Here is a 144,179-nt window from a genome sequence, read left to right as displayed (position 1 = left end):
AAGAAAATGTTTCCATGTGTTCTGTGGTATTTTGTTTGTGTTGGTTCGAAGGCAGCAGCTACTCTTCCTGGGGTCCAGCAACATTAAGGCAGTTATATACAATTTAAAATATTACATGACATTACATTTCATAACACTTTACCCAATAAATTTAGTGTGTTCCATAAGTTGTATTTTTATCTGTTTTTTTAATCTGATTCTACTGCTTGCATCAGTTACCTGATGTGGAACAAAGTTCCATGTAGTTATGGCTCTATGTAGTACCGTGAGCCTCCCATAGTCTGTTCTTGATTTGGGGATTGTAAAGAGACCTTTGGTGGGATGTCTTGTGTGGTATGCATGGGTGTCCGAGTTGTGTGCTAGCAGTTTAAACAGACACCTCGGTGCATTCAGCATGTCAACACTTCTTACAAAAACAAGTAGTGATGAAGTCAATCTCTCCTCCACTTTAAGCCACGAGAGAGTTACATGCTTACATGATATCAGTGGTGTAAAGTACTTAAGTAAAAATACTTTAAAGTACTAGTTACAGTGCATTCGGAAAATAATCAGACCCCTTGACTTTTTGCACATTTTGTTACGTTACAGCCTTATTCTAAAATTGATTAAATCATGTTTTCCCCTCATCAATCTACACACAGTACCCCATAATGAAAAAGTGAAAACAAGTTTTTAGAAAAGTTGCTAATTTATTTAAAAAATTAAAAAACAGAAATACCTTATTCAAATAAGTATTCAGGCCCTTTGCTATGAGACTCGAAATTGTGCTCAGGTGCATCCTGTTTCCATTGATAATCCTTGGGATGTTTCTACAACTTGATTGGAGTCCACCTATGGTAAATTTAATTGATTGGACATGATTTGGAAAACCACACACCTGTCTATATAAAGTCCCACAGTTAACAGTGCATGTCAGAGCAAAAATCAAGCCATGAGGCCGAAGGAATTGTCCGTAGAGCTCCGAGACAGGATTGTGTCGAGGCACAGATCTGGGGAAGGGTACCAAGACATTTCTGCAGCATTGAAGGTCCCCAAGAACACAGTGGCCTCCAGCATTCTTAAATGGAAGAAGTTTGGAACCACTCCTCCTAGCGCTGGCCACCCGGCCAAACTGAGCAATCGGGGGAGAAGAGCCTTGGTCAGGGAGGTGACCAAGACGGAAGCCACTCCTCAGTAAAAGGCACATGACAGCCCGCTTGGAGTTTTCCAAAAGGTCCTAAAGACTCTCAGACCATGACAAACAAGATTCTCTGGTCTGATGAAACCAAAATTGAACTCTTTGGCCTGAATGCCAAGCCTCACGTCAGGAGGAAACCTGGCACCATCCCTACGGTGAAGCATGGTGGTGGCAGCATCATTCTGTGGGTATGTTTTTCAGAAGCAGGGACTGGGAGACTAGTCAGGATCGAGGGAAAGATGAATGGTGCAAAGTACAGAGAGATCCTTGGTGAAAACCTGTTTCAGAGTGCTCAGGACCTCAGACTGGGGCGAAGGTTCACCTTCCAACAGGACAATGACCCTAAGCACACAGCCAAGACAATGCAGGAGTGGGTTTGCGACAGGTTTCTGAATGTCCTTGAGTGGCCCAGGCAGAGCCCGAACATCTCTGGAGAGACCTGAAAATAGCTGTGCAGCGACACTCCCCATCCAACCTGAGAGAGCTTGAGAGGATCTGCAGAGAAGAATGGGAGAAACTCCGCAAATACAGGTGTGCCAAGCTTGTAGCGTCATACACACGAAGACTCGAGGCTGTAATCGCTGCCAAAAATGCTTCAACAAAGTACTGAGTAAAGGGTCTGAATACTTATGTAAATGTAACATTTCCAAAATTCTAAAACCTGTTTTTGCTTTGTCATTATGGGGTATTGTGTGTAGATTGATGAGGGGGGAAAAACAATTTAATCCATTTTAGAATAAGGCTGTAACATAACAAAATGTGGAAAAAGGTCAAGGGGTCTTAATACTGTAAGTCGTTTTTTTTTTGGTATCTGTACTTTACTTTACTATCTATATCTTACTTTTACTCCACTACATTCCTAATAAAAATAATGTACTTTTTACTCCATACATTTTCACTGACACCCAAAAGTACCAGTTACATTTTGAATGCTTAACAGGACAGGAAAATGGTCCAATTCACAAACTTACCTAGAGAACATCCCTGGTCATCCCTACTGCCTCTGATCTGGCAAACTCACTAAACACTAATGCTTCATTTGTAAATTATGTCTGAGTGTTGGAGTGTGCCCTTGACTATCCGTCAAAAAAAATTTTTAATAAAGACTATTGTGCCATTTGGATTGCCTAATAGAAGTAATTTGAAATTATTTATACTTTTACTTTTGATACTTAAGTATATTTTTGCAATTACATTTACTTTTGATACTTAAGTATATTAAAAAAATTATACTTTTGAACTTTTACTAAAGGGGTATTCTATTGGGTGACTTTCACTTTTACTTGAGTCATTTTCTATTAATGTATCTTTACTTCTGCTCAAGTATGACAATTGGGTACTTTCTCCATCACTGCATATTATTAATGTTAGCTCTCCATATACATTTAAGGGCCAGGGTTACTCCAAGCAGTTTAGTCACCTCAACTTGCTAAATTTCCACATTATTTATTACACGATTTAGTTGAGGTTTAGGGTTTAGTGAATGATTTATCCCAAATACAATGCTTTCAGTTTTTGAAATATTTAGGACTAAGTTATTCCTTGCCACCCATTCTGAAACTAACTGCAGCTCTTTGTTAAGTGTTGTAGTGATTTCACTCGCAGTAGTAGCTGACGTGTATAGTGTTGAGTCATCCGCATTCATAGACACGCTGGTTTTACTCAAGGCCAGTGGCATGTCATTAGTAAAGATCGAAAAAAGTAAGGGGCCTAGACAGCTGCCCTGGGGAATTCCTGATTCTACCTGGATTATGTTGGGGAGGCTTCCATTAAAGAACACCCTCTGTGTTCTGTTAGATAGGTAACTCTTTAACCACAATATAGCAGTGGGTGTAAAGCCATAACACATGTTTTTCCAGCAGCAGACTATGATCGATAATGTCAAAAGCCGCATAGGAAGTCTAACAAAACAGCTCCCACAATATTTGTATCATACATTTCTCTCAGCCAATCATCAGTCATTTGCGTAAGTGCGGTGCTTGTTGAATGTCCTTCCCTATAAGCATGCTGAAAGTCTGTTGTCAATTTGTTTACAGTAAAATAGCATTGTATCTGGTCAAACACCATTTTTTCCAAAGGTTTACTAAGGGTTGGTAACTGGCTGATTGGTCAGCTATTTGAGCCAGTAAAGGGGACTTTACTATTCTTGGGTAGTGGCATTACTTTTGCTTCCCTCCAGGCCAGAGGGCACACACTTTCTAGAAGGCTTAGATTGAAGATATGGCAAATAAGAGTGGCAATATCGTCCGCTGTTATCCTCAGTAATTTTCCATCCAAGTTGTCAGACCCCGGTGGCTTGTCCTTGTTGATAGACAACAATATTATTTCCACTTCTTCCACACTCACTTTACGGAATTCAAAATTACAATGCTTGTCTTTCATAATTTGATTAGTTATACTTGGATGTGTAGTGTCAGCGTTTGTTGCTGGCATGTCATGCCTAAGTTTACTAATCTTGCCAATTAAAAAAAGCATTAAAGTAATTTTCAATATCAGTGGGTTTTGTGATGAATGAGCCATCTGATTCAATGAATGATGGAGCTGAGTTTGCCTTTTTGCCCAAAATGTCATTTAAGGTGCTCCAAAGCTTTTTACTATCATTCTTTATGTCATTTATCTTTGTTTCAGAGTATAGTTTAGTCTTCTTTTTATTCAGTTTAGTCACATGATTTCTCAATTTGCAGTACGTTTGCCTATTGGTTGTGCAGTCAGACTTATTTGCCATTCCTTTTGCCTCATCCCTCTCAACCGTTCAATTTTTAAATTCCTCATCAATCCATGGGGATTTAACCGTTTTTTACAGTCATTTTCTAAACAGGTGCATGCTTAACAGTAACTGCAATAAGCAATTTCATAAATGTGTCAAGTTCAGTGTCTGTTTGCTCCTCATTACACACCACAGACCAACAAATATGATTTACATCAACAACATAGGAATCACTACATAACTTATTGTATGACCTCTTATACACTATATTAGGCCCAGCCTTTGGAACTTTAGTTTTCCGAGATATGGCTACTATATTGTGATCAGTACATCCGATTGATTTGGATACTGCTTTAAAGCAAATTTCTGCAGCATTAGTAAAGATGTGATCAATACATGTTGATGATTCAATTCCTGTGCTGTTTGTAACTCCCCTGGTAGGCTGACTGATAACCTGAACCAGGTTGCAGGCACTAGTTACAGTTTGAAGCTTTTTTTTGAGTGGGCAGCTTGATGAAAGCCAGTCAATATTTAAATCACCCAAAAAATATACCTCTCTGTTGATATCACATACATTATCAAGCATTTCACACATGTTATCCAGATACTGACTGTTAGCACTTGGTGGTCTATAGCAGCTTCCCACCAGAATGGGCTTTAGGTGAGGCAGATTAATCTGTAGCCATATTACTTCAACAGTATTTAACATGAGATCCTCTCTAAACTTTACAGGAATGTGGTTCTGAATATAAACGGCAACACCTCCACCTTTGGCATTTCTGTATTTTCTGTAGATGTTGTAACCTGTATTGCTACCACTGTATCATCAAAGGTATTTGTCAGAATATGAATGTCATCTGTTACTAGCAACTGATTGATTTCATGAACCATGTTTCTTAAGCTACATATGTTAATGTGGACTATTTTTAGCACTTTTCTGGGATGCTTGATTGTTTTCATTGCTTTACTGGGAAGCTTAGCAGAAGTAGACATGCTCATGTTATTTATGTTAGTGCAGGGTGAGCTGCACACAGTGGACTTCCTACTAGGGCACACTGCCTCAGTGCTAACAGTATAACTCTGGTTCATAGACACATGATTACTGCATACAATAGCTGTAGGATCAGCAGAGGCATTCAGGACAGTTAGAGAGACATATATTAGGTTACTTACAGTGAGGGAAAAAAGTATTTGATCCCCTGCTGATTTTGTACGTTTGCCCACTGACAAAGAAATGATCAGTCTATAATTGGAATGGTAGGTTTATTTGAACAGTGAGAGACAGAATAACAACAAAAAAATCCAGAAAAACGCATGTCAAACATGTTATAAATTGATTTGCATTTTAATGAGGGAAATAAGTATTGTAGACCTACACAAGGCTGGAATGGGTTACAAGACCATCACCAAGCAGCTTGGTGAGAAGGTGACAACAGTTGCGATTATTCGCAAATGGAAGAAACACAAAATAACTGTCAATCTCCCTCGGCCTGGGGCTCCATGCAAGATCTCACCTCGTGGAGTTGCAATGATCATGAGAACGGTGAGGAATCAGCCCAGAACTACACGGGAGGATCTTGTCAATGATCTCAAGGCAGCTGGGACCGTAGTCACCAAGAAAACAATTGATAACACACTATGCCGTGAAGGACTGAAATCCTGCAGCGCCCGCAAGGTCCCCCTGCTCAAGAAAGCACATATACAGGGCCGTCTTAAGTTTGCCAATGAACATCTGCATGATTCAGAGGAGAACTGGGTGAAAGTGTTGTGGTCAGATGAGACCAAAATTGAGGTCTTTGGCATCAACTCAACTCGCCGTGTTTGGAGGAGGAGGAATGCTGCCTATGACCCCAAGAACACCATCCCCACCGTCAAACATGGAGGGGGAAACGTTATGCTTTGGGGGTGTTTTTCTGCTAAGGGGACAGGACAACTTCACCGCATCAAAGGGACGATGGATGGCGCCATGTACCGTGAAATCTTGGGTGAGAACCTCCTTCCATCAGCCAGGGCATTGAAAATGGGTCGTGGATGGGTATTCCAGCATGACAATGACACAAAACACATGGCCAAGGTAACAAAGGAGTGGCTCAAGAAGAAGCACATTAAGGTCCTGGAGTGGCCTAGCCAGTCTCCAGACCTTAATCCCATAGAAAATCTGTGGAGGGAGCTGAAGGTTCGAGTTGCCAAACGTCAGGCTCTAAACATTAATGACTTGGAGAAGATCTGCAAAGAGGAGTGGGACAAAATACCTCCTGAGATGTGTGCAAACCTGGTGGCCAACTACAAGAAACGTCTGACCTCTTTGATTGCCAACAAGGGTTTTGCCACCAAGTACTAAGTCATGTTTTGCAGAGGGGTCAAATAATTATTTCCCTCATTATAATGCAAAATCAATTTATAACATTTTTGACATGCGTTTTTCTGGATTATTTGTTGTTATTCTGTCTCTCACTGTTCAAATAAACCTACCATTTAAATTATAGACTGATCATTTCTTTGTCAGTGGGCAAACGTACAAAATCAGCAGGGGATCACATTCCCTCACTGTATATTGTGTTCCAATGCCCCTGGGATAATGTACATTTGCTGAAGCATTATGACAACTCAGTGACACAATGGTAGGGATTAACAGAGCTGTGCTTGTGTCAATGATAAGTAATTGTCTCAACGCAGCCTTATAATGCTGTGAAAGGATCCATGAACCCAAATGATTTGGGTGGATCCCATCCTCCTAATAAAACAAGCTTTGTTTCCAGAAGGCATCAAAAGTGTCAATAAATGTTACACCCACAGAGCTGCAATAGTCTCGTAGCCAGTTATGGAGGGATAACAGTCTGCTGAAACTGTCAATGCCACAGTTTAGGGAGGGCACAGGGCCAGATATTATGGGGTGTTTGTTGGTGTCAAGCAGAGACCCAATCAATTCTTTAAAATCCATCTTCAGCTGTTCTGAGCAGCAGGCAGTGCCCCGTCAGATTCAGAGAGAGGGAAAGGAGCCGAACTTAACGATGAAGCCGCTGCTGGAGTCAGCACAGCCGTCGCAGGCACAGGCAATCCCAGGGATGAAGGCACAGGTAGATAAGGCACAAGGGCGGTGAAGCTATTCCTTATGTCAATCTGCTCTGAACCTCTTGCAGACACTCCAGTCCTCTTAGCAGCATGCCGCTGCTTTCAGTTTCCACGACATGTGACATGGGACCAACAGTGATTGGAACAATCCTCTTGCTGTTCTCTGTCTACTCCACTACAAGATGGAGGAGGAGAAGCAGATGGAGACGACTTCCTTGGCAGGCAAATTCAAGGTAGCATGGGCCATTCGGATAGGGACAGACGATAAGGCGGGGATACATCCATCAGGCCCGAGCGACGTCCAGCCACAGGAGTTGAGAACAAGAAAGTTCCAATTTGTGTTTTCCCCATAAGTTCCCGCAGAATTGAAATTTGCTTGCTAAGGATAGCCACCTCCTTCCTGTCATCCTCCGCAAGTAAACAATTGCCGCATTGGAACTCCGGATTGTCAATATTGTCCAGGACAAGATCGAAATAAACACAGCTTCTACAGCACTGGAAACATTCGCTAGCTATTCCAGGCGAAGCGGGCTCCATTGCAACCACGCTAGCTAGCTAGCTGGCTAACACTGATTAACAAAAGAAAAAGAAAACAAAAGAAAACTTCGGAAACATCAGGCCGAAACAACAGGTCGAGGCGCAGTTTGTGACAGGAGTCATGCAAAGCAAAATAAGCAAAAAAAGACCTGAAAACAGACTTCAATGACAAAGGTGCTTGAAAATCCATTGTGAGTATCTTTTGAACTCATATCGGAAATCCATTCAGGCATAACGAATATATGTATAGTACCAGTCAAAAGTTTGGACACACCTACTCATTCAAGGGTTTTTCTTGATTTTTTTTTACAATTTTCTACGTTGTAGAATAATAGTGAAGACATCAAAATATTGAAATAACACATATGGAATCATGTAGTAACCAAAAAAGTGTTAAACAAATCAAAATATATTTTATATTTGAGATTCTTCAAATAGCCACCCTTTGCCTTGATGACAGCTTTGCACACCCATGGCATTCTCTCAACCAGCTTCACCTGGAATGCTTTTCCAACAGTTTTAAAGAAGTTCCAACATATGCTTAGCACTTGTTGGCTGCTTTTCCTTCACTCTGCCGTCCGACTCATCCCAAACAGGGGATTGTGGCGGTCAGGTCATCTGATGCAGCACTCCATCACTCTCCTTCTTGGTAAAATAGCCCTTACACAGCCTGGAGGTGTGTTGGTTCATTGTCCTGTTGAAAAACAAATGATAGTACCACTAAACCCAAACCAGATGGGATGGCGTATCGCTGCAGAATGCTGTGGTAGCCATGCTGGTTAAGTGTGCCTTGAATTCTAAATAAACCAGCAAAGCACCCCCACTCCATAACACCTCCTCCTGTATGCTTTACGGTGGGAGCTACACATGCAGAGATCATCCGTTCACCCACACTGCGTCTCACAAAGACACGGCGGTTGGAACCAAAATTCTCCAATTTGGACTCCAGACCCAAGGACACATTTCCACCGGTCTAATGTCCATTGCTCGTGTTTCTTGGCCCAAGCAAGTCTCTTCTTCTTATTGGTGTCCTTTAGTAGTGGTTTATTTGCAGCAATTCGACCATGAAGGCCTGATTCACACAGTCCCCTCTGAACAGTTGATGTTGAGATGTGTCTTTGACTTGAACTGTGAAGCATTTATTTGGGCTGCAATTTCTGAGGCTGGTAACTCTGATGAACTTATCCTGGTGGTCCTCTGTAGCTCAGCTGGTAGAGCGTGGCGCTTGTAACGCCAAGGTAGTGGGTTCGATCCCCGGGACCACCATTACACAAAAATGTATGCACGCATGACTGTAAGTCGCTTTGGATAAAAGCGTCTGCTAAATAGCATATATTTATATATACATATCCTCTGCTGCAGAAGTAACTCTGGGTCTTCCATTCCTGTGGCGGTCGTTATGACAGCCAGTTTCATCATAGTGCTTGATGGTTTTTGCGACTGCACTTGAAGAAACTTTCAAAGTTTTGACTGGTACTGTACGTAAGTCTCACTTACTGGTCTGAAATAAACCTTGGGTTCTGGGCATCTTTTGGACTACTATAGTCCCTTAATATGTGCTGCAGAACTTTGTTTCTAGAGGCCATTTTTTTTGCATCAGTTTTGTTGTATGATTTCCATTTGACGGAAGCTTTCCTGCATGAACGAACAGTGCCCTAGGCACCGGCTGGTTAAACAAACACAGGTAATTTTATTTCCCTGCCATATTACATAGTACATTCTGTGATGAACAACAGATTCATAAGAATGTTTCTTTCACAAAAGTTTACATTTACATTTTTTGTCATTTAGCCGACGCGCTTATTCAGAGCGACTTATAAGAGCAGTTAGGGTGAAGGTCCTTGCTCAATGGGAACATTGACAGATTCTTCATGTAGTTAGATTTCGGTTACGGGTCCAACGCTCTTAACTGCTAGGCTACCTGCCGCCCTGTCAGTACAGATGTTATGTAGCAATCAGTCGTTTTATATTACCACAGTGAAACTGGTGCTTGATATAAGTAGTGATATACAGTGCCTTCATTAACTATTCACACCCCTTGACTTTTTCCATATTTTGTTTGTGTTACAGCCTGGATTTAAAATGGATTCAATTGAGATTTTTTGTCGCTGGCCTACACACAATACACCATAATGTCAAAGTGGAATTATGTTTAAATTAATTACAAATGAAAAGCTGAAATGTATTAAGTGAATAAGTAGTCAACCCCTTTGTTATGGAAAGCCAAAATAAGTTCAGGAGTAAAAATGTACTTAACTCTAAAAGTCTAAGCCGTTGGGGGAGGGGGAGTTCTACTAAGCTAACATGGAATTGTTTTAAGATGGTCATACTACGGCTTATTTAGCTATTTGATTTGGAATTTTAGGACCCATTTAGGTATCCCCAAAAATATAAACAAATCCTTTGATAAAATATTGAATTTGGCCTGTACTACTATAGCCCATAGAAAAGCATTAAATAACAAATTCATAAATGGCAAAAAAGGCAGTAAAACAATAAATGATCAGGAATAAGGTTTTGAAGTGTCTGTCCTATATCTAACAGATATTAGAAAGCTCAGGAAATATTTGTGTTTTTTTGGACACATATTTAACGACTTACTTTTGTTGGCTTAAAACTACCTCCATACTTCCATTCATTTGTATGGGTTACCTTCAGACGAGTCCCGTGACACTTGTGGGGTCATATTGGTTTGTAGCTCAAACGGTTCGGACGCTACAAAAAAATTATATCTCTAGCTTAGACTGACAGATTTCTAAGGGGATTTTTTTATTATGTTACTTAGATTGTTGTGCTTCAATGGACTCTTAAGGATTAATTGCTCTGAACATAGTTACCTGCATTTGATTGGTTGTCTTAGTTATTAAATCTTCACAATTGCCTTCGGATGAGCAGGAGGTATCAACATTCTCTATAACAAACCATAGAAGGGCTCTGAGCCCCCAGCTGTAATAAATGGGGGAAATCGTTGTCACAGCCCATGTTTCTCTCTTCTTTAATGTAGTTACATGACTGTACTAGGACATTTATGGACTGCTTGATCCAGTGGTGGTGGATTAAAACAAAATCAAGCCAAACTGGTTTAAACACCCTTTGTGAAGGAGTCTCACAGCATACTGTGCAACAAAAAAACATATTATGAACACGGAAGCATTGTTTTATTTTATTTTCCTTTTTTGATTCAATCTATTTTTCTCTATTTTTCTGTTGAGTACCTTCTTCCTGCTTGTGAAAATGGGGTTTGTATTGATGAGTTGGGCCCAATATTGATTTCCCATCATTCCTAGTGTGGACATTTTCTGGTCTATTATACTACAGTCACTGCATATTCCCCTAGCAGCTGTAAAGTGGATGTATGGACAACCTGACCTTGGCAATATGGAGATAATGAAATATCCTTAATGACCCTTCCTGAAAGATTTTACAGGCTCGACTATAGACTGCCAACCCATCTACAATAATAGTTAGTGGAGGGGGATTTTAAAGGCCTACCTAAATCTATAGCTTCCAATACATATTGGTGGAACGGTTAACTATTCTATTCCGCAAAAGTACTGTAACCATTAAGGGCACATGGGTACATAATAGGCCCTAAAACATGAAACACAACCAGTGAGTGAAGTTTATTTTGAAGGGTACTGTTAGATGTGGAATATGCGGGGAGAGTATTGTAAGAGTTATCTCTTTAGCTTGCACTGGTTAGCAGTGGTAACTTTTGTTTGGTGGCGCGTTCCTGTCACTTTCATTCAATGGATAACTAAGAATAATTGTTTTACTAAGAGGGGAAATATGAATAATAATGGTAATGACCTAACCCACAAATCTTTAAAAATATTTATATATACCCCATACTAGTTTCGGCTTAGACCTCAGCTGAGCGTATGCAGGTGAATACCATAGATCATTATCCGCTCTACTATCTGACAGGCATTTCAACGATAGGTAGCGAAAGAAGATAATCATCCACAGAGATGAGCAACAATGAACTCGCCCCACCACTCCACTATCTTCAGGAGAGCACTTCAAACATGTTACACATCAAACACAAAAGCAGCCATCTCATTAGTTTTGCTCCATCACATTTAAACTCCACCTCTGCCACTAAGAGAAGAGGTAAATCTGAAATGTAGGTAGGAACAGATTTTGAACATGAAAAGAGCATCTGTGTTGTATGATTGCCATCCAGAGGCAATCATACAAATACTGTACACTACCGGTCAAAAGTTTTAGAACACCTACTCATTCAAGGGTTTTTCTTTATTTTTACTATTTTATACATTGTAGAATAATAGTGAAGACATCAAAAATATGAAATAACACATATGGCATCATGTAGTATCCAAGTGTTAAACAAATCAAATATATTTTATATTTGAGATTCTTCAAAGTAGCCACCTTTTGCCTTGATGACAGCTTTGCACACTCGTGGCATTCTCTCAACCAGCTTCACCTGGAATGCTTTTCCAACAGTCTTGAAGGAGTTCCCATATATGCTGAGCACTTGTTCGCTGCTTTTCCTTCAATGCTGGTTAAGTGTGCCTTGAATTCTAAATAAATCACAGACAGTGTCACCAGCAAAGCACCCCCACACTATAACACTTCCTCCTCCATGCTTTACGGTGGTTACGACACATGCGGAGATCATCCGTTCACCCACACGGCGTCTCACGAAGACACAGTGGTTGGAACCAAATATCTCAGACCAAAGGAGAGATTTCCACCGGTCTAATGTCCATTGCTCGTGTTTCTTGCCCATGCAAGTCTCTTTTTCTTACAGTCCCCTCTGAACAGTAGATGTTGGGATGTGTCTGTTACTTGAACTCTGTGAAGAATTTATTTGGGCTGCAATTTCTGAGGCTGGTAACTCTAATGAACTTATCCTCTGCAGCAGAGGTAACTGGGTCTTCCATTCCTGTGACGGTCCTCATGAGAGCAAGTTTCATGATAGCGCTTGATTGTTTTTGCGACTGCACTTGATGAAACTTTCAAAGTTTTTGAAATGTTGACTGACCTTCATGTTTTAAAGTAACGATGGACTGTATTTTCTCTTTGCTTAGTTGAGCTGTTCTTGCCATAATATGGACTTGGTCTTTTAAATAGGGCTATCTTCTGTATACCCCCCCTACCTTGTCACAACACAACTGATTGGCTCAAACGCATTAAGAAGGAAATAATTTCCACAAATTAACTTTTAAGAAGGCACACCTGTTAATTGAAATGCATTCCAGGTGACTACCTCATGAAGCTGGTTGAGAGAATGCCAAATAGTGTGTAAAGCTGTCATCAAGGCAAAGGGTGGCTATTTGAAGAATCTCAAATATCATATATATTTTGATTGGTTTAACACTTTTTTGGTTACTACATGATTCCATATGTGTTATTTCATAGTTTTGATGTCTTCACTAATATTCTACAATGTAGAAAATAGTAAAAAAATCTAGAAAAACCCTTGAATGAGTAGGTGTTTTAAAACTTTTGACCGGTATTGTACATCACTTCTAACATTGTTGCTATCATTATAGTGGAAAGGCCATCACACTTAATAGGTGTTTGTGAAAGTGCTATTGTAAATATTCATAATGTGGAGCAAGAGTTGTGTTACAGATTTGTAAAATAACAGTTATACTTGTACTTATTGTGTGGGAAGTCCTTTGAGTGTAGGTTTCTGATTTGAATAAGGTCCTGGCCATAAGTCTGTGTGGCTTTTCTGGGCCTAAATTGAGGAGGGCTGGTTGCAGAGGCAGCTTGCTGAGCATGTCTGGTTCAGACACGGCTGGTACATAATGACTATAATCACAGCAGATAAGCAAGTGGTGCATGGGAAAGGGGGAGGGACTGAGGGGGTGAGGGAAAGAGAGAAAGAGTCATTTAATCTTTTGGACCCACATTTGTATGAAAGCTGTGGGGTTTGTTGGAGATGCCTTTCAGTGAATGACATTTAGATTACAGAGGCGCCCCTGCTGACACCACGGTCAATACCACCCTCTCCACAACGGAGGTCCTAAGACTCAGGAACACCATTCTCAGAATAAAGCAAACATATTTTCCAAGCAAGATTTTTTCAAGCCTGTAAGCATTTAAATATGGACATGCTCAGGATTTAGAATGAATCAGAAGAACATTCATTTCAGTGAAATCTATGATTGCTTTGTTATCTATTTATCAAAACATGTTGTATTTGATCATTAAAAACATGAATTGGTCATGTACTGTACAATTCTGTATTGCATCAGCTTTACAGTGGGTTTATGGGCTATTTGAACAACACTTGCATTTGGTAGAGAATGCGATCTTCTTCATCATCATCATCATCATCATCATAATTATCATCATCCTCCTCCTCCTCATCATCATCATCATCATCTTTGTCGTTATCACCGTCATCATCATATTGCATCTTATGAGTAGTCGTAAATCCACGTATTTGGTAACCTCCTGTATCTACAGTATGTGGACACTAAAACAACAAAAGAACTACCCTCATCAGTGTAAGACACAACAACTTAGTCCTGTGCTCCTTCCCTGTTTCCTAATATTAAAGAGATCACATATTGCCCTGCTGACATACTTCAAATGTATCTCAGATTAATGATTTATCACGGTAAGGGATCTACAAAAACCATTAGTAAGCCTGACACTTTGACGTCAGATTTTTTAAAATCCCCAAGTAATCTTTTTGATTTATGAAAGTATGTCCAGGTTCATCGAGAGTGATTTCAGATTTATCACATCCTGGTTAGAGTTATTAATGATTTTCAATTTGTAAATCTGATGCTGCCATGTTCTGAAGTGCTCTGCAGAATCACCAAAGGCTGATATCGGGGTCTCAAGCTTGTTCCTGGAACCATGATTACTTTATCAAAATATCGCTACCTATGAGTTACATTTCACTTATTTTCCTCTCTTGCAGACTCTCTCCACTCCTCTTCATTTCTTTCTCCTCACGTACAAGTGCTAAACACATTTTTCAGAAAGTGCCTCAAAACACCACAGCCACAACTTACTGTATTTCATTGCTCAGCTAATCTTTTCAGGTAAATACAACATTATTTTTATATTACTGTTGACTAAATAAAGTTATTTGACCTTCATTGCCTCAATAGGTTTTCATACCACTGATTTGCAGTGGGGTAGAGAAAGCCACAAAGCTTGCATAAAAGTAAGAATGGCTGTTCAAATATTAGACAATTATGAGTTATGCCTCAAAGGTTCTGTTATTACAATTTACATTTAAGATAAACAAACAAGCCAAGTTAAGTTCCTGATGCATGCACTTTTCCACACATGCCAAACCTTGAAGTGTAACATGCAGACTGCTATGCAATGCAACCTTTGTAACAATTCTGATGAGCAGCAAAACTAGACCATCAGTTTTGAGATGGTGGACAATGTCTTAGTGTTGAGGTTTACTAGATTTTAATGGCTATGACATGTCGACAAGTTCACAGATCCCCTTCACTCTCCCACTCTCATGGCAGCAACTCAGAGCTGTACTCACTCGTTATGAAGGCTCTGTGGGCATTCTGATTACAATATGCCCATGACAGACATGAATAAGGATGGCACTTTGCAAGTTGGCAGTATTACCTCACAAACATGTATTGTTTTGACACCTCTGCTGAAATGTGCTGTTTCAAAAGAGTCATTTGTACCTAACGAAGGCCAAGTTTGCTCTTACCTGTCGAAATGTACATATAAAAGCCCTTTTGGTTTGCTTTATTCCTAAGTAATTATTGCTGCATGTTATTTATATACTGGCATACCTATCAGGCTACGATCAGATACTATAACCTTGAAGTAAATAGTGAATCTTATGTTAGAATAACCCCCTACATAAATGGTGCCCCATGTTAGGTGAATCCACTACTTCACTGTCCAATCTGTTACAGCAACACTTGTACTCTCTGTTTAATTGGTTTACTTTTTCGTGTTCCTCTCTTGCAGTAATTTGCCAGTTGGTAAATCAGTGTGATACAGTGTTTATTGCTTTTTGGTAAAGAGCCCAGGGGAGTTTGTGTGTCCTAGTGGGGGTAATTAAGAGACATGAAGGAGTGGCAGGAAACAACTGTGGGAGTTCACGCTAAATTATGGCCTATCTCCCTCTCTAAGTGATAACCCCATCTAAAACGCAACATTTATTTCTGTATAAGATACTATAGCTGGAACAAATCCCAGAGATGCCCTTGCCTTTAGCATAAAGTGTCAACTGATCAGAGGACCAATTTGTGCTTAAAAGTTCAACAGTTTGCCCTTCTGAAAATCTACTATTAGTCAATGTGTGATATAATTAAACAATGCAGGATATTACCTTCACTCCAATAACCTGTATAAATAGTGTGCATTTTTCAGCTGCAATGCATTAAATGTGACATTATTTTTGAAAGAGCCCTCCATATTTAAATTGTGAAGGTTTTCTCAGGTTGGATGGATAGCTCTAGTGTCGCTTTATCCTTGTACCAACTCCCTCTGTGGTGGGGATGGAGAACGGCTCATATTCCCTAACCTCTCATCCCATTTCTATTCATTGTGTTTGCCTGGGGACATAGGGCCATTAACCCTCCAGAGCAGTTGCTTCTTTTCCGTTAATGAATGTCTGGTGCTACTACAAATGCTGTCATCCATATTGCTCAGCTTCTCTATGTTAGATTTGAAGAGATGTGGGGTCTCTGATGATTACCTTTATTGCGAAAATTATTTTCAGCTAATCCACTGAAAATCCGCAAACATTCCTTTGTGTGTGTTTTTACAGCCCGTACTCCCAGAGTTGCACATTAAATACAGCGATCCTGAACAATGCCATTCTGAAACATCATCCTGACTCACTCTCATGCAGACATGCAGGTTATTTTCTCATAAGGAATCAATAGGAGGATGGAGACTCAACAGGGATGTGTAGATGGGTAAAGCAGATGCTCTGAGAAGACACAGAGACAGGCTGATTTCTCTAGGGGGAGCGAGAGGAAAAAGGGAAAATGTGTTCCATACCCCTAGCTAGACACAATTTGGAAATGGAGTTCGAATGCAAAACTCACCATTGCCCCAACTCCTCTCTGAGCTGGGAATTCTCATTGGATGAAAACCTGTTTGTGCTAATTTGGTTTGATGTGCCTCAGTCTGTATGCCTACCTCTCTCTGTGGTCATGTGTCCCAGAGAGACTGCAAAGGTGAAGGGTGACAGTACTACTAGTAGGATTGTACATTTAATTCATAGCTGTAGGGGCTAGCGAGAGAACTGTCCTGGAGGAATTTTTGGGTTGAAAAAGTCAAGCAAAGGATCAGTATGTGAATAACCATCGACCCACTTCCAACCAGCCCCTACTGCCCTGACATACTGTGACAAAGGGAGCTGTAAACAAACAGGCTGCCACCCTCTACAGACTTGACTACAGTCGTTTTTGACAACCAAACAAATGAAGGATGGCTTATGATTAAGTGTTGTGGTCTGAAAGGGTAGACTGCAAGTGCCAGGACTTCATTTGTGTCAGACTAGCAATGATGGTAAGTAATTCCTGTGGTGGGCTGGACACTGTGCCAGGTTTTGATATCCATGCCATGAAGACACGAGACACAGATTCTGGACAGGCCATGCCGTCATTTCTAGTTGCATCACTTCCTAAATGTATTCTCCTCATATCCATACATGTGGATGAGACCAATTTTAGCACAAAACAAGCAATATCTTTTGAACCACGGCTTAAAACCACAAAGTGCAAATTCATGTGATTCTCCATGTAGTAACAGAGTCTCGGAGGTCTATAAAGCTTTGGGCCAGAGTATTTTATCCACCCTGTAAATAACCCTTTTATTGAGAATGTCGATGAGGAGATCTGGTTACCTATGCTGGATCGGAGGAAGAGGGAGACTTAATTGCTCCCAGTGAGTGCAGTCTGAGGTCTTGATTAGACCTCCAACCACCTCTCATGTTCTTCATTTGTATGGCGACGACCTTCCTCCTGACGGAAATCAGGCTGGGGTCGTTCCATGTCTACCGGTCTCCTGAGAGTCATACCCCAGTGAACTGACTACATTCCCTCCATTTTACTTTACATTGATACCCATTGAAAAAATATATACCGTAAAACTTCAATTAGTAGCCTGGTCATTTATTTGCTTTAATCACTGAACACAACCGGTGTTTATTAGAGATAGGTTTCTATTAAAGCCAGGCGTCTATTTCCTTAATGCATACAGCTTTTGCTCAGTAAAATGTTGCAAACACTACACTGTTTATTGTGACCAGTATGACCAGTATAAACATTACAATGGGTGGCAGGTAGCCTAGCGGTTAAGAGCATTGGGCCAATAACTGAAATGTTGCTTGTTTGAATCCCCGAGCCGACTACGTGAACAATCAAGACACTTAATGAAAGTGTCTGCTAAATATCGCTCTGGATAAAAGTGTCTGCTAAATATCGCTCTGGATAAAAGTGTCTGCTAAATATCGCTCTGGATAAAAGTGCCTGCTAAATGTAATAATAACAAATCCACCGTGATCAGACGTGCAAAGACTAGGCTGCCTGTCATACACCCCCGATTTCGTGCTTCAGCACCATGAATTTGATGTTGTGTTTTCTTTTTGGTGGCGCCATGGCTAGCAACGATGACAGAATTTGTATTAAATATTTTGAATGCACGTGACCATGGGAATATCAGAGCTGTGTCCATGGTAAAGTCGTAAACTATTCATTTAGACCCGGCATTTATTTGAAGCAGGTGTTCATTTGCTGAAATGTGGCTATTAAAATTAACAGGCGGCTATTTGAAGTTTTACAGTATTCATATCAAGACAATTAGTAAAATAAATGTGTTGTTTTTTGAAAATACGAATCATATTAATATAACAATTATTAGATGCCTTTTACTTGAGTAATTGTCTTATTCTGTGACTGAATAGCAGTATCTTCACTCCTGTATTTCACTTTTTTATTTTGTACTTTTGTACATAATTTATCCAAATAAACTGGGTTGAGGGAACTGAGGACAGACAGAGCTGTTATCTCTTAAGTGTACTTTTGCTAATTGTATTAGCTCAAGGAAAAAGAGGAACTGCAGCCAGCATCATAAAAGGAAAAGAGAAAATCACAATAATAGCGCTCAACTGAGCCGCCTGCCATTAGCAAGATGAATTAGTTGGGTCCATGCTAGTGACAACAGCTACAGAGGGAAACTGATCCTGGTGCCTTGAAGACCTGAGCTCCCAGACACCACCAGGAAGCAGACACAAGGCCGGGCAGTCCTCCAAGAACCAATGTACACACACACACACACATACACACACACACACAAAAACATAGTTGGCACAGAAAAGCAATGAATAATCTGAGATTTAAAATTATATTTATATTTTTGCAATTATACTTGCGGGAAATTCCAGTATTACTTTTCATACACCATATCAAAAGCACTGACTTTAGTAATTTGGTACTTTGACAAATGAAACAACGGACACAAAAAATAAAAGCATACTAATTTGCGAAAATTACTTTGCCCCTTTGCTGTATTTTACTTTTAGCTTATGTATTTAAAAACCTCCTTTATTTTGCATGGTCATTGCCTGGAGCCTGGCTCCCTAGAGGACTCTCCTCACCACCCTATCCAGAGGCGTACATAATAAAGTGAGGACCCTTGGTCAGAGGCAGGCTACATGGCAAGCACTGCTGCACATAGGTGACATTGACTACAAATTAGGTTTAATATTGGATTCCAGGTTGGCGGCCCTTGCCCGGACTCCATTACACCAGGGAGCCAGCAGCCGCATGCAGAAATTTGTATCAGATCACATACAGGAGTATTTCAAAAAGACGTAGCTAGGGGGAGTGAAAGTCACCTGAATACTATGTTTATGTGGCTAAGGAGGTTAGCTGATGCAAGACCTGAAAACTTGTGTTAACCAGAACTGATACCTAGTCTTCAAGCTTTAGCTATACCTTAATGGTTTGGCTTTGGTGGATGCCCCAGCTGGTTACATCATTACATTTATACACAACTAACACTTTAACTACATAAACCAATCAATGTTGTGGTGTGTGTGTGCCCAAATATTCTAGATAGAGGAGGCAATGTATTTTGTGTTAAAAACAACTATATACTGTAGGCCCTAACTGACCACTGAATCAATTTAAACCTGCTGTTATCAGTTCCATTGAGTTTCACATTAGCACGTTTATCTGTCATAATCGTATTCCTGAATGGTCAGTATCTATATGCTCGTCATTTTTAGTGGCCAGGGGTGCTGGGATGATTGATGACATGTGAAGTATGACATCATGCCAGTGGGTGACTTGTAAGAGCGCTGTACCAATGAGGTCACTGGTCTCCTAATGACCTCCTCAGGGTTCACAGCAGAAGCCTCCTTCTCTCCGGCCCTAGGTCTCCCCCTCTCTACCCAACCCTGGCCAGCTCAACGCTTGGCTAGCCTCTGAGCTCATTGTCTTTAATCAAGAGTTTGGGGTATTGGGTGGTAATTCATTTGGAATCTCCTTGCCCTTAATTGATAGCACTTTTTCTGTACACAAACAGTGGTGTTGCTATGTATCTATTGATGTTTATACTGTGGATCTGCATTCGTGATAGCATAACATCTTTCCTGCTACCTCATACTAGTGGGTATAATGTACAATATATATTCATGAGCTTTACCTGGTCAGGTCACGAAAAACTCCTGGACTTACAGTATGCTTACACTAAGTATGCTAACAAGTCCTGTAACATGGTTACTATTCCTAGAGAGAGCTACTGTACAGCCTTTATGGTGGTCCCTAAAGGTCTTGTTGCCACACAAACATCGCCTCAGCAGACTAGCCACAGCCTCACATCAGTATTTGTTCTGCTCTGAATCATAGGTGGCCCAAAGCTGTCTTGATAAATAGCTACTCCAGGCAAGCATGGAGTATGCTCTCTGACACTATAGGTCACATAACCTTGTTGTCGGGACTAAGACTAATGCAATGTGAAGTGTCAAGTTATTATACTGAAACTAGACTGTGGAGCAGAACCTGAGCTAGTCTGGTGATAGGAAATAGGTGAAACAAGGCAAGGTGAATGTAAAAAGGTCACAGAACAAAGAGATAGTGAGGAGCAAATGAGATGGTACGCCCGGGGAAGTATTACACATTAACGGTAGCCTGTTGGAGCTGGAAAGGGGCATTGGGGGTACTTGCTAGTTGATGTGAATGATAATAGGCTGCAAAGAACAATTGAACATGTGATATGTAATAGCTACTCAATGGAGACTTGGTAGCACATGATGCTTGTAAGGAACTTGTTTGTTTATTTCTAGACTAAATAATACAATAATAATTCAACTCTCCGTGTCTCCTGAGCAAATGCCTCAGCACCTGTCAGAGATTGTGGTACGGTGCCTATTGAGAGAGATGCTAAAAGAAAACATGCTATTATAACAAAGCCAAGTAAACTCAAAGTAAATGTCTGCAGATGGTGAAAACAACCCACAGCTGTTAATACTGAGTGAAACATGAGCTATAAAATATAAATGTAGCAGCAAGGGATTGAGAACACACAGCACCAGACCAAAAGTGAATGACTTCCCATTACAGAATATAACCTACTGATCTGACTGTGCTCTAGGTACATAGAGCATTTAAAGAGAATAATCTATGACTTGCTCATGAGGGAGAGAGAGAGAGAGAGAGAGAGAGAGAGAGAGAGAGAGAGAGAGAGAGAGAGAGAGAGAGAGAGAGAGAGAGAGAGAGAGAGAGAGAGAGAGAGAGAGAGAGAGAGAGAGAGAGAGAGAGAGAGAGAGAGAGAGAGAGAGAGAGAGAGAGAGAGAGAGAGAGAGAGAGAGAGAGAGAGAGAGAGAGAGAGAGAGAGAGAGAGAAGAGAGAGAGAGAGAAGAGAGAGAGAGGTCTGATTTCACTGATATGCCTTTTTCTCTTTTCAATTTTTTGGGACTTGATGTCAGTGTACTTTACCAGCACAAAAGAATGCCATGCTTGCTGACATGCCTCTGCTGAGAGGTAAAGAGAACATCTGTCTTCTGTCACAAGCCTTCACAGGCCTGCCATTACCCAACAAGATAAGGCACCATCAGTTTGGCGAGGAGGCTACTTGAAGCCTTGTTGCTATCCTCATATAAGAACGTATGTTGTACTAGCTATAGGGAGGGAAAGATGGTGGAATGGTTTCAGTGTGCTTTGCAATGAAATTGAAAATTAACTCCAGAGATGCAAGGATAGGTGGGATCAAATGTTAATTAACTGTACTGTTTATAGCTCAAAGGCCACTTAGGACTCATCTCTTTATAGAAATCAGCACTCCAGATCTACTCAATATAGTGAGTCCAGGCCCCATTATGCTCATACTCAATAAATCAAACTAGTCTACAGCTTGAGTCGTGTGTTATATGCACATGACAAAGCAAGTTCTGACGAAGTAAAAGGAGTGCATTATAAAATAACCATACCCACTGAAGGCAAACTGAAGCTTTTGTGTAATGAGTGTTGACTTCATCCAGACTGCCTATATTTGCTGAATTCCCTACAACTATCACATTATCAAAATGCAAGAGGGCATGCAAAATACATGTACATGCTTTTCAAATAATATTATGATGTTTCTTTCAGAAGTCTTTACCCGCTATTAAGGATGTGCTGGTAGCCTAACGTTAGTGTAGGTTATTTGGTGACAGATGGCAATTTTAAACAGCAGAATAAGCCTACATAATGCTAACATACTCAACCTAGTTCATTTACATACACACAGAACCAAACTGAAAACAGCAATCATCTTTCATCTCCATTGCTATTTTCCTGCAGTGGAGATGTCTGTGCACATTGTTAATCAAATGTGTTGTGGAAAAGCAATGCATTTGTCTATACATCACCCACCAAGCAGGGAGAGCCAGGCAGGTCCTGTGCTGTAATGGGTGTGTGGTGCTTCAATGAAATATTAAAGGATCCTAATGAAAAATAGGAAGATTGCCTTTCTCTGCAGAATTACAAATGTGTTTATTAATTTATATTTTAAATCATACCAATTTCATTTGGTGGGAGTAGAGCCAGGCAATAAGAGCAGTTTAAATTTTAATGTATAAACATTGTTTCCCTATTGAAATGTAACATGGGTCTTTGAACAATGTACTAGCAGCAATAAATCAAAAAGGGTAGAAAATTGCATGTCAAATTTACATTTAACAGAATATGAACTCTACCTTAATAAAATAAATTATATCTTTCTTTAATTTAATTGGCGTCAGCTCAGATCTTGCAGAATGTTAATATAATTCAAGATTTCCATATTTAATGATTCATGATTTCTATGGTAAACTTTACTTGGAAAATGTTGTCTTTAATGAACCTTAGAGAAAGCTCTAGTAGGCATCTTCTTTGATAAATGTAACTTCTTTATTTCTAAAGGTCTTTTGGTCATTTTGCTTATTTGATTATATAAAACCCAATGGATAATATTTTAACAATAAATAAATACTTAAATGGGTTTTGTTTACTTAAATGGGTCTTATTTATTTATTCATGTTACACAACGCATAGGGTGTAAGTGATGGAAAGTTTGGCTCTTTTTACTGATTGTGATCTTTTCGACTCATTCAGGCAAAAGAACGAATCTTTCGACTAATTCTATTCATTTGAATCTTTAATGCCCAGAGCACGCAAGACCCCCTACCGGCAAATGATGAACTGAGGACTCAAAAGTGTTATGATTCTACAAGCCTCTCGTTCAAATGTCATTGGAGCTGTCATTTGTGACTGAGACTTGTAAAAGTGTGCTTTAAACTATGTACATTTGTTGATTGCTAGTTATACAAATATGATTATTTCTTGGTACATGTCTGTTTCTTCTCTATGCTTCCTGCAGCATGATCTATTTTCCTGCGTGCATATATGACAGACAGTTCTTGGTCGGAGCATGTCTCTGGACTAGAGCTCCTGAGCCGGAGGAGCGTATATCAATCATGCTGTAGGACTCATTGCGGCCAGCAGGTCAAGCAAATTACTAAAATGAACAAGTCATTAAGAAAAACGAATAATGACTCTCGAGTCAGTAAAAAGAGTTGTTCAAAAATAATTAATCGTTTGCGAACTGCACATCACTACTGTATGTGCAGTACTCATTCAGAGTTTTGTAACAGTATTATTGAGCTATACAATATCAAAACAACAGTAACAAATGATTTATTCTCACTCTTGGTTCATACTGCCTGATGTAGGTATAGCTACAGTAGCCAGCTTGCCAGGTTAAATAATGCCATATGAATTACAATGCTGGTCTGTTTTCAATTATGGTATTTAATCCATAATTTACAGTTGAAACTGAGCTTTCAAAGCGAATAGATTTCTTGGTGTATACCATGCTCTTAGCTAGTGTTACCTAGAGTAACACTAGCTAAGATAAAAACATTGCCATCAAAATCCCTCTGTTTAAGCTCGAAACTATCTGAGACTCTCACGAACGTGTTCTACGTTTTACTCTATGACACCCACAAGCTTCACGGGCCTCATGTCAAGTCGCTGACGTCGGCATTCCAACAAAAACGTCTGTCATGTCCGAACGGTTTGAGCTATAGACTATGACCCAACCATCGAAAGCTGAGACTCTCACGAACATGAACATGTTCTTCGTTTTGCTACGACGCCTACAAGCTTCACGAGACTTGTCTGAAGACAACCCGGTACAGACCGGTAGAACATGAATGAAAATGAATAGGATTTTTTGGAACCAGTGTTTTATGCTTTCCGATATCTCTCAGATGCATCTCAGACACCTCAAACCATACATCCTTTTGATTTATTTTTGGACTATCTGTTTTGCCATGTATGAATGTGTTATTCAATGCGTTTCTATGGGCTAATAGCAGTAAGGACAAATTCGATGTTTCATCAAATATACAATGCATTTGGAAAGTATTCAGACCCCTTGACTTTTTCCACATTTTGTTACGTAACAGCCTTATTCTAAAATGTATTAAATTGTTTTTTCCTCATCAATCTACACACAAAACCCCATAATGTCAAAGCACAGGTTTTTATAAATTTTTGTAAATGAAAAAAAAGAAAAGAAAATGAACTATCACATTTACATAAGCATTCAGAACCTTTACATTTTAGTCATTTAGCAGACGCTCTTATCCAGAGCGACTTACAGTTAGTGAGTGCGCACATTTTCATACTGGCCCCCCGTGGCAAACGAACCCACAACCCTGGCGTTGCAAGCGCCATGCTCTACCAACTGAGCTACAGGGGACTTTACTCAGTACTTTGTTGAAGCACCTTTGGCAGCGATTGCAAACTCGAGTCTTCTTGGGTATGACGCTACAAGCTTGGCACACCTGTATTTGGGGAGTTTCTCCCATTCTTCTCTGCAGATCCTTTCAAGCTCTGTCAGGTTGGATGGGGAGCGTCGCTGCACAGCTATTTTCAGGTCTCTCCAGAGAAGTTTGATCGGTTTCAAGTCCGGGCTCTGGCTGGGCCACAAGGACATTCAGAGTTGTCTTGACTGTGTGCTTAGGGTCATTGTCCTGTTGGAAGGTGAACCTTCGCCCCAGTCTGAGGTCCTGAGCGCTCTGGAGCAGGTTTTCATCAAGGATCTCTCTGTACTTTGCTCCGTTCATCTTTCCCTCGATCCTGACTAGTCTCCCAGTCCCTGCCGCTGAAAAACATCCCCACAGCATGATGCTGCCACCACCATGTTTCACCGTAGGGATGGTATTGGCCAGGTAATGAGCGGTGCCTGGTTTCCTCCAGGCGTGACGCTTGACATTCAGGCCAAATAGTTCAATCTTTGTTCTTCATCAGACCAGAGAATCTTGTTTCTCATGGTCTGAGAGTGCCTTTTACTGAGGAATGGCTTCTGTCTGGCCACTCTACCATAAAGGCCTGAGTGCTGCAGAGATGGCTGTCCTTCTGGAAAGTTCTCCCATCTCCACAGAGGAACTCTGGACTCTGTCAGAGTGACCATCGGGTTCTAGGTCACCTTCCTGACCAAGGCCTTTCTCCGCCGATTGCTCAGTTTGGCCAGGCGGCCAGCTCTAGGAAGAGTCTTGGTTGTTCCAAACTTCTTCCATTTAAGAATGATGGAGGCCACTGTGTTCTTGGGGACCTTCAATGCTGCAGGAATGTTTTGGTAACCTTCCCCAGATCTGTGTCTCGACACAATCCTGTCTCTGGGCTCTACGGACAAATCCTCTGACCTCATGGCTTGGTTTTTGCTCTGACATGCACTGTCAACTGTAGGACCTTATATAGACAGGTGTGTGTCTTTCCAAATCATGTCCAATCAATTGAATTTACCACAGGTGGTCTCCAATCATGTTGTAGAAACATCTCAAGGATTATCAATGGAAACAGTATTATAAATTCCAAATCAAATAGATCCATGGTATGGCCATCTTAAAACAATTCCATATGTTAGCTTAGTAGAAACCCCCCCTACTGTAAACACAGCCCTTACATAGCTGCATGCTTAGCTTTTCAGTCGCAGTAAATGCACGGTTCATTTCCAAGGAGTCTGCTACGAAAATGGGAATAAATGGATGTCAATTTCCATTTTAAATTGGTAACCAATGATCCATTGAGACAGCCTTTCTACCACAGACAGACAGAATAACTGGAATTAGAACAGCCTGACATTTTAGTTAATTGCACTAAGCATGCCACCTTCGCAATAACCTCCAAACCAGGTTCAATTAAGTCTTCACCTTCCAGACAGTTTCAAATGAGAGCAAAGACCACTTAAACAGCGTTATGAAACAGGAGAGGCATGATAGTCTGTAGCAGTCTTTTGAGACAAGTTCCTGTTGGAAAGTCACATTGGGTAATTACATTTTGTACACTAAGTTCTGTCTCTGTGCTCAATTTCTTTTTTTCAATTAGACATATTTCTTTCCTCATCTTCACTCTAATCTTCATAATTGGCAGGCTCTTCAATACTCTTTGCATCTAAATGCATTTCCATGCAGACGTCCATGAGAAGCTTACTTCATTGTACATTGATTGGACATTCATTCATTCATTGGTTTTTACATGTTGTTTGTTTAGGATAATCCAGGATTTGGATTAATCACAAATTTGCAAACATCCCAATTAATTGAGGCAATTAATTTAGTTGCATTTGTCAGAGGGCTCAGGCAACAATTAGCACTATTAATATGATCTTGTCAGATGTCAGCCTAGCACATGTAATGGCATCTTGCAAGCTGTTCTTCTTATTCATATCAAAGCAAATGCCTGAAATGGGCCCTGAAGTCTTATAGCCTTGTCTATCTCTACGGGATCGGTGTCCCGTATACGGGACGGTTGAGCTAATGTGCGCTAATGTGATTAGCAAACTTTCCAGGACAGACATGTCTTATATGGGCAGAAAGCTTAAATTCTTGTTAATCTAACTGCACCGTCCAATTTACAGTAGCTATTACAGTGAAAAATACCATGCTATTGTTTGAGGTGAGTGCACAACAACAAAAAACGTATCACGGCAACTGGTTTGATACATTCACCTCTGAAGGTAAATAATGTACTAACATTCAGTAATCTTGCTCTGATTTGTCATCCTAAGGGTCCCAGACATTAAATGTAGCATAATTTTGTTTGATAAAATCCATGTTTATATTCAAATGTAGGAACTGGGTTCTACAGTTTGAACCCCTGCTGTCTCTGGCTCCACACCCACCCCCCATCTAGATGTGTGAAAGTTAGTGTATAAGCTAATGATCCATCATGTATGACATTCCTGGGAGTGTGTAGACTTACATTTTGTATTACCATATCATTTTTGTATGTTCTCTATAGTTATGTACTTGAAAATGTATCAATTGACCAATTCGGCACATTTGGGCAGACTTGATACAAAATAGTCCAGTATTGCAATGCTTCACTGGATCAACCTGAAACTTTGCACACACTGCTGCCATCTAGTGGCCAACATCTAAATTGCGCCTAAACTGCAATATTATATTGTGGCCTTTCTCTTGCATTTCAAAGATGATGGAACAAAAACAAAAATAGAAAACGCATGTTATGTTGTTTGTATTATCTTTTACCAGATCTAATGTGTTATATTCTCCTACATTAATTTCACATTTCCACAAACATCAAAGTTTTTCCTTTCAAATGGTATCAAGAATATGCATATCCTTGCTTCAGGTCTTGAGCTACAGGCAGTTAGATTTGGGTATGTCATTTTAGGCGAAAATTGAAAAAAAGGGTATGATCCTTAAGAGGTTAAGGGAAGGACTGAATTCATTCTGATCATTCTCAAAGAGATGGATTCCTTTGAAAATGATTGGTTGGTTGATAGTTCGATATTTAGCGTGCCACAATAGAATGAATTACCTAGATTGGTCATACTTTATGCAATGACTGTAGGGGTCTTATGAGCCATATATAGATACGCTATTACTTTAGACTTTACTAGTTTCTGTAATGCATTCTGATCATGACTGAATGTCAAAGTCAAATAAATGGAAAATATATACATGGGGAAAGATTGTTAGTAGTAATGTACAAATGAATAATAAGAACAGGAATTTCCATTTTTAAAGCAAAACGTTTATTCATGTTTGAAATTACACATAACTACCACAAGGAAGACTTTTCAGTCCAGGGTGTAGTCGGGTTAGAAAGAAACACTAAACATTTTTAATACGTTAGAATCACTGCCACAAATCATTTTCCATGACTTTATCAGTTTCAGAATCACATACAATACAAAAAAGAGAAAGAAAGTTTGAACCCTGTCAAACAGAGCTTGAAATGTACAGTTCTGAATACTGAAACCTCTATGCATTACAGTTTTTATAATGATTTTTTGTGTGAATTAGTAACAAGATGAGCAACATTCAAAATGTTCTTCAGTATTTACAACAGTTTTACTGTTTGTTGTTAATTTATGACCAACATTCTCCTAGCGCCTCCCTCAAAATCCACCAATTAACAATTTTGCACCTCTCCCTCTTATTTTTAAAAATGCCTTTTTTTCTCCCTCATTATTCTTAGTATTAATTTATTGTTAACATCATACATTTTCTTGTTTTTGTCTTTTTAAAGTTGCTACAAAGCAACATTATTTTCTTAAGATTAAAATATACATTAGATTACATGAACAAAAACAAAGAGTTCATTACACGATGTAATCAAAACCACTAAATAAAAATGTTAAATAAAAAGACAAAAACTATGGTGGTGATATTGTTTAGAGGTAGTAAGTGAGCACTCTAAGCTATAGAAATGTTGAAAATCTATTGGTTTCTATGAGTTTGAATGAGGTAATAAAGCTGTGTATTGATTGGTGGGATGTATAAATACTCTTAAGCTATATTATATACAACATATTTTGTGTGACTGGTATCTTGTCACATGCCAAAAGGAAGTGCTATAACTGGTTGGATTTACTGTTAGACCCATGACTATTTCAACCAATAGCCAAAAATAACATATTTGAATATCACATGACTTTCACCTCACACAGAATGTTAAACTATATAAAGTTGTCATTATGCTTGAAGATTTTGTCCCAAAATACAGTGTTATCCCATTAGTCTTGTCAATGAAAGGACTGCATGTCAAACTGGTGGTTGTAAGGCAAAACTAATATTGAAAGCAACTCTCCCAATCTGCCAGTGAGTTTACAACAGTAGCATATCTTATTTGTTGCACTCCTTGCATTCAGTGATGGAACTGCTACTTTGTTAGTCAATATACAGTAGGTAAGATACCAAGAGCCAAGGGAATTAACTGATCTAAAACAAAACACAAAATATATAAAAAAGATATATATTGCATTTCAAAACCAAAACATTTTAGAATGCATATGACAACACCAAATGCCATCCACTCAGGAATAAATTCAGCTTGGGGAACATCACTTCTTAAATCAATTGTCAATTGAAATTAATGTTGCGCATTAAAGATATGGGCCTTGTTTGATTGGTATATGTATGTGCTTACCCCTTCAAATGACAAACATAAACTAGAGCAATGGTGAAATATAATCATGAGACTGATGGAGTTTGAGCGAAGACTTCACTGAACTACCAAGAAAACATCAGGTGTCCATATTGTAGAACATCATTGTGAGGGGGGGTTGAGGACTCTGGTAGATGTAGCAGACAATTAGTTCTGAAAAAAAGTTTATCGCCTCTGGTTGGTCAGTCAGTGAAAGTTCAGGCTCTACAGCTTGGGGATCAGATGCATCGATAACAGATCAATTCGAGGTATCAGAGTGCACACTTCCAGGTCCTTCTGTCGGGGAGATTACAGAAGATGGAGTCATTGCATCGTGCCATCCCCCATTAGCCTAGGAAGGAAGCAGAAGAGAAGGGCTCACAATGAAATACTACAAATGAAAGAAGTCCATGTTAACAACCTAATGGTTTTGTAAGGAACCTCTATTTGTAATCAAGACCAGTTATTCCCCCAAAGACGTTTTCATGTGAGGCAGAATAAGATGACTCTGTACAATAAAATATATTTAGTAATACAGTAATACCAAAATACAGGTAAAAGAGTAATTCTCATTGTGTACAGTATGTTTGTGTACATATGCTCATTTACTAATTATTAAATAAAAAGAGTATAACTGGAAAGCCAATGGCCATTCACTGCATTATACTAGCATCAGCCATGAGACTCTTAGAAACAAATTTGCCTTATGCCTCAGCCAATGGGAGCGATCCCTGAAATCAATGTCTAATCAGATTTCAGCAGTGGCAGACAGCTTGTCGCTACATATTCTTATGTCAGTCAGGAAGAAGGAAGGCTGGGGCTGGGTGAGGTGGGGAATGCTGAGTGGAAGTGACGGGGCAGGGCCTTTCCAAGAGAGCCAGTCTGAGCCAGCCTGACTCTGCTTGGCTCGCGGCAGGGACTAGCCTTTGCTGGATCCCCTTCGTCACCATCAACAAAACAAAAGGTTAGCGTATGCTAATTTATCTATGATGCACTTCATTATCAAAACAATCCGTCTGCATTACTGTACACTGGGGGCTCTAGCACTCGTGGTTCATTGGTGGAATTAGTATTTTGACGATTTAGATCGTCTGGAATAGGTCAATAAATAGCTTTATCTGGTCTGCTTTGTCACAATGTCGGTACTGCATTGAAATAAGAGTATTGCTGTATGAGAAGACCTCTCCATCTCTTTAAATGAATTATCCAAAGCATGTTTTCATTGTTGCCTGGATGTTTTTCCTCTTTTTGCAGGTGCCATTATTGGATGTGTTGACTTGCCAGTAATGTTGTATTTCAGAGCTTATGTTTGTGTGGTGATTAATTGAGCTCTGGCCTAAACAGTGAAGGAAAGTGAGAGAGTGAGAAACACTTCAGTTGAGCCTGCTCGAGGTTGACACTTCTTCTAAAGGTCTGCGGGCTAAAGGGTACTCAACAAAACCAAAATGACACCAAACGCCGTCCAGGAAACTAATGACAGACTGTGTTAACTTTTAGCAAGTGTGTGTGCTTGCTTACATGGTAACCCCCCGAGAGAAAAAACAGTGTGATCATTTAATATACTTCCAAATATGTATCCCACTTTTATACAATTAATTGGGATTTTGAGTGATTGTCAAGTATGGAAAATAAAACATCTAAACGGTTGGCAAAGGTTGGCAATGTCAAAAGTATTAGGTTCACCTCTTTGCAGTACTGAAAATGTATAACTTTTATATGTCTCTATCAGAATTGACATATTAGTTCATGCTATTAAAATGCCCTTCAATAACAATAGCTGTCAAGTTGTTAAACTGAAAATAACCGAGCCTTCACATCACTACTGTCCCAACCATGGCAACATGAAGACAACAAATGGGAATAGTTTCTCTCTGATATTGCAAAGGGAAATATGTCAGTAACCATTTCTCTCTCCCTCCCTCTGCCTCTATCCTTTCTCATCAAACAAATTCATCTTTACTCTGATGGCTTCAGATTATGCACTGTGTTACAAAAAAGCACCATATCAGCCCTCATCAACGAAGATGGAATTCACGTCTGGAAAAGGCTGCAGGCAATCTCCCTTTCATATTTTATCATGATGATAAGGATATGGTAAAGTCTCTGAAGCATTTCTAAACAGCTAAACTAAACATAGAGATACAACTAAAAGCCTACTTATTTCATTTTGGTTTCAGTCACATAAGGTATTACAAGATGTTTATATAAGCAAAAATGGGGGGATTTTAAATTAAATGTATTTTTATTCCACCTGCACTATGATCTAGGTGTGTTTTATTAAACACTGCTTTTATCCTCCTGCAATGAAAATGTGACAACATTTCTACAATCTCTAATCTCCTATGTCACATGTTTGCTCCATCCTTTAAGAAGCTCAATCACTTGCTACGGCAGTGCTGAATGGAGTTTCTCACTTCCCTGGCTCACTGCGCTCAGATTACCCAGCTGCTACTATCTATTCTCACTATGTTCCTGACATCCTAGATTTCCATTAAACCTTTTAAAGTAACATTCAACACTTTTTTCTAAGAAAAGAAAATGTATAACGGGTCAAGAAATAAAATAAATTAGTGCAATTCATTTGCCTAAGATATCACTTTTATCACACAGTGGGCAGCAATGCGGGGTGTTCTGTATCTGAGCTAAGCTTGCTACCATAATGTGTCTAATGTTTACAGTAGAATGGATCCAGTTTGGACAAGGTCTGCTCAAGGTACTGTAATTAACCACGGTCTCCAGAATGGTACCTACAGGAAGAGAAAACCGAGACACTTACATTCAAGCAATTTGGGCTGTACATAGTGTTCCCCCCCAGAGCTTCACTGTATCCTGCCGTCTGACTGATAACATGGCGCAGGGTATCCACCTGTGGGGAGAGAGAGGGTGGGCATGGCTGTCAACACACTGTGGGGGTTTACATGAACACACATGCTCAATGCCACATTTAAAATCATACAGGACTTACTCCATGTGGAAAGGGACTATGAGACACAGACAACACATTAACCAGACTAACCTCTCCATGGTGCTATGATGGGTGTGTGCACTATCCAATGTATTTAGAGTATATCCACTGTTATCTAGATGTTGGCGCAAATGTCTACTCTACCTATAGCTATGTGGAAAGTTATTGTGGAAAATGTCTAAATTCTAACATTGAGACATACCATTGGGAAAAGCATGGCCACACTATACACATACAGTATTCAAACACACAACAATGTGTTTTGTTAACAAAACCATACGCACAAACAAATAGGGGGGAGGAATACATCAGAATGGACATAATGATGCGGACATATGGACAATACAGTTGTATTGTATGGACATGATTCATATGTTCTTTAAATTGTTAAAGCCATAAGTCTCTAGTTCTAACGGGTTCATTTGACATGCGTATGGTTATGTTCCTCTATGTGTCTCTGAACCTGAAGAAATAACATAATGGATGACAACAACAACAACAACAATATACAACACAACCAAAATGAGACAAAGACAGGAAAGGATACAAGAGAGGTATGTAGGGAAGCATAAAACCCAACACCAACCCAAGAGCTCAAGTCAAAGCCAAATGCATTCACAAAATGGAAACTTCAATCGAGTCTGTTACAGATGAAATAAATCCATTTTCTGGAGGCTTTTAGAAATAATTGTTGATAGCAATGGGGTGGGATATTTTTAGGTAGGCCAGAATATTCCATCCAAAGCGAATTACAGTCAGTAAAAAAGAAAATGTAGCTCACAGTGTTGCTCACTTTTGCAGAATAGACCTGACTGTGGGAATTTGAGCTGGCCCAATGTGGGCAGCATGTCTTAGTTACTGTACTTCAGACTGCACTGTGGATGGCTCAGCACACAGGCAAAACTGGGACGGCTCTGTGCATTTGCACACAGGACCTGTCCCTGTTTTTGGCTCCTACCTGTGACTGCACATTGACTCCGACTTGTGCCCCTTGGTAAGAATCCCCATTCAGAGACTGCATGCTCAAGAACATGTCCCCAGAGTTTGGGAGGTTAAAAGACCCTGAAGAACCTGGAAAGGGAAGATGTAAGTAGCTGAATAACTATATAGAGGGCTACGAGGGAAGAGTAAACACTAACTAACTAAACACACACACACAGAAAGACACAAACGTAGAAACAATCTACTGTACATAGGAACACAACGCCCACTACTACACTCAGTTACTAGATTCCCAGAAAGTAAGCAACTACAAAAGTAAAGGACGGAAAACAAGGAAATACAAGATAGAGGAGAGGATTATGGTCATGTCAGAACTCTGAGAAGCTATACTGATTTTCCACAAAAAGGAGGCAAAACAAACAATGAAAGTCACATGACACAAACAGAGATTCAATATGTGGCTGGTCGCTTTAAGCTCCCAATTTGTTCCACATCCCATAATCCCTGTCTACTGTTAGTGGGGAAATATCATATGCCAATGACAAGGACAATAAGAAGCTTATGAAAAGAGCAGTACCAGTAAACATGTTGGTTAAAAGAGTGTTTTTGCTCTCTGCAGAGTCCAGCTGAAATTCTTCATCTTTCATCTGGAATCCTGGGTGCAAGAAAAAGGGGACCACTTCAAATAGCTATCGCTTACCAGATCACATCCCCTTGTCACGTCAGCCAAGTCCAAAATCACAGTCATTCTCCTGGACTATACATTGTGTTGGATGACTTTGTATTATCATTTGTGAGTCCTATTCATTAATAATTGTGTGCATTATTGTTGTTATTCCACATTGGTTACCTATTCAGAGTCTACTGTAACTGCTCCCAGCTATTATTTTTAATCTCTCTTAAAATAAAATGTACTAACATACATTGGAACTACAGTTTGACAAATTAGAGGGGGGTTTGAGGAAAAGTCAAGGGAAAACAAAACCTCAGTGACATCATTTTGAATTGTCTTTTTCCCAGAAATACATCTGCTCTCGGTTCACAAACCAAGAACGCACTCTTTATGCATGAGTTTGCTTGTCTTATTTGGCATCGACTGTCTCAAAGACAGGAGACTGTGATCCCCAGGCTGGGAGCAGTGCCTGTCACTCCTGCCTGAGTGAATGGTGCGTGAGTGGGGGTGAGGCATGGGGGGGCTGGGGGCTGAGGGCTGGGGTTGGATGGCAGAGTTAGGGCCTGCACAGGGGTGCCTACCGGAGTTGGGTGTGGTAGGGGAGTTGGTCTGGCTGTTCTGCACTGCGGCGGCCACTGCATGCGCTGCTGTAACTGCAGTCTTAGCAGCATACAGGTTAGCTTCTTCCTGGAACTTGCCTATGTTCTTCTTGTACCGGATTCTCTTGTTGCCGAACCAGTTGGATACCTGGGGGAGAAAGCAGAGGGAGAGCCGAGGTGTCAGACGTCAAGCAGCCAAGGCACTGTGCACTGAGCAGTGTGATTGTTTCAAGACGTTTAGGTCCATCAAGTACCCAATTCCCAGCCCCTGCAGTAATGTCCACTGGGTATGCAGGCTAATTAAGCAATAATCAGGAATCACTTGTGCGTTTTCATAAAAGGGAGCATGACATGCTCTCTGTTTGTCTCTTGACAAAGCCAACACACCAGGGGTTGCTCGTCTCCCACAACACAAACTGAAAAGTTCTCCTGACTGTATTACATTGCCAGGCCTAGTGTTAAGGAAACAAGTTATGTTACTATACTCAAAGAAATGTATAGACTTGTTTGCTTCTGCATTGGTGGTAGAACTTGCTTGTGTCTTTAACAGATACACAGATTAATATTAATGAAGAATATTGCATACTACATCAGTGCAGAGCATCAAACCCATGGCTGGCCACTGCACATTCTGTCAGCCGGCCTGCAAAACACAGGACACAGGCATTGTGGTGCTATGGTGAGGTCAACGAGTAACAGTGAGACCTACCGTGCCTTCAGAAAGTATTCACACGCCTTGACTTTTCCCACGTTTGTGTTACATCCTGGATTTTAAATTAATTAAATTGAGATTTAGACCAAGGAGGTTCTCCAATGCCTCGCAAAGGGCACCTATTGGTAGCAGACACTGAATATCCCTTTGAGCATGGTGAAGTTATTAATTACACTTTGGATGGTGCATCATTACACTCCTAACTCAGTTGCCGGAGAGGAAGGAAACCACTTAGTGATTTCACCATGAGGCCAATGGTAACTTTAAAACAGTTTCAGAGTTTAATGGCTGTGATAGGAGAAAACTGAGGATGGATCAACAACAATTGTAGTTACTCCACAATACTAACCTAAATGACAGAGCGAAAAAAAGGAAGCCTTTACAGAATAAAAACTATTCTAAAACATGCATCCTGTTTGCAATAAGGCAATAAGTAAAACTGCAAATGTGGCAAAGAAATTAACTTTATGTCCTGAATGCAAAGCATTTTGTTTGGGGCAAATCCAACACAACACATCACTAAGTACCACTCCATATTTTCAAGCACAGTGGTGGCTGCATCATGTTATGGATATGCTTGTCATCGGTAAGGACTACGGAGCATTTTAGGATAAAAAGAAACGGAATAGAGCTAAGCACAGGCAAAAGCCTAGAGGAAAACCTGGTTCAGTCTGCTTTCCAACTGACACTGGGAGACAAATTCACCTTTCAGCAGGACAATCACCTAAAACACAAGGCCAAATATAGACTGCAGTTGCTTACCAAGATGACATTGAATGTTCCTGAGTGGTCTAGTTACAGTTTTGACTTAAATCGGCTTGAAAATCTATGGCAAGACTTGAAAATGGCTGTCTAGCAATGATCAACAACCATCTAGCAAATATTGTACAATCCAGGTGTACAAAGCTCTTAGACTTACCCAGAAAGACTCACAGCTGTAATCACTGCCAAAGGTGACATGTATTGACTCAGGGGTGTGAATACTTATGTAAATTAGATACATTATGTCTGTATTTGATTTTCAATACATTTGCAAACATTTCTAAAAACATGTTTTCACTTTGTCATTATGGGGTATTATGTGTAGATGGGTGAGTAAAAATATATTTAATCAATTTCGAATTCAGGCTGTAACGCAACAAAATGTGGAATAAGTCAAGGGGTATGAATACTTTCTTAAGGCACTGTATAGCATAACGTTTATGAGGAACTTTTGCATCCATATGAAATACAAATCTCAGGACAATGTTTGCTGTGTCTCTTTAAATTGAAACCTGAAACCTCACTTTAACGATACTAGTAAATGCTAACATTAAAAGCTTCTAGATTTCTATAGTGCAGTTTCTATATTTACATTCTACATTTCAATATTTATATTATATCACTATGACTACTACTTCACTATTACTGCACGGTGATAGAGATAAAACCGTCTAACCTCATAGTAGAAAGAAAGAAAGATTGACATTTTCTTTGCATGGGGTAAAACCAGTGTGTGAATGCTGGCTCTGCAATAATAGTGGAATAATAATGAGATTAGGGTTGTGTTTTAATAGGCCTATAAATTAGAGTGGCCTGTCGCCGTGCTATGGCTCCCCTCTCAACTCCTACAGCCTGCTGCCGGACCAGCCAAAGAGCATCTGCCCCTAATGAAGCTTTATTTAATTTCCACCCCTGCGCTTACATTTTAATATCTCCAGCAGCCCGCCAATACTGCAGCAAGCACAAACTGACTGGATTTGCATGACATCAGATCTTTCTATCCTGCATGTCTCTGTGCTTCTAAATCTTTAATATCTAGGCAATTAAAATTAATGACCATTCAGGCGAAGCCACTGTTGGCATGGTTTCCTTGACATCAATTGTTTGATGGGTTTACCTAGAGGTTAAACTAACAAGCAAGGTTTAATTGGATGCAATGAAAGCCCTAGCCATCATCCTTTTTACTTAACCTGCTTACAGTGGATTTTAAGAGCAGACAGGATGCAGGCAGTCTCACCCTTTGAGCCAGATCACCAACAGCACTGCAGACCATAGAAAACCTCTCTCTGAGTGGTATCATTAATGGGATATTACTGTATATATTTAACAGGAAACAAAAACACATTACCCTGCTTTGAGAAATCACTTTAAGGCAAATGCAATGACATTGTTATATTTTAGTAAATGCAGAACTAAATAAAGTATACAATTATCATTATTACAGTTAATTAAAATAAATGCATATAATAACAGTGATGATTCTGCGGTATAGTACTTGGGCTAACATTTAAGAGAGAAAAAACAAAACATAGATAAAAAGAAGCATCCAGCCAGCTCTCTAAAGCCTCTGGCCTGTTTCATCGAATAGTAATGGCTAAACTGAGCTGCTTGTCTGTCTGTGCTTCTGGGTAATGGCTGGAGCTGCCTTTAATCCATCCTTTATGAAAACACATGGAGGACCAAGGCTGATGCCGTATACCCGTCTGCTTCAATGGCATCTATGGGCCTCACAGCGCATCATAAAAAAGTCACTTATCAGCAGCGCTGTGTTAACACAAGGGCCACAATATAATGAAAACTACCCAACACTTTTATGTATCCCATCTACATGGCATTATAGTGCATAATAAACACAATGATTATGACACTGAGCTTGGATTAGCAATATATGAGAGGCCTTTGAACATTTTTATACTCGTAATCATCATCATTGTGACTATCACTGGTTTTGGATGTGCTATAGTTCTACTGGTGCTGAACGTGGTGATGGGAACAGTAGTTCTCAGACATATTATTGATAATAATTCACTATCCAGTATTCAACAGTGTTACATGAATGCTTGAAATAGAAAAGCATTACAATCAATTAATCAAAAACAGAATTGTTTTGACAGATTGTATAATGGTGAAATGGTATTTAATATATCAGTATATCAGTTTGTGATGACCTGGTCAGTATTATTCTATTATTCAGGACAAGCTGTTATGACTGTATTTAACCACTGTTTGGTGTTGTTAGATTGCACAGCCTCAGCAGTGTTAGTATCACCTCGCCTGGGTATTAAGGGGCCACTTCCTCTGATCTACACACATTTTTCTCCTGCCCACTGAACTCTGGCTTTGGTGATTCACAGGTTGCGCTAAACATTGTGTAAATGCAGGCACCATCAGGTAGGGACCACAACCCAATCCACAGAACTAATTCCCTTTTATCTTGTGGCAGACCGTGCATTCAATTGACTTCCCTATGTAGTGGGAGCCAGGTTGAAAGACTGAATTACCTGACCTCAGCAGCTGCATCAAAGGGAGCGATTGTATACTGGCCATGCAGACTCCTTGCAAGAACACGACACCGGGTTAGTTCTCAGCGACCCACTAGAGAGGGCATGTAACAGTAGTTAATAATCCACTAACATTTCTACCCTATTCCGGGTCAATACACTGCTCTTGTCATTGAAAGGGAATAGATGATCTTTCCAAGATCTCAATACAACTGGATTTATAAGGTCTTCTTGGGGAGACTCTTTAATAAAGCCTCACACTTGGGTCTTAATTATACAGACAAAGGTGGTTTCAGTGGCCGTGCTGCTGCTAATATTATCAATAATAGAACAGAGAACATTAATACTTAACACATTAACCCAAGGCATCCCTCGCACCCTCGCCTAAATATATAATGACCTGAAATATTGATAAGTGTCGCTCAATTGAAGAGTAAGGCTCTGAACTGGGCAACCACAGATTGCGGTGCTGAGTCAGCCCTGTGTTCTGAGCTCTCTCTTTTGTCCGTCTGGAGGGCTGCCTGTCCCAGTCCCTGTCCGTGCCCTGGGAGCAGAGTGCCCCCTCACAGCAGCACTGTCTGGAGATTATATCAATTATGGCCCCTGACACATCCATAAACCAAGACACAAACCACAGCCGTCCAATCCCACACTTTCATTTAGGAGCCCAGTGTCACACATGCAAACTGACAGAGTGAAATAATATGACTGCATCCTGCATTTAGAGGGCCATTGCCTCATGAAGTGAGGTAATCTTTTAAACAACACCATTAGCTCCTTTCGCATCACTGATGGTCACTACAAACAAGCACATTTGGCCTCAGATGGTATAATCCAAGGATATGCTGTTTACTTTACCAGCAAACAAGTCATCCATGCCTTTTATTGGATGATAAGTCCAATTCAGGCTTTTAAGTGTTGGTGCACATGTTTTACAGATCTAAGTTTGGTTACTTTTTTTCAAAACGATGTTCATGCAATGAAACTCACACTCCGTTCCTTCTAGTCAAAAAAGAATATAGTCATTGTATAATGCCCACCCAAACCTACTTAATCAATCCATAAATCAAAGCAGTACATTCCACCTAGACATCTATGATAACCTTCAGGCTGATATTTAATGCTTATTGATTCACATAGTTCTACTACAGTCATTGAAGCTCACCATTACATTTGAGGTGATTTGGAAATACCCAAACACTAAATTTCTGCTCATTCTCTGGATTCACTTTTCTGACTTCACCAGGCTCTCCTCCTATGCTTGATTATTTTCAAATGACAAACTCAAAAAAGGACTTGGCGAAGTCTAACTCAAAAGTAGTCAGTAGGAGTGTCTGCAGTGGCCTAGGCTTGTCAAGGAGAACCCTGCTAATGGGGCTTGAGATGAGTTCAAGTGAATTTCTACATAGACTGATTTGTCCTCCTGTGAACTCCTAAGGTGCCCTGTTTAGTGAAACATTCAGAACAAAGAATTGTTCCACTTGTGAGGGTCAATGTCCACTCCTTCAACTAACATGAAGCACACTGGTAGAAAGCAGAACATTAGACATACACTGCATGTTCTAAAACCAAGAAGGACAGAACTAGCAAATTATCTACAACAAACAAAAAATGCATACTGTGTAGAAAACAAATCATTTGTCTTATAGAAATAACAAAAAAGTTAAATGATATGAAATGAGACATCAAAACAAACACAGTGTGGTGGCATGGGTATCTTGAAATGGTAGTTAACAATCATAACAAATGGTCAAAAGTGAGCTGAAAATACAATGGAAATGTTGTATGATCCCTAGTCTTTGCATATGACTTGCTCACACAATAACGTGTGAGATTCAACAGCAAAATAACACGTTCGATGTATCACAGTGGAGCTTGCTTGGTGCCAAACGTACAGTAAAACTGTAAGCATGGTATGCCTACATTAAAATAGCATCGGATTGATTTTTTATGCCAGGATATCAGTCCATTTGTGTGAGGGAGGGGAGCTGTGTGCAGTGGTAGACTGTGAAGGTGCACATACAGAAACAAATAAAATATACAAAGAATGAAAACAACAACAGTGGATCAGGAGAAGTCATGACATACCTGTGATACTGTGATGGTGCTTCCCACCCCCTGAAGGCAAAAAAGAATGGGCTTTTACAGTATCTGACTGCATGACTACACTCAATATACCCCTCCACACCCCCTCCCCACAGAAAAGAGAGAACATTGCAAATCAGTGTTTATTGTATCGGTTATTCTCAAATTGGAACAACCATGGATTAACATCTGAACTAGAATACATAAATCTAAATGGTTCAAGTTGTAACAATAGTAGCAGAACAGAGTGCAGCATGATAAGAATGTTAAATTGGTTTGGGTGTGGGGGTTGGGTGTGAGAGATTATATTGCCTTCAGGTTAACCCAACTATTAAGCTAAAGGTAAAGTGGGAAAGTCACATAAATTGTCTGTAAAAACAAAATGTTTAGTGGGTGAAGCAGTGTCGTCTCCATGTACAAGCCACTGTGACCACACACGTACACCTTAAAAAAATAATATTTATTTACTGGATAACCTATACTGGTAGACATCCAGTCACCTGGACTGATCGGACAGACAGAGAGAACACGCATGGCGGATGGGAATGAGAAAGAAAATGGCAGGGGACCCAGAGTTGACAGCTATTGAAAGGCTAACATACTGTAGGCCCAGAGTGGACATATATGGAGGATTAACAGGCCCAGAGTAGATAGCTATGGAGGGCTAACCCACTGTAGGCCTCTGATTGAGGCCAATATTGAGGACACTGACCTCCCCTCCCCATGGCTACTGCTGTGATAGGCTGAACCCACCCTAACTGAGGTGTCATTAGGCTCAATGTCAAGGTAAGATAAAGACATTGGGCTCTGATAGTCCTTCCAGGCTGGTCTGGAGTTGCAGCCAGGGGCCTCATCTACTGCCTTTTCCCCCCTGATTACCCAACAGCCACTGCGTATGAGACAAGGAATCTGCACCCACCTGGGATACTGTGATGCTGCACTTCTTGGCCAACTCCTCTTTGGCTTCTTCACTGGGATATGGGTTGCTGAGGTGCGAGTAGAAATACTCGTTTAAGATTTCCGTCGCCTGCTTGCTGAAGTTTCTCCTTTTCCGCCTGAAAAGTGAACAAAATGAGAGAAAGGCCAAGCAAGCTCATTAGAGAGACCAGCATTAACTCATCCATTTGGAACGGACAAATTGCACAATCAATCTCACACATAAATGGTGAAAATAAGGAGGAATGGGGGTCTGAGAGAGGCGTCAGGAGCGGAATATTGTGTCCTGCTTTCAGCACCATCCTCATCAACACAGACCAAGCCATCCGCCATCCGCCAACCACAAGACCCACAAACACACACAACACAAACACATACAGTACATTGCTTAATTTGGTCTGTTGGTCTCTGATCTCCAGTCCAAGCGTGTAATGTGTAGTGTTTAGTGCAGTGGATGGGCAGGCTTGGTGATGGAGAGCTAGGCCCAATTGCCCAGTCGGAGTGCATCTCAGTACATTATAGAAATCACGACATGCCCAGCTGAGCATTGTTCCTGAAGTGCCACGGCCCCAGGGAACTTCAGTGGGAACAAACCAACTCTAACTAGATCCGGGACCCCTTCTTCCCCCCAGGGCACTACTTACCATATTATTGAGCATTAACTTATTTTGCCTTGTTTACTGCACTTCACGCGAGCAATGGGAAGCAAATGTGCTTCTGCTTGGTTTGCTTCGGCCCTGAACTTCCTCCCACTCTCCTCAGAGCTCCCCTCCACAAACTGTTTGTGATTACAGTAATCCAAAACACCTGCTGATGTCCTCCACTCCACCAATTACATATGACTTTGTTCCTGCTTCATTTAATCTAAACTGCTTTCAGGTGCTAGCGGATTATTGTTTTGAGAAGATGGCTACAATACATAACGCATGCGCTTTATGGCAAGATCATCTGTGAATATTTGCAGTGTGCTGTTTGACGCTGTATGTTGTGGATTCATTTTTTCCCAGATAGGAAGTGCATTTCTCTAATGTTGTTATTACGATCATATGTCTCTCATACAGTTCTGTCTCTGGGTACCTTCCTATGCTCCAGGCTAGAAACATTGGTTTTGTGGGTCACAGTCTAAGAAAAGTTTGGGAAGACAGAGAAACACACAGGAACACACACACATATATACACACTGACCTGGCATCAAGGAATCTGGAGCGCAGGATCATGACGGCCTCACAGGTGCTCTGTTTGAGCTGCATCTGGATGGAGCTGAACTTGCGGTGGATGATCCCCACCATGCGCTCGATCTCTTTGGGAGAGATGGGTCGCGTGCGGGACTGCTCCCTCAGCAGGTTCATCACATGGGTGGTGAACTCGTTACACGCCTGCAGAGAAATCACAGAGCACAACCCAGCCCTGTTAGTGTCATCCTGGCTGTATCTTTTAGCTAGGTACAACTCTCTCAGTAGTTGACCCGCATCCCTTGGTTAAAAGCATCTTCACTGATCGTGCCATTGAAAAACACAGCCCAGTATTTATACGACTGCTGAGCACTTCAATGACTTAATAGGTGAAGTCATCTATGAATGCAAATGCCGATTTGCAATTTGGCTTTGGCCCAGCACAGAGAGAATTTAAACAGCTTTTTGTTAAACCAGTAGTTCATACATGATTAATTAGAATAACTCATTTACGTAGTGCACACTTTAGTTCATTACTCTGAGTAAAATTCGTTAAGTATTTACATTTCGATAATTAAAACCTGGAAACACCCCTAGGAAAGATGCATTCACTCCAGGCAGTGTTGTGTGCCCTCTCCTCTCGTCCCCTTCCTCACTCCTCTCAGAGTGCCAAGAGTAAATTAGTCTAATTTACCTCGCCGCCTTGCTGAGGCATCAGTGTTACACCTTTCATTTTCTCCTATAATACTACTCTGTTTTTTTGCTGAAGCTCAACATGGCAGCCTAATGAGTTGATCATATTCTCATTTTACTGAGACGACTGCACTACTCCCCAGACTTTGTTAACGAACCACAAAATATATACATGTTTAAAATATTACAAGGGAAATATTTTGTTCCCGGGTTTGTACTCATGGTGGTTAATATTACTTGCAATCATTCTAGAACATCAGGGCAAAGTGAGAATGAAAAACATCATGCAAGCCTATGAAGCTTAAAGATGTAAAGGTGGTTAAAGGTGTGACTCACACCCACCTGTTCGTATTTCTCCAGCTCTGTATGGTAGATCTGTCTGATCTGGGTGAGTTTGGATCTGTAGTCCGAGTGTTCGATGGAGTTGTCTGAGGCTGCGCCCGAGGCTGCGGCTGCAGCGGCAGCAGCGGCTGATCCGCCCCCTTTCTCTGGTCCTGACACGCCCTCCGCCAGCAGCATGTTGTCCAGGCGCATGAGCTGGGGGTCAGGAGGGTCCTCCTCCTGGGAACCACGGATGCTGAGGCCTGAGAGACAACAGACAGACAGAGAGAGAGAGAGGGGGGGGGGTTTAGACATGATGACATCCAGACCTCCAGACATGACACAGACACAAAGGCGTTTGATAAGTGGACTGTTTGATAGGGCAGAACCTCCATGGTAACTGAATAATAATATCACTCCGTTATGTGTTTAGTGTTCCTTTTAAACCAGAGGGTGAGTTTGATGGGCTCACCAAGAACCACACCTAGACACATACTCTCAAACCCCTCCATGGCTGACTGGGTGATTTCCATTAGGGTGAAAAACATACAACAGCTCAAATTATGCAGCTTAAGTGCCAGCCTCACAAGTATCGTCTTGTACCGTATCCTGAGCAGTGAGCCACTAAAGCCAAAATGATTTTTGTATAGCACTGGATGTCTGAATTCCGGTATGTGCAAACATTGCAGGGGTAATTAACGCCATTACGTTAGCAGAGTCGTAAAGCTATAGTGCGGCACAGGTAGTCCCCTGTGGGCATGGATTGGGTACCTCCTGTGTATGTGCTGTATTCATGTTGCCCAAGCCCGGGCCTGCCTTCTTTTATTTACACACTGTGCTGCACACTGTGTGTACAGGGCGCCTTACATGACAGCAACATCCATAAACTGACAAATGCTCAACTGCGAGGTGGCGCTTCTATTCTCCGAAAGGATGCTAAACAGAGGAATATACCTGAAGCATGTCTACCTTTTCGGCATAGCGCAAAGCCTTAAATCCCAATTGTCTCTTTGTTTTCTGAGATTAAACACATATTTGGCATTATTCTACTTCATTTACAACAATCTGCGAGAGCTACTCATAGACAATATATTTATTTTCTGCTAATTGTGCACTTCATTACTGTGCTACTAAGAAATCTCAGGGCACACGCGCGTGCACACACACCCACCCACAAATCGTTGAGTGCTGACTTTTACTATTGTTATCGGGACCTGCTGTTTCTTTTTCTCTTTTCTTTCTTTCCTATCTTTCAACAAATCCTGATTAGCCATCAGTCAGCATAGGAGCACACCTGCAGGCATTGGGAATGTTGCCATGATGGCTGCAAAAGAAAAAAGACTGCAGCAGGTCAGAATTACCAGCCAAATAAACCTGTATTATACAGTCCAATAAATTGATTTAAAAAACTGCACCCAATCTGCAGTATACACTGAGTGCCCACTCAGACGTTATGATTACCAGAGTTGTCTCAATTCAATAATCTGCCTGCGATTCAGGGATTTCCAGCAGCTCATTAAGGCTTCATTAAGATATGGTGAGCCTCTGAATTCCAAATAAGAAGATTAGTGGTTCTATTGTGTGAGGCAGTAGCCTAGCAATCAGAGAGGCCCTCTACCAGACACTGACTGACAGACTGACCCAGCACACCTATTGAGTAGGCACTGGAGTGTGTTAAGTCTTGCTCTCTTTCTCGCTTTCGCTCTCAGACACATAAACACAAAATTGAGCTGAGAACAGTGACACTGTTATGGTCATTTTAAATGAACATGATGTAATTTCTCTCATAACATTCCCCGTTGACATTGGTGTGTTTGATGTGTGTAGCTCAGATGTGGAGATTGTCACGAATTCAGCCGAGGCTGCCCCTCCTCCTTGCTCGGGCAGGTTTCGGCGTTCGTCGTCACCGGCTTACTAGCCACTACTGCTCCATTTATCATCACTCCATTTGTCTTGTCTTGTCAATCACACACACCTGGTACTCATTCCCTCATTAGTCTGTGTATAAGTGTTCCCTCTGCCCCCTTGTCCTTTGTGAGTGATTGTTCGTTGTGAGATTAAGTAGCTCGGTTGAGCTACTCTTTACTTGTATGCAGCCAAGGTTGATTTTCCCTTGTGCTAGTTTGGTTCTGTCGCTATATGCGCTACATTATTGTACACTGAATAAACTCTTGATTTCTGTGTTTTACCTCCTACGCCTGACTCCGTCATTCACACCTCATCACAGAATCACTCACCCGCTATGGAGTCAGCGGGAGAAGAGCGCACACCTGGAATCGTGGCAAGGGTCCAGGAGCATTCCACAAGGGTCCAGGAGCATGGCCAGCTTGGGGGAAGCGATGGATCGGGTTCTTCAGGTCGTCCAACACCTGGAGAGAAGAGGAACCGATCTGTCGAGACCAGCTGGCTAACCGGATCCAGCCACCTACATCACAGCACCCGGAGGGATCCAGATATTTCGACCACGGGCGTTCGATGGGACGCCGGCTCTATGTCAGGGATTCCTTCTCCAACTGGAGCTGTACTGCTCCAGTGTCAGGCCGGCGCCATCAGATCGAGAGCAGGTGTCTGTCCTCATTTCCTGCCTCTCAGGGAACGCCCTGGAGTGGGCCAACGCGGTTTGGAGAGGAGGAGCTACAGGGAGTTCTCCTGCCTATTTCGGGCGGTTTTCGAGAGGCGGGTGAGCAGCTGGTCCACTTGAGGCAGGGGACGAGGACAGTACAGGAGTTCGCGCTGGAGTTCCGGATCCTGGCAGCAGGGTCCGGGTGGAACGAGCGGGCCCTGATCAACCAGTTCCAGTGCCATCTACGGGAGGACGTCCGACGGGAGCTAGCCTGCCGTGACACCAGTTTGTCTTTTACCGAACTGGTGGACATGGCCATTCGTCTAAATAAGCAACCAGAGGACGTCCTGGAGGAGGTCTGCCCGTTCCCGCCCCGACCGACGCGGATCCAGAGCTCATGGAGCTGGGTGGTACCGCGCACCGAGAGAGAGGAGGACGACAGCGCCAGTGCCACTCGAATGGCACAAAGGGACATTCCACCACATGTTTTCGTCAGCGCTCTTTTGGGTCAGGAGGCGGCCGGCAGGGCACTCTCGCATCACCCCAGGTATTGAGCACCCACTCTTGTTCAGAGCCCTCTGCTGAGCACTGTGCTATACCCATATACTTCCCTGATCACATGAGAGTTCCCCAGTGTAAGGCGCTAGTCGATTCAGGCGCAGCTAGGAACTTTATGGACAAAACTTTTGCACGCCGCCAGGGCATTTCATTAGTTCCCCTATCCATTCCACGCCCCATCAGAGCACTTGATAGTCGACCATTAGGGTCCAGGTTGATAAAGGTAGTCATGGTACCAGTCACCATGATCACACAGGAGACGCATTGTGAGCAGGTCACTTTTTCCATCATTGAGTCTCCTGCTTTCCCTGTGGTGTTATGTATTCCATGGCTAACACTCCACAACCCCACTTTCTCATGGCCGCAGAGGGTTCTAGCGGGGTGGTCGCTAGAGTGTTAGGGTAGGTGTATGGGTGTTTCTGTTGGTGCAACCACAGTGGAAAGTCCAGACGGTGCCTCCACCGTGCGCATTCCCCCCGAATACCATGATCTGGCACAAGTCTTCTAAAAAAATAAAGCGACTAAATTACCACCTCATCTGGCGGGGGATTGCACAATAAACCTTTGTGTAGACGCTGTACCTCCCAGGAGTCATGTGTATCCCCTGTCGCAGGTGGAGACGGAGGCTATGGAGACATACGTCACCGAGTCCCTGCGCCAGGGGTACATATGTCCCTCCACTTCACCCGCCTCCTCGAGTTTATTTTTTGTGAAGAAGAAAGACGGCGGTCTGCGCCCGTGCATTGACTATCGACCACTGAACAAGGAGCCGATTAGATTTAGTTATCCTCTCCCCCTCATTCCGTCAGTGGTTGAGTCATTACATGGAGCACGCTTCTTCACTAAATTAGATCTCAGGAGTGCGTACAACCTGGTGCGTATCCGAGAGGGAGATGAGTGGAAGAGAGCATTCAGCACAACCAAGGGGCATTATGAATACCTGGTGATGCCCTATGGTTTGATGAATGCTCCCTCAGTCTTCCAGTCCTTTGTGAATGAGGTTTTTCGGGACATGCTTGGTCGCGATGTAGTGGTCTACATCGACGACATCTTGGTGTATTCCGCTACGCGCGCCGAGCATGTGTCCCTGGTTCGCAGAGTACTGGCCCGACTGTTGGAAAATCACACACACCTGGTACTCATTCCCTCATTAGTCTGTGTATAAGTGTTCCCTCTGCCCCCTTGTCCTTTGTGAGTGATTGTTTGTTGTGAGAGTGAGTAGCTCGGTTGAGCTCTTTACTTCTATGCAGCCAAGGTTGATTTTCCCTTGTGCTAGTTTCGTTCTGTCGCTATATGCGCTACATTATTGTACACTGAATAAACTCTTGATTTCGGTGTTTTACCTCCTGCGCCTGACTCCGTCATTCACATCTCATCACAGAGATGCTAATGTCAGACAAATGTGTGTCTATTTGTGGATTGGCTGGATGTTTGTCTTGTAGGTGTAATGGTGTGAAAGTAGAGGATGAATGGGGCCATTTGCGTTGGAGACACTGATGCTGGAAGAGTTGTAGCATCAGGTCTGCCAAGCCAAATCACTCATGTGGACAATATGCCATTGCTCCACTAACTTTACCCCCATCACCATCATATCTGCAAAGATGCTAAGCTATTAGTATAGTATCTCTGGTGGTGGCAATATCTAGAGGTTGATCTACCAAACCGTTAGCCCACCCAACTACCTCATCCCCATATTGTTATTTATTTTGCTAATTTGCACTCCAGTATCTCTATTTGCACATCATCTTTTGCACATCTATCATTCCAGTGTTAATACGAAATTGTAACTATTTTGCACTATGGCCCATTTATTGCCTTACCTCCATAACTTACTACATTCGCACACCCTGTGTACATATTTTCTGTTGTATTTTTGACTTTATGTTTTGTTTACCCCATATTTAACTCTGTGTTGTTGTTTTATCGCACTGCTTTGCTTTATCTTGGCCAGGTCGCAGTTGTAAATGAGAACTTGTTCTCAACTGGCTTACCTGGTTAAATAAAGGTGAAATTAAAACATTTAAAAATAAAAACAGGTTTGCTCAGTGCAGTACCTTTGTCTACCTTTTGCTGCAGACACTTGTTTAAGTCTGCACTTTCCTTTGTGCTGGAGATGGTAGTAAGTAGGTAGGCACGATTTTCATGTCAGGTCTATTAACTATAACTCTAAGAGCAGCCGTGCACATTTGCACACCAAACCCATGTTGTCACTTTCACTCCCCTCTTTATCCAGGGGAAATACAGCTGGGGGAATTTACAGGGCTTTTCAGTTAAATGGACATAAATCACTGGTTTCATTCCAACCAAATAATCACAGGCCATAAAGAGCTACTTGTCTCTTACCATATATTACCACAAAGTTCCTATGACCAATAATGTGGCCATTCAGAGCTTGGGAAAACAGACCGAGACATTAGGAAGTGACATGTAATCATGTTAGGAAGCTGACGTGTGGAGTGGCCATGACATTTTTATCATAAGTGTCCATTTCTATTTGGGAAATCAGCAGGATAAAAATGATTACTCCACTGGTCTGAGATTGTGCCGCCCCTCCAGCAGCCCACTAGGGTGTGTTTGTGCCAGAGCAGCTATCGAGGCCCATCCATAACAAACACTGCCACCCTCCACCTGGCTCAACATACAGTAGGGAGCAGCTCTCAGCCAAAAGACCAAGTGCTGCGATTTTCCTCACAATGTCTATCTACTACTGTCCCACTGGGTAAAAACTGGTTGAATCAACGTTGTTTCCACGTCATTTCAACAAAATAAATTACAGTATATGTGATGACGTTGAATCAACGTGGAAAACTGATTGGATTTGAAAAAAGTAATCAATGTAAGTGAATTGTCTTTTTTTCACCCAACTTTTAAGCCAAATCCAATATAATGGTGATTCAGTTTGGGGGGATTTCCCGTTGAATTCACGTTAGTTGACAACTCAACCAAATGTCAATCAAAACTAGACGTTGAAATGACGCCTGTGCCCAGCGGGGTGTTTCTCTCCCTCTCCTTGTATTTTTGTTTTTCTCTCATCATTGAAATCTGTGCTCATGTTACTTAATACCTAATTTCTCCTCTAGGGTTGAAAAGAATAGAAGTCGACAATGTGATTAATACATTCATATCAGCGAGGTCTGGTTAGACTTTTTATTTGTACATGTTTCAATGTCATATCTGATCCGAGACAATAACACATTCGACAGATAAAGACAAAGCAGGCCTCTCTCACAGCCTCTCTCCCCTCCTCTGTTTATGATAATTTCCAGTTTCAGGCCGTTGTCTCGTTCATCACCCCTGCTTGAAGTTCTGACAGTGATCTGAGCAGTGCCTCCGGCCGCTCTCCTTTCCTCCCACCTCTTTCCCCCTGTGCCCTCTTTTATTCAGTTGGCTTAGCTGACCTTTGGCCGGTGCTTGTTTACTCTCATCACTGAAGTGTGAGCAGGAGAGCCATAAAGGTAGAGCCCTGCTGGGTTAATGTGAGCTGCTGAGGAGAGGAGCAGGTTCAGGGGCTGGAGCAGGGTTATCTACCAGTTCATACTGCAGTACTACACTGTCACAGAGAACAGAGTGAAGAATACCATAAAATCACATCCCAGAGGAAAAGTGAGTAGAGGATTTTTTCTTTTTTGTTTGAATATTTATTCCACAGATTTAATCAGAGGCCTAATTATTTTTTCTCTCTATAGCATGTGATTAGATAGAGGGCTAAGAACATGGAAGAATATAAACTGTACAATAGTGTTGTGAATTGTTTGCGAACTGTGTTTGAAAGAACATATTGTATCTCAGTTACTTCCACTGCTTTCAAAATATCCTGTTCGATACACATAACCCTGACCCCCTGCAGTTCCTTTCCTGCTCACTGCTTCCAACGAATAGGCCCAGTGCATATCGACACACTGCACATCTAATTGCATTGATCCACAAAGGTCTCCCAAAGCTAACTAATCGAAACAGAATTTATTTTCTGTCAATATTTGCAAAGGTCATCTCTCTTAAACCAGGAAACAATCCCAGGCAGTACAGAGGCAGGCAGGCTGTGGTTCTCCTCTCTCCTCTCAGCCCTCTCTGTTGTGAGTATTAATGAAGATCCCTGACTTCCACCATGTGATTGGAACACACTGCCAAAGCAACACACCAGAGACCACAGAGGACTTAGAGGAACACTATCACAAAGAGCACCGTGTCACTACAGCCTTGTTCCCATGTCTCTTTTCACTTAATATCATCTCATTTTCAAAGCCCCCGGATCAGTGGCTGTCCTCTTTGGAAGCAGGGAAGTGCATCAAATTACCATTGGAAATCTTTTGTTCTGGCAAATGAAAAATAAAGATTCTCTTTCATTGATGTCCTTAAAGTATTTTATAAGCTTGGCCTACATCCACATAGTACAGAGAATCTGAGAAAATGCCTGCGGGCTCTCTCAAGCATGTACATAATTAACATGCCATTAACACATTAATACACATTAGCTATTCCCAATGTTAATGGCAGGGTAATTGCCATACCTGATACCACACTGAGGGAAAGCTAGCACACATTAGCCACATTTTGTTTCACTTTCTTTCTTACCATGAAAGAGCTGAAACGGATCCTGTCTAATTCAGGGGCTAAATCATTATATTTCCCCACAGACAGAAACAGTGGCTTTGACAGTTCTCTGCACATGTCTGTCAATGCGTGCTCACACTCTCTCTTTCAAACAGCATCAATTGGAAAAGATACACACATTACATTACTATTCCATCTCAATAAAAAGAGACTTCAAAGCATGTGAGTTCTCGATGTATTCAATGTAAACCGCAAAGGGTTTGACTGTAGAGGCAGGCAGAGAAACTGTGGGGATGAAGTGAGCATGCCCATTAAATGCAGAGTAATAGAGGGTAGGAAAGGGACCCTAAACTGGGGAATCCCTGTCTAGCATGATGATGTATTTCCTCCCAGTACGGTGAGTGATAAGCTAATCAGGCCCGTTGACAGTGAAGTGTTACAGCCCCCCGGTGCTGGGTCAAGACTTCTCCCATCATACACCACCAGCACACTCTAAATGGACAGCACAGGGGGGTGGAGGTACAAGACGTGACAAAAAGTGGCTCCGGTCAGAGAAGAAGATCCCTGTCAGCTCAGGTAGCCTTTGTCCTTCGATGATGATGCTCTCCTCCCCCAAAGGAGGCTTTGACAAGGTAATGGGTGGGTGGGGGAGGGGGGGCTACTCCGAATCAGAGAGATGGGTGGGGGGGGTGGGTTAGGGGGTGGGAAAAGATAACCCAAACAAACATCTTCTAGACATTTTGCCGAGCACACCAAAATGAATCACTGTCCCATTGTGGCACGGACATTTGTGGAAAGTGACATAAGGCATGACAGACCAGGGGGAGAGGATGGGAGAAAACTGAGGGAGGGAGACTGTGTATGTGTGTGTCCACTCTGAATCCTGCCCTCTCAGACTGTGGTGGGCAGGCGGCCAAATGGCGCAGTGATGACTGACCAGGCCTAGCTGTGGCGGCCGCACGCAGCGGTCGGGGAGACTGGCCAAATGAGTGGACAGGTCCTCCGTTACAGATCAGCAAACTGACTGACCCTACAAAACACATACAGCATGGGGCTCCAGCATAGGGATCAGCAGCAATCACTAACTCAATTCTGCCTGTTTACCTAATGAAGCATTTACCATCAATACTAACATAAACCTAGTATAAAAATATTACTTATTTATATACCTCATAAAAAATTGCATCTTGATCTATTTTAGTAACAAAGACAATTTGATTTACAATAAAGTATTCATATAGAATTTAAAATATGACTAACATAATTTGCTGCTTTTTCCCTCTTATTTCATTTCATATCTTATGTACTTTTGGTTTTTAGCTGCTAGCCTCAATTTACTGCAAAGGTACACATATTTTTAATTCAGACCCCAAGCACATAATGCAAATGTGGCACTGAAAGCCACTTATGAAATACCCAAAGGCAACTAATCTCTCCTCCTCTCTCTGCCTTCTCTGCAGCTCCCTAATTAGAAGATTGTATGAAACCAGGTCACACAGCAGGTCCTGTACACACAGACAACCAGGCATATATACGGATACAATTTCATCTAAACATCATGTGCATGAAACCATGCATACATTATTCTAAAGGCTAAGGGTGAAACAAATAATCCTACTTTTGTTATTAATCCCATGTTTTTACTGTATTCCTCTAAAGAAATGGTTTAGGGTTGAGGAATTGTGTGTGTGTGTGTGTGTGTGTGTACTCATGCACACATAAACCATAAAGCAGCATTGGGAACATACAGCAGACCATGATCCAGTGCCAGACAAATTATTATTTGCAGTGGCATTTCTACACGAGAGTTGACAGTCTATCATTTAGATTTCGTTGCAGTGTATCCACGGTAGAGACTGCAATGCCTGAAGGAGAAGGAGCTGTTTCCCACTGAATAATATATTTTCTAGGGAAGAATATGACTCCAAATTATAGATTAACATTCCCTTCACAGCCGAGCTAACATATATAGTCCCAATTACACTAGGAGGTAGAGGCTGTACCTGTGGAAAATGGGTGTCTTTGACACACAAAATAATCTCATTCTGCTGAGCGGTGAGACATGATGAGAAGCTCACCAAGGAGAACACATATACATTTGTTTTTACAGTGTTTATGACCTAAGGTAAATAGTGAATGTAATTTGGAGGGACAGAATGCTCAAGTCAGCCAAAGTCACATGTACCTGAATAGGAGCATCGTAGCTGCTGGCGTATTGTTGTGCCTGATGCTGCAGGTTGCTGTGGTCTGCAGTGTGGCTGTGAGAAGGAGCTGGACAAATCAATGTCCAGTCCCAACAACAGCATGTGACAGAAGCAGGCCATGTGACAGAAGCAGGCCAGAGAGGATGGACAGAGGAACAGAGACTACCAGAAAGGCTGACAATCTACTCTTAATCAGCTCTCCTTTTGCACAACGCATCACATCATATCCATCGCAAAAACAACTGTGACAGTCCTACAGTGGTATTGGTGTTTAATATAAACTATTATAATAGGGATTCACAACAAAATAACAATTTGAATAATAATTCCAACAACAAATTGCCAAAGGGAAAAACCCTTAGTTTTTTGTGTTTAATTTGATTTTATGAGTAATTGTTCTGTATTTATGGTGCTACTGCTTATTGTCTGGTATCCAACGAACAAGGTAAAAAAAGGTTATTTGTTTCTAATTATTCTCAAAGTGTATTTTACACACCATTTAATGAGTTTGTCTGGAGGAGTGGCCATGGGCTGTGACTTCCTCCCCCAGTTATCCAAGATGAACCGTGCAGTCTCCCCCACGTCACCCCCATCATGTGAATCAAGTCCCTCTCCCTACTCAATTCTCTACAACTGCTTCACCGAAGCAAGACAACAGCTCCCGTGCCATCTCGTCTCGGCGTACCGGGAGAGAGAGGGGGGTGGAGAGTACAGAGCGAGGGGCTCGCTCCATAATTACAGTAATTAACAGTTGCAGATTTAATTGGAAGGGAAGGCATTAACGGGAGGAACATTGTGGCGGCGTGTGCGGAGGGAACCTTTCCGGCACAGGGCTTTTGTCTGGTACACACCTAATGGAGCCCTGGCTTGCTAGCTGGCTGGCTGGGCTGCGGTAGCGCTGCAGCCCACTGCTGACACGACAAGCACTGGGTTCAGACGCCGGGGCTTGTCATGACTCAAACTGGAAGCAGATAATTAGGTGCCAGGTTAATGAGAGCATGGGCTCTTGATGGCATTTGGTTACTGTATGTGGGCAATTAATGATTTCGTTTTTGTGTGGAAAACATAGCCCATTACTCAGCTTGGCCTCTGAGTTTAATGTAGTGATGGAGTGGCAAAGGGCTGTAGCTATAAACCTTTTTAAAATGGCTAACATTTAATACCTCCAGACAACTTGGAGTTTTATAACAGATGTGTGGAAACATACATTTAATCTCAATTTCCTTGTAGCCACTAGCTGACCTTTTCAGACTGTAAAGCCGTATGTCACTGCTTTCTATGTTAAAAAAAATCCCCATAGACATCAAGCAGACTATGAGGTTCCAGGTCAAATACAGTACATTGCATGCCCATACACACACAATAACAAAGAAACTGGGCACTCATGCCATACAGTGCCTTGCAAAAGTATTCATTCACCTTGGCGTTTTTCCTATTTTGTTGCATTACAACCTGTAATTTAATTGTAATGGACATACACAAAATAGTCCATATAGGTTAAGTGAAATGAAAGAAATAACTTGTTTCAAAAAATTATAAAAAATAAATCACGGAAAAGTTGTAAGTGCATATGTATGCTTTACTATGAAGCCCCTAAATAAGATCTGGTGCAACCAATTACCTTCAGAAGTCACATAATTAGTTAAATAAAGTCCACCTGTGTGATCTGTCACATGATCTCAGTATATATACACCTGTTCTGAAAGGCCCCAGAGTCTGCAACACCACTAAGCAAGGGGCACCACCAAGCAAGTGGCACCATGAAGACCAAGGAGCTCTACAAACAGGTCAGGGACAAAGTTGTGGAGAAGTACAGATCAGGGTTGGGTTATAAAAAATATCAAAAACTTTGAACATCCCACGGAGCACCATTAAATCCATTATTAAAAAATGGAAAGAATATGGCACCACAACAAACCTGCCAACAGAGGGCTGCCCACCAAAACTCATGGACCAGGCAAGGAGGGCATTAATCAGAGAGGCAACAAAGATACCAAATATAACCCTGAAGGAGCTGCAAACTCCACAGCGGAGATTGGAGTATCTGTCCATAGGACCACTTTAAGCCGTACACTCCACAGAGCTGGGCTTTACGGAAGAGTGGCCAGAAAAAAATAAGCAAACACGTTCACCAAAAGGCATGTGGGAGACTCCCCAAACATATGGAAGAAGGTACTCTGGTCAGATTAGACTAAAATTGAGCTTTTTGGCCATCAAGGAAAACGCTATGTCTGGCGCAAACCCAACACCTCTCATCACCCCGAGAATACCATCCCCACAGTGAAGCATGGTGGTGGCAGCATCATGCTGTGGGGATTTCTTTCATCGGCAGGGACTGGGAAACCGGTCAGAATTGAAGGAATGATGGATGGCGCTAAATACAGGGAAATTCTTGAAGGAAACCTGTTTCAGTCTTCCAGAGATTTGCGACTGGGATGGAGGTTCACCTTCCAGCAAGACAATGACCCTAAGCATACTGCTAAAGCAACACTCAAGTGGTTTAAGGGGAAACATTTAAATGTCTTGGAATGGCCTAGTCAAAGCCCAGACCTCAATCCAATTGAGAATCTGTGGTATGACTTAAAGATTACTGTCCACCAGCGGAACCCATCCAACTTGAAGGAGCTGGAGCAGTTTTGCCTTGAAGAATGGGCAAAAATCCCAGTGGCTAGATGTGCCAAGCTTATAGAGACATACCCCAAGAGACTTGCAGCTGTAATTGCTGCAAAAGGTGGCTCTACAAAGTATTGACTTTGCGGGGGTGAATAGTTATACACGCTCAAGTTCTGTTTTTTTGTCTTATTTCTGTAATGAATACTCAGGGATTAGGGTTAAGCAGAGCGTGGCAGGTGTTTATTTCGCCTTCGCAGAAGGCAGGAATCGTGGTCACAGGCAGGCAATGGTCATACACAGGTAGGCAAACAGGCAGGAGAATCAAAACTAGGACTGAAGGCTAAAACTGATTCTCACAAACGAGCTAGGAAACGTCTTAGTAGAGTCAAAACGAACAATACCTCACAAGGCACAAACAGAATGAACTGAACTATATAAGGAGCTGATGAGACCAGGTGAGTAACTAACACAGGTGAAATCAATGAACAAAAATGAAAGACAGGGCTACGTTCAAGAACACAAAGAAACAGGGCTACGTTCAAGAACACAAGGTGAACTAAGAAAATAAATACAGAACCTTACAATTTCTTGTTTGTTTCACAATAAAAAATATGTTGCATCTTCAAAGTGGTAGGCATGTTTTGTAAATCAAATGATACAAACCCCACAAAAATCAATTTTAATTCCAGGTTGTAAGGCAACATTTTAGTCATTAAGCAGCAACAAAATAGGAAAAATTCCAAGGAGGAGGGGGGATAAAGCACTTTAGTTAATTTTGGCGGTTTGCCCATTTGTTTAAAAATAATTGAACCAACTGGAATACATCCTTGTCTTCTTCATCATCATCATTCTCCTCATATTGAAAGAATAGCTCATTAGCAACATGTTCAGATGCAATCATTACCACAATATGGCATTAAACCCTGTTATCCACAAGGCTTAGACAGTCCTATGCCAGCTTTATTCGAAGCTAGGAAATAAGAGTCTTTCTATTGAATATATCAACCAGTTAACCAGTGGAGTTTATTGAATTTATTGAATCTGTGGTATGACTTAAAGATTGCTGTACACCAGCGGAACCCATCCAAATTGAAGGAGCTGGAGCAGTTTTGCCTTGAAGAATGGGCAAAATTCCCAGTGGCTAGATGTGCCAAGCTTATAGAGACATACCCCAAGAGACTTGCAGCTGTAATTGCTGCAAAAGGTGGCTCTACAAAGTATTGACTTTGGGGGGGGTGAATAGTTATGCACGCTCAAGTTTTCTGTTTTTTTTTGTCTTATTTCTTGTTTGTTTCACAATAAAAAATCATTTGCATCTTCAAAGTGGTAGGCATGATGTGTAAATCAAATGATACAAACCCCCCCAAAATCCATTTTAATTTCAGGTTGTAAGGCAACAAAATAGGAAAAATGCCAAGGGGGTGAATACTTTCGCAAGCCACTGTAAGTGTTCACTTAATTCACGGTATCGCCTTTCATAATGTGTTTGTGAAATCCCATACCCTTTTGAAAAGCACTGCCTTTTCATTCCATAGGATTTATTGGCAATGAATCCACAGAGAGATCTTAAGACATCCTCTTTCTTAGCCCTCCAGATCAACGGCTCCACATCTCCTATTTTGGAGTGTGTTGTTCTCTTGTCTGTGGTGGCCAATTAGAGAGGTATAAGATAAATGGGGATACACAACTTTGATGTCCATCTTTTTAATAAGCTTTGGTTAAGATGACATCTGTGTGAAAGGGTTCAATATCCTCACAGTGGGAGAGAAAATAGGTTTATTCAGAAAATAAAAATCATGTAAATACTGTTTGAGGGTTTAGGCTGGGTTGGGGATCATCGCTTCTGCTGTGACTCTGGTGTTCATATTCATTATCATTTATTGGCCAACATATTGGACATCTTAGTTCTGCAGATTAGCCAGGGAGAGATGATGTTTATAGCTTTTCCAAATCGTTACTTTTATTAATAGAGGCATGTGCAAAGAATAACAAATATATATTCAACTACAATGTATAATACCCCAAAATAAATACAAAGAGCTTCAAATATTTAATATTTAATTGAAAATAAATATAAAATCATATAAAAATAACTCTATAGTAGTATAGAATGTGTACTGTATCTATGTAGCCTGTATGCATGGGTAATGTGTAGCCGCCTGTGACATACTGTACAGTGCATGGAGGTATGATCAAGTGTTTCTGAGCATTTTTGTCGGGCGTCCATGTGTGTGTGAAGTGCGCATACCCGCTCTGGCCTGGGGACGTGCCCTTTTATATGTGTGTGTAACTCAGCCAGGAATAATGTAAATGTCTGGAGAGTCTTAAGACTGAGCAGGCCTGTATAAAAGTGCCCTGTTTGAGGCTAGTAAACAAGACAATAAATACAGACGAGAAGCCCGAGCTGTCTGCTGCGGCTCTGCTGAATGAAAACAGAGGTGAACTGCTTATTTTCAGCATGGCACCACAAGATGACAACAGCATTATGAGCCCTCATACATTCTGACTATCACTTGACACTAGCTACGTATATCTGTCAACATTAAACTCGCCTACATCCTAGATGTAAAAAAAGCATCCACCTCCACAAAGAGAACTGTCAGTAGGCCTGTGATGGTCATGGAATTTTGAAGGACGGTAATTGGCCAGCCAAATGACCGCGGTCACCTTAATAGCCGTTAGAGTAGCAAAAATATATATATTTGTTTTTACACACATGTATTTTCTCCTCTGCTCCTGACTGCATGTGCTGCCATAGAAAATAGAATGAATAGAATGGGAATCCCCATTCAAGACAATGATGGTGGACATAGCGAGTGTACCCATAGGAGCAAAGCACGAAGTAAAATATGTGCTAAAATATGTGCTGTGATTTGTTGATTCAAATCAACTGATATTACAAAAAATATATTTGCACATATTGTACTTTGTGCTTTGCTCCTATGGGTACACTCGCTATGGCCACCAGTCCACCCATCATGCCATCATTGACTTGAATGGGGATGCCAGTTCTATTCATTCTATTTCTATGGCAGCACATGCAGTCAGGAGCAGAGGAGAGGAAAACATTTGTTTTTTTGTAATGCCAGTTGAGTTGAATCAACAAATCACAGCACAAATGAGCAACATCAGTTAACATAATTTGAATGAACATTCTACATTACCATGGAAAGTATTGCATCACAATACCAGGCAACCATTGCGAGTATACCCGCAAGTTTACCAGTCAAATTGCGATGGTTAGAGGTTCCAAGCCCGTTCTATTCATTCTACTTCTACAGTACCAGTCAAAAGTTTGGACACACCTACTCATTCAAGGGTTTTTCTTTATTTTTACTATTTTCTACATTGTAGAATAATAGTGAAGACATCAAAACTATGAAATAACACATATGGAATCATGTAGTAACCAAAAAAGTGTTAAACAAATCAAAATATATTTTATATTTGAAATTCTTCAAATAGCCACCCTTTGCCTTGATGACAGCTTTGCACACGCTTGGCATTCTCTCAACCAGCTTCATGAGGTAGTCACCTGGAATGCATTTCAATTAACAGGTGTGAATTTGTGGAAATTCTTTCCTTCTTAATGCATTTGAGCCAATCAGTTGTGTTGTGACAAGGTAGGAGGGGTATACAAAATATAGCCCTATTTGGTAAAATAGCAAGTCCATATTATGGCAAGAACAGCTCAAATAAGCAAAGAGAAATTACAGTCTATCATTACTTTAAGATGTGAAGGTCAGTCAATACGGAAAATGTCAAGAACTTTTAAAGTTTCTTCAAGTGCAGTCGCAAAAACCATCAAGCGCTATGATGAAACTGGCACTTATGAGGACCGCCACAGGAATGGAAGACCCAGAGTTAGTTCATTAGAGTTACCAGCCTCAGAAATTGCAGCCCAAATAAATGCTTCACAGAGTTCAGGTAACAGACACATCTCAACATCAACTCTTCAGAGGGGACTGTGTGAATCAGGCCTTCATGGTTGAATTGCTGCAAAGAAACCACTACTAAAGGGCACCAATAAGAAGAAGAGACCTGCTTGGGCCAAGAAACACGAGCAATGGACATTAGACCGGTGGAAATAGATTCCTTTGGTCTGGAGTCCAATTGGAGATTATTGGGTCCAACCGCCGTGTCTTTGTGTGACGCGGTGTGGGTGAACGGATGATCTCCGCATGTGTATTTCCCACCGTAAAGTATGGATGAGGAGGTGTTATGTTGTGGGGGTGCTTTGCTGGTGACACGGTCTGTGATTTATTTAGAATTAAAGGCACACTTAACCAGCATGGCTGCCACATCATTCTGCAGCGATACGCCATCCCATCTGGTTTGGGCTTAGTGGGACTAACATTTGTTTTTCAACAGGACAATGACCAAACACACCTCCAGGCTGTGTAAGGGCTATTTTACTAAGAAGGAGAGTGATGGAGTGCTGCATCAGATGACCTGGCCTCTACAATCCCCTGACCTCAACCAAATTGAGATGGTTTGGGATGAGTTGGACCGCAGAGTGAAGGAAAAGCAGCCAACATGTGCTCAGCATATGTGGGAACTCCTTCAAGACTGTTGGAAAAGCATTCCAGGTGAAGCTGGTTGAGAGAAAGCCAAGAGTGTGTAAAGCTGTCATCAAGGCAAAGGGTGGCTATTTAAAGAATCTCAAATATAATATTTTGATTTGTTTAACACTTTTTTGTTTACTACTGTGTTATTTCATAGTTTTGATATCTTCACTATTATTATACGATGTAAAAAATAGTAAAAAATAAAGAAAAACCCTTGAATGAGTAGGTGTGTCCAAACTTTTGACTGGTTGTGTATGTGTGATGCTGCTGCATTGTGGGGGGTGTTACCTAGGCAACCAAATACTTGTTTTCTTGTTTCAGCAAGGAGCAAGTTTTATCACGTTGTTAAAAGTCCATGTTACGGCCGAAACGAACTCAACCGCATGAATGCTCCGCCGTCCCGTGTTCAGTCAGCTAACTGTTCGTTCCACACACAAAGCCCAGCAGCAGGAGATGGTACCACTCTCTGACCCCCACCACAGACAGCACCCAGAAGGTAGAGTTCCCTTCCTGTTTGCTCTCCAAATGGGAGGGTGATGACACAGACTTACCTAAATGGAAACACCATTACGAAGGCAAACACTACACTATAAAAACTGTTACCTGATTACAGGTGAGAGCAAAGCCATGGCTTTCTACTTTTTACATTATGTCAACACTTCAGAAAAGCTAATAGTTCAGTGACTGACTGGCCTCTCTTTGGTCTAGTCCATTTGGTGTTCTTTCCCTTGTCTCCATAGCTGTTATCCTAACAGGATGTGTTTACCAATGGGAAAAGTTCCTCTGCAAACAGGCTGCATACAGTACCATACTGTATGTATCATATCTGTGGCTTTAAGTTAGAATACACACAGGTCGTATATCACCACAAGTCGTATATCACATTGAGGCCAACTTCAGTCCTTTCAATAACGCACCTTATATTCAATCGCTATATGTGGTTATCAGTTTTCCATTTATTTTGCAGGTTTTTAGGGGGGATTATTCCTCCTCAAAAAGCACAAGAAAGAGGATTTCGACACCCACCATCTCAGATTGTTCTGAAATCGTTTCTGTAGTTAGAAACAGATAACATTATCATTGCTGAAACCTTATTTTGTTGAAATATAATTAGATGTCAGCTAAATTAAGTTAATTGATTGCACCCAAATGGCCATTTTAATTGATAGGATTCACATAATATTCAACAAAAATAGTACCCAACATCCGATTTTGAGGCTGCTGCTTGGAGTATTGCTTCTTCATCCTTTGTAGTTTATTCCTTGTGACTATGGTGATGTTTCTTTTTTTCATGTTCAGAGAAGCTATTGGTTTTCTACCCAAAGTTGCAAAGAAAATGTTGTGATCCATTTAATAAACACCATAGACCAGAAAAATCTATGAAAGGGTGTGGTGGAAGTAGCAGGAACAGCGGCATCTAGTTGGCAAAACCCATTACTTTCACACTAATTTATGGCAAATAATGCAAGCGACTTCAATTGCTAATTGAAAAAACATCACCAGATTCACAGGAAATACATTACAAAGGATGAAGAAGCAATACTCCAAGCCACAGCTCCATACTACTTGTCAGACATAGTACCGATACTGTATACTGGTTGTTGGGGTGGGATTGGCGTGGGGTGTGGGGGGTCCGTGGGTGGTTTTGAGCATTTTATTTGATTCCTCATGTCTTACTCAATGTAGGATGAAGTTTGGTCCAAATCAGATGTTGGGTACTATTTTTGTTGAATATTATGTGAATCCTATAAATTAAAAGGGCCAATTTGGGTGCAATCAATTAGCTTAATTTCAAAGTGATCAAATAAAATGTCAGCAAAATAATGTTTCAGGAATGCTAATCTTATCTGTTTCTAACTACAGAAATGATTTCAGAACAATCTGAGATGGTGGGTGACTTGCTGAAATGACATGACATGACCCGTATGAAGTATCATGGATGCATGTACTGCACACATCTGCACAACAATGTGTGGAGTGGGAGGTGTCATAAGACACATCTACAGGAACAAACATTAGTCTGTTTCTTTCCCCTAAGACAATACCACCACTGGTGATTATACACCGAATGTTGCAAGCCTAAAATCCTGCGGTAAGCGATACAAATCCCCTGGACAAAATAAAATGTATTAAACATGTGGATTTCATAAATCTAGCCTCCCTCACTCTGGGTCAGAGGTAGAGTCACTATAGAGTATGCAGTTACTAAAAGTCACAAGTGCTCTGTCTGCTATTAAATTGAACACCAGCAAAAGCAGCAAGAAGCCTATAAGAAATGTCTCTCAGTCCAGGAGTTGTTGAGTTTCTCTTACAAACAGGGAACATTGACTTACTATCATGTTACAGGGTAACTATTGTAGGCTATTCCAATGGTTGTGACTCTAGAACAGTATAACCTGCCAATTATACACTGGGAATGGTAGTAATGATGTTTCATCATAACTACTTTCTGGCCTCCATATTGAGGGTTGATGAAAAATCTGGATCAAAAACATCTAATTGAGACAACTGATAATGTATGCGCACATGACTGTAAGTCGCTTTGGATAAAAGTGTCTGCTAAATGGCATATATTATTATATTATTATCTTCATTCACTCAAAGACAAATAGTTCACCCGGAAATAGGAGGGAGAAATTCCTCAAGGTCCAGTGTGCTGCAGCATTGCTATTCTTGTTCAAGATACAGTAGCTTGTGTTATTCCGGGTCCAAGCCGTACGCATTGTTAAACACCCAACTGGGATCCTTTCAACCTTGAGCAGCATACAAAAGGTAGAGGCAGCCTGGGGCTATGGGGGGACTGGGTTCCACAACTCCCAGTGCCATGCTGCTTCACAGTGGGGGCCCAACATGGCCATATTGGTAGAGAGGCCTTGTGGTATAAGGGCTGAACAGGGATGAGGTAGGGGCTAGGTGGGGGCCGGGGCACTAAACCCATTCATCTGGACCAGGGGTACTACATTCATTTGAGTTGTTTCATTATTTATTTGCTTTGATGTCCAAATGAGGCTTGTCTGGCCATCTCACTAAGCAGGGATACAGGGGGAAATTGCAAACACATTCACCTTGGTAGAGACAGTGGTGGTATATGAGCATCTGCTAACAGTCTGTTCATGAGACATTCAGGGTAATTATTTCTCTAGCTTGATGGATAATCTGTGATCACTAAAGATCAGAACGAGCTAAGAAAAGACGGCCAGTAATTATCATTGCTCTGTGACTCTCCCTGATAGGTGAAGGACTTTTGAGCATCTCGTAAGTCAACTGTGCAACTTGTTTTAAGCAAACAAACACAGAAATCTTCAGCTCCAGCCTGGCAACAAGGTCACACTAACAAAGGCAAAGTCTTCCCGACTAAAATACGTTTTTGGAGACACGGCATCTGTCATGTTGACTGCAACTCAGATTGGACTGCTGTAGTAATCTTACAGGCCTCTATAGACACTGTCTATTTGGATTTATTTTTTTAAAGATATATGTTATATTGTTGGGGTCCATTGTTGCACAGGGTCAATAGGAATTTTTGGAATGTTGTTTTATAACAAAAAGGTGCACTGTAGAAAATACTACATATGTCACATCAGTGATTATGTACTTGACAGCCATGTACTTGACTCCCATTAGTAGCTAGCATTTTCTATGCCATTTTAGAAGTGCTAGCCAATAGCCTTTTGTGTCAAACTGAGGAATAGAATAGAAAGGAAACAGTAAGGAATGTGTGGAATAGGTTAGGACAGAAGTGCAGTGGGCTAATAGATGTCCAGTAGTCCTATGAAAACCATGACTTTGATTTCCTGTGTCCCTCCCTACCAAGCTGTCCTCAGGGCACACAGAGTCCTAGCACAGCCAGAGCGGATATGGTAATACACTAGCAGACTATGCTTTAGTAGCCTACTGTATGTGTGGGCAGAGTGAATATGATGAATAAATTAGTATTTGAACTAAGTACAACCTTTTTTCTCTCAAGCTCATATTATTATACAGCCCACACCCTTTGAATCATTTCAATTCCTATTTCCAAGTATAATTGTATATATTTTTTGCGACAGTTGGCGATTACTTCATTACAGCGTAATGACAGATTAAAAAGTTGTCAAATTGGATATATAAGAGGACTGCAGGCAGTTGTGAATTTTTAAAGAAATAACACAGATTGGAGATGAAATGAGGAACCTATATGCATTTGTTATGCCATAGGGAACGAATACATTTATTTTCCTCCAGGCCACCTACTTGTATAGAACCGGGAGTGTATAGATGTGGTAATGTGACAGAGTAGAATTAATATGGGTGAGAAATTGCTTTTACACAATGATGTCAAAAGGAATATGTCACTGTATGATCATGTGGAATAAAGATACTATTTTGTTTCACCATGAGTGAGTATTTCATTAATGGTTTCATTATTCCCTTTAAGAATAAAGAAACCAGTCCTTTTTATGAACCGTGAATCAGCTTCTATTGAAAGTGGTTAACAGTTTTATTTTTCAAAAGCAGCACAGATCTGTTGAAAATACCCATGTGGAACATAGGCTGTAATGTAACAGTTTTTTTATAAACTGAACAAAAGAGAAAGTGGCAAGTGACAGTTATGGTATGACAATTTTTGCAAGATTAGTTTTTGGAAACGTACAAAGCCAATGTGCTGGATGCAAGAGGGTTAAGACTTTATAAAGACAGCAGGGTGTTGCTTTTTAACACAGCTAATATTATTGATTCTAGGAAACAATGTCTGATCAATACACACATACAAGCCTCTTCCCAACAAAGACCTGCATGCAGATTTCATATACAATATAATATCTCAAAAACAGATAGTTCTGGACAAGCATGCTGAAATAGCACTTATTGTACCCACTGTTGCTCTTCTGGGTGCTATTATTCAGCACTAACAATATAATTTTTTTGACCTTTGGTCATTTTGTTGTTGTTTGTTTGTTTTGTCTTTTACAAGCGTTTCCTTTCAGTAACTGTTACTCAGACACACCCTCATGTCCATACACACTTACTCATGCAATAAGCATCATTGTCACAGTTCCTTCCCTTCCAAATGGCTCTGCCTCCACCATCTGCAGGCATTCCCAGACACACCGCTTTGAGTCTGCCATAATGATGCATGACTAAGTACAGTTAAAGTGTTGCAGTCTGTTGGCAAAAAGCAGTCAAGCACTTTGCTATAGTGTCACTACGGATAAGCGAGACAGTTGAAGGTTGACGTTGGATAAAAGGCAGTGACAGGTGCTCTGTGTGTGTGTGTGTGTGTGTGTGTGTGTGTGTGTGTGTGTGTGTGTGTGTGTGTGTGTGTGTGTGTGTGTGTGTGTGTGTGGAGACCATGGCACAACAGCTTTGAGTGTGTATTTCAGTGGCACGTGTGAACGGGATGGACACACAGAAGAGAAGTGCTGCGCTGGGGTACATTAAATCTGGGACATGGTTTAAAATAAGTTCCTCTGCCAGGAAGTGTGGCCACAGTGCTGCCAGTGCAGCTTGGTCACGCCACTGCCACTGGCTCAGTACAGCCACAGCAGCTGGGCATCTCTCTCCACACAGGTGGCAGGACCCAGGCAACACTGGCACCATCTCTTAGGAAGCCACAACAGCCTGATGATGTTGGACTAAAAATACTGCTCATATGGTGAAGGAAGTGCATTTTGTAAACACGTGGTAATATAATTGAAACTATCACATTCATAATAAGAAATCCCTTGGAGAAGGCATCGTTACTCTTCTGAAAATGCCTATACAGAGTGCCCCATCACTTGCAGTAAGCCTGTGAACAAAGTACAGCCTTTGCAGTGCACTCCTCATTAATGCAGTTTATTTGGCTTCTTACGCTGGGCTGTGAGAGACGGTCTCTTTGGTGAGTCTATGGAGCAGCTGAGGCCTGCTCTGTTTGACAAAGCAATCAGGGGGCTGGAGGTTCACTCAGAGCAGGGATTCTCTCTCTCCCCCTCTCTCTCTCTCTCTCTACATTGTCCTGCTTCTGCCACTAGATATTCAACTTACAGTCAATGAAAAGCAGACAAAGAAATACCCGCTCCCCTCTCTTTTGCCTGGGGTTTAGTGTCTACAGTAAATGCTGCATAGACTCAATCGCTCCTTTACCAAATGTAATGCCGCTATTGCTTTCATGTACAATTTTTAAAGAATGCTTTTTTAGTAGAAATGCTAATTTTGCCTCATCATTCTGTTACAAACCGTTCTCCTCTCCCTCTTTCTCCCTTCTTCTCTCTTTCCCTCTCCGCCGCCACAGACTACATAATTGATGCAAATGCTGTCACTTGTGTCAGGAGTGGAGGCTCTTCTGGTTAACTTCTGTGCAACACTTTATCGAGGAACATTAACTTGAGAAAGCAGCCTCGCGCCAGGGGTGGAAAATCTGCTTGTCAGTGGTCTTATTCAAGCTGCTATTCAAGGGACTACTTCAGGACTGTTTCATCAAGGTGATTGAGAACAAAAAAGTACTGAAGCAAATTCCAGCTTATGTTTAGGAGCCTCGGCACATACATTATTTATACTGGCCCAGCCCAGCCTCTCCACCCTTCAGAATACATCATTGCTTGATTCTCAAATATTTCTCCAGGTTTCATTCCATTTAAGCCATATAATTTTCGCATCTGGCTCGACAAACCATTAGGCACAGAGAGCCTGCTTTTTGTGTGTGACACAGACCTGAAATTATGGATTGCTGCTTTCATGTGGGAGCAGTTGGGGCTTGATGGGAAGTCTCTCACGATTGGTGAGCGACAGGGATGCAGTCAGAGACACAAACTGAGTTCCAGCTAACAGAACAATGCTGGATGAATATTCTATTCAAGCCTGTTTCTAAAAGGGTATAGATTGTTTTCATTTATGCAATTACCAGTAATGAGATTCAGGATATTCTTATGTGTAAATCCAACATTTAGCGGTCTAAAACTGGTTAGGAAAGATACTTGAAAGCCAGACATTTGCAGTTCTCTAGTCTGCACATAGGCTGCTCCCTCCGACTTCCAGCAGAGTGCTGTGCTTGTCTGCTCCTGCCTCCCCATTTCTCTCCCTCCCTCGCTCTCTCTCTTTCTCTCTCTCTCCCTTGTCCTCTGTTTCTGGCCCAGGCCTGTGCTACAGATTAAGTGACTTGATCCTGCAAACATCTGAGGAATTCAGTTCCACATATGGGTCATGGCGAGGCCAGGGGATAGCCTTACAGGTCCTGGTCCATTAGCAGATCAGCAGAGGTGTCTTCAGCACGTCTCTACCGGCAGGGCAGGAAGGAAGCCTCTTACAGGCTGCCATTCAACAACACTCATTATCATTACAACCATAACCACAGCCTGCTCACACACATGATCACACAGATTAAAGAGGAAATGAATTAGTACCACACAATAGTTGTTTCTTCCGTAGCACCTGTCTTGCTTTGTGTGTTGTATTAAAGAAGCATACCTTTGGAGATCAGACTTTAGTTATTAATTGAAATGACATAGTTTTGAAAAGTGCACAATGATATATTGCAGTTATTTTTTGCTGTTGTTGACTTTTCCACTTATTTGTGAATTGCACAACTCAATCTCACTAGGCTGCTGACTGTTTCTTTGTAGGTGCTTCACACATAAAAAATACCCTATATTACTGGGCAATAACGTTCACAAAGAATATCTGGCCTCCTGGAAAAACATTCCAACAATAATAAGCTTTCTCCATGAGAGGCTCAAACGTTTCATAGGGATTCATTGATGCTCTCACTGTGTTGACTGTTCAACCCTCTGTGCCATTCAGAGGACGAATGGGCAAGACAAAATATTTTAGTGTTTTTGAACGGGGTATGGTAGTAGGTGTCAGGGACACCGGTTTAACTGTGGCAAGAACTGCAACGCTGCTGGGTTTTTCACGCTCAACAGTTTCCTGTGTGTATCAAGAATGGTCCACCACCCAAAGGACATCTTGACACAACTGTGGGAAGCATTGGAGTCAACATGGGTCAGCATCCCTGTTGAACGCTTTCGACACCGTGTGGAGTCCATGCCCCGACGAATTGAGGCTGTTCTCAGGGCAAAAGGGGTTACAACTCAATATTAGGAAGGTGTTCCTAATGTTTTGTACACGCAGTGTACACAATCCATGTCTCAATTGTCTCAAGGCTTAACAATCTTCCCTTCAAATACACTTATTGAAATTGATTTAACAGGTGACATCAATAAGGGAACATAGCTTTCACCTGGACTCACATGGTCCATCTATTTCATGGAAAGAGCAGGTGTTCCTAATGTTTTGCAAACTTAGTGTATATTGTGGTAAGCAATTTAGGTACGCTATTTAGCTTGCTTGTTTTAGGGCATTTACATTGATCGTGATTGGCTCTATGTGGTAAAGCATATGGGGTGAAAACATGCCAGCATGGAGAAATGCCGTTAAGCCAGTGTTGTCCATCTCTCATTCACAAAGCCTTTCTCAGGAGTCAGGACCCCTGCATAGTCTGACCTGCTCAAGAGGAGATTTGGAAGCGTTGCTCCTGTAGCTTACGGGCAACAAGCTCTGAGTTTACGGCTAACACAGCCTCATTTATTTGACTTATAGAGAGGCCCATCATGGGCAGGTTCTGTAGAACATGCTGACCTTGTCATTCTGGGGGTAGGCTGGCTATCCCCCTGGGCTGCAGGAGCAGGAGCCTGTTGGTGCTAATGTACTGCTACCCATCCACCCTCTGGCCCATCACAACACAACAGAAAGGAGATTTTTTGTGTGCGACAGCAGAACAGGTGTCTGTTGTAGGGTTAGGCAGAACTAACCTTGTTGTAAAGTAAGATACAATAACATGTTGGTCTTATTATTGAGCCCAGCCTGTGGGATTTTATTAAATGTAGCACAATTTATCAAATGAATAGGACATAAATGGGGTATATCTGGTTTTGCAAGAAGATACAGTACCAGTCAAAGTTTGGACACACCTACTCATTCAAGGGTTTTTCTTTATTTGTACTATTTTCTACATTGTAGAATAATAGTGAAGGCATCAAAACTATGAAATAACACATATGGAATCATGTAGTAACCAAAATAGTGTTAAACAAATCAAAATATATATTATATTTGAGATTCTTCAAATAGCCACCCTTTGCCTTGATGACAGCTTTGTACACTCTTGGCATTCTCTCAACCCATGAGTTTGAGATGGGTTTGTTTCTCCAATTTGTGCTTTGGCCACAAGTACGAGTATAGGGCGAGTCAACAACATTAATTGGATATGAGTTAACAGAATATGAACATTTAAAAGTGAGATTTTCACTGGGCAGTTACCTTAAGGAGAAAGGAGGGAGGAGTGGCTCTAAGTCAGGAGCATGGAGAGCATCTTTTAGCACCCTATAAATCCTTATTATTTCAAATAGCATTTTTGAAGGCTATAGAGTAGAGCAGAGCATGTTCTCTTTTTCTGCAGTCACTGGCAGACACGGCCAAGCACTATGGGTTAATGTAATATCACAGTTGGATGCATCCCCAAGCCACTTAAACTCCATATTAGTAAAACAGTCCTTCTATGCACAAAAAATGAATGTGTGCAGTAACTTAAAGAGCAAAGAGCATTGTCTAACCTACTTCAGGGAGTAGATATGTAGGGAGTAGATAACGGAGAAGAAATACAAGCTCAGATTCCATTGCAATATGAAAAGTATATGAACATAATTTCAACATGATACTAAGGTTGGTAAAATAGCTACAGTTGGGGAAAATAATCATAATTACTAAGCTATATTCAGAGTGTCTTTACTAACTGAGATATTCATAAACCCAATTTGGTCATAGGAGGAAGTTAGACTAAGTAGCCTATGGAAAAATGGAGGGTAAAAAAGCCATGGTTCATCTAGTGGGACTGGCATATCAATTAGGATTCTGAATAAGAGTGTAATTGGAAGCAACAGGAGCAGAAAGAAGCGGAAATTCATCAAGGCAAGCATGGAAAAGCACAAATGGATTCTGAACGAAAAGTAGAGCTGCTCCTCCACTCCCCTACTCAGTCTTTGCCAAGAATAAAACAACCTACTATCTCCAATGCTTACCAAACAATTAAATAAGCAACCAAACAACCGGTCTTGTTTAGATGTTTCCTTCCCTGAACAGTCGTAGGAAAGTTAATGGTTTTGCTGCAGATATTAGTGAATTATTCCAGAACCCTCGGTCCTTCAAGACACATCAGCTGAGATTCTAAACCAGGTCTTAAGAGCAAAACTTGGCATTCAAGTTTTATAGCTCATGTGCTCCACCAAGTTGTAAATTCTGTTTTATTAAAAATAAGAAAAGAGGGAGGAAATGAATCTAATGACTGTCTGATGCTCTCAGCATCCCTCCCTTCCAAAAGAGGGCAACGTCATTTTGTGAAAACTGAAATAGCTACGTGGTGTTTGGGTCATGGGCCATTTTCCAGGGTGTTTTATAGGTAGGTGGGTTTTATGGGGTGGACACACATACACATACAGCCGATGAGCACTGTCCTTGTGCTTTCAGAGTAGGACTGGCTGCCTGGTGACAGAGGCCCACTGCCCAGGAGCATCTGTCTCTCCACACGCCCTGCCTCTGCTGCCAAACAGGCACACTGGCGCAAGCTTGCCACACACTCATTGTGCCACAGCTCCACTGTCACTAAATGGCACGTTCTCTCAGCCCCAGTCCTCCCTTTTCCTAGGCACAGGCTTCTCCAGCTGCAGCTTAATTTCCTGTGACTTGCCTAATTACTGTAATTAAGGATTAATTGCCATTAATTATTCACACATAAGCTCATCGCAAATCATGAGGTAAATGTCTTATGAAAGCTGCCATACAAGTCATGTATAAACACACTAGGATGCTCCAGGCTGCTGAATCGATCACTCAGCCCTCCAGCAAATCTCCACGCCACACTTAGGAAAACAGCGATAACTCTCCCCAAAATCAACAGTCTATCCAGGTAATGGAGGAATCAATCCAAATGCCTTTTTTGTCTCTGTTTCAATTAATCTATTTCCAATGGTGCATCCGAACATCTAAAACATCCAACAGATATATGTGCCTGAAAGTGTTACTCAATCACAACCGTAAACGTTGCGTAACAATGTTTTGGTTTACCCGTGAGTCATGTGGTCAGAGATGATGTATGTTGGTACTAAACACAAGACACATCACAGACTAAAGAAACCAAGAGGTTGGAAATCAAGTTAATGTGGGAGCATAAACATGAGCATATGAAAGGGCTAATTTAGCTTCAAACTCTGCTTCTAATCCTCTCCCTCCAGGTCAACTGCATGAGAGGATAGTTGATTCAAACTGCTATCACAGCAGAAAAGATGCCTGAAAACTGGCAGGAATTATCTTTGTGTGGCACATGGGGCGAATTAAATCAGTTAAAACATTTTCAGGAGGTTTCAGGGGGGAGGGAGTGAGGGATAGAGATGGGGTCATGCAGCAACAACCTCTCTCTCTCTCTCTTCTCTTTTACTAAGATGGCTTGAACCACTTAAACCAAAGTCATGAGCTCCTCTTCAGTGGGGTATCTGTCTGGCTTTGGTCAGAGCTACACAGACATAGACACACATTTACATGTGCCTGTGCAAAGCATGAGAAATCCCCATGCACTTTTGAGACAATAGTTTATAAAGCTCATGGTTCATGAAACCATAATAATGTCCATGTAAATCTGCTGAATATGAAATGTCTTCCAGGGGGTAGCATGCAAACAGTATTTAAAATCAGACACTTTTACTAGCCCTTATATCAGTTGTTCCAGTTTGGCCCATTTATGTGTTGAGAGAGAGAAAACAAGATAAACTATGTAGTCCTTTACAGAGGCTCTGCACAACCTCACAGCAACCCGACAAACTCAGTTATAATATACAAGTCTGACAATTATTTTCAGATTCCTGGAGTGGTGTCTGGCAAAGATGCTGCTTCAGCAGTGACATGGAACTCCAAATCTGCTGTCCCAGGTAGTTTCTACATAAACACTACTGGTACTACTGATTGAGCTTGGGGTGGGGTGGGGTGGGGTGGGGTGTGGGTGGGGTGAGGTGGGGTGTGGGTGGGGTGAGGTGTGGGTGGGGTGAGGTGCAGGAGGGAGGGGTGGCAGAGGGAGCACAAATTGTTAGGCTGGGGCCGTCTGTGCCAGCTTAATGCAGGGAACATTTTCATTTGGGTAAATAAGTTTGTTTGTCTGATTTAAACATTTATGTTAATGGACCTTCTGGCAGCTCTTTAATGCTTTATACACTCTTGTAAACAACTCCTTAGCAGATCCATCATTTAGCCATCCTATCCTTGCTATGCTGCTAAACCCCAGTATTGTAGAGAAATGAGAGCAGATACAAGAGCATTTGAGATTGAGAAACGTGGATAACAAGACCTCCTAACAGAGCTGGAGCCAACACTTGCAGAATTTCATAAGATCAGCATTATTGCAGCCAGTGTTTAATTTATAGAGCCGACCCAGGCCTGTTTTATGCGTTTACTAGATTCATGTGCAGAGCCATACCTTTTTACTGCTGTGGTCTTTGATCAAGTGAAATGTATTGGGATTAACATGCGGTAAAAGCGTGGTCTGTGATCCATTCAAAATCATTATAAGAAGCCACTATTTTTTCCTCTCTACGATTGAGTCTGCAAAGCTCATCTATTATATACAAACATAAACTGGCAGGTTGTCTGTCAAGCCACTATGCAAGTCTCCCCATAATGCTATTACTGTACATTTTGAACAACTCCTTACAGAAAAAAATAAAACCAGTCCAAGTGTCATAAAAAGTTCAACTTTGTAGGTTGAATGTGTTACTCTATGTGACTAGGTGCTAATCATTACACATGTAGACACCATCACCTAAAACAACACCTTATATCCATAAAAAAAGTGTCTGGGGTAACGTGCTGTTAAAGCAGCAATGTGAGATGCAGTCAGTGTGTCATCACCACTACACAGTGTGTCAATGTGTGAGCTGCAGGACCCCACAGCTTCTGTCTGTAGCTAGCTATCTGTAGACCTGTCCGCCCCCGCATGGCACACTCCTGACTCTCACCTCCACCCCCTGCATGACACCTCCCAGCACATGCATCACCGCCACTACCTCTGCCTAATTGATACTTCCCTATTTATCGTCACCTTCCCTCTTTGTCAGTTGGCTAGGTTCTCCATGTCGCTTTGCATTTATGGACTCCCAACTGCCTTGATCTGGGTAATTAGAGTTTATGTGTTAATTGGTGTAAATACAAAGATGGGAGTTGCAGGCGAACATTTCGCACTGCCAGCTATAAATTGTGGCACTGATAAGTGTGGGCTGCTGTGTTGGAGGGACAGCAGAAGTGTTTACAAGGGAACAGAGTGAGATTTCTGAAACTGATTTTATAGCCTCTCCTTTCAAGTGCAGCAACAAACTTAATGATGTGATTGCAGCAAAGTGTTTCTAACAATCCATATGTATGAACACATGGTGAGTCGTGTTTAATATCTACATTACCTTGTTAATAAAATCACCAATGTAATATACTATTTTGAGTATTTGTGTACAAGAAAATTGCCAATAATAAGCAGAGAAGCAAAACAATTATAATAATATATGTTATCAATGAAATAAATAAATATTTAAAGAAACACATGATCAGACAAAATATGCAGACCAATTACACAACTTTGAGCTGATTACAAATGTGCCCCAAGCCTGTGCTTTTCACATGCAAACACACAGATGGATGTTTCTTTTCCCCCCTTTTCATTTTCAATTTGGTTCTTTTTCAACTCTGTGGTGTCAGCAGATGTCCTTCTAACGGAGACAAAGAAAATGAGAAGGGGCTGGATATCATCAGCATAGAAATGAGGCTCCTCTTACTGCCCCCTCTAAGGCACAGCCACAGCGCCGCTCCAGCCACTGCACTACCTTTTCAACTTGCAAATGACAGTGTCACCAAATGCTATCCTTCCATCAATCAAGTCGGGGGGGTCATGAATATACAAAAGGCAAAGCGGAGACTGGCTGCCTCCCGCCGCTCTACTTGGCCCAATTATACAGGCTCAGCTTTCTCCTCTGCAGTCCCACTTTTTGTTTCAGTCTAAAGGGTACTGTCCTAGGCAGCCCCGGGCTTAATCAAGGTAGGTCACGCATACTGGCCCTCTCAAGTGGACTGCAAATGCAAGTTAAATGTGGACACCAAATGTCATCTTTCTTTTGCATCATTACTGCTAGAGGGCAAAGACAGCAGGGGACATTTCTGAACCCCTTACCCAGGCATATCCCATATACCGCATTCCTCCTCTTCCACCAGAACCACACCAAACTCCTACACCTCCCATCGCCCCCCTCTCTGAGCCACCCCCTTTCTCTGTCAGATCATTGTAGTGAATTAGCATTCTAACGGATGCACTCAAATCCAGGGATGAATTTGCGCACTTGGATAACTAATGACCTCCCTACTGAAAGTAGAACTGATAGTCGATGGCACTGCTGATCAATACCCAAGCCTCAGCTCTCCCTTTCTTGTTTCCATTTTTGCTGATTTCATAACACACAGTAGATACTTTTTCAATACAAACATGATACCCTTTGTTACCATGGGAGCCATAAAGGTGAAAAAGGGGGAGAGAGAAAGAGAAGATTTCTGATCAGGGCTGTATGATCAAGAAAACTATAGACACTATTTAGGCCAATCTATTTTCTTTGTCATAGATAATTGTCATAGAAGTTGGATGTAAAATGCTAATAAAATACTATGGCTAATAGAGCACAAGACATCAATCACAGAATACAGAAACAACTGATGTACCTGTACTGCATTGACAAATTTGTAGTGAAAGATGACTCATTTATCATCTTATTAAAAGTGATGTCTCTAATTGCTTTGATTAGTGCAGCTCTGAAACAAAGGTTAAGTTAAGGGCCTTTCTTTGGGCTCAGCCCAGAGTGGCTGATGTGCTACAGTATGTCTGAATTTGACACATAAATCTGTGCTTTACTGATGGAGGGGGAGTAGATGTTCTTCAGCGTCTGACCTGGTAGGCTACACTTTGTTTTGACATGACATGACCATGACCACTCCCTGAACTTAGTCAGTTTGGCATTTCCTTGAGAAGTCTACACTCCCTTTCTCAGATCTCTCAGACAGACGCTATCAGGAAATACACAAAAGCATATGTATACTGTTAAAGGAGGAGGATTACCATAGTATTTCTCCATCTTCACAACAGTCCGTCTGAAAAAGTCTAGATAGTTAGTGAGCGTCTAAAATATATTTGACAGGGTCTGTTTTGAATTAGCTTTGATCAGCTTTTTGGAGGTGTTAATGTGGCAGCAGCACCCTGGTAATCAACACACAGACAGAGTCCCACAGGAGAGTGAGAAAGTAAAGGGTTAACGTTGGCCCACGGCTGAGAAAATAAATTACTTTAAATATGTAAGTGGACGTCGGAATGGGCCCTGCAAGAGCGGAGTGGGTTTGGGTAAACCAACATTCTGTCTCCAGTAATTTATAGACAGCTATGATAAATGCTATTTGTCCATGACAGCCACATGAAATAATAAACCTTGGCTTGCTATAAACATTACCAAATCCTGACACTATTGATTTATAATGTCTAACAGTGACATCAAACCAAACAACTGACAGAAACAATGCCGGGGCTTTAGGAGCAGTTTGTCAACTATTAATTCTGTCAAAGGGGGTTTCGCTCTAAGCCGGGAGAGCTTGTCTTGCAGTTGTCAATCCCTCTACTGAGAATGAGTGCAGTGCGTCCGTGGGTAAGGGCCCAAGGTACTGCTCCGTTAGCCCTAATTACCCCCAGCCCTGCCTTGGCAACCACAGGGCCAGCCTCTGTTTAAAATGCATGTTAATTATGCAAATTATTAATTGGGCTGGTGCTTGAGGATTTGTGTTTATGCCCGGATTATAGTTAATAACTGTATCAAGCTGCATTTTAAGCCTGACCTATGACAAGTAATGCTGAGGTGCTGAAAGGGACATTTTCCAATACATTAGCTTCTCTTCTCTTCCAAGTCCATTCCCATTACTACGAGCTGAATAAATGACATGCGCATTTTCCAACATAGTGGAAGGAAACAGGGTATGAATACCCTCCTGAAATTGTACAGTAAGTGCATTAGATCTTAAGAATAAGTAGCTACACTTATGCAATTCATCTTGTGTAATACTATCTATTATTTGTATACAGTATATCAAAAAAGCCAGCTGTTAATTTCACACACGCACACACACACACACACACACACACACACACACACACACACACACACACACACAAACACACAGGCATTCTGGAAGGGGTCCTATTTCATGGCTGTCCAGGATTAGCTGTCAGGCTAATTGCACACACCTGTGAGGGAGACCACACATGCCCTGTCACCACCTGCCCTATGGAGCTGGCTGAGTGCACACTATAATCCCCCTACTACCAAAGTCCTGCCACCCAGCCTCAGCCCGGGCCCCAACTCTCAACGTCTATAATGGAGTCCCAAGTAGACTTAGGTCCCTCTTACTCCATACCCAACCTACAGGCCCTCTCCAAAATTCTCAACATCAGTCCTGTGTGCCCTGGCCCTAACTTTCCCAACTGCAGCTCAAGCTGTCCTGTGCCAGTATGTGAGTATGCAAACTAGCCTTCAAAGTTGAGCAAGAATACAACTCTGCGGCAAAGTTATGTCATATGCCATAGTGAGCATGGTTGTGACTAGCATACATTAACCCTGGCAATGACTCACTCACAGAGATCCTGATGGAGCTTGCAGGCCCTTTGGGAGCTCTGAGTGTTTCCTGGATGGGGTTAAAGCTTTATTTGGTGTGCAGACAGTCATGCATGAGTGAGAAAGTGCTACACAATACCCAAGAGCTATGAAAAGAATATCCTCGGCCTAAACCTTGACATTAAGGGATTAGATAAATACAGTGAGCTCCAAAATAATTGGGACAGTGACACATTTTTTGTTGTTTTTGGCTCTGTACTCCAGCACTTTGGATGATACAATAACTATAAGGTTAAAGTGCAGACTGGCAGCTTTAATTTTAGGGTATTTTCATCCATATCGGGTGAACCGTTTAGAAATTACAGCACTTTATGTACATAGTCTCCCCATTTTAGGGGACCAAAAGTGTTGCGACAAATTCACTTATATGTGTATTAAAGTAGTAAAAAGTGTAGTATTTGGTCCCATATTCATAGCACGTAATGACTACATCAAGCTTGTGACTTCACACATTTGTTGGATGCATTTGCTGTTTGTTTTGGCTGTGTTTCTGATTATTTTGTGCCCAATAGAAATTAATGGTAAATAATGTATTGTGTCATTCTGGAGTCACTTTTACTGTAAATAAGAATAGAATATGTAGAATATGAAAAAAAGGTGCTCTCTAGAACCTAAAAGGGTTCTTCGGCTGTCCCCATAGGAGAACCCTTTGAAGAACCCTTGTTGGTTCCAGGTAGAACCGTTGTGGGTTCCATGTGCAACCCTTTTGTCACGACTTCCTCCGAAGCTGCCTCCCCTCCTTGTTCGGGCAGGCTTCGGCGTTCGTCGTCACCGGCCTTCTAGCCACTGCTGCTCCATATCTCATCATTCCATTTGTCTTGTCTTGTCAATTACACACAGCTGGTTCATATTCTCCTCATTAGTACATGTATAAGTGTTCCCTCTGCCCCCTTGTCTTTGTAGGTGATTGTTTCATGTGAGATGAGTGTAGCTCGGTGGAGCTACCTGTACTTTGTATTTGTATTTGTTCCAGCACGCCTGTTTTGCGCACTGGACTGCTGACGCTATCCAGCGTAACTGTGTACTACGGAATAAACTCTGTATTCTGTGATTTACCCTCCTGCGCCTGACTCCTTCAAATCACACTCTCACAGAAGGGTGGGCCGTCCCAGCTCCGCTGGTCGGCTGAGGCTGACAGGGCCTTCAGTAACCTGAGGGTTCTGTTCACCTCAGCCCCGGTACTGGCCCACCCCGATCCATCCCTACCGTTCGTAGTGGAGGTGGATGTGTCCGAGGTAGGGATAGGCGCTGTCCTATCTCAATGCTCGGGCACGCCACCCAAGCTCTGCCCCTGTGCCTTCTTCTCTAAAAAGCTCAGCCCGGCTGAGCAGAACTACGACGTTGGTGATCGGGAGCTGTTGGCTGTTGTCCGAGCCCTAACCGTGTGGAGGCATTGGCTCGAAGGGGCGAAACCCCCTTTCCTCGTCTGGACGGACCACCGTAACCTGGAGTACATCCGGGCAGCGAGGAGGCTGAATCCTCGCCAGGCCAGGTGGGCCCTATTCTTCACCCGGTTTGTTTTCACACTATCATACATCCCGGGTACGAAGAACGTGAAGGCAGATGCATTGTCATGGCTCTAGGACACAGAGGAGAGGCCCAGAGACACCCCCATACTCCCGGCCTACCATGGCTAAGGACGTGAGGGTGTATGTCTCCTCCTGCTCGGTGTGCACCCAGAGTAAGGCACCTAGGCACCTCCCAGCGGGTAAGTTACAACCTTTACCAGCTCCACAACGACCATGGTCTCACCTGAGTGTTGATTTCCTGACTGATCTTCCCCTCCCCCAAGGTAACACCACCATCCTGGTCGTTGTGGACCGCTTTTCCAAGGCCTGCCGCCTCCTTCCTCTGCCCGGTCTCCCCACGGCCCTGCAAACTGCGGAGGCCCTGTTTACACACGTCTTCCGGCACTACGGGGTACCAGAGGATATAGTGTCTGACCGAGGTCCCCAGTTCACATCCAAGGTCTGGAAGGCGTTCATGGAACGTCTGGGGGTCTCGGTCAGCCTGACCTCTGGTTTCCACCCTGAGTCTAATGGGCAGGTGGAATGGGTAAATCAGGATGTGGGTAGGTTCCTGCGGTCCTACTGCCAGGACCGGCCGGGGGAGTGGTCAGTGTTCTTACCATTGGCCGAATATGCCCAGAACTCTCTCCGTCACTCCTCCACTAACCTAACGCCATTCCAATGTGTTTTAGGTTACCAACCGGTTCTGGCACTGTGGCACCAGAGGCAGACCAAGGCTCCAGCAGTGGATGACTGGTTTCGGCATGCAGAGGAGACGTGGGACGCTGCCCACGTCCACCTCCAACGCGCCGTGCGTCGTCAGAAGGCCAACGCTGACCACCACCGCAGTGAGGCCCCGGTCTTCATACGGGTGATCAGGTCTGGCTCTCGACCCGGAATCTGCCCCTCCGCCTGCCCTGCCGGCCATTCAAAGTCCTGAGGAGAATCAACGAGGTTACCTATAGGTTATTACTCCCCCCTTATTACCGTATTAACCCCTCGTTTCATGTGTCTCTCCTCAGGCCGGTGGTGGCTGGTCTGCTCCAGGAGTCTGAGATGCGGGAGGTCCCTCCACCTCCTGCTGGAGCTGCACGTTAAAGGGGGGGGGGGGTACTGTCACGACTTCCACCGAAGCTGCCTCCCCTCCTTGTTCGGGCAGGCTTCGGCGTTCGTCGTCACCGGCCTTCTAGCCAATGCTGCTCCATATCTCATCATTCCATTTGTCTTGTCTTGTCAATTACACACAGCTGGTTCATATTCCCCTCATTAGTACATGTATAATTGTTCCCTCTGCCCCCTTGTCTTTGTGGGTGATTGTTTCATGTAAGATGAGTGTAGCTCGGTGGAGCTACCTGTACTTTGTATTGCCGAGGTATATTTTCCCTGTGTGCCTGTATTTGTTCCAGCGCGCCTGTTTTGCGCACTGGACGCTATCCAGCGTAACTGTGTACTACGGAATAAACTCTGTATTCTGTGATTTACCCTCCTGCGCCTGACTTCTTCAAATCACACTCTGACACCTTTACACAGAGGGTTCTACATGGAACCCAAAATGGTTCTACCTGGAACCAAAAAGGGTTTTACCTGGAACCATAAAGGGTTCTCCTAAGGGGACAGCCGAAGAACCCTTTTGGAACCCTTTTTTCTAAGTGTAAATAATGTATTGTGTCATTTTGGAGCCACTGTTATTGTAAATAAGAATAGAATATGTTTCTAAACACTTCTACATTCATGTGGATGCTACCATGATTACGGATCATCCTGAATGAATTGTGAATAATGATGAGTGAGAAAGTTACAAATATCATACCCCCCAAAAAATGCTAACCTCCCCTGTAATGGTGAGTGCTTAGCATGTCTTGGGGGTATGATATTTGTGCGTCTGTAACTTTCTCACTCATCATTATTCACAATTCATTCAGGATTATTCGTAATCAGGGTAGGATCACATTAAAGCTGACAGTCTGCACTTTAACCTCATAGTCATTGTATCATTTCAAATCCAAAGTGCTGGAGTACAGAGCCAAAACAACAACAACATTGTCACTGTCCCAATACTTTTGGAGTTCACTGTATTTCTCAGTATTAAAGGTTCACTATGCAGAAATCGCTCCACCATTTGCTGGTTGCTCAAATTCAAATATTTCGGCTAATTTCTGTTTACAAAACAAGAAAGTATAGTCTAGAGAATCATTGTACCATCTAAACCGCTTTGAAATATATTTTCCATAAACATTTTCAGCTGTTTGAAGCTGGTGTACAAAACCGAAAGTAAAAGATGCAAAAACGAAACTTAAGAACAGGAAGCATAGAAATAGCGCACATTGAACAAACAGCCCCCCCAGCCAAACCCGGACGACACTGGGTCAATGAGAATGACAGCTCTATAACATTGTTGTTTGTTTGTCCCCCCTTTTTTCATCATACGATCTTGTCTCATCGCTGCAACTCCCCAACTCCTCTGTAGCTCAATTGGTAGAGCATGGCGCTTGTAACGCCAGGGTAGTGGGTTCGATCCCCGGGACCACCCATACGTAACATGACTGTAAGTCGCTTTGGATAAAAGCGTCTGCTAAATGGCATATTATTATTATATGGAGAGGCGAAGGTCAAGTCATGCATCCTCCGAAACATGACCCACCAAACCCAGCTGGACCAATGTGTCAGAGGAAACACTGTTCAACTGACAACCAAAGTCAGCCTGCAGGCGCCCGCCACAAGGAGTCGCTAGAGCGTGATGAGCCAAGTAAAGCCCCCCCAGCCAAACCCGGGCGACACTGGGTCAATTGTGCACCGCCCTATGGGACTCCCGGTCACAGCTGGTTGTGACACAGCCTGGAATCGAACCCAGGTCTGTAATGACACCACAAGCACTGTGATGCAGTGCCTTAGACCGCTGCGCCACTCGAGATGCCCTATAACACACATTTCTATGTGAATTTGGTCAGGTTGCCCAAAAAGTTACATATTGCGGAATTATGGCAATTTTTCCTTCAGTGAGCCAGGACACCATAGCAAGACATTTAACCCTATGATTCAAAAACACATACGTAATAACAGTCAGAAGCCATTCTCTGATGTTAAATAAGAAAGTATTGTCAAATGTACTGATACGTAATGACATTACTTCACAGCAAGAGGGGTTTCACGCATTCCTGACAATCACCTCTATTATTAACCCGAGCTAGCTAACTAACACAGAGGCCTGTGCAAAGGAGGGAGCAGTACGAGTAGCCCAAAGGAGAGTTGTAATGCTGTTGAGATTGCACACTGTACATCATATTGAACAGTAAACACACTGAGAGTCACAGTGTGTGTACTATTCCTCGGCTCACGTGCCAGCTGGCCAGCAATAAGCAGCAGTTCCTCCAGTTGCTGCCTGCACTGAAATGGTTAAGAGAGAATTAAGCCATTTTGCTCAATGGCCTTTGATCAATACAAAGAAGTGCTTGGATTGCATGTTCTGATGTATGCCCTGTGAACACACACATGCCTATGCACGCATACAAAAACCAACAAACAGACTTTTCTCCAAAAGCGTTGTCATACCACACTAATGAGTTAGAATATCATGAGAAGGAAAGGCCAGTAACCTTTGGCAACCGACTAAAATACTAAAAACAACCTTCCTAGGCACTTGTGTTACATCACATTTGAATTTGAATTTTAACCATTCGCTCAATGGTTTTAAATGATAGTTTGATTAGAGCCTAGTAGAAGGCTACTGTCAATCCGACTCTCCTTTAATGTTTACTGCAATTCCTCTGAAATGGGAAATATTGATCAGTGTGATTTCCCTGGGTACCCCAGGAGCCAGAGCCAGGCAGAAAGAGTGAGAGACATTATTTAAGGGACATGGAGCCAAAAAGTAGAGGGGATGTTTTTGCAGATGTTTTCTACATCCCAACAAGCTGACAGATGACAAGCATAATTTGTCCATGCTGCATGTGTTGTACGTGTCGTGCTGACAATGGTGGATTTGCTTTAAGGCGAGAGGGACTTCTGGCTACACTGGCTCTAGCTCATCTAAAGGGTATGGTAGGAAAACCTATTCTTACTTCAAAACTGTGGAGAGGAATCTGCCATTATTTGCAAAAGATCAAATCATGTAATCATGTTTTAGAAATCAATAATTGCTATTCTGTCTTGAGTTGCCTGTTTTTCTTGGCAGGAATGTTAGAGCCCCTGAAACAGATGAGTTAGCTAAGTGGGTTAGCTAAGTGGAGGGACTTTAGCTGGTCAGGTAAAGGGCATGCATCAATGCCTGGGAACCAGTGGGTAGTGATGTTGGTTTTACATTATTAATTTGAGACACACAAGGTCATTGGGGCCTGATAGTCCTGGGAACTGGTTGTTATCTTAACAAAGTTGTCAACCTGCATCTGCATTGACTGATATGGCACTGATTGATAACACTGGGCTGAGCAGCGCTTCTGGATATTATTTGGTGATCTCTGAAATGTAAATGCCAGACATTTTACTCTAAAAACAAAAACATAAAAGTGATTTTTGGAATACTGAAAACAAATGTTTATGCAGTCTGTTTGGTGGAAAACTCCCAGAACTAAACATATCCTTATTCCCTTAAATCTAGCTCAAACACAAATGGAAAGGGAATATTGTCAAAACATATGGCCAATTGGAAGAGAAAGCACACCTATTGTGTGAATTGTTTTATTCTAACCGGAAAATAAACATTCTAAAAACCTGTGAATTTTTTTACAAAAGGGTGGAATCCTGAGCAGCTGGCATGAAATGAACTCTTCTGTAGAGGGAATGCCAGTTTCAGAGCGCCTTGAGCATCGATTTGGAGCCAAGGCAGTAAACAGCTTTTATCAGCAATAATGATGGCATAATCCCAGCTAAAGAGGAAAGTAGCATATGGCATCAGGCTTACAACTGCAATCCAAACAAAGTAGGGGGGATTTTTAACACTATGTCCACTTGAAGGATATTCGCCAATACTATATATTTTTTCATTTACAGGTTATCATCGACACTGTTAGAGATTAATCTGACTCATGGGATTTTTTTTACTTATACATTTTTGTCATGATTTGAATCATGCCAATACACATCACAAGAGTGTAATACTTCACTACAAGCACTATAATGCAGCATGGCACCATATGTTGAATAACTTACAACTGGCACAAGTTGGAAAGTATCCATGTTAGCCATGCTACCATGTTTACAGCTTGTCACAAGGTATCAGTCAAATAAATTCTGGATAGATAAATATTATATAGAAACATATAATACCTCAATATTGCAGTGATGGCTGCTGTATTGCGAGTACCTTCACGGATTAGCTACAGTAGTGTACAGTATGTTTATGCAGAGCAAAAGCAGTCTCTCTACTTCCCTTAAGCAGCAAATTAAAATGTATTTTCAATCAGGCCTACTGCATGGCTGGGGCTTGCTCTGAAGTAGAACTTCACTGTGCCGCAATATCTATAATTCTGTTGTCAGTTTTATACACTGCTCAAAAAAATAAAGGGAACACTTAAACAACACAATGTAACTCCAAGTCAATCACACTTCTGTGAAATCAAACTGTCCACTTAGGAAGCAACACTGATTGACAATACATTTCACATGCTGTTGTGCAAATGGAATAGACAACAGGTGGAAATTATAGGCAATTAGCAAGACACCCCCAATAAAGGACTGGTTTTGCAGGTGGTGACCACAGACCACTTCTCAGTTCCTATGCTTCCTGGCTGATGTTTTGGTCACTTTTGAATGCTGGCGGTGCTTTCACTCTAGTGGTAGCATGAGACGGAGTCTACAACCCACACAAGTGGCTCAGGTAGTGCAGCTCATCCAGGATGGCACATCAATGCGAGCTGTGGCAAGAAGGTTTGCTGTGTCTGTCAGCGTAGTGTCCAGAGCATGGAGGCGCTACCAGGAGACAGGCCAGTACATCAGGAGACGTGGAGGAGGCCGTAGGAGGGCAACAACCCAGCAGCAGGACTGCTACCTCCGCCTTTGTGCAAGGAGGAGCACTGCCAGAGGCCACAAATGTGCATGTGTCTGCTCAAATGGTCAGAAACAGACTCCATGAGGGTGGTATGAGGGCCCGACGTCCACTGGTGGGGGTTGTGCTTACAGCCCAACACCATGCAGGACGTTTGGCATTTGCCAGAGAACACCAAGATTGGCAAATACGCCGTGGAGAACGTTCTGCTGCCTGCAACATCCTCCAGTATGACCGGTTTGGCGGTGGGTCAGTCATGGTGTGGGGTGGCATTTCTTTGGGGGGCCGCACAGCCCTCCATGTGCTCGCCAGAGATAGCCTGACTGCCATTAGGTACCGAGATGAGATCCTCAGACCCCTTGTGAGACCATATGCTGGTGCGGTTGGCCCTGGGTTCCTCCTAATGCAAGACAATGCTAGACCTCATGTGGCTGGAGTGTGTCAGCAGTTCCTGCAAGAGGAAGGCATTGATGATATGGACTGGCCCGCCCGTTCCCCAGACCTGAATCCAATGTCTCGCTCCATCCACCAACGCCACGTTGCACCACAGACTGTCCAGGAGTTGGCGGATGCTTTAGTCCAGGTCTGGGAGGAGATCCCTCAGGAGACCATCCGCCACCTCATCAGGAGCATGCCCAGGCGTTGTAGGGAGGTCATACAGGCACGTGGAGGCCACACACACTACTGAGCCTCATTTTGACTTGTTTTAAGGACATTACATCAAAGTTGGATCAGCCTGTAGTGTGGTTTTCCACTTTAATTTTGAGGGTGGCTCCATGGGTTGATACATTTTATTTCCATTGATCATTTTTGTGTGATTTTGTTGTCAGCACATTCAAATATGTAAAGAAAAAAGTATTTAATAAGATTATTTCATTCATTCAGATCTAGGATGTGTTATTTTAGTGTTCCCTTAATTTTTTTGAGCAGTGTAGTATCTCCCTTCATTAAACCTATCAAGTTTTCCCTTTGATCATGCAACCAATGCCAGAAGGCAGATTTGTTCCTGGAACAGTGTGCGCCTGCCAAGTTGCTCTCTTCCTCCATTGATTTTCCTCCAAGCTGCGACCATTCATTGTTTGTGACATTCTCCTGTCGCCTCTTTAACACCCTTCAACCAAATCAATTTCATATTTTTGTCAATGCCTTGCAAGAGAATGAGGCTGATGGAAAGGGACTATACATGATTTAGGATGTCGATTTTCTGCAACAGTTTTATCTGCAGTTTTTACAAGATTTTTAAATCTGGCACTATGTGTTCATTTAAGGACATAGAAAGGAAGAAATATGTGCTGTCAATCACCACAAGCTACACCCAGTCCTCTTAATCACCTCTCAAAACAAATGGTTAAAGGACAAAGGTGATAAAAACACTGCAATTCTATGAGACAAGAGATACATCGTCTATGTCTGTGGAGCACAAAAAACTAAGATTAGATTTAGAAACAATGACAACAATTTAAAATATAATCTTCCTAGACATGTACCTAAAAGCTAATTCACAAACTAGCAAAAGGTAAGACATTTTTGTATTATGACAAAACAGCATGCACTTATATTTTATGCTTTACATTATAGGGATTCTAATCTTAATTTGCTCTGTTATATTCTCTCTCATCTCAGCAAGCGTATGCCATTCTGCTATGCCCTCTATTATAGGTTTGATACCAGAGTCACAATGACAACAATAATAACAAAACTGACCTTGACTTTCGGCATGAATTCTAAGAGTACTATTTGATAACAATATTAACTGCAGCCATAATGAGATGAATATTCCCCATTTAGCGTGGAAAGCTTTAGGACAAATTCCGAGGGGAGAGCTGCCTGCTCCAGCAACATGCTGGTCACTCTTGATGATTTATTGCCTCCTAGCTGTTCAATTTCACATTTTGTCCTCGTCATATCCCCGACTCATGATCATTCTGCGCTGACCCTTGTAGGGCAGGCAGGGAATATTGATAAAACAATTATCTGCTTGCCGTTCATTTGATTTTCCATTTCAATTACGGATTGGAGAAGGCAAAAATAAAAAGATTGCAGCATTGATTTTTCCCCTACCTTACAACAGGAAAGAGGCTGGGTTTGATGGGATGCTTTGGTGACATGAAATGGAGGCAGGTGAAGCGAGGCGTTTGGTAGCTTTAGGCTTTCTACATCTTCTTTTCTGTTGCCGTTGTAAAGGCTTTGCTTTATGGCCTGTTCTCATATTAGGTACAAAGATTTAATAGGGACCAATGACGGTATTTTAAAATGCAACAAGATGGCGATCATAAAAATACAGAAAGGGTATACATGTTTACCATTGAAAATCTCAAACAAAGTCTTAACCTAATTTCTATCCCACTCTATAGGCAAAAGGGTTTGATGCCTGTCCTCTCCACCAGTAGAATCTGAACTGCGATGGGATGAGCTGCTCTCCATGGGGGAGCACCATGTTCACACCACTGCTGACCTGAGGTGAATCTGTGCCTGGTCCTCTGGAGGCCAGGGGCCCGAGAGGTCAGGGCACTTTGTCAGTGACACCATTCCATTCCCCCATTCTGATGTTCTGCCAGTGTGTATTTGTCACTCTGAAATGACAACATACTGTAGCTGCATCATACTAGTATTCCCCATGGCACTGACACAATCCTTCCTCCACATGGGGCTGTGCTATGGTTGAGAGGCTACAGTTTGACCAGACCAGACAAGAGAGCGCTATGTAAAGTATTCCAGTAACAACTAAACTATACACAAATAAAGGCTGCAGGCATTTGAGTGCAAATTCTGTCATACAGCAAAATCATGTAAATATGTATATCAACTGTCACAAAACTTCAACAGAAAATCATGAAGTCTATACAGAAGAAACGAGTAAGACATGGATGTGAAATGCTGACGTTCATTAGCATTGAGCAGGCTATGTCAAATAAATGCATTAGCATATAAAGTAAATCAATTCTTCTGTAAATTATTTGGAACATTGGTAATGGGTTAAGACCTAATGGGAATCCTAGTAAAATAGCCTTCTGGGAGCCTGGGAAAATGTGCCTCAGTGAAGTGGCCGGCTCCTGGCCAAAACTATGTGTAGAGGGGAAGGGGAGGGGAGGCGCCGACTTCACAGAGATGGCAGGACAGTGTGTGAGAGAGAAAGGGCGAACGGAGAGCGAGAGCAAGAAAGAAAGGGGGAGGCAGAGAGAGAGAGGGAGAGAGGGAGAGAGAGAGAGAGAGAGAGACTGCTCTAGGAATCTTCACCCATGGATGATGTTAAGTTCCAGTGTTGAGCATAATCGTGTAAAAACGCTGAAGACTTGAAAGGGCTGATGATAATGCTATTGCTGGCCAGTGATCCAGCACGGTCACAGGCAGCAGCAGCAAGGTACCCAGTGCTCTACAACCTCCTATACTGCAGTCCGCTTCAGCGCACACAGTGGCTCCAGGGGAATTCACATGGCTGACCTTAAGGAAGTTTGGCTTTGATCAAAGTTTAGCGTTAGCAGGATTGGGCTGCCTGCTGCAGATCAGGCCAGGGGATCAGGGGATAAAGCCTGGGCTAGGAGGCCCTGGCAAAGATCTGTTCCCAAAACTCCAGTGCACCCTTCCAAACCAGGATTATGTTTGGCAATTAAGGTAATGAACTGGGTAACGTAAAAACGCATAATTACCCTCTTTATCCCCATCCATTGAGGTGCTTGTCCTACTTTTTCTAACATGTTTACCACTCTATCATAACTGATAGGAGGGCTTGACATGTCTCTAACTGAGGACTTCCCTATCCTATATCACCCAGAATTCATCAAACTGATATGTTATGATCATCCTAACTGTTAGTATTCACACTTATGACTAGGGTTGCAAAGCTACCGGTAGTTTACCAAAGTAACCGGAATTTTCAGCAATTTTGGTAATTAACAGAAAATCTATGGTAATCTATTGTAACTTCGGTAATTTATACTTAAATAACATTTTTTTAAATATATCTATATATAGTATTCATTATGTCGGTCTCCATATTGTCCCTGAGTTTCTAGAACAATGGCATTATTTTCAATTAACTCTGGAACTCTTCCAACTGCCACCAGTTCGACGTCAAAACATTGACAACAAATGCATACTGACATAGTAAAATAAATAAAAATGTGTACAAAGAAATATAAGGATATTTCATGCTGAAACCCTCACATTAAACAACAATGGTATTCACTAGGTTGATGGTTTATATTATTTCATATATTTTACATGTGAAAAGGCCACACAGAGGGCCAGAGATAATTACAGATGTAAAAAATCTGAGGTACCCAAAAAGGCTTGTGATAGATTTCATAAAATCCTTGAAAGATACCAAAATTCTGGTAGTTTACCGGTAAACTTAGAAAGTTTCCAGTAATATACCCTCCCTTTACAACCCTACTTACGACATAGGAAATTATATCACAACCGCTGAAACGTATGCATCTGTAAAATAACACTTCCTTGTAGACTTCCTTGTCATCAGCAGGGGTGAAACACTGCAGCCCTTGTTCAGAGAGCAGCCAACAAGGAGAGGCCATGGAAAGAACAGAGGGGCAGACATAAGAGACAGAGAGGAGACAGAGAAGAAAAAGACCTCCAGTAGGGAGAGAGGTAGTGGTTCCAGGGCATATGGTGTGTGTGTATGAGTGTGAAAGATAGAGCCATGTGTCCATATGTGTTGCTCGGAGTGCCTATGCTCTCGTGCCCCCATCCAACCTCCCAACTCGTCGATGCACAACATGTCTGCTCGCTCCCTTTTCATTTCAACACATTTACTAGCCCCAAATTTCACTTCAATCTCACCTCATCTCTCCATACTACATTAACCCCTGGCAATTGCCTTCCAAATGACCCCATTAAGCCGTAATTGCCTCAGCAGGCCCACTCCCTCGCTTGTAATTCTGTGCTGCTCGCCCACCAGACGTTCCCCCGGCATTGTTTCATGTTCTGGCTCCCATCAGCGAGTTCAGATGCTGACCCCCCGCCATCGTGGCCGGAGCCACCGCTCCACTCACTGACCGCTAGCTAACAGTGGCACTGTCAGATGACTACTACCCCCACCATGCCACAGTGAGCTCACACACACTGGAGATGCCATGCATTCACTTCCTCCTCAATGACCAGACTCACAGCCAATTTGATTGACAACCTCGCAGATGATACAGGAACCATTAATAGACGGCCATTGACTCTGAACCTAGATTACCTCAGACTCAGACTATTTCAGTGTTATACTCCCTTTACGATAACCGACAATGGAAATATGCTATGGAAGTGTGATGTAATCTCTTTTGCTAAATGTGTGCCTATATCAGCTATCAAGAACCAAAGCCAAGATTTTCATGTGATGTGTTCAATATTTAACTTAGCATTTACAGCCAATGAGCTAACAATCCATTTTTGCCTTCAGTATTAATCAGGTTTGTGTTGGGAGAGAGTGCAGCCAGCAGTGACACCCGCCATGGCACCTCCCAACATCGCCTCACCTTTCGTGTTCCCACCAGGGAGCTTGTGTCAGGACTGCTCAACTTTTTTGATGAGGGCCTCCATGGGTAACTAACGTGCAAATGCAGATGGGTGGGGAAAGCAATCCTGACAGTGATGTATTGCAACTGGTTGCAGGTGTCAGAGAAGAGAGAGGCTTGGCCAGCTATTGGTGTGTGTGTGTGTGTGTGTGTGTGTGTGTGTGTGTGGGGGGGGTTAAGGGGGAGTAGAACTGATACCCCATCCCCTCTCAGCCACCATGTCCACACTGCCTCCCATAACTGGTTCATTACCCCAACAAAGCCCTCATCTCCTCCCCTCACAAACCCCTCTCTCCTCTGCTCTCTCTCTCTCTCTCTCTCTCTCTCTCTCTCTCTCTCTCTCTTTCTCTCTCTCTCTCGCTCTCTGCTTCTTAACAACACTACTCAGCTAACAGTCTGGTTCATCTCAACAGCCATAATGTATGTGCCTTTTGAATACAGTACTGTTGACATATGTTCAATAGAAAACTGATAATAACAAATCAATACTTGATAATAGAATATACACTATAAAATATTGTGGTACAGTTATACATAAGTACTGTATATTTAACTAATTCACCCAATACACTACACAGGACACACATTCATACAATGTAAACACACAAACATTCACAAGTCAAATATATCCATTTCATTGTTTATTTTTTCTGTTTTTAAATAGCTCATTCATTTCAATTCATTATTTTCCAAAGCAAAATGTTCCCTCGGAATATCAAGGTGTTTTTGTTGCAAAGCCCTAACTGATCCAGGGGGATTTGGTTCCAACAGCCTGTCTCTCCCTGGCCTTTCAACACAAAACTCTGTGCTCCAATCAAAATGAACCACCAGGGACCCCCCCTTCCCCCTCCCCCCTCCCCCGAGCTATGCCTGCTCCGAGTGCTGTGATACCATCCTCTCTGCCATTGATCGCAGAGTTTTGCAAAGAGCATGCATGCTAGTATTAACAGAGAACAAAGGCCTGTGCTGCCTTGATAAACTACTGCACACGATTACTGCACCTAATGTCTCAAATATTTGTTTCTTTTCTCCAAAGAATATATCACTATTATACAGGTTAACTAGGGTCTCATACTAGTCACAACTAATCTTTTTAGAGAAATTGTATGATACTTCAAAAAATTGATTGATATCTTTGTGGTTTATAATTGACTTGTCATATATGATAAGTACATACATATACGTATGTAATAAATATACTATGTGTTTGTGTGATGCAGTTCTATGCACTTTAATTGCTTTCATTATGTCCAATCTAATTTCAGGCACTAAATACATGAAATGAAATACAGCTTTATTGATCCATAAACTTCAGCTGACACAAATCAAGGAAATCTAATAAATTATAATTGGGATAAATCACAATTAACCCATGGCAAACTCAGTTAGTGGTCGACCACTGACATAGGCTAATTATTTTTGAAAAACTGTGTAATTCTTCCTGGCAAAGTTTAAAAATAACTCTTCTATAAATACAATATGTGCTCGTTTATTTAATCAAAGTCTAATTTACTTCTGACAGAGAGTAAATTCCACTATTTTCTGTGAGGCTCTATAAAATTGCCATCATTTTTAATTAATTCTTAATTAAAATATATTACACCACAGCTTCTACCCATCTCTCTTGATATTCTAACATAATCAATTCAGAACCATTTACATATCATTAATTAAAAGCTTTCCTCTCTCATCCTTAAAATCATAATGAGGGCCTTTCCTCATTAACAACCTATAAGGTAGAATCTAACAATGCAGTGGAGAATGGATGGCAGATTTTACAATGTGTCCTCTGGCTTTTCTGCAGAGCTTTTTCTCATTCTAAAGTTGACTAAAATGTTGTAGTGTTAATTGTAAAGCACTTGAAGCCTATCATTGAAACATCATGTTTAGAAATCACAATCAGAACTGTGTAAAAGGTAAACCCATCGTTCCCAATTTTGCAATTCAAAGAAAATACTCTTCTTTGAGAAAGGGGAGTTGAAACGTATTACATGTATTTATAATGCAAAGAGAATTGGCAGTTCAATATCAGCAGTCCTGCATTTTACTGTATAATGACTAATGCAGTAAAATAAAAAATTTAAAAGCAGGCGTGAATTCATTACCCAGGCTTTAAAAAAACGCTGCCACGTTTCAAATATCTCTCCATCTTGAGCTCTCTCTTAAGGAAGAGTAATAATATCAAGTAATGATAGGTATTGTTATGCTGAGGATCAGGCATATCCTGATCTATCGTCAGTCTCTCACAGGTGCTCCAGCGTTACTTGTCACGACCGCATGTCTGGGTCTTCTACACGTCAGATAGAAATCTCTGCACTTGGTGTTTCAGCAGGCTGACAGCAATTTATTTGAATGTTTCGTCACAACGGTGGTGCATTTTGTGTGGGCTGCCTGCACACCAGAATGGCAGCAGCTCATACCATTCTGACACACACATGTAGTGATGTCACAAGTCCTGCCATATTAGCCAAATGGCCAGTGAGGAGGTGATACCGTTTTTAATTACTTGTCCACAACCCAGACCCCGGTATGTCTTATATTCAACCATCGAAACCACCAAAATGACAGATTTGTGCAAAATGAACTGAGTCAAAGACACACTGACACGTTCCACCAATGTAAGGCAATCAGACAATAATCAATATAATATTGTGTGTGTGTTATAACCTCAGTCGTAGTTGAATAGTCAGTATTATTAAGCAGTTCTAGCAGGTGGAGATCAGCAGTCTCTCTGCACCTCCGGGTTGTACAAGCAGCCTTTACCCTGATAAGTGTAGGCCCATGCCCAATTACACGCTTGCAAAGTCATGCCCATGTAGAGAATTATGAACAGATCCTACCGCAGCCTCATCCTCTCACACAGTGTTAATAACACCGGCCCAAAGCAAGCTAGCAGGAACACACATGCACACTCACAGACATATACAGCCAGCAAGAACATTACTATTCTTCAATCTGCAACCACAAACACAAGTCTCTAAGAGCAATAAACAGAGTAGGTTGAATATAATTGTAAGTTCATTTCACTATTTGAACTGTTCTTGGCTTACATCCTGGTCAAGCATGGTGGATAATTACCATTTTCAAGAATGAAAGAAATACATGTAGAGATCAAGTTGTTGTGGCCAGGAAAAAACAAGAAAGAGAGCATGTCATAAAACTTTTATGTATTGGATTCACACCTATACTAAATACTAAACTTGCATTACATTACAGTACAGTATGAAAACAACTTGAAAGCCAAAATAGTTTAACACTAGACTGTCAGCAAATGTCAAGATCCTTATTGACTTGGGAACTGACATGAACATGTTGTCTCTATTTAGGTACTTATATTTCACTAGCCAGAATAGCCCAAGGCTGGCTGTGTCAGTACATACCTACTACATAATGTAAATACAATTCCTCTTATTATTCGGGAATAAATTTTTTTGCACACACAGGATAATCAGTAAGTTAATGAAATCCTCTCAAAGATAGGAACTCTATTTTTACACTGTCATAATTAAAGTACGGCACAGTTATAATTTACAGCCCTCGCTTAATTGCATAGGAAAAGTAAAATGGGAAAGGTCTATGAGGAGATTAAAATGTGGTGTGTGTGTGTGTGTGTGTGTGTGTGTGTGTGTGTGTGTGTGTGTGTGTGCGTGTGTGTGTGTGTGTGCGTGCATGTTTGTGTATGTGTGTGTGTGTGTGTGTGTTTCTGCTCTCAATGCAGGGTTGCAGCCTCAACCAGGGATTTCCATGCATCTAAACAACAACATTATACATTTTAGCATCATGGAATCAATCAAAGATTAGGTAATGAAATATATACTGTCCTATTGTCTTCTGCTACCAGGCCCTTTGACAAATTGAGCGCAATCCAAAATCTCCATAAATCACTATTAAAGAGAAGTATATCATCACCAGCGCATATATCTTCCCCAGCCTGACCTGTAGACTAATGAGAAGAGGCCTAGACTATCTTGTCTGATTAATTAATTCAAAATGTCGGCTGTTATTCAAATGTGAGGCTGGTGTTATTTGAATAAGACTTGACAGAAATGCCTGAAGAAATCATTTCTGGTTTGTGAGGCTGCTGTTCCATTACTGATGATGGCTTATGGAAATGTTAGAACAGGGAGTATTTTCTCCCTTTGCGCCACTTCTCTCCCCCTCTCTCACCTCTCTAGTCATGATAGCTCAGAGAAGTATGTCATTACTTCAACCCGTTCACAATTAGGGCTTTTAGCACTTATTTCCACTGTCCTCTGTGTTTTTTGTATTCCCTCCCACAACCAGCCCAGATCTGCAGGGCAGTGCTTTGGCTCCACAAGAGGCATGTTGGCAGAGAGCGAGGTCATGGTTTTTACAACTGCAGCTCCCCACTGCTGACAGCCACTGCTGCCAAAGTGACACACACTGTTTGGCTTTCCCACGTTCATACAGCTCCACAGCCCTTCATCTTTATCACGCCCCACGCCACACACAACTAATCACAATGTAACGTTACTCCTCACTCGGATTTCCCAGCATCACTCCCTTTAGCTCACCATACTAAATCATATACAAAGTAGGCTACACAATGATCAAAGGTGTACAGACAATAATTGTAAAATATCTGACTCTATAGCATAATTTTTCCTTAACCCTAGTTTCTGATCTTTACTGGAGGAAGCGGAGAAGACGGATAGAGTGGGAGTGGGGAGGAGAGAGGATGGAGGAATCGGAACCCGTGGGTCTACGTGCATTAGGCTGGTGCACACCACTCTATCACTTCCCTCATCAAGCATGGATTCTAATCAGGGCTCGGGAGATAAAAGACACTCAGTCATTAAATAAATTAACTCTTCCACTCTGCATACTTACAGACAGAGGTACCAGGCGCCTTCGCACCCAGCCTTCACTCCAGGACCTGACGGGTCGGCCGACCCGCACAAAAACACACACACACTACTTTAGGGGATATTTTCATTATTTAGAGAATGAGGGGAACCACGCCTTCTGTTCTAACCCAGCTATGTGCACATTTGCATGGGAAGCCTCTTACTTTGCATAATTGTATTAAAAGACCGAAAGCAAATTGAGGGCATTACATATACAGTACAGAGTACAGACTGACACAGTCCAGCAACTTTCTATATATAGTAAAACTGTAGAGGTTTAAATAGTAAACAAACCCTTCCAACTATGCTGATTCATTTACTTTGTGAGATGTTGTTGATGGGAGCTTTGAGCCTTCATACACAGGAAACAATTGAAATGACGAATGGTGAGATAGTAACAGTTCAAATCACTGACAAATCAAAGCTGACATTGTCTTCCTACACATCCGTCTGAGAGCAGAGAGACACCCTTATGAGGCTTACTGATTCACAGTTTAAAACTTTGACATCTCTGCTGCTCGCATACACTCCTACCTTCCACAGTGCTACGAGAAAAAAAGTGCTACCTAAATATGTATCAATCATTCTGACAGAGCTAGTGCTTATTTGAGAAGCAGAAGTGAGGGAAATACTCTGTGTCAGCAGAATGTCCATTGGCAAAACTTGCTTTTTGAATTTTCACTGCAATGTACAGATAGAAATGACCTTAGAAATCCCTTACAAGGTGCCTGGTATCATCCTAATGCATGCTTTAATTCTCCATTACGTAGAAATGAAATACCTGGTAAGGTGGAAAATACATTAGTGAAAGTAAGGCCTGAACAGAAGGCTCTGGGGATGTCTGTGGCACACAGGATTAAATATTAATGTGTCTCCTGCTAGGACACAACAGATACTCATATCATGGCTACTGCACATCAGCTCAGTGTGTTCACACACAGGCTCCCGAATCTTTCACTTTCAGAAAATCCTCAATGTTCAAGATGTTAAATAAAATGAATGTTGTTAATATCCAAAAACACACATACTATGAAAAAGCACATTGTCATCATCCTTTCTTTACAACATCAAATATATCTTATTTTTGTTTTCTGTTCCTTTTCCAAGTGTACAGACATGATCAATCATATTGATATATGGATCTAGGTTGCCAACATGTCATTAACTGTTTTATAATATCTATAGACATGTAGTAAAGATATTAGGGACATCTGTTAATCAAATCAAGCAAACATCAGTGAATACCTGTTATGTTGTAATATTAGTAATTCCATATATCAGTAGGTGCTATTCCTTTCCCATGTACTTCCTAACAGCCATAACTCCAGGAAAGACTGAGTACTCCCAACAGCATGCTAGTGGACAGGATACCAGCTCACAAATCTGGGGAGCGGACCCATCCTAAATTCATTAGGAGGAACCATCCAATATCCCACCGGAAAAAAGGGAGCGAAAAATAGCAGTAATGTACTCTGGGTGACCTCCACTTTCTAAAGAGAAGAGAAACCAGCCTTTTTCGCTTTTCAATGCCCATCAATGTGGAGTAAAAGGAGGGACAGCGTTCCCCTGCTCGCCGTCATTAATCATGGCTTTCTGGGAGCAAGAGCGTATTAATTTCTGTCATCCCAAACATCATTGCGTATTGTTATGGCATGGCTCAGTCCTCATTCACCACCAGGCGTTACCCGCTCGTCCTGGCTGAGGGAATACAGGGCCGGTGTGGCTATGTTTCAGAGCAAGAGGCCTTTATCCCTGGGGCTCTGACACCAATTAAGCTATTTCACCAAGAGACGAAAACAGGACCCGCCGTTTCACTGTAACATGAGCCAGAACCTAGCCGTTGGCCACTTGCCATCTTTCCATTGCCTCAGCCCACAAAAATGAACTTCAAGGGCTTAGGTGAAGAAAAAGAAAGATACATTTAGAGTAGGCTTATACATTCACCAAACCTTGAAGAAAATATGACGCAAGAAGAGGAAGGGGATTTCAGTCCCTTGTGTATTGTTCTAGGAGTAGAGACAGTAAATCTGGATCACTCAATAATATAAGCTTTCTCTGCGTGTTCAACACCAGGAACCAATATGTTGCCTTTAAAACAAATATAGCCCCATCATGGAATTGTTGTTTCCATCTGACCTTCAAAATATAAATATTCCACTTTTTCTATTACTATCTTAATGTTGAGTAAAAATAGACAATCTCTGTCCCAATTTAATAGTATAATGTAAGGCAGTACAGTATTTATTGATGACTTCAAAGCTGGTCATCCAGTTGCCATTAGACATTTACATCTGCTTTAACGTTTTTATGGTTGTCTTTTGGCAGGCAGCAGTGTGGGGCTTGTCAGGGCAGCGGCAGAATAATGCAAGGTTTGTTATGAATTAAATATTAGAAATCTTAACACAGCAGCCAATAAGAATTATTTGCCTTATTAAAGCAGCAGCAGAAGACGCTGATTAAATTTTCATTGCATTGCAGTCTTTTTCCCATTTCTGACTTCAATATATCATTCTAATGTATGAACCATGTGGAACAATGGCTTGTGGAACAATGGAAAAGGGTCTTAATTTCAGCTGAGCAAATAAGGATAGAACATTAGAAAATACCTTTTGTGAAAATACATATGGTAAGGGAGAAAACGGACTACAATAACGCATTGATAGGTTTTCTATTTTAGATGCATGAAGTCATTCAACATGGTATAGCATGTGTGTGATAACATTGATAATGATTTGAACACGGCAGCAGCCTTGCAATGTTGTACTGTTATAAATGCTCAAATAAAATCTGTACATCTAATAGCCTACGTGCATCTGAAAATGCCAACACTTCTCTGAGAGAAAAAATTATCACCTGTAAGAGTTCCAATCACTCTACCTGTTACTGTATTAGATGGATAATATTATATTAATCATATAACCTAGAAGAAGAAAAAAAATCATAAAATAGATGAACACCAAAACAAATAACATCATCAAAATGTATTTCCTGTGAACAGCAGTGGGGCACCTCTGTCCTAAAAACCATTATGGCATGTTGGTTGTCCACATTTAATGTGTATGGAGAGTAAATGAACATCAGGCATCTATTGCCCCATGAGAAAATCTCTTCCCTGAAACACTGGAGCTAATGAAATGGGGACCTATAAATAGCAGTATCATTACTGACAGCGGACCAGTCTCTCCATCTGACCCTCTTTACACTAATAACTGCTATATGGCAATACAGCTCCACCGTCTAATGATGCTGCGTTGAAACATTAAGACCATGATTGGTCTCAGATAAAGAAACTCTATAGGAAACATCCGGTAACCAAACCTTTGCTCTGTTTCTAGTTGTATCATTGTTTTAACTGTATAATAGTCTTCCCCATGGTCCAGTGTCTCTGTTACCTGACCTGATCTGTGATCAGCTCTTACTAAATCAATATCACTTATCGCTCCATAAGACACTTTCAGACTAGTCCTCAATGGGCTTGAACTGAATATTACCTACACAAATCTAGCAATGTATAATTGAGAAAACGTAATTAAATAAACATAAAACAAATTGATTTAACAGACATACTCGCTGTCAAATCTATTTCTGACAGGAACCATCCAGCGAGGTGTGCATGGGTAAATGGTAATTTTACATTTTGCTGTAGACATAAACACTGTGGTGGGTGGATGGCTTTTTAAGCTTGCTGACAAAATTATTGATGACAACACATCACAAATTGTACTTATTTCATATACACATGTCAGGGGAAAAGTATAAAATATTGAAAACAGCGGTGGCTGGTGGAACATTCACTTTAAATGAAAATGTAACGTTTCAATACTGAGCACGATTTGGTTAACCTGCAAAGAATAGCTGACAAGTCAAAGGTGATGTCAAATTCATCAGCCGGTCTCTTTCTGGTCTGAAGAGCGCGCAGCTGCGGTAATATATTAGAGGAGATGCCTTGCTAACAGACGCCGGGGCCCTGATAGAGAACAAGATACCTCCTTCATGTTGCCGTGCCCCTAAAACATCTCCAACATTTCAGTTCCTCCATGAACATAAGGGCACCATCTAGCCCACAGGGGGAAACATTATGACCTCTCGCTCCTGGAGAGGAGGGCCTAGCTATGCAACGATCACAGGGAAATAGTGTGAGTAACTCATACGTAAAACAAACGTATTCCCATTTACATTTATTTTTTTAAGCCAACTGAATTTATCTACTCTAATTAAATTACAATACCAGAATTCTGGCTATGAGTTAATATTCTATATGTTCATATTCAATGTGTTTTCTTGAATAACAAAGAATGGAACAAACCGAGGGATCTGAGGTAGAAGGTAATTAAATGAAACATGAGCTCATTTCCAGAGTTGGGGGTGGGGGAGCAGGGACCACATTTATTAAATGAGATTAGCAAATATAAGACAATGTCATTGATACCCAGACTGGGTCAGTGTGGGAGGATCCTTTCCGCCTGATGGAGGGGGATGACCAATGCTGAGGAGGATCTGAGAGATTTATTCTAATTCTCTCTCCTATTATTCATCACGCTTCAGCAGCATGTTGGTTCAGGTGGGATACTCTGTTTGGTTAGCAGAGAGAGGGACCAGAACACTGAGGACAATGGAGAGTGCACAGAAAGCAAGCAAGGGCCATGCTGCTCCAAGCTTTACCGTTGTCAAAGGTGTGGAATAAATGTGTGGCAGACACGAAGAAGTATTCCTTAACAGCCACACTCCTACAGCTGTAACCCCTCAATTTCAATCAATCCTTCCCTTTTGCATCCCAAGCATCTCCTGGCTGCCACAGCCTGAAGATAGCTATTTCACCACCTCTGTCATGCCTAATTAACAACGCAGATGTACAATTTAGAAATGTTGCAATTAACCTACTAAAATATTGTTGGAGGATGCTAATTCTTATGCCAGTTGCCATAAAGACTCATTTGCATAACGTATGTGCAAAAAAACAATTATGGGCTGTTGTTCGCACAGGAGCCCACAGAAAACGCTTCCAGCTATAGAAGAGGGAGCGAGAGAGGCAAGTGCAAGGTTTTGTGTGAGTACAGATGGAGGGACATCAGCACCAGCAGATTATCGTTCAAAAGCACCTAATTCAGATCAGAATCAGATGGAGGTGCTGCTATATACTGTAGGACTCAGGATAACAAAATACAACAAATACTCGGAGCATGTGAAAGCACGAGATTACAGATTTTCTCTCCCTATTGATACTGATATGCACCCTACTTTTTCTCTTTTCTCTCTTTGTCATATGCTCTCTCTTTTTTCTCTGTTGTTAGGAGAAAGGAGGGAATTTGGGAGCTGCTTAGATAACAGCCCCATCTTCCCAATCCCCTGGCCGCTGCCCGCTGCAGAGGAAGCACAAGTGGCCCTGCCATTGAGACGGCCAGGAACCCAGCTGTGAGGGAACCATTCTGCCGAGCGCTATCTAGTCACTGCAGCCACATCACTGAGGCACTCTCAAACAAAAAGCAGCCAAAGTCAATTGTCTGTCTGCTGAATGGCTTTCTGTTCCCCGGCATACATTGACTGTGGCATTATGCACAAATCAACACTATAAAAAAACAAATGGTAAAGAACAAGGCAGTCTTCACAAATATTGACTTTTGATCTTTGGCCATGGTAAGGATACTGAAATCGTTAACTTAGATAGTTTTCTCAATTTAATAATAATAATAATAATAATACTAATAATACTAATAAAAATACTACTACTACTACTACTACTACTACTACTACTACTACTACTACTATTACTACTACTAATAATAATAATAATAATAATAATAATAATAATAATAATAATAATAATAATAATAATGGGATGTCAAATTAACAACAAACTAGATTAAGGCGGCTCATTAACTCTGTCAGAGAGCCTTGAAATGAATGTTCCCTAAAGGTTTGAGAAATGCTTACCCCCTAAAACCTAACAATATTTACGCAAGGTAAGGCTTTTACTCAGCCTTGCATGTGGTTAATTACAACCTCACTCTGAAATTATTTCAGTCAGTCCAGTGTTCATAACCACAGCGTGCACATAGATGAACAAACAGACACATATTGTAGCATGTTCAGCAGTGTGTTCAGTAGTGTCAGGAGGCTAACACAATGCTGTCCAACACAATGCTGACATTCCCCTAGTCTGTTAGTGTAGCTAGTCGCTCTAATCCTCTGCTCTACACACTGGATCTGGGCATTTATCAGCCAGAGCCTCCTGCACTCTGTTACCTCTCCAGACCTCCCGTTTCTGAACTTGATGAGTCAAAGGTCAGGGAAACAACAGGTCAATTCGCAGCCAAGAGGAGCGCAGTGCAGCTGAGAGAGCTGTGAAGAGGACTAAGCCTCTCTGTGGTGCGCTGTGATTTAGATTGTAATAGTTTTCTGTAATCTCTTTCTATTGATTAAACCTCACATCAAAGAGGGGTCCTGCTGCAGAACCTCTCTTTTCCTGGTCAGAAATACCATATGGAGGTAATCTTTCACCGTTGTTATTGTTGCTACTCCCGCTGCTGCTGCGAGCCGCTCTTCCAGGGCGAGAGAGAGGGGAAAAGGAGAGCAAGAGAAAACAAACCCAGCACATCTGATTAGCACTGAGATCTCCCGACCAGCTATGGCAAAAAACAAAATGACAGCATACTTATCTTTTTAGAGTTTACTTTTCTTTATCTGCCCCTGACATGCTGGGCACAATTCAGAAGAGGTGTGGAAAAAAGGAAATGTCGAAGAACAAACCAGTGTGATCTTTTGCAGATTGCTAGTGTCAAACATAATGAGAGAGAAAAAACAAAACGGATAAAAGGGCACAGAATTCTAGCAGTTTTAGCAATATCTCACATTCAGCTCATTGAAATGCAAAACCAAGAGAAAGTGAAAAAACAAACCCCTCCTGCTAAAAACACTCAATTTACTGACAAGCAAATGACTTCATGCTGCCACTTAATCTCATTTCTTGCATAATGCCCTCTAATTAGCATATCAAAGTGAATTAATACTTCTAGGGTATTAGCAATGAGGAAATCTGCTCTAGGTCTACAATAAGAACACTACAAACAGCCTTGCATTGCAAAACCCATCTGTCTGTTTCCCAGTCAAGTGCATCTCTCTCGCTTTCCCAACCACACAACACGGGCTACTGACCCAAGTGGAAAAATAGATTTAACTTAACCCCCTGCCCTTGCCGCCATGCACCGAGGTCCCTGGTGAGTTTCTGAGATTCTAAGTGGAGGCATACATACATTTAAAAAAATCTCCACACAGGTTGAAATGGCTGTCGTATTTCTAACATACATATTCATGTAAAGATTCTAGATACATATCATGTACTGTTTCACATCTTTCCACTGGAGCTGTTCAAGAGAGCCTTGATACAACTACTCTGCTTTTCTAACAAAAATACATTTTCTGCACAGTTTTGAAGCACATACTGTAAACATCAAATAATTACAGCCGTGTTTGTTTGTTGCACTGCTGTCAAATCCATGGTTGGAAATTATTTTCACCGGATGGGATCATTGCATGGTTAAATGACATTGGGATTGTGTGCCACTTGAACAGACATGAAAGGGGCAAAGAATCACAGGGACATGTGAATGGCCCACAGTGGGAGAGAAAAACAACCCAGTCAAGAAGGCCACCAGACCAGCTGAGCTCTGTCAATGGCTGAAAGGGGGGAGGCTGTGACTCCAAACCACATGTTAACCACACGCACACTCACACAGATACACACTCACACAGACACACACACAGATACACACACACTCAAGACAGATACACACATCATCCATTGACTCTTTAAACAGATGTAAATACAAGTATGTTTGCTGTCATTGTTTACATGGCTACATTACAAACACTTCAGGTTTGATTTAGCCTGTTTTTATTTATGCTTGGTACAGTGTGATCCAAGAATAATAATGAGCATTTTATATTTCCAAACATCTCTCTCTCCTTTGATTTACGACAAAATATCTTATCAAACTTGTGTCATGCATACATGTTCATTGTACAGGTACTAATTGCATTGAATTGTATTATGTAACTATTGATAAAGTATAATCAAATGAAGGCCCTGGAGTATCTGGTTACAATGAGATCAATAATGTCCACATGTCAAATGTTTTCATACATATAAGATATAGACAAAACTGCAAACAAGCAAAACACACACACACACACACACCTAGAATTTTGAGGCACGTCTCAATTCAAAACAGAAAGTGGATTTAAATTCTTTAAAGTAAAAACAATAACTTTACAGCTACTTTCATACGCCAAACGGCACACAAAACACACACTGATCAGAGGGACTGAGATAGAGAAAATGTACCACCAGAAGCATTAGTACACAGCCATTTCTAAACTGAGTGCTCAAACAAAGTAGTACAGAAGAATATTGTTTAGTGGTTTAGTTATTGTGGAAAAATACATTGAAACATGGGCCATCAAAGGGATTAAAGAAGATTACAACAACTGAGCTGGTAAACAAGCTCATTTAAATAATTTGCATACTTGGAGACTCTATTCCTCCTGCATATTTAATTAGATCTTTAATGTAATATAAAATATAAATATGTAAAAAGTAATCCAATTTGTGCCTATGGAGATTTGAGTTCTACAGGTGGGGTTTAGATCTGAAAGTGTATAGGGAAACATACATATTGTGTGTGTGTTTATATTGATGCATGGATTCATCTATGATGCACACACAGAAGCATACAGTATATGCACAGTCGCTCACACACTATTACATAGACCTAAACCATCCAGTGATCATATTCTCCCTTTTTCTTACACGATCGCTCTCTCGCTTTCCCTCGTTCTTCTCGACAGGCATAAAAAATGCCTCAAGTAGGCTAGGCAGCCAAGCGGGCCCTTCTCCTGCCCCTGTGGACACCTCCTGTGGCCAAGAAGTTCATTAAGTTTTATGGTCTTCCCCAAGTCACTTCTGCTTATTATAAGCCACACAAAGGCCACAAATCTGGCAAGCCATCACTATTTTGAAGCAATAGCAAAAGTTTTTTTTTGTATGACAGGCCACTTTTCTTGTGTTTTCAAACAGGTTTAAGAGTTTACCGGTATTTGACAGCTGTCATCACTCTTCTCTCTACGGACACCAATATACAAAACTTTGACCTGACCAGCATGTAGGGGAAAATGCCAAATGCTTACATCACTCTTGTAATCCTATGTATTGTCTCTTGTAGTCATTAACTATTGCAACTTTGCCACTGGTATCAAATATACCAAATATATCAAATATTCACTAGCAAGCGTAAGTATAATGCTCCTGGCAACAGCTTGATATAGAATAAGAAATTTCCACAACTTGAAATCTTTAAAATGAAAATGACATTTTATATTAAATGTATTGAATAAAGTTTTAGGAAAATAGTTCAATATTTTGGACAAGAATAAGAGCCTCTGCCTATTACACTGAATAGGGTATTGCCCCAAAAAAATAAGCCATACACCCTTTAACAATAATAATTAATTGCAATATTTTGAATATTTTCATATACACCTACAATACTGAAAACGTTTATTTGTATTTTACATTGCAGTGCAAACACATTTTTGTAATAGGTTTATATGTGAGAAGTTGACTAGCAGTAACCTCCTTTTGGCTCATCAACATTGTGAGAGGAATCCTATCCATGAAAAAGACCTTCTCCAATAGTGTGGGCATAAAATCCTTAGTATTTGGTGTCATATAAAAACGTTATATTATTTGTATTAGGTCCATACGATATGCGTCTGGCCTTGGAATGACTGTCTACCTGTCCTAACAAAAGCATCACATCATTGGCTGTAGCATGTGGTTTGTGGCTTCTTATGAGCATTCTCCTTTCACCAAAACCTACAGGGCCACTCGACCTTGAGCAAACAACAGAAATTAAAAGGCGCATTATGATAAAATTGTGTGCTATCAGTGTATCATATTTGATTTGCAGCATTTTCTGTGATGTCAGAATTGCATGGCATCACGACGCACAAGAAAGGTGCACAAGACAGGTTAACCCACTATTAATAACCTATTCGGTTTGTGGATTTATTATGGTTAGAATTTGAAAAAGGTGATCCTAAAGTCGCATGGTGCCACAATTGTCACTCACACGCTTGTGCATGCACAAACTCACTCACAGTGGACACACACACAATGTTGTTGTTTGGGGGGAGCTTATTTCATATTTTCGTGTTTTACGCATCATCTTGCAGAAGGCTACTAAGATGACCAAACAAATGTAATATATAAAAATAAAAAAACGTACAATAATTAAAATCTTCAATCATGTCCTACTTTCTAACAATATGTTAACCCTAATACAGTTACTCCTTTGTATGCTACCCATTTGTATTAGTAGGAAAGTCAAATTATGTGCACAGAGACTGGTTCTAAAGGCTGTGTCCACGCATGCTGGGCAATAATTTTTATGTGTTTTCTATTAGGCTATACAATGATGTTATATATACTTTAAACAGTTTCACTGCACTTAGCTTGTCACGTTAGAAACGTGTGACTTTATTGATCCAATGAATGCTGTATGTGCGTTACAGATGGCAACAATGGTTAGATAGACTAGCGCCAATAATGTCAATAGTGATCCTGTGGTCACCAAACCTCATTATGCAGGAGATTACAATGTAACTGACACATTTTTTAAATTAATTTAAATAGTGAAAACAGGGATAATGACTGTAGGCTATACTTTCAACGTTAATAAAACACAATGACGCATAGTTCAGAAACAGCTCACATAATGCGCGTTCTGTGGTGTAGCCTAAAAACACCAAAGCATGTGAATGTCCTTTATTTGTGCGATACAGCGGAATGTGACGCACAGCGTAAACATGTGCAGGTTACCAGCTTGTCCATGCCACCCCGATGCAACCATCGAATAACAACCCTCTATCAATTTCTACGTGAGAGCACATATACCTTTTTGTGGGGTGCGGATGCTTCTCAACGGCTGAAACCATAACCTACATTTTCCCATTGCAAATTTGCTCCATTGCGGAGCTGATTCTGTCTCCCGCTTGATAACATCGGATAAGTCTGCCTAGGGGAGAATAAAGATGGCGGTGTGCAAATGCGTTGAGGCTCCGCAATGTTGCCTATTATTACAGTCCTCGTGTTGTTTAATCCTACACTTTAATGCATGTGAAATCTTACCTGTTTTCTCTTTGATCTCGCAGAGGACGCTGAAGAGAGCAGGTTTCATTCTGTGGCAGTTCAGTCCATGTTTCCTGTTTCAGTTTGAGACAAGAACCAACATTGAAATATAGTCACTATAACACCATAGTTGTTAAAACTTGTAAGAAATTACTCTGAATAATGTCCTTGCTCTTTACAATAACTTCGAGGTCTTGCTCACTTTGCACATGGAGGATCTGTAGTTAATGTTGACATGCATCTCAAAGTTGTAGCATACAGAGTGCTTTGTCAACACGAATGACAATGGATGCATTGTTTGTTGAAATACTAACTATTCGGTAAGACTTCAAAGTTAGTTTAAAAAAGTTTATTTGTTGAAAATTCACAATTGAAATTACTCAAGACTGTACATTCAAAATTATTACTAATGGAAAATAACGCCACGGAATTAAAATAGGATATTACCCAATGTTATTTTAAAATATCAGGAGTTACTGTGAAACACATTATTCTACAAGTACGCATCAATCAATGTTTACAGTAGCCCAGCCTACCAATACGCAACATTATATGTAAATGAAATATATAGCCTGCACTTTCCCCTAAAATTGTTTGTAGACCACACGAGCCAATGAAGCGTGCCAAAACTATTAGAATTACTGGATGACAGGTGTTAACTTTTTCATCTACATTGGCCCCTGCAACTAATTGACCATGGGTTTCAGGTATGGAGCAACATTTTATAGCCTAGCTACCTGTTATTACATGGATATTCATTAGCTATAGTGCGTAATGGTGCGTAAAGTGTTTTGTAGAGAAAACATGTAAATGAACCAACTTTGCTTGCGCCTCGTCCAGACTTTGGTCAGTAATGGTCATTATTTGATGCAGAATGTCACCGATATCTTGTTTTCGCCCATCATCTGTCCCATCGTGTCCATGTGGAGGCTGCAGTCCCATGCTTCCTTGTACGGAGTGGCCAGCCAAGCTGACACCGCCGAGAGCCTGCATGATCCGGGCTTGTTCGTCCATAGTCAGCCGCAACAGAATCAATGCACTAAGCCACACAAATGGAAACTTAGCTTGAAAAACTTACATACAAAAACTACTAGAACATGTGTTGCGTTAAGGAGCTGTATATTGGTGATATTGCGCTTACGCGTATAAGAAAAATAAATAGGTGAGTACCAGTGATGGTATCAATATCGCGTGTCCATGTAATCACTTTCTTACTATCTTTTTCTTTAGGAACGGTCCGAAGTGTGTGTAGTTATGAATGTTTTTGTCCGAAAATGCATAAGCTATAATTCTTCAAAACTTCTTTGTCAAAATGACAGCCGCTGTCCCTCGTATCCTGCACGAGTCCTCTTGTCAATTCGTCTTTCTCGTTAGATTTGACGTGTTGGGTATTGCTGATCCTTGCTGATCTCTCATTTATTAGCAGTCTTCTTTTGATTATGTTTCTTTTTGCAATTCCTCTTGTAAATGTTCAAATCCCCATTATTGTCAGCAGGAAAAAATATCCAAAGTGAAATTAAGCAATGAGCAAGTGAATGAAAAAAACAAAAAATTAAAAACAAAATACAACACTTAGGTAGTAAATGAGTACCTGCTACCTGTAAATGTATAGCAATTATTTCCAAGATAACTGAAAATTAAATAAATCATGAGCGGCATTGGTAGCCAAATACAATAATAAAAAATATGAAATGTAGAAAAAAGTTAATAGCGTTAGTGGAAAAATTATAGAAAAAAGAACAGCGAGAAATTAATTAGGCTACACGCTTTAAAGCGATGCGCAAAAATATCTGCCTGCTGAAATTTATGAGCCCGAGCCTCTGCCTGTGTGTGCTTTATGTTGTTTGATGGCAGCGGTAGTGAGCGATTGACAGTGTGCCAATGCCACTCACTCACTGCAGACGTGTCAGAGCAAAAAATACAAAATCGGAATAAAAATGCACGCTCCTCCCTTCAGAGGAGGGGTCTATATTCTTGTCACTTTTCTCTGGAACCCCGAAAATAAAATGCTAGAACTGTGCTTGAGATGGTTAGTATAATGATGAAATAACGTTGGAGTCCCACTTGTCGTATGCCTTACACGTGCACCAAAATGCCGTCATTCTCCACACATAATAAAAAATGTGAGTGTAACACACAAAATAAAATGCATATCAGAGTTTTATAGTTTGATACAGAACTGATAATGAATTGCACTGACTCTTCGCTTCTCAGGGCTATGGTATGTATGGTCGTCTCTACCAAGCCTTGCCTCATAGGGTAGGCAAGCAGTAGACATGTTTATAATATTGGAAGTAAACCTCTTCGACCAATCAACGCTGTGTTTGAATGCGACTGATGACCAGGGTGTCCTATTGCTGGCCGATGCATGGTCCTGAAAGCCCACCCACCACATCCCTTCATGTACTTGAACAAAAGGACAGAGAGGAAGAGGCAAAGCGAGAGGTTTCACTCTCCCCAAAATCTGTCAAAAATAAGCCCAATGCGTTTCTATGGGCTTATTTTGAACCTAAGCTTGTCGCCTTCCTTCCCGCCTTTGGGACAATGACTCCCATTGTTAGGGCGGAGACTTGAGCATCTCTTCATTATATACAGATCTCTGAAAATGATATAAACTTCTGATTGGTCGTTGCTACGGGTGACATCCACTGCACAAGCAGGCTGCACTGCTCAGCGCTCCCCTGCAGTTGCTATGGCAGCAGACAAGTTGTTGAGCTGGATGCAAGGCTACAACCATAGAGCTCCTATTAAATAGTATTCTAGTAGTCTAATTCCTAATTCTAGGGCAACATTTAAGCATCATCTACCTACCCACCATTCATATAAGACAGGTTTTAATGAAATGTCACCATCATACAAATACCCCAGAATAGCAAGTGTGTGAAGAGTATCTCTGTGCAAACTTGTCGGAGAGCTCCACATGTTGGTGATGGTGTAGCTCACACAAACTGTGGTGGTGCAATATGAACCACGACACAACATTTAGTTATTATCTTAATTCATTGTAAGTATAACATTGACAGAATTAAAGAGGCTATACAGAATCTTTGCCTCTGGTGGTGTTTTTGAGCCAAAAGGAGTCCCCTAAATGGACAGATATTCTACAGAAATTACCTCATTAGACAAAAAGGGGCTCATCCATGCCCATGAGCAAAAGCCCTGTTAGCCTAAAAGAAAATATTATGTGGTTTCATTAGTTACGAAATTGATTTACTGTTTTGAGGTAAAACAGTAACTACATTTAGGTACAGCCTCTAATGAAAACTGAAGGGAACCCCTTTTGGCTCAACAGCATTCCCAGAGGCAAAAGTTATGTATAGCCTCTTTCATTCTGTCAAAACTCTTGAGATAAATTGCAAAATGTTTAAAAACTTATATTGGACTATACAGTCATCAAAAAATACAAAGACAAAAGTGGTTTAGTGTTGTTTATCAGAAAGGAACACCAAGAGGTTTTGCATCACAAAAAAAATCAAGATTACAATCTAGCCTTTGGGAAAAGTCATACCACTGAGTGAACTACACTATACTATACACCACCCTGTGTACTGTGTACCTTCACAAAATTAATGAAATACATTCAAGAGAGGACTGAATCAAGAACCTCAAAGGTCTGAGTGTTGAGATCATGGCAAGCAGCTTCTACCAAGTGAACTGTGTGGTTCCGCTCCTTTCTTATTCACTTGACCTTGAAGTATCAACTCAACACACTCTTGAGTTTAGTGAATGGGAGTCCCAGGACTACTGCATTTATCATTGAAATACTGAGCTGTCAAGTCACACTGCATACCTGTCAAGGAGGGCTCAAAGGTACAGCTCGAGCTCCTCTCCTCTGTTGCAGTGCATGATTCTTCATTGCATTGCATACCATACCTTTTCACCATTGTTTTCAGTCATATGTCAACATAATTCATTTCCGTACTATGACAGCCCCCTGCAAAAAGACACCGTAGCATTACAAATTCACCACACTATGTTTACATAACCAGGCGTGCACTATTGTCATAAAATTATGTTTTCAATTCTGAAACCATATTATTAATATAAAATAAATTATTGATTCTACTTTTATTAATTTCCATAATCATCTGCAGTAGAAAACCATTGCAAATAATGAAAATAATAAAAACACCTTCTAATGCATTTATAATGCCACTGCAGTTGATCTAAAAAGAAGTAAGACATAACCGAAAGTCCATTTTACTGTATACCTGGTATATATTTTTAGTTGATTTGGGTTAATTGAAACAAGCACCACTTCGATGAAGAAAAGTTGAACATTTGAAATTAATTATTGCTGTTATAGCTACACCACTTGAATCCATGGCAAAAAACCTAAGCATTACATTGGATATGAGATAATCTGATCATTTATGATTTACCTTCTGTGGACTTTGTCGAGAATGGGCATGGTATTGGAGGAAAGGACGTGTGGTATAACATTATATGTTTAATGCATGAGGACTTTAAATTACTGAGCCTCATCAACTCGTCATTACTAATGAAATGAGGACTTTTAAAGCAGAGCATGCTCGTCTGTTTGAACTACACATGAGTGTGCAGAGACAACAGTTTGTCATCTGTTCAAATTGATATTATGCTTTTCAATGTGACATCTGAAAAGACCCACAGGTGCCATAGAAAGCAGTGACTGTGTTGTCATATTTCATTTAGGCATCCTTCTGCAAAGCTGTAATTGCCTAATTAGCTTGTTAATTAGGAGATTAGCATTTACTGATAGAGTGGCTTGCTCTGTTGTGATGGGAGGGATACAGTTTAAGTGAGGAAGTTATGGGTGTCTGATTTTAGAAGGCTGTTGTCTGCAAGGGGTTAAGGGAATACTAAAGAGTTTTTTTTAAAGAAACACGAAAATTCTGTAAACCACCCAGTCCCGTTGAACACAAAACGAATGAATCAACAACATTTCCAAATGAATTGAAAATCCAAATGTTTGTGCATTAAAGCTGAGATCCGCGAAACAGCGTCACTGGCCATCCCACCCCCATTGTTATTGTTTTTGTTGCCGAGCTGAGGAGCATCATGCAGCATGGTAAAAAAAAATGGTGCTCTTCTATCGCACATGCAATGATGTCAGAAGGAAAACAACTGTGTTGTTTGTTGTTTGCAGTAACTTCTTTGTTGTTGTAATATCGCAAATGGACGTGGCAGTTTCACCATTAAGGATTGCAGCTTTAATATATCAAAATGAAATGAATTAACAATGTAGATCTTATTGTTATGACTTATATTTTGTATGTTCAATAGAACTAGAGCGGCTGGTAATGTGGCTACCTCTGACCGATGGTACTAAGGAGCGGTGAGATGGATCCTGGTCTGAGTGTCGCCTCTGTGATCCCCTTGTTGAGGGAGATTTGAGGAAATGACCAAGCAGACGGTGCCAGAGACATTACTAACCAAATTATGAACAGCCTTTCATTTGGTTTGTGTACTTTGTTTATTTATTTCCCGGCATTTATTCAATGCTTGCACTTTGTCTTCATTATTGCTGCACATGTGAAACATGAGAGGTACTGTGACTGTTTGTTGCATCTGTTTATGTCTGTAGAGGGGTGAAGAAATACACATTCTGCCTGCTTTTGGCTTGACTTTTAGAATTTGTTGCTCATTTTTGCGATCATTTTGCATTTCAGAAATATCAAGCTATATACATTTTTATTGACAATGTGAGGTAAATATCTTATTTGCTTCAGGCTCTCAATTCATGCTTAATTTGTATGAAATACAACATGCAATGGATGTTTTGTGATTGTGTATTGAAATCTTGCCTGCATCGACTGTTCCAAAATGAATCTATGAAATGGTCTTATTCATACAAAGGGATAGACCAGCAAGCAGTGGTCGGGAGAGGTTGTGTTTTCTCTAGCAGGAGGTAAGCTTGGCTTCTTATATGGTGTTGAGTAAAGCTTAAACCATGTATTTAGATTGTAGGTAGGTAGTTGTAGTTAGGTATTGTAGGTTGTTTATTTAGGTAGTTATTGTAGGTTATTGTAGGTAATTATTGTAGGTAAGTATTGTATTCGGTGGAGCCCGGCGAAGCACGAGGCTAGCTAACCCACTACCTAGACCAATAAAGCTAGCTAGCGGGTAGCTACTGGTAACTTTTAGCAACGGTGGATAGTTGTTTCCAATGTTATTTCACGCTTAAGAGTACCTGTAATTAAGCCAGCTAGCTACCTACCATTCAGCTGTTTTTCTAACCTCATTATCTGAGGCATCAACGTTAGGTAGTTAGTAGCTACTGTACTTAATTACAGCTACCCCCCCCCCCCCCTCCTCTCTCTCTGTGGATGACTTCGTCAACCACTTTGAAAAGAAGGTTGACGACATCCGATCCTCGTTTGTTAAGTCTAATGACACTGCTGGTCCTGCTCACACTGCCCTACCCTATGCTTTGACTTCTTTCTCCCCTCTCTCTCCAGATAAAATCCTGCAACTTGTGACTGCAGGCCGCCCAACAACCTGCCCGCTTGACCCCATCCCCTCCTCTCTTCTCCAGACCATCTCCGGTGACCTTCTCCCCTACCTCACCTCGCTGATCAACTCATCCTTGACCGCTGGCTATGTCCCTTCCGTCTTCAAGAGAGCGAGAGTTGCACCCCTTCTCAAAAAAACCAACACTCGATCCCACTGATGTCAACAACTACAGACCAGTATCCCTTCTTTCTTTTCTTTCCAAAACTATTGAGCGTGCCGTCTTTAGCCAACTCTCTTGCTATCTCTCTCAGAATGACCTTCTTGATCCAAACCAGTCAGGTTTCAGGACTGGTCATTCAACTGAGACTGCTCTTCTCTGTGTCACGGAGGCTCTCCGCACTGCTAAAGCTAACTCTCTCTCCTCTGCTCTTGTCCTTCTAGACCTGTCTGCTGCCTTTGATACTGTGAACCATCAGATCCTCCTCTCCACCCTCTCCGAGCTGGGCATCTCCGGCGCGGCTCACTCCTGGATTGCGTCCTACCTGACCGGTCGCTCCTACCAAGTGGCGTGGCGAGAAGCTGTCTCCGCACCACGTGCTCTCACCACTGGTGTCCCCCAGGGCTCAGTTCTAGGCCCTCTCCTATTCTCCCTATACACCAAGTCACTTGGCTCTGTCATATCCTCACATGGCCTCTCCTATCATTGCTACGCTGACGATACACAACTAATCTTCTCCTTTCCCCCTTCTGATAACCAGGTGGCGAATCGCATCTCTGTATGTCTGGCAGACATATCAGTATGGATGACGGATCACCACCTCAAGCTGAACCTTGGCAAGACGGAGCTGCTCTTCCTCCCGGGGAAGGACTGCCCGTTCCATGATCTCGCCATCACGGTTGACAACTCCGTTGTGTCCTCCTCCCAGAGTGCGAAGAGCCTTGGCGTGACCCTGGACAACACCCTGTCGTTCTCCGCTAACATCAAGGCGGTGACCCGATCCTGCAGGTTCATGCTCTACAACATTCGGAGAGTACGACCCTGCCTTACACAGGAAGTGGCACAGGTCCTAATCCAGGCACTTGTCATCTCCCGTCTGGATTACTGCAACTCGCTGTTGGCTGGGCTCCCTGCCTGTGCCATTAAACCCCTACAACTCATCCAGAATGCCGCAGCCCGTCTGGTGTTCAACCTTCCCAAGTTCTCTCACGTCACCCCGCTCCTCCGCACACTCCACTGGCTTCCAGTTGAAGCTCGCATCTGTTACAAGACCATGGTGCTTGCCTATGGAGCTGTGAGGGGATCGGCACCTCTGTACCTTCAGGCTCTGATCAGTCCCTACACCCAAACGAGAGCATTGCGTTCATCCACCTCTGGCCTGCTGGCTCCCCTTCCTCTGCGGAAGCATAGTTCCCGCTCAGCCCAGTCAAAACTGTTCGCTGCTCTGGCACCCCAATGGTGGAACAAGCTCCCTCACGACGCCAGGACAGCGGAGTCACTCACCACCTTCCGGAGACATTTGAAACCCCACCTCTTTAAGGAATACCTGGGATAGGATAAAGTAATCCTTCTACCCCCCTAAAAAAAAAAAAAACATATTGTAAAGTGGTTATCCCACTGGCTATAGGGTGAATGCACCAATTTGTAAGTCGTTCTGGATAAGAGCGTCTGCTAAATGACGTAAATGTAAATAACCGGTCCAAGAAAATCTTCAATGTTGCCTACTTTAAAGCAGGAATCTGCATTAGGGGAAACAGCGCCACTGTTCGCCCCCAGCATATTTGTTAATTTTCTTCTCTTTATGAAACGGAGAAGAGGAGCATCCAGTATCGTGGTAAAAAAAAAAAAAGCAATACATACTCTGCTGTTCTATTGCGCAAGCAATGATGTGCTATGATTTTCGAGGGGAAAAAAACATTGTTCGTTGTTTTAAGTAATTTCTTTGTTGTTGTAATATTGCAAACGGATGTGGCAGTTTCACCATTACTAATTCCAGCTTTAATGTTGATTCTTTAGAAGTACATGTGTGTGCTTTTTGCAAAGGTAGATACATACAGTTGAAGTCGGAAGTTTACATACACTTAGGTTGGAGTCATTAAAACTCATTTTTCAACCACTCCACACATTTCTTTTTAACAAACTATAGTTTTGGCAAGTCGGTTAGGACATCTACTTTGTGCATGACACAAGTAATTTTTCCAACAATTGTTTACAGACAGATTATTTCACTTATAATTCACTGTATCACAATTCCAGTGGGTCAGAAGTTTACATACACTAAGTTGACTGTGCCTTTAAACAGCTTGGAAAATTCCAGAAAATGATGTCATGGCTTTAGAAGGTTCTGATAGGCTAATTGACATAATTTGAGTCATTTGGAGGTGTACCTGTGGATGTATTTCAAGGCCTACCTTCAAACTCAGTGCCTCTGCTTGACATCATGAAAAAATCCAAAGAAATCAGCCAAGACCTCAGAAAAAAAATTGTAGACCTCCACAAGTCTGGTTCATCCTTGGGAGCAATTTCCAAATGCCTGAAGGTACCACGTTCATCTGTACAAACAATAGTACGCAAATATAAACACCATGGGACCACGCAGCCGTCATACCGCTCAGGAAGGAGACGCGTTCTGTCTCCTAGAGATGAACGTACTTTGGTGCGAAAAGTGTAAATCAATCCCAGAACAACAGCAAAGGACCTTGTGAAGATGCTGGAGGAAACAGGTACAAAAGTATCTATATCCACAGTAAAACGAGTCTTATATCGACATAACCTGAAAGGCCGGTCAGCAAGGAAGAAGCCACTGCTCCAAAACCGCCATAAACAAGCCAGACTACGGTTTGCAACTGCACATGGGGACACATATCGTACTTTTTGGAGAAATGTCCTCTGGTCTGATTAAACAAAAATAGAACTGTTTGGCCATAATGACCATCGTTATGTTTGGAGGAAAAAGGGGGATCTTGCAAGCCGAAGAACACCATCCCAACCGTGAAGCACGGGGGTGGCAGCATCATGCTGTGGGGGTGCTTTGCTGCAGGTGGGACTGGTGCACTTCACAAAATAGATCGCATCATGAGGAAGGAAAATTATGTGGATATATAGAAGCAACATCTCAAGACATCAGTCAGAAAGTTAAAGCTTGGTCGCAAATGGGTCTTCCAAATGGACAATGACCCCAAGCATACTTCCAAAGTTGTGGCAAAATGGCTTAAGGACAACAAAGTCAAGGTATTGGAGTGGCCATCACAAAGCCCTGACCTCAATCCTATAGAAAATGTGTGGGCAGAACTGAAAAAGCGTGTGCGAGCAAGGAGGCCTACAAACCTGACTCAGTTACCCCAGCTCTGTCAGGAGGAATGGGCCAAAATTCACCCAACTTATTGTGGGAAGCTTGTGGAAGGCTACCGAAAACATTTGACCCAAGTTAAACAATTTATAGGCAATGCTACCAAATACTAATTGAGTGTATGTAAACTTCTGACCCACTGGGAATGTGATGAAAGAAATATAAGCTGAAATAAATAATTCTCTCTACTATTATTCTGACATTTCACATTCTTAAAATAAAGTGGTGATCCTAACTGACCTAAGAGTATTTTTACTAGGATTAAATGTCAGGAATTGTGAAAAAACAAGTTTAAATGTAATTGGCTAAGGTGTATGCAAACTTCTGACTTCAACTGTATGTTTAAAATACTGCATCTGCCATTGCATGTTGTTAACTCCCACTGTAGTCATTAACTAATTTCAAGTGCAATTTTAGTGTAGGAGGGAAATAACAAACCATTAAGAATGTTTTAAATGCACAATTAGCATGCCAACATTTCTATGACATATTCATGAGAAGTCATTTTTTATTCGTAATTTGCAGACCCTTTTTTAACACCATATAGTCTAAAGTCTGTTTGAAAAAGAGGTCTCAAGATGTGCCCTGATTTAATGGGTCATTAGAAATGAGTAACCACCACTAGATCTGGGTTAGAGCATGTGCCTTTCACCCCACACTTCTTTATCTTTGGCCGTTCCTGCTTTGTAGACCATGGCTGTTTTTACTGCTCAGCCTTAGATTAATAAACTCTAAAGTTCATGATACTGTACACTGGCAGCTCACTACTGTACTTTTAAAAGAATAAGATGAGGAAGCCAGAGTGTTTGTGATGTGATATGTGGTTTATGAGGTTGAATAATTGAAGCCAGAAAGATAAATGTACTCAGTTAAGCATGAGAATATTAAGCTTGAGAATATGACCATCATTGGCAAGGTCAATGACAATGGGCACAGTGAACCTTTTGCCCAATTGTTTCAACACAGCCTGATCTCACGATTTGAAGTTTTTACGTTTTTGGGCAAACATTTGCCAACCCATTACCATAACCCTAACCCTGACCCTAACCCTGACCATAATCCTTACCCTTACCTTAACCTTAACCTACTGTAACCCTACAACTAACCCTCCTCAATACAGCATGTACAATTAAAAATACTGGAAATCCCAACACTATGGTTTGAAAGTATTGTCCCTAACCCCAAAGTTCCTCCAAAGTACCCATCAAAAGAGAGTCAGGAATTTAACTGTGAGAGGTATTCTGGGGGACTGTTTCTTTGGGAAGTCAAAACAGATGTGAGAGATCAGGAGCAGGCAGTAAGCACAAGGGGAAGGTGAGAGCTACACATCTATACTGCTCCCCATGATCAATCATACTCTACTTGTCCTTCCTAGACTCCAGCTGTTACACTGTCTCCAATGAATGCACTGCTCTCTTTGCTTAAAATTATTACACAGGCCATAAACCCTGAGAGTGAGGAGACCTGTTAATGTGGGTCCATGTAGTGGTCGCAGTAACCTTTAAGATTGGCCAGTGGTGGGTTGGACACGGGCCATATATCCAATACAGGATCGAGGTTTGACTTGAGGAAGCATTTAAGGCCTTTCTCTTTAATTGCCACTCACTGACTGTTTGCTGCAGTTTCATTGATTATTTTATGACTACGTTGGACTCAGGCCTTCATTACAAGGCTGCACTAAAGAGCAAAAAAAGAAAAAAAATCTGGCATTGTAAAACAGATCATGAAACATTGGAGGAAATTGAATTGCGTTGTTGATTAAGTAATTATGCATTGAATTAGCCCAACATGATAGTAGTTTCCACATCAAACAATGCATTATAAATCAATGAGTCATCAATATGCCAGATATGATCAACAAGCAAAGCAAAGTACTGTGAGATCATTGTTATTCATTTATCATAGAAGAAGCTGTAGCTACTGAGGATGCTAACAAGCAATAACGATAATCGTGAGTTCTAGTTATTCAGTTGTTTTGGTGTGTTAGGGTTAAATATGTTAGATTCGGAATAGGCCTAGAGTATGGATTACCAGGACGTGTACTCCGAGCATGTGCTGACCAACTGGCAAGTGTCTTCACTGACATTTTCAACATGTCCCTGACTGAGTCTGTAATACCAACATGTTTCAAGCAGACCACCCACTTAGTGCCCAAGGACACTAAGATAACCTGCCTAAATGACTACCGACCCGTAGTACTGATGTCTGTAGCCATGAAGTGCTTTGAAAGGCTGGTCATGGCTCACATCAACACCATTATCCCAGAAACCCTAGACCCACTCCAATTTGCATACCGCCCCAACAGATCCACAGATAATGCAATCTCTATTGCACTCCACACTGCCCTTTCCCACCTGGACAAGAGGAACACCTACGTGAGAATGCTATTTATTGACTACAGCTCAGCGTAGTGCCCTCAAAGCTCATCACTAAGCTAAGGATCCTGGGAGTAAACAGCTCCCTCTGCAACTGGATCCTGGACTTCCTGACGGGCCGCCCCCAGGTGGTAAGGGTAGGTAACAACACATCTGCCACGCTGATTCTCAACATGGGGGCCCCTCAGGGGTGCGTGCTCAGTCCCCTCCTGTACTCCCTGTTCACCCATGACTGCATGGCCAGGCACGACTCCAACACCATCATTATGTTTGCTGATGACACAACAGTGGTAGGCCTGATCACAGACAACGATGAGACAGCCTATAGGGAGGAGGTCAGAGACCTGGCCGTGTGGTGCCAGGATAACAACCTTTCCCTCAACGTGACCAAGACAAAGGAGATGATTGTGGACTACAGGAAAAAAAAGAGGACTGAGCACATTCTCATCGACGGGGCTGTAGTAGAACAGGTTGAGAGCTTCAAGTTCCTTGGTGTCCACATCACCAACAAACTATCATGGTCCAAACACACCAAGACAGTTGTGAAGAGGGCACGACAAAGCCTATTCCCCCTCAGGAGACTGAAAATATTTTGCATGGGTCCTCAGATCCTCAAAAAGTTCTACAGCTGTACCATCGAGAGCATCCTGACTGGTTGCATCACCGCCTGGTATGGCAACTGCTCGGCCTCCGACCGCAAGGCACTACAGAGGGTAGTGCGTACGGCCCAGTACATCACTGGGGCCAAGCTTCCTGCCATCCAGGACCTCTATACCAGGCGGTGTCAGAGGAAGGCCCTAAAAATTGTCAAAGACTCCAGCCACCCTAGTCATAGACTGTTCTCTCTGCTACCGCACGGCAAGCAGTACCGGAGCGCCAAGTCTAGGTCCAAATGGCTTCTCAACAGCTTCTACCCACAAGCCATAAGACTCCTGAACAGCTAATCATGGCTACCCGGACTACTTGCACTGCCCCCCCACCCCCACCGCCACCCCATCTTTTTACGCTGCTGCTACTCTGTTCATTATTTATGCATAGTCACTTTAACTCTACCCACATGTACATATTACCTCAACTACCTCAACTAGCCGGTGCCCCCGCACATTGACTCTGCACCGGTACCCCCCTGTACAGTGAGGGAAAAAAGTATTTGATCCCCTGCTGATTTTGTACGTTTGCCAACTGACAAAGACATGATCAGTCTATAATTTTAATGGTAGGTTTATTTGAACAGTGAGAGACAGAATAACAACTAAAACATCCAGAAAAACCCATGTCAAAAATGTTATAAATTGATTTGCATTTTAATGAGGGAAATAAGTATTTGACCCCTCTGCAAAACATGACTTAGTACTTGGTGGCAAAACCCTTGTTGGCAATCACAGAGGTCAGACGTTTCTTGTAGTTGGCCACCAGGTTTGCACACATCTCAGGAGGGATTTTGTCCCACTCCTCTTTGCAGATCTTTTCCAAGTCATTAAGGTTTCGAGCCTGACGTTTGGCAACTCGAACCTTCAGCTCCCTCCACAGATTTTCTATGGGATTAAGGTCTGGAGACTGGCTAGGCCACTCCAGGACCTTAATGTGCTTCTTCTTGAGCCACTCCTTTGTTGCCTTGGCCGTGTCTTTTGGGTCATTGTCATGCTGGAATACCCATCCACGACCCATTTTCAATGCTCTGGCTGAGAAAAGGAGGTTCTCACCCAAGATTTGACGGTACATGGCCCCGTCCATCATCCCTTTGATGCGTTGAAGATGTCCTGTCCCCTTAGCAGAAAAACACCCCCAAAGCATAATGTTTCCACTTCCATGTTTGACGGGGCATTATTCCTCCTCCTCCAAACACGGCGAGTTGAGTTGATGCCAAAGAGCTTGATTTTGGTCTCATCTGACCACAACACTTTCACCCAGTTCTCCTCTGAATCATTCAGATGTTTATTGGCAAACTTCAGACAGGCCTGTATATGTGCTTTCTTGAGCAGGGGGACCTTGCGGGCGCTGCAGGATTTCAATCCTTCACGGCGTAGTGTGTTACCAATTGTTTTCTTGGTGACTATGGTCTCAGCTGCCTTGAGATCATTGACAAGATCCTCCTGTGTAGTTCTGGGCTGATTCCTCACCATTCTCATGATCATTGCAACTCCACGAGGTGAGATCTTGCATGGAGCCCCAGGCCGAGGGAGATTGACAGTTCCTCCCCAGGCCGAGGGAGATTGACAGTTCTCACCAAGCTGCTTGGCGATGGTCTTGTAGCCCATTCCAGCCTTGTGTAGGTCTACAATCTTGTCCCTGACATCCTTGGAGAGCTCTTTGGTCTTGGCCATGGTGGAGAGTTTGGAATCTGATTGATTGATTGCTTCTGTGGACAGGTGTCTTTTATACAGGTAACAAACTGAGATTAGGAGCACTCCCTTTAAGAGTGTGCTACTAATCTCAGCTTGTTACCTGTGTAAAAGACACCTGGCAGCCAGTAATCTTTCTGATTGAGAGGTGGTGAAATACTTATTTCTCTCATTAAAATGCAAATCAATTCATAAAAAAATGTACATGCGTTTTTCTGGATTCTTTTGTTGTTATTCTGTCTCTCACTGTTCAAATAAACCTAACATTAAAATTATAGACTGATCATTTCTTTGTCAGTGGTCAAACGTACTAAATCAGCAGGGAATCAAATACTTTTTTCCCTCACTGTATATAGCCTCCCTACTGTTATTTTATTTTACTTCTGCTCTTTTTTCCTCAACACTTTTTAGTTGTTGTTGTTTTATTTTACTTTTTACTAAAAAAATAAATGCATTGTTGGTTAAGGGCTGTAAGTAAGCATTTCATGGTAATGTCTACACCTGTTGTATATGGCGCATGTGGCAAATACAATTTGATTTGATTTGATTTGTTCTTGTCAAGGATAAAAGTTGTTTGTGTAATCATTGATTGCTGTAGCCTATAATGATGTGAAACATATAATTCAATATACTCTGTAAACAACTTGAAACATAGACTTTGAATATACAGTATCCCATCTTATTCAAATGTACCCAGAGAGATATCTTAAAGATGAGAAAATTAGGATGACTATGATAAATAAAGCAATTTTGTTACCTGAATGACACACCCACAATTCACATCAGTTTATTGGTATTCCTTCCGTATGATTTTTAAATGGTACAGCACTTTTCCCTGCTACATGAATTAAACATTGTGCAAAGGTCATAGCACAGTGTGTCTAAATCACTGTAGCCAGGCTGCCCTCAACTCAACTTGGGTATTGACATCATGCCAGATATGACACCATAACTCAGTCCACTGCGATGGTCATTTGATAAATAGTGCCATAAATTGTTGACAAAACAATTTGTGATGTATTATGTTACCGACTGCTTATCAAATCAAGTAATCTGGCAGGGTGCTCCATTCATCAGTGTAATGTAAGCACCTGTTTGGGTGGGATAGAGACAACTTTCCTGTCCAGTGGACATATCGATCTGTTTGGAGAGATCAGCAAAATGTTCAGATAATATTTGTGTACTTTTTTTTCTCTCTTTTACTACTGCTGCGTATCACAAGATATTTTATGACTTTTTTCCCTTTTGTTGTTTTTATTCTGCTATGTTGAGAATCATGACTTTTAAAGTACTATTCAGGACTTACTATACTGTAGGACCTGGACTTGGCTGTTATTGTAATACTGTTTCTCTCTCTGAACTGGCACTGTTAAGCAGTAGACAGATTCACTTTGTTTTATCCGTATCCGCAGACATCTTTCATGACAAATGCCAGAGATACAAAATGACACTTTATATTTCACAACTGAGAAAAATAGTTGATTAATGTTGGACAGCACTGTGCGATCATTTCCATCATTTCTATTCTTTCTGTTATATGTCCTTGTCTTTAAGCTCAAAGACATAAAAAGCAACAAAAAAAAGCAGGCAACAGAAAGGTACAATGGAGAAAGTAACAGTGACTGAAAAAGAAAAACCTTGTCCAAATGAAGTGTCAGTGCATTCAGGTACACTTACAGCATCATACATGTTAAAAGCAATCCCCTTATTTTTTGTTCCTATCAACAGAATCATACAATTGAAAATGCTATCCATTGTTACCATACTTCAAACTCCTTTTGTTGAGCATGTCTGTCAGTATCATCATTGTGACTGGCTTCTTTGTTGGCTACTCATTAAGTGAAATGTGAACAATATCTGTGCTACTCTAAAGCCATTCAGCCCGTGCAATAGTCAGTTTTAAACAATGAAATATTTGATCTTAAAATAATGCCATTGCTCAATAGCAGTTGCATCTTCTTGATCAAGAAACAATGTCTAAATAATGTATCTTTATCATGTCTTTGCTGGATGTCGGCTGTCCACCCTCTCATTTATAATGTTCAGTATCTCTCGGCTGACAGTGGCTGACCTGTGGGCTTCAAAGACACATTGAAGTTCTGCAAATAACCTGTCTATCATGGAGACTGTCAATGATCATGATTTATCCACAGCATCTCAATGATGCCTTTAATGAATACTTAATGTTTGTTGGCAAAATTATTTTCATCATGACTACATTTTAGACTGGCCCTCTCTATCCCTCCTGCATGTTCTACCGTATAACCTGTTTTATTCTTTACCATTGTCTTAATGCAATCTCGTTTGAAGAAAGTGATCAGATGACATCCTGACCTGTACTAATTAGTACCCAGCAAAAAGGGCCAGGGGATTTATGAAAGGGTTCACACTGACACTCATAAGTCTTACTTAGGCCTTGCGTTAAAGTCACACAACCTTGAGAGCGAGGGAAGCAGATTGCCGAAAAACGTTCATGCGGTGCATTCAGCCTAGATTAATTAAAAAGGCAATTACGATACATTTTTAAGTAGACAAATAAAAATGGAAGTTTAGAATGATGTGTTCTTTCACTATATATTTAACATTAAGAACATCTTCACTTTAGCTATGAGGAATCTGTGTAATTTGTTAGGTGGTGATATCATCATGGCTATTATTATTTTTCTTACTGTATAATGCAAATGAGTGAAAATTGCTGATTTGAAAGCTTTGTGGTCTGCCAGTGAGAGCATCTTTAAATGCTGTAATTAAGCCCAGCTGTCAGTCTCTGGGGGTGGTGGAGGGAGTGAGGTGTGGCTAGGAATGGGATTGGAGAGGGTGTGATTGGAAGCTGGGACATTGGTGTTCTTCCTTCCCAATGAGGAGCCAGGTAGGCATCTACTTGCAGACCTGGCTTGTGGTGACTTATCTTGATCGATAAAATATCCCTTACAAGTAATTTAGAAAGTTCTCACTTGGACTGAGAAAACTATTATTTTAAACCATAAACAGGGGTGTAATCATTAGTCCAAACAGCTGCAAAGCATTTTGTTTTGCAACGAAAATAAGAGTTCCTATTGGATAATTTCAGGTAGGTCCCTCCCCGTTTCGTTCCGTTTGCTTCTGTTTGGTTCTGTTTGGTTTCTAGAGAATACATCCCAGTTTCCTAGTTCCCAAACATTTCTGACAACAACATGGCAGTCAAAATCAGGGGATTTGATTAAACTGGCCTGGGTTGAATCGGGCTATGATGTTAAAGTGCAGACTGTCAGCTTTAATTTGAAGGTATTTTCATCCATATCGGGTGAAGTGTTTAGAAATTACAGCACCTTTTGTACATAGTCCCCCTATTTTAGGGGACCAAAAGCATTGGGACAAATGGTAAATAATGTAATGTGTCATTTTGGAGCCACTTTTATTGTAAATAAGAATAGAATATGTTTCTATACACTTCTACATTAATGTGGATGCTACCATGATTATGAATAGTCCTGAATGAATCGTGAATAATGATGAGTGATAAAGTTACAGAGGCATAAATATAAAAAATAAATGTGCCCACTCTACAGACGGCTATATTGGTCAGCTAATACAGGACTTGTAAAGGTCCAGTTCACTACATTTGTGAAATTTTTAAAAAATATACTGTATATTTAGATTTTTCAGGAGGTGCTGCAGCACCCTCAGCACCCCTACTTCCTGGGGCTATGAAAATACCCTCAAATTAAAGCTAACAGTCTGCACTTTAACCACATAGTCATTGAGTACCTTTACATGCACACTAATAATTCGATATTAAACTGATTATTACATTTTAGTCATTTAGCAGACGCTCTTATCCAGAGCGACTTACAGTTAGTGAATACATATTTTTTTTATACTGGCCCCCTGTAGGAATCGAACCCACAACCCTGGCGTTGCAAACGCCATGCTCTATCAACTGAGCTACATCCCTGCCGGCCATTCCCTCCCCTACCCTGGACAACTTGTGCGCCGCCCATGAGTCTCCCGGTCGCGGCCGGCTGCGACAGAGCCTGGATTCGAACCAGGATCTCTAGTGGCACAGTTAGCACAGTTAGCACTGCGATGCAGTGCCTTAGACCACAGGAGTGTTATGGCAGTAGACCGAGTTTGGAAATAGTCATGTAAACACCTTCCTCTGCTTATCTTAATCGGCATAAGGTCAAAATCGAAGTAAGCATATGCCGATTAAAACACCTGGTTTTCTGAGAAATCTTTCACATTTTTAGGACATGAGTTCGGAATAACTGAACGTATGAGTCTTAGAAGTCGTTATCACATACAAACGTTATATGGCAGAACTAAGAATCAAATATGCTTAACATGGTAGAATGTTTATTTTGATTGCTGATTGTCTGCCAATCAGTCAGCCTGATTTCAGATGTGTCGATGGAAACAGGATGATTAGGCAAATCGTTCTTCATGCAAAGCATGTAAACAATAATGTCAAAGTGGAATTTTGTTTGTCGAAAGTTTTTGAATATAAGTATTCAACCCCTTTGTTATGGCAAGGCTAAATATGTTCAGCAGTAAAAATGTGCTTAACAAATTCACACAATAAGTTGCATGGACTCATTCCGTGTTCAATAACAGTGGTTAACATAATTTTTGAATAACTACCCTGTTCTTTGTACGCCACACACACAATTATCTTTAAGGTCCCTCAGTCGAGTAGTGAATTTCAAACACAGATTCAACCACAAAGACCACCGATTGGTAGATGAAATAAAAAAAAGCAGATGCTGAATATCCCTTTGAGCATAGTGAAGTTATTAATTAGGCTTGGATGGTGTATCATTACACCCTGTCACTACAAAGAAACAAGCGTCCTTCCTAACTCAGTTGCTGGAGGGGAAGGAAACTGCTCAGGGATTTCACCATGAGGCCAATGGTGATTTTAAAACAGTTACAGAGTTTAATGGTTGTGATATGAGAAAACTGAGGTTGGATCACCAACATTGTAGTTACTCCACAATACTAACTTAAATGACAGAGTGAAAAGAAGGAAGCCTGTACAGAATAAAAATATTCCAAAACACGCATCCTTTTTGCAACAAGGCATTTAAGTAATACTGATTTTTTTTTGGCAAAGCAATTAACTTTAGTCCTGAATACAAAGCGTTATGTTTGGGGCAAATCCAACACAACACATCACTGAGTACCACTCTTCATATCTTCAAGCATGGTGGTGGCTGCTTCATGTAATGGGTTTGCTTGTCATCGACAAGGACTAAGGAGTTTCTTAGGATAAAAACAGGAATACAGCTATACGCACAGGCAAAATCCTAGAGGAAAGCATAGTTCAATCGGCTTTCCAACAGACACTGGGTGACTAATTCACCTTTCAGCAGGACAATAACCAAAAACACAAAGCCAAATCTATACTGGAGTTGCTTACCAAGACGACATTGAATGTTCCTGAGTGGCCTAGTTACAGTTTTCACTTAAATTGGCTTGAAAATCTATGGAAAGACTTGAAAATGGCTGTCTAGCAATGATCAATAATGAGCTTGGATAAAACAATTATAATGGGCAAATATTGTATAATCCAGGTGTGCAAATCTATTTTGAATTCAGGCTGTAACACAACAAAATGTGGAACAAGTCAAGGGGTATGAATACATTCTGAAGGCTCTGTATGTTTGAATGTTCAAACTATGTTTAATTGGGAATGCAAATAAAGCATTTTTATCAAAAGCAAACACTTTTGCATGTGAAAACACAGAATCCTACTCATTACTTCCCGTGATTAACCTGCGTCACTTTTTATTTTGTTGACTTCGCCTTCAGCCAGAACGCGACACCAGGCTCACGCCCGTTTCCATAATGAATTCAATCACTTTTAACCCGGAACAAAGTCTACCCAACCAGGTGCCGGGGCCAGTTTAATCGAATCCCCCAAATGGCTTCTCCCCTTCCTGTCACACTCACTCACTCCCTCTGTGAATCCCAAACCACCCCCTCACCCCTACCAACTCGATCGGAGGGCCCTCCGTTGTCACGTGTTGCTGACGAAACTCGGAGGGTGACTTTCAGAGAGTGGCGATGAGATCAATAAACCCATCATCTTCGGGACATACTCCTGACTTGAATGATGCAATTTATGTTCCACTTTTAAATAATAAAACGAGCAAGAAATTCAAATTAACAAATCCCCCTGCGGCATAGAATTATCTATTATTTGGTATAAAATTGCGCAAACATTGCAGTGCGTGTCAGGATAGCACTTCGGCTCGGTCAAAGTGGCTGTCTGCGGGTCAAATTAGCCCTTACACCATCGATTTTTTTTACTCCCTCAGCTTTGTGACACTTATGCAAATTGGGGAGGAGCGCCTGAACGCTCAAATGGAGGGCCGAGGGGCGAGGGGAAGCGGGTGTTTGGGATTTAACCCAATTTCACTAAAACCAGGAAGTGACTCTTAGCCACCCGCATAGTCACGTCCTGGTTTCACTATCCATTATAGTGGGCGTTTGTAGCCTCTCTGTCCCTAAAGTCAGAGTAATCCATAACACATTCTATAAGAAAATGTAAAGTGTTCTGCAGCTTGGTGTTAAAATCACAAAAACACACAAAAAAAATGTGTCAGGAAAGTCTTGAATACTAATGTGATGTAGGAACCCTTGCACTAGCCTTTTCTGCAGCCATTCTTGTAATTAGGCTTTTTTTAACGATTGAAATTGTTGTGCTGAGATTAAAGGGACAGCTTTAAACATGGTCTCTTAAAGTCTGTGAGAAGCAGATAACATAGAGTTCAACATAAAAAGAATACAGTAGTATGATGATTACAATAATGGTCATTGGAGAGTTGAATCAAGAAGGCTGATAACAATTTGATGGGTCCCCCCTGTAATTTGACTGCTCCACATACACTACATGACCAAAAGTATGTGGACACCTGCTCGTCAAACATCTTATTCCAAAATCATGGGCATTAATATGGAGTTGGTCGCCCCTTGCTGCAATAACAGCCTCCATTCTTCTGGGAAGGCTTTCCACTAGATGTTGGAACATTGCTGCGGGGACTTGCTTCCATTCAGCCGCAAGAGCATTAGTGAGGTCAGGCACTGATGTTGGGCGATTAGGCCTGGCTCGCAGTCGGCGTTCCAATTCATCCCAAAGCTGTTCGATGGGGTTGAGGTAAGGGCTCTGTGCAGGCCAATCAAGTTCTTCCACACCGATCTCGATAAACCATTTCTGTATGGACCTCGCTTTGTGCACGGGGGCATTGTCATGCTGAAACAGGAAAGGGCCTTCCCCAAACGGTTGCCACAAAGTTGGAAGCACAGAATCATCTAGAAAGTCATTGTGTGCTGTAGCGTTAAGATTTCCCTTCTCTGGAGCTAAGGGGCCTAGCCCGAACCATGAAAAACAGCCCTAGACCATTATTCCTCCTCCAATAAACTTTACAGTTGGCACTATGCATTGGGGCAGGTAGCGTTCTCCTGGCATCCGCCAAACCCAGATTAATCCGTCGGACTGCCAGATTGTGAAGTGTGATTCATCACTCCAGAGAACGCTCCACTGCTCCAGAGTCCAATGGCGACAAGCTTTACACCACTCCAACCAACGCTTGGAATTGTGCATAGTGATCTTAGGCTTGTGTGCGCTGCTCGGCCATGGAAACCCATTTCATGAAGCTCCTGACGAACAGTTCTTGTGCTGACATTGCTTCCAGAGGCAGAACTCGTACTGAGTATTGCATCCGAGGACAGTCACTTCAGCACTTGGCGGTCTCGTTCTGTGAGCTTGTGTGGCCTACCACTTCGCGGCTGAGCCGTTGTTGCTCCTAGACGTTTCCACTTCACAATAACAGCACTTACAGTTGACCGGGGCAGCTCTAGCAGGGCAGAAATTTGACGAACTGACTTGTTGAAAAGGTGGCATCCTATGACGGTGCCACGTTGAAAGTCACTGAGCTCTTCAGTAAGGCCATTCTACTGCCAATGTTTGTCTATGACGATTGCATGGCTTTGTGCTCAATTTTATACACCTGTCAGCAACGGGTGTGGCTGAAATAGCCGAATCTACTAATTTGAAGGGGTGTCCACATACCTTTGTATATACAGTGTACTAAATCATGTGCTGCATATGTGGTTAGGTTAACTGGGGCACAGGTCATAACTGTACTTTAGGAATTATTGTAGCTCTGTAGGAGAAGAGTTGTGGAAGACTTACTGTAATGTACCATAACTTTAGGAAATCAATTTGACCTTTACTATTTAAAGTTGCCCCCAACTTTGTTGAACAGGCTGACAGCACTCATTAATAGCTATAAATACTCTTCTTCAGATAGGATAGAACTATGAATGCTATTGAATTCAAATCATGTCTAGGTATTTGACATTGAGGTTTTCGAAAAGAAGTTGAATAGGAAGCAAGAAAATTAGTGAAATTATTAAAATGTTTTCTCTTACTCATTTAATGGGGAGTGTCATTAGCGAAGTAGGCTATGACTGATTCAGTGAGAACATCTGAGACTCAATTCAACTGTTTAAAAATAATGTTCCTCGTATCCCGCATTATATTGAGGAGGAGGGGTGGGGGGGTAATGTAAAGTCCTGAATTCCTTCAAGATGGGTTTCTTTAGTGTTAGAGGAGGACATTATCCTTGTGAAAAGAGATAGCATAAATAGGTCTGTTGACCATGAATAATTTTTGTCAATTTTGTTACTCTGGCATATCCTTCATTAGGCGTTCAGCATTCAATTAAAGTAGAACCAGTTTCCAATAGTAATTAACTTGAGTATATCAGGAGGCCATTATTCACATCAAAGTAACCTTTTAATAGCTGAGCCTTTAACTCCACTGCAGGTAATGACTTAAAAAAATGCTTATTAAAAGACAAATGGTAATGAGCTTTAATAAAGCAGAACAACTTTGAAATGAACAGCGGTTTTCAATAGAAAAGGATGGAGGGAGAGGACCCATGATTGCATTAACGAGACTAATGACTCTTTATCAGCCCTCTCATGTGTACATGAAGTTAACATTAACCGTGATTGAGGATGGATCTCCGTGAAAAGAGCGGATTTTTCAGGGCTCTTTAGAGAATCAGATAAAAGAAAAAATAACCCTGGTAATTTCAATTGCCAAGGACTGATAACACAACTCACATGACCTAGAACTAGTAGAGCGTAACAAAAATCTCTTTCAGCAGTTATATGGACTGTCACAATACAGTACTTATGTAAATGGTATCATTATGAAATGAACCTTGTTCATTATTTTAAATAGGTTCTAGATAAAGGGAAGTGGATTAAGCAAGTGTGTCAAAGGGTTTAACATTAGGGTTTAAAGGAAGGTGAATTGGATATTGGCTATCATACACTTGCCGTTTACTGCTATGATTTCTTCTACACAAAATCTATACAGACAATGTGCATAGTTAATTCTATAAACCATTTATTAAAATGTGTCTTGAACAATGAAAAAAAGTGCATTTTGTATGTCATTATACAACATTATTGTAAAACTGCCTACTTAGCGAATGTAAAGTATGTAAGGGTATAGGCCTACACACTTTAAATACATTATGACTAAGAAAAGACATGCAGTATGGACTGACATGCTGACTGTTTGGTTACGATTTACATTAAGTTTCTCTATACCTGTGTTATAACACTGTAATTACTATAGTTCTACAACATGCACAATATTCCGTAACTATACAAACATTGCAGTGCTTTTGATATAGGTGTTTTGAAGACCCCGGGAAAATATGTAGGTAGACAAACAATAGACCGAAAGAAAGACCAAAAGAAAGTAGACAAAGAATTACGGAAAGAATGGGAATAATTATTGTGTGAGCAGCTGGAGCTGGATTCCAGCTGACACCAGCACCTGGGTGTGCAGATCAGGCTGCCTGGGGCTGGCGTAGGAACCCCCCTCGCCTCCCCCCTACAGCTCCCCTATACCTGCTGTAGCTCTGGCTGGCACCCCCCACCTACCAGCCTCAAACAGAGGTAGCATCGCCACTGTGACATTCACAGACTAATTAAAGCGATGATTTGTGAAACGCCATCTTTTTATTTAATTAATCACCAACACAAAGCCATAAAACCCATCATTTAAAAATATTCTTGTTAGTTTGCCATGTCCCTAATAGATCATGGTACATTAAAGAAGTGACATAATGATGTACTTTAAAATGTGGGCACCTGAAAAGACCGGCAAACTTCCCAATATTTTAAGGCCCTGTCAAGCCGTTTGGTGTGTCAGCATTAGCGACACAATACACATGCTTTGCTCTACCTACTGGTAACGACAGCGTGCTCTGCGTTACACCACTTTTTGTTACAGAAAAACAAACATACATATCTAAATTAATTAATTTGCAATTTACAAACAATGCTTTCCTCCTTCAATGTTCTTCTTCCATTCAACATATTAATTAGTCATGAAAAATGAGTTCATTTGGAAGATAAATAACATGAGCTATGCATGTCTGTTTTTTAGATGGCAGAGCTAAAGATGTATACATCTCAGCATGGGCTCTTTCAGGAAAATAATTGAAAGACTAATTTGCATATACCTCATGAAGTTTCAGTTACGCTTTATTTTACAGACTGTTATTTACCTGGTATTTAGAAATGTAATAATTTAGTAATGACCTAAAACTTACTCCATTGTTTCTCTAAGGTTCATTCAAACACGCACCATTACCTACCATTTGGTACCAGGTAAGTTACCCATCGTTACCACACTCTTCCTTAGTAAATACCAGGAAAACATCAGCTGAAACAGGACTGTAAAGTAGTGTTACCTCAATGTGTATTCTGATTAAGTGCTTGCTTGTTGTTTCAATCAAAAAGTTTATTAATATGATTTACTGATTGGTTGCCTCATAGTGAACTACCGACTACAATCTGACAATTAAGAATTGAAATAAAACATGTACATACTGTATTTGAATATGGAGACGGCATGTGGGGGGTGTCTACAATCAGGGAGTATGTAGAGAGAAAGATAATTACTGTTATTGATGTTATCATTACTGTGATGTGTCTACCGAGCTACCAGTCAGTGGAATGAGGAGCTTGAACTCATTGTGTACAATGCATAGCACTGGTCTCTGCTGTGTCTGTGTAACATTTAAAAACTATTAGCGACTCTCAACTGTCATTTCATTTTTATGTAACATGTCTTATCACATATCTATCATTACACTAGGAACCAGAAATTAACAATAAACATTTGTTCAGCGCTTTTGGGGAACAATGTGTGTGAACTAAAGTAATTTGGTTTCTAGCCTTTCAAGATTAATTAAGTCAGGAACATGATGAATGCAATGGCAGGCAATGCTCCGATGCATAATTGTCATTCTAGCCACTTCTATAAGATTTTTAATAGGAGTTGAGCGTTTCTATGATTAAGTGCAGTATTAGTCATTGTTTTGGAAGAAGACTTGTGCACTAATTTACAGAGGAGCGACAGTCTATGGAGGAGTTTCCATTAGCCATGACATTGAACCAATGCTATAAAGTAAGAGTGGGAAAATGTGATTTTCACCCCTCTCTAAAACAGGAACTCATTTCACTTGTGGTTTGGAAAGTCATTCCACACTTGCATATGTACCTATGATATTACAGCTCGTTTGTTAACGTCAGTCTCTGTCTTTAGCAGGAGTGTTGTCATGCTGCACTGAAAGCTACATTAGAGGATTTATTGAAGATGACTAAATAGGTAAGTTTGGGGTGCATGGCATGAGCTAACAGAAATATAACCCATCTGAACAACAATATCAAAAGTGAGCTGTTTGTTTTTGAATTTAGAAACGTATTAAGTCTTCCTTCCTTCAAGCAGTGTAATGTGCCATATATTACCTGCCTGGCGATGATAGAGGAAAATTGTTTTCAAACAAATGATAAAACCTGCCTGCAGCGAACATGGAAAGTAGGGTAACAGCATGCTAGCGAGATGAGAGTTTCTGATTCAAATCTGTATCTTTATCTCCTTATGATCTCTTCCACCGTGACTTCAATAAATCGATCAATTGAATACTAAGAAGCAAATGTTCGTTTTCTTTGTGATTGCAGGGTTGTCCTCTCATTCAGAAAATGTCACTGTTATTTGTTCTTTCCTAGGTGGAATTTCTATAGAGATGAATGTATCATGGTTGTCTCTACCTTCTTGCCCTTTGTGCTGTTGTCTGTGCCCAATCTTGTTTGTACCATGTTTTGTGCTGCTACCATGTTGTGCTGCTGCCATGTTGTGTTGCTACCGTGTTGTTGTCATGTGTTGCTACCATTCTGTGTTGTCATGTGTTGCTACCATGCTGTGTTGTCATGTGTTGCTGCCATGCTATGTTGTTGTCTTCGGTCTCTCTTGATATAGTGTTGTGGTGGCTCTCTTGTCGTGATGTGTTTTTTGTCCTTTATTTGTATTTTTAATCCCAGCCCTCGTCCCTGCAGGAGGTATTTTGCCTTTTGGTAGGCCATCATTGTAAATAAGAATTTGTTCTTAACTGACTTGCCTAGTTACATAAATGTAGAAAATATCAAAATAAAAAGGTGGCAAACTGCTGTCAGTACAGATAATCACTTCCCTTGGAAAATGTGATGTTGAAATACTCCCCAAGCAGATAAGTGTTTACAAATTAGGTCCAGATTTGATTGGCTTCTGTAGAGAAGAGTGTGTTTGGATTAGACCTCAATGCGTGCCACACCACTCACTGTATCTCTATAGCAGATACCTCTAACACACCCTGGAAATGGTTCTTTCATGCTTGGCTGTTTCGGAGGAGGAAATAGAATGCACACTGAATTGGTTCTGGTTGTTTGCCTTGCACAGAGGTATTCACTCTTGCCTGCTCATCGTAACAAAACTTGTGACCTTTACAACATAACAATAGATAGTCTGCTTATTTGTCTAAAAAGTGTTTTTCCATGTATTCATTGTGCACTCTTAATGACAGTGTTCTTTTAATATCATATACAGTATATGGGGTTGCCACTGTAATATCAGATAGTGTAGCTAGTTGCAAAACATATAGCTGGCTGCCACTATTACCATTGTCATGCATAGTGTATATGGATGTATGAACATGTATAAATATATTATATGCATGCAATATACACTGAGTGTACAAAATATTATGAACACCTTCCTAATATTGAGTTGTACCCCCTTTTGCCCTCAGAACAGCCTCAATTCGTCAGGGCATGGACTCTACAAGGTGTCGAAAACATTCAACCGGGATGTTGGCCCAATTTGACTCCAATGCTTCCCACAGTTGTGTCAAGTTGGCTGGATGTCCTTTGGGTGGTGGACCATTCTTGATACACACAGGAAACTGTTAAGCGTGAAAAACCCAGCAGCTTTGCAGTTCTTCACACACTCAAACCGGTGCGCCTGGCACCTACTACCATACCACATTCAAAGACACTTAAATATTTAGTCTTGCCCATTCACCCTCTGAATTGCACACATACACAATCCATTTCTCAATTGTCTCAAGGCTTAAAAATCTTTATTTAACCTGTCTCCTCCCCATCATCTACACTGATTGAAGTGGATTTAACAGGTGACATTAAGGGATCATAGCTTTCACCTGGATTCATTTGGTCAGTCTGTCATGGAAAGAGCAGGTTTTCCTAATGTTTTGTACACTGTATATGTGGTAGGTGAGTGTTATGTTTTCATGTGGATTCAGCAGCAGACTTGATTGTAGCCTCTCAACACAACAGTAAAATAATACATTTTGGGCTATGGGGGTCTGGCATTGTGATGCCCTCAGTATAATTAAGTGGTACATTGGAAAGAGGGCTGGAATAAAACATGAGTATGTAAATGCAGCCTGGAGCTGATGTTGTAGTGATTATTACAGATAAAGCATTTCTCATAACTGCCTTTGTCTACTGAAGCCTCCAAAACATCTGGACCTTTTAATTGAAAAATGGCATGGTGTTCTGCCGTGCTGGTACTTCTACTAATTGAAGTCAACAATTAAGACCAAAATGTAAATGATAAAATTGCATTACTTCATTATTTGGTGTTTCAGTCACATGAGACAATTGATTTATCATTGTTTATGTGTCACTGGAAAAGGGGCAACAATTTTGTTCCCAGTCACTAAGGAATAAAACAATACTTACGGGTAATGCTCAAAACTCCAACAATAGCTGTAATGCAAGGAAGGTAGTGGAACTTACAGTATGTAGTTTGATTCAGCAATTTAAATAAGGATTACATTCTATATAGGATTTGTATTTCGTTTTGAGGTATGCAAATTACTACGAGTCATTGGCCTCACAATTGAGGTCAAAGTTCTACACATACAGTTTACGTGCATGATCTGACTTTACAGTTGCAGCACTATTGTCTTACACTTCCTGGTCATAAAACAAACAATTAGGTGCTAGCTACTAATGTGTTGAATGGTTTCTCCATAGATTTATCTCCCCACTTCATATTTAATGAAACCTGAACTCTGAGAAGGTATAAATCCACATGTCCTTTGGTTGAGGGTGGGGAGCAGCACACCCCAATCATGTCAAATAAGACCTGCAGTCTGTCCATCTGGTCTGGTCTAGGCAGGCAGGCAGGCAGCATCACTCCTCTGTCATTGTGATGCCACGTGAACATTCCTTCAAACTCTCAGTCAGGAGGCTCCAGATTTGTGGTCCAAGAGCAGGGGCTGTTCATCTGCCAATATGGCACCACTTTGAGTGATGAGCATGTGGCAATGTCACTAATGATCAGGCCATAATGATTCTCTGACAGGAGAGGAGCACAATAGATCGTCACGCGGGGAAGCTAAAGAGGTGTCCTAATGATCTATTCACAGACACAGCCAGAGGCCCTCTTATTTCACCCTCGCTCCTCCCAACGCTACTAATCGGGCTTCTCTGCAGTGGAGGGGGGCACCATGTTGTCTTAATGCTGGCTCACTACGTAAACATCTGTCTCCTCTCTATCTATATTTTAGGCCATTATCTTTTAAGCCTAGGGTAGAGCGTTGTTAGCATCGGGGAAGTTGATTTCCACAAGCATGAGCCTTCAACTTCGGAAGGATCAAGTAGAAATCATTGGGTTGTATGGCAGTGTTTTAGCAGCGTGTGTCCTGTATAGCATCATCCCAAGTGGGACCATTTCTGTAGCACTCAGCAAAACGAAGAATACCTTAACATGACCTCTATTTTTTTATCAGATGCTCTGTTACCGCCTGTCTCCCTTTTCTTTTTTGAATTCTTAACCGCTCTGTAAAAATACACACACAATGCTGCAAATAGACTGTATTTGTTTACATACAGTGTGCATTACTACATCCTAATATATTGATTAGCATGCATGCTAACTTGGAAAGGGCCCCATGCCATTTTCTATCTTCCCAGACAAAGTGTCTGTCCTATATCTAGGAGATATAAGAAATAAGAAAGCTCAAGAAATATTTTTGTTTTTTTGGACACATATTTAACCCCTTATTTTTGTTCGCACAAAACCTCCATTGATTTGTATGTGTTACATTTAGATGAGCCCTGTGACATTTGTGGGGGTCGTAGAGCAAAACGAAGAACACCATCATGTTCGTGAGAGTCTCCCCTTTCTATAGAGTGGTAATATTTTGTAGGCCAAAGCATTCGGATGCTACAGACGATTTCGTGAGAAGACCGACTTTCAGGATGTCTCCTGGTCTGACAAACAGCGCTGTAGCTCTGCCACTTTCCACCGCAGATGCGGAAGGGCGACATAGGCGGATGCGGTGGATTGAGATGCAGCCCATGCAAAAAAACGTATCTCTAGCGTAAACTGACGGATTTTGATGGGGATTTCTTAGATTGACGCACCAGTGTGTCAATAGACTCTAGGGGTTTTTAAACTCCAACCATTTTATATTGTTAGGATAACCTTGTTCTGATCAAATATTGAATAAGAATGAAAAAGGAAAAAACTGGTTTTAATGCTGTTCATAGCTACCATTTTTTACACAGGACCTGTACTAGCTACAACAGATTCTCCTATAGTTTTGAGACTTCCATGGTTTTGACATGGCTTGATATATAAATGTTCTACCCAATTTTGATTCACGGCAACATTTCCGACCAGCGTTGTCAGAGAACACTTTCACCCCTTCGGTGTATTTAATTATGCCTGGACTATATTCAACACCCTTCCTCTCAATATTATTTTATCTTTTTAACGAATAAAATGAAAGGCAAAAGAAAAATCTGCATGTACTTTTGTATTTTAAGAAAGTGTTAATGAGTGGCTGCTAAACTTTCCCAGTTATCCTTCATCCGGTAATGGAGGAGAGGATCCCTTTTCCAATCCGCTTAATTAAAAATGTTCTATTAAATCTAAATATGACACCATGTACCGCTGAAATTAATAGAGTTTCAGTATATGTAATTCATCCTTATGGTGTTGAAATCCTTCTGGAATGTTTTAACCACATTGATTTTATTGTACGAATATGATTTAAGGAGACAGAGTTCCTTAAAAGTGCATCTGAACAATAAAATGCTCAACTGAAATCATTTGGCACTGATGTTGCATCATTACTATAGAATTTGGCATTACCATTATAGATCACCTTGCAGAGTGAATTATTTATGAACTCAATGGGCTTTTGATGCCTGGACTTCATGGGTGAGCGAAAAACAAACTATAGTACATTTGTCACTCCTGTTTAAGTGGTGGCAATGTGCCAGGGGTCATAGGGCACATAACTGGCACACACAGGCCACTCAATCTTAGCATATTAAGCAGATTACCCTATGGCACCAAAAGTACACACTTTTGATTTCACTCTGAGAGCCTTATTGGTTTATTTATTTATTTTGTTTGTTATTTAGGCTGCCTGTGTGCAGCTGCTTCCTGCCAAGTCTGTCCTGACACAGGCGTGTGTCTGCCAGCCATCAATGCCACAACCCTGTGTGCTGCTCTTAATGAGAAACCCTCCTTCATTAGGGAAACAACATTTACCTGTCAGAATTAGCACAGACAGCAACGGCTTACTACGTGCTACACCTTGTCTGCTTCCATTAAATACAATTCAAGTTTTGTATGTCCATTTTCTTTCAATCTACAGATGGGTCACAACATTGTACAGATAAGAAAATATCACTTAAAGTAATCACATATCAAGGACAACCTGGGGTTATGGGTTATCAGCACTGAATAACGTATCATTTGTGGCCATTAGTATTACCTAAAGATTACAATAAATGGGACCTTTATGTCAATGAGCAAGGTCAGACACGTTGCTAATATTGGACTATTATTGTATATTTTAAAAATCCAGATTAAAACCTTTTAATTAGCCACAAATATAAATGTTTAGCTCTGCTCTGTGGTAGTTAAGGTGAGTCTGTTATGACAGCCTAATGAAAAGTTCAGGTGCGCATGTGGGAACCCCATAAATACGACTGGCATTGTTTGTTGGGCTTTGGGTCACGTTTTCTTAAAGGGGGGGATAATCAACTTTTCTGACAGCACCAACCTGATAATTTATTTTTAACTCTAATATGTGGCAGAAGAAATAATTGATCTGACAACACCTCTGACACGTGGCAATTATGTGGAGTAGGAGGTTTTGCAATTCAGCATCAGATAATTCAAATAATGTTATTTTTGACATGATATGATGACCTTTAAACCAAGTCTTGCCAAGCTGATCACTTGTGGCAAGTGCAACTTTGTATTTAAAGTTTGATTCTTTAATTTTGAATATGATACTACAAAGTCAGACTTATGTAAGTGCCTAGCGTATAGGGTTAACCCTTTAGACCCATATGCATACCTTTCATTCTGTTATAAAGCTTGTACTAAAACACTGGTCAAATGACTTCTGTGAAAACATGAATGTCACCTCCATAGATGTGATAACTGTCACGCCCTGGCTCTGGGGACTCTTATATGTTGAGCCAGGGTGTTAGTTTCTTTGTGTAGTGCCTATGTTTCGTTTTCTATGTTCTGTTCTAGGTTATGTGTTTCTATGTTGGCCGGGGTGGTTCTCAATCAGAGGCAACGTGAATCAGCTGTTGCTTGTTGTCTCTGATTGGGAACCATACTTAGGCAGCCTTTTGTGCACTTGTGATTCGTGGGATCTTGTTCCGTGTAGGTTTGTGTATGACCGAGGACTTCACGTTTCATTTTGTTGTTTTGTTATTTGTATCGTGTTTCTAAGTACACTATTAAAGAGATGTACGCTTATCACGCTGTGCCTTGGTCCATTACTTACGACGATCGTGACAGAAGATCCCACCCAAATAGGACCAAGCAGCGTGTGCAGGAGCAAACGCCGGGTATGGAACAGGAGGTTACTATGGTAGATGTCCTCCTCGGTTGGGGGAGAATCACAGAGGAGAAGGCCGTCCGCTACCGGAGGGTGATGAGGGAGGATGCCCAGGCGAGAGAGGAGGTACGGCGCCAACAGTGTCGTCGTCGGACAGGCGAGAGGCAACCCCAATAATTTATTTGGGGGGGGCACACGGCATGGACGACGGGGCTGCTGGAGGCAGATACAGGGCGAGTTTGTGGACTAGGAGAGAAGGCCACCAGGCTACGGGGGCCATTGGTCATTAGAGGGAAGGAGAGTGTAGAGGCACGGCGAGAGGTACTGAGGTGTGTTACCAGTCCGGTCCGGCCCGTTCCTGATCCCCGCACAAGGCCAGTGGTGTGTGTGTTCCCAGTACGGTCCGGCCTGTTCCTGTCCCTCGCACCAAGCCTGTGATGCACGTCGCCAGCCCGGCCCGGCCTGTTCCTGCCCCTCGCACCAAGCCTGTGGTGCGCGTCGCCAGCCCGGCCCAGCCTGTTCCTGCCCCTCGCACCAAGCCTGTGGTGCGCGTCGCCAGCCCGGCCCGGCCTGTTCCTGTCCCTCGCACCAAGCCTGTGGAGCACGTCGTCAGCCCGGCCCGGCCTGTTCCTGCTCCCCGCACCAAGCCTGTGGTGCGCGTCGCCAGCCCGGTCCGGCCTGTTCCTGCTCCCCGCACCAAGCCTGTGGTGCGCGTCGCCAGCCCGGTCCGGCCCGTCCCTGCTCCCCGCACCAAGCCTGTGGTGCGCGTCATCAGTCCGGCACAGCCCGTGTCTGTTTCACCGGTGCCTGGTCAGGTACCGGTCAGCTGCTCCACACCGGAGCCTAAGCAATCCGCTCCACCGATGTCCAGTCCAGCTCCAGCCAGCGGGACCAGACCAGGGGCGCTACGGGGGGGTTGTTTAGAGGGTGGTGGTCACGCCCGGAGCCGGATCCGCCTCCGAGGTGGAATGCCCACCCGGCCCCTCCCCTGTTGGGTTTAGTTGGCGCGGTCGCAGTCCACGCCTTTGGGGGGGGGGTACTGTCACGCCCTGGCTCTGGGGACCCTTATATGTTGAGCCAGGGTGTTAGTTTCTTTGTGTAGTGTCTATGTTTCGTTTTCTATGTTCTGTTCTAAGGTTATGTGTTTCTATGTTGGCCGGGGTGGTTCTCAATCAGAGGCAACGTGAATCAGCTGTTGCTTTTTGTCTCTGATTGGGAACCATACTTAGGCAGCCTTTTGTGCACTTGTGATTCGTGGGATCTTGTTCCGTGTAGGTTTGTGTATGACCGAGGACTTCACGTTTCATTTTGTTGTTTTGTTATTTGTATCGTGTTTCTAAGTACACTATTAAAGAGATGTACGCTTATCACGCTGTGCCTTGGTCCGTTACTTACGACGATCGTGACAATAACACATGGCATAAACATGCTAATGAATGCATTGCAATCACATTATATTTCTTTACACATTAGTGGATGGAATAACATCACATTAATATGGTAGAAACAACAATCCGTAATTCGAAATGGGTGATGAACATAATAAGCTTTTTGTGATATGGACAATTTCTGGGATATTTTATGTTAGCTCATGAAACACGGGACCAACACTTTACATGTTGCGTTTATATTTTAGTTGAGTATAGATCAAATAATTGTTGAACCAGTTGCCTACATGTAGTTGGTTGCGATGGGGGTGGGGGAGGATATAGGGCACGAATACAGTCAAAATTCCATGTTGAAATTAGGTCGAAATGGAACCGTTGAAACAACGACCTCAAAAAGACGTCTTTTCAAATCTCAAATAGAACTGAAAATCAACGTGCCTTGGACGTCCGACAGAGACGCTCAAGTTTTTTCAAAAAAATTATTTTAATTTGTTCACTGGGCAGTGTGGTTCAGTTTAGGGTTAGGTTTAAAGTCAGATTTTAAGAAGAGAAATTATAGAATTATAAATTATAGAATTATATTCTGGCTTTGCAGCTTGGCCAGATAGTGGTTTGAGTTCCTGCCCAACTAGATGTGCAGGTGTTGCATTACATCAACATCAGATTGCTATATCATATTATGATGCAGTTAGCTGATATGTTTAATACCTATCCAGTGACAACCCCAACTTGTCTTCTCAAGACAGGCAGAAAGGTGCACTCAAGGCTTGCATGTGAGGCGCCCGTGCAATTTACACTGAACAAAAATATAAACACAACATTCAACAATTTCAAAGATTTTACTGAGTTGCAGTTCATATAAGGAAATCAGTCAATTTAAATAAATAAATTGGGCGCTAATCTATGGATTTCACATGACTGGGAATACAGATATGCATCTGTTGGTCACAAATACCTTTAATAAAAGAGAAATGCTCACTGACAGGGATGTAAACAAATTTGTGCACATAATTGAGAGAAATAAGCTTTTTGTGCGTATGGGACATTTCTGGGATCTTATATTTCAGCTCATGAAACATGGGACCAACACTTTACATTTATATTTTTGTTCAGTGTTTTTTAGAATGCCTCATTTTGAATGATAATGACCCAACTGAAGCCGGGCAGGCCGGCAGTGAGCGATCAGTCCGCTTTCACACTCAGCTCAATTAGATTGTAGTCACACAAAACAATTAAAATGTCTTTACTCAGTTTTTTTCGAGCTCATATGAATTGAAAGAGGTAGCAAAGGGTTGAGGCTTTACCATACATGCTAAATTACATTTACGTCATTTAGCAGACGCTCTTATCCAGAGCGACTTAAAGTTTTTAGTGAGTGTATACATTTTTCATACTGGCTCCCCATGGGAATCGAACCCACAACCCTGGCGTGGCAAGCGCCATGCTCTACCAACTGAGCTACAGGAGGCTTTAAATTAGACCAATGTATCCACTTATGGAAACAAAAACAACACTGTCAGCAAAGATGATTAGCGATATGGATTATCCTGCTAGCATACAGTCAAAGCAAAAGCCACAACTGTCATTGGAGGTGTTGTTGCCGATGTTGAAAGAGAGGGAGATTAAAATGTTTCTTTTATTTCAAGGTAAGGCCTTATTTTCAAACATTTTGGTGGCTAGGCTATCTAGACCATTTCAATCCAAAATGATTGACTGGAATTAATCAATCAACACAATAGTGATGTCATACTGTGTGAGTAACTTTTTAATTACAGATGTATAGGCCTACACGATGCAACCCTGCATAAAGCAAGCTCAGCCCTGTTAGATATATTATCCAATTGCAGTTGTTGTCTGATTGTTGTCTGTATCTCGAAATTTCGAGTAAGCATCTCAACATTTTTAATTGCGTATCTCAACATTTCTAGAAAGTATCTCGAAATGTATATTTACTTATCTCGAAATGTTGAGTTAGTATCTACAAATTTCGAGATAGGATCGGCATTTTGAACAAAATGATGGCGGGAATGCGCTTCCATAAAAGTCTCTTGATAAGTCACTAGGTGCTTAACTAAGGCTTCTATAGTATTTTAACAAAAGGGTCTACTTTTTTATTAATACATTTTATTCGCTTGCTCTCTTCACTTTCTCACTTTTCAAAAAATGAAATCCGTAATTTTTTTTATAAAATGTTGTAGAAAAAAAACAATTTTTTAAGGTTGCACAAAAGTGCATTTATTTATTGTTTATTATTTTCCATGCTGCAGCTGCCGCTAACTCAAGCAGGGTTCTAACTGCTCTTGCATGTTGCGCATGGCTTGTCGAACGCCAAACTCTTCATTGAGACAATGCTGAAACCATCATCCATGGGCGAGTAGGTGCCACATTAACATTTTGCCTAAATAAATTTCAGCAGGCTATGTTGGGAAATAGTCTAGAAGTACTCCATCTTTCTTTTATTATGTGTATCGTTAATTCCGTCTCTGGTGTGCTTTGTTGTGCTTATCAATGCATGAGCACCTTTTTCTCCCACTCAATAAAATATTTGTATTAAGTCATACAAAAATGTACTGCCCGTAAAGTTTCAAATGCATTCTGTCTTTACTAAATGTGTGGTGTGATATGTATTTGAAAATGACATAAAAAAATAAATTGTAATCACTCATCTTCCTCAAATGTGGTCCGGAGAAAGAAGGTGACGATGATGCATTTTGCGAGAGGGAGGGAATCTGATTTCATTGGTCCTCAACTCGCAGTTCAAACAGGATAAAGCGGAGTTCTGAAGGATTTGTTGCCATAGAAATATACCTGGCTAAAATGTGAGCACCTTTCGTGTCAACGTTTATCCCGGTTTGAACTCAAAAGTTGACCAAAGTTAGCTCGCTAAGTCCTCTGTCTCGTGTCGTAGTACACCACTCTGGCTTGCTATTGACGGTATTATCAATGTAATTACTAAATTTACCTGATGGGATTAATTAATATGAAGTAGCAGAGACCTATAAAATATTGCTAGCTACTAAGCACACTTCCAGCCAAGATAGAATCTGCAACGATGCTCACGCTGTCTATTGGTTTCGCCGGTCTCCCAGTCCCGTTCTCTCTGTCTGCTTCGCTCTGCTTGCTGCGCCCGCCCGCTTTCTGTCATTTTTGCATGAGGTGGAAGGAAGTGGGGTACTACCATACAACCAAGCACCCTGATTGGTTGGAAATAGGGCAGAGGTGTGGAAGGTGATTGACAGGGGGTGTAGGTGAGAACTAATTTCAGTTGAGAGGGCTCAGGCTGGCCTTTAACAGATTTCGGAAGTTGTGGAGAAAATCACACTCATATTATGTGTTTTTGACAAGCCAACGAGGACAACACAAGTTAGTATTAGTGATGTATTTAAAACTAAAGTTTTAAATTGTTGTTAAGCCTCGGATATCAAGCTA

The 144,179-nt window shown here is 41.5% G+C and overlaps 1 protein-coding gene across 13 annotated transcripts; it reads right to left on the bottom strand.

Moving 5' to 3' along the window:
* Nucleotides 1-27,990: 27,990 nt before the first annotated feature.
* LOC121530842 (pre-B-cell leukemia transcription factor 3) lies at nt 27,991-108,866 on the bottom strand. 13 transcript variants are annotated; one of them, XM_041836115.1, is made up of 11 exons: nt 107,448-108,866; nt 106,628-106,707; nt 43,784-44,031; nt 42,768-42,958; nt 41,566-41,701; nt 40,650-40,679; nt 34,569-34,734; nt 33,892-33,969; nt 33,331-33,443; nt 32,184-32,273; nt 27,991-29,759 (listed from the first exon to the last, which is right to left on the bottom strand). In XM_041836115.1, the coding sequence occupies exons 1-11, from the start codon at nt 107,639-107,641 to the stop codon at nt 29,667-29,669; spliced, it is 1,419 nt and encodes a 472-aa protein (XP_041692049.1). In that variant the 5' UTR covers nt 107,642-108,866; the 3' UTR covers nt 27,991-29,666. The 13 variants fall into 13 exon arrangements, with proteins under 13 accessions (XP_041692049.1, XP_041692056.1, XP_041692050.1 ...); XM_041836122.1 differs by having other exon boundaries at nt 34,686-34,734; XM_041836116.1 differs by having other exon boundaries at nt 43,790-44,031.
* Nucleotides 108,867-144,179: the final 35,313 nt, after the last annotated feature.

The sequence above is a fragment of the Coregonus clupeaformis genome, chromosome 18 (assembly GCF_020615455.1).
Source record: "Coregonus clupeaformis isolate EN_2021a chromosome 18, ASM2061545v1, whole genome shotgun sequence".
NCBI classification, from domain to species: domain Eukaryota; kingdom Metazoa; phylum Chordata; class Actinopteri; order Salmoniformes; family Salmonidae; genus Coregonus; species Coregonus clupeaformis.
Note: the sequence above shows the minus strand (reverse complement) of the source record. Positions and strands in the feature narration are given on the sequence as shown.

Coding starts and splice junctions, on each gene's coding strand:
- LOC121530842 (XM_041836115.1), bottom strand. CDS start 107,641: ATGGACGAACAAGCCCGGATCATGCAGGCTCTCGGCGGTGTCAGCTTG. Junction 106,708..107,447: donor CTGGACGAGGCGCAAGCAAA/GTTGGTTCATTT, acceptor TGTCTCAAACTG/AAACAGGAAACATGGACTGA. Junction 33,444..33,891: donor TTTAACCAACATGTTTACTG/GTACTGCTCTTT, acceptor TTCCCTTTCCAG/GTTCTTCAGGGTCTTTTAAC.